Raw genomic sequence first — 125,681 nt, 5'->3', positions numbered from 1 at the left:
ACTCTATCTTTTTTTTTTTTGCCCCATATAGAGATGTAGGCTAATTTGGCAGAAAGCATGACAGTACTTGTTAGAGGTGTTGTTATTTCATTTACCTGGAGTTGTGGTTGATACATTGTGTGCTGCAATCACATTCATTGCTGAAGCTGAAAATATTGAAATTTGGATTAAAAATTATATTTACATTCAAGATCACTTTTATTGACTATTTTTTGATAAGTTCAGTCCTCTTGAAACAATCATATAGCTGCATATTTGTTCATATTTTCCTCCAGCATTTATTTTTGTGTTCTGTTCCCAGAGGTATAATATTTGAGCTCATTGACATTACCTATTGAGATTTTATGGACAAAAATGGACAGATGAAAAACTGACATGCTAAATCTTTTCCATGCCAGTGAATGTTTAAAATAATAATTTTACATGGGATCATGTTCTTTCAGTGACAAAATTATTTACTTTCTAGTATTATTGTAGAATTATGAATTATTTGTGTTTTCAGTATGTGATGCCTGCTTAAGCAGTCAGAATGTTGAGCTGTGATTAAAATACTTACCAATTAGACACAAAAATGCAACACTTTGCTTCATTTTTGTGTTTCCTTCCTCTTCAAAGCCTGAAAGACAAATATTTCCTTAATAATAATAATAATAATAATAATAATAATAATAAGCATGTTAATGTTTATTTAACAAGCCTCATTGTGCTATTTTTTATTACTGCGGAGTGTTAACACTGTACCCCTAACACAGGGGTGCACTGGTTTTTGTTCCATCCAATTGCCTTAGCTTTAGTTATCTGACAGCTCTATAGCCTACACTTGTTCACTCGTGTACTAGACCACAGTGAACTCTTTAGGATGCACTTGCAATCTGCGGCTGTCATACAGACGTCAGTTCAAGATGCATTTCTGCTAATTAAATAATTAAGGGCAGAAGTTGGTGCAAAACCCTGAAACGGATTGGCCCGTGTTGTGCACCCCTGCTCAATCATATCCCCTCATTCTTAGCAACACCACAACCCGATTTCTCTTTCATATGGTATGTATCACTCCAAATACAATCACAATCAACATGGCAAGTATCAACCTGCAACTGTGCTCTGACAGTAAAATTATTTCAATAAAGTTCTGTGGCCATTTTCAGTACTGGGATCTGTTGTTCTCATAGTTATTGTATTATTTGCTTCTGAATTATGCATCAGGCAAACCAGTTGCTTCAAACAATTTTAGAGAAATGGAAAGGAATCGATTTCATACTATGAGTTAACTGTATGATCTACAAGTTGCTACAAGTATGTATTTCAACAAATAACAGTGGAATGGTGTACTAATGCCTATCTGGTATATTTTACAATGTATCATTATTTTGTAGTTGTTATCTGACAGCATTTCAGATAGATAGATAGACACATACATACATACATACTGTACATACATAGAAAGACATGCAGACAGACAGACAGACAGGTAGATAGATAGATAGATAGATAGATAGATAGATAGATTGATAGATAGATAGCATGTGAAGAGGACGGTGTCTGTCCCAGATGTAACACTTTTAGCCAGAATTGTAAGTTAGTTGAGCTGAATTGTCTGACCATATATGATATGTTAGCAGAGCACATCATGTAAGCATTCCCTGGAAGTTGGGAACACTTACTGTTGAGAGGGATTGTCAGAAATAGCTATGCATGTTGTGAAGAATAAAAATCCCATGTTCTCATTGTGTGTATTGAGCTATATTCCAAACAATTACATAAAAAGGGGATAAAAAATTACTTAACTGATTAAATTAAAGACTAAGATGAATCAGTAGGCTCCTAATTAGGTTGCTGAACACGTGCTTAAATTCTTTCACAAATTATTTCCTTAAACTTATTAACACAATGTAGGTTCAGCTCATCATCACTTGCTTTGTCTTTGAATTCTTTATTATCTACCAAATTTCAGTGGCCATCTGTCCACACGTTCAGTGCTTACCCATTAAGTCTATTATGTATTGATTAATCTAAGTCTTTAATTTTATCAGTCAAATAATTTGACCTCTTTGTGTAATTAAATAGGCCTAATTAGTTAAATTATTTAATTAACTCTAAACCGGAAAACCACCTAATTAAGAAATATTAACAGCATGGTACATTTCTAGGATTACTGTTTTGGTTGGAACGAAAACCAGCATACCCAGGACCGAGGTTGGGATCAACTGCTCTAGTGGGATTTTTTTTTAATATATCTTCAATTAGTTAAAAATTTTAAATCTACTAACTTACCTTTTGGAAAGAAATGAATCTGCTGTCCAGAAATCTTGTCTTATTTTCCAAATCGCAAAGAGGAACATCTGATAATATCAGGGAAATATTTAAATTTATATTGTATTCCAAGCTTTTCCCTCAAGCCAGACACTGTTAGCAGATCCAGCTGCTAACGTGAATGTGCTCTGAAATAAATTAGTGTCCTTCTGTTGCACTTGATGTACCTGTTTTCAGAAATGACTGGCCTGTGCCGATGTACATATTTATATACTGCCCTCCCCTCGTTGAACAACTACCTCTGCAGCATGTGACCTCTTTAAAAAAAATGTGTTGCTTTTTCCTTCTTGGCTTTCGTGATGGCTTGTTTGATTGTGTTGTTTTATTCCCCTTACCCACATGAGTGCTATTGCAGTGTTTTGGAAAGAAAATGATCACGACTTAGGGTTTTCTTGTCCCATATCACACTTGAATTGTATCTGTGTTAGTTTTAACCTGTTATTAAAAAAAGTTTCAGGTTTGCATCTGTTACATTGCAACTGCTGCATGCAACAAAGGCTGTTCCCATATGAATAAATTCACAAAAATGCAAAGCAGAATTGCTTTCAATTTATTGAAGAAACAACAAAACATTTTTGGTTGAAGTGTATTGGTATTTATTTCAAACCCTTGGTCAAATGCATATTTGAATTGGTGGTAGAATTCATAAACACATGATCAGTGAGAATAGTTCAAAAATGCTTCTTACTAAATGCGGAATCATAAAAAAGAATATATTATACAATAATATTGAATTGAAATATTTTTACATAATACTGTGTAATACATTGGAAAGTGCATGTGTCCTTCAAAAATTTCAGGAATCCCCAAGCATATTTTTTTTTCAAACGTGTTTATTCTAGGTATGTTAATGGTTGTCTATTGTTAGCTGATGAATCATAAGATACAGGAAGGGGAGTTCTTATCTTAAACTGGATGATCACACACAGGTATTCTTTCATGCATATACACATACAACTATGCAGGCACACCCTTTGTGAGATTATATTTCATGCATGATCAAGGAATCCATATTGCTCTTCACTACTGAATATTCATTCCAGACATCTATGCCATCAAAGGAGAAACTTGCAAATATATAATCTTGTGATGCATCTCCCACCAAGTTTTGACTTTATCTCATCATCAAAGCAATATGCATTTAAAAGTATGGGCTGCTTTACTGTTTTGGGGGATTGGTACAATGGCAGTTTTCCAGTTTATTGATTTATAAAATTACTCCTGCAAAGACTCACCTACGGGGTGCTTGCGTCTCACCTGCACTGTACCTGGATCTCATTATATATTCATCTTAATCAGTCTGTTAGGTATGTGAGAATTTAGTTTTTTTTTTTTTTAAAGTCTATTTCCTGAGTGCCCCTTATTTTTTTCAAATACCACATTTCACAGTAAGAACATGATACCAACAATCAAAAATTATGGCAGTAGTGTGGTGGTGTGGGCATGCTTTGCTGCCTCGGGAACTGGACAACTTGCCATCATTGAAGGAATAAATTGACCGACCGGTCATCTGTCCATGAGCTGAAGTTCAAGCATAATTGGGTTACGCAGTAAAAAAATGATCCAAAACACAAAAGCAAGTCTACAGCTGAATGGCTGAAAAGAAACTTACGGAATACAATTACGGTTTTGACAAAGCCATCATAACATCACACAGGACTGCACTTTCAATTGTTCCAAAGAGGAGAGAGGGATTTCTTCTTTGCCCAAGAACAATTAATGTATTGTTAAGGGAGGACTAGAGAAGATCTAGTGTGTACACCTCTTTCTAAAATATCTTTGGGTCATTTACTAACACGTCTTTCCAAGATTATCATTAAAATGGTTCTCTCATGATGAGTGTTGTAGAGACACCAAACATAGTAATGTTGGGGTCTGAGAGTGACACCAATTATAGCTATGTTGTGGTTTGGGAAATACAAGACAAGATTATTTACAGAATTGATTTCTGTACTATTATGTTGACACACCACCTCAGGCAATGAATGTATAGAGCAGCCAGGCTAGAAGTAGCACCCAGTAGTAGACCAATACTTTGCAACATGCTGTAGTTTTTGAAGAATAAGTCAAAATCATAATGTGAGGTGTAGGAGCACATAATGTGTGCTGGTGTGGGGTTTCTTGTTTGAGCCATTTCGGACCCATGGTGAACTCACCTTACCCATTATACACAGGACACCTTCCATAATTGCCCAATGTGCTCCTTTGATTTGATTAAAAATGTATATTTGTATTATCATTGTTGCTGTCATCAATTTTAGTAACTATATTTAATCAGGAAATTAGTAAAGAAAGAAAAAAAAACAATGTTGCCTGACAGTTTTTATAGGTTTGTGCTCTTTTCTCTCATTTTGAGTGTCTGCCCTTCAAATTTGGTTCTGTACTCCACAATTTCAGATAAGTAATCAAATCAATGCACATGGTTAAAGTGCACATTCTCAGCTTTTATTTAAGGGCATTTTTTATACATTTATGTTTCAACATGTGAGAATTACAGCACATTTAATAAATAGTCCCGCATTGTGGGTCATAATGATTGGGACAAATGGTGTCACAGGTGTTTCTGGTTATTCAGGTGTGTCCAATTGTTTACTCAGTTTAGATACAAGAGAGCTTTCTAGTTTTGATTTTAGCCTTTTTGTTCGCCTTTGCAGTCTGTTATTGGCATTTGTCAATATGATGACCGATGAAAGTCAATAGAAGCCATAATGAACAAGAAATTTTAAAAAACATTCAGAAACATAGGCCAAAGCTTACCAAATTCAACTGCTGCTTGAACATGTATTGCTTTGTCCGGTATTTTTCTTCATAAAATGATACTATTCATGCACAGATTTTTTTTTTCTTTTGGCTTGTATAATTCATTTCAAAGTACTGGTGATGGTCATATGATGTCAATGGCACTTGTGGCCAATAAGATAACTGCTTCAAACTGATTTTTTACAGATGAAAAAATGGCCTTGAGAAACAACAGTAGAAGAACGGGCAGGTTAATTGTTTTAAGAGTATAAAGCACAGTCTTTAAGCACAGTGCTTCCATAATTTGTGCCGATATTGTGCATCCACACTAGGTGATCCGTGCAGAATTTACACCTTTGCATACATAGTCCCCCTCCCCATTTTCCAGTGGCATGTTTTCTTATATATTATATCCTAGGTCATTGAATTGCACAAATTGCCATATGTTTTAGCAATTCAAGTGACCACTGTACTGATGTTGTCTAAGTGGCATTCTGGATAGATTGAATATGCCCCCCCCCCCCCCCACCTCACAGATATTCTGTTAATCTTTGTTCTCAGTGCAGCCCCCTTCTGCTTTTACGCTCTACCTCTGCCAGGTGTCCTAATGCAAAGTGAAGAGGGCCTATGCCCTATGCTACCAACAGAGACAAAGGCACTACAGTGGAATGTATTGTGGTGTTGGAAAGTATTCTGTATTGCCTGTATGAATGTATGACGTGAATGCAACACACACACCCATAACTAATATGCAATCCGTATCTTGCACAATGTCATACACAAACTATAATTCATAACTGGTTCCAGGTAAGCTGTCAGTCACAAAACAAATATTCTATGCTTTATGAATGCTTTATCGAAAATGATCTCTGCCAGATGAATTAAAAGGTTGACATAACACATAAAAGGGCATACTATATATAGAATCAATTATTATCTTTGTTACTTTGCTTGTTTCTTTCCTCTCATTCTGAAGTGGTTGTCCGGGAATAGGTGTGTATTTTTGACCTAGTTTATTGATTTTTACTATGCATACATATAAATGTGCTGAGCCACGTATACATATTATGGTCATTCCCAGCGAGAAATTGCAAAGAAGCTTAATATTTCCAGATGCTGTGTTCAGTACACCCTCATAAGGGTCCAGCCAATGGGCAGTAACATTAACAGGAGGAGACCAAAATAAACTGTTATAAAACTGCATTGAACCTAAAAGAAACCTAAAGGGAACCATTACAGATTGAGTACATTCCAATTTTATCTCTCTTATTGAGTAATCCTGCCTTACGTTTTTATTTCCCACATACAGAACTTTATGTTTAGCTGCGTTAAATTTCATTTGCCAGGTTTCCGCCCACATCTGGATTTTGTTTAAATCTTCTTGGATTACTTTAGTTGATTCCAAACTATCAGCTGGGCCTCCCAGTTTTTTATCATCTGCAAATTTGACTTATGTATTTTCAATGTACCTGTCAAGGTCATTTATATAAATGAGGAAGAGCAGTGGTCCCAGCACCAATCCTCGTGGGACACCAATTCCCACAGTACCCTGCAAAGATAAGATTCCCTCCTACTACAATTTGTGTCCTACCATACAGCCAGTTCTGAGCCCACTCTAAAATACATCCTGTATTCAATTTGCTAATAAGTTTCTCATGTGGTACCTTATGAAATGCTTTTTGTAAATCTAAGTAAATAAGCCTTGTTATAGTCAAACCACTTGGTAATTTCATCAAAAAATACCAAAATGTTTGTCAGGCACCTTCCCTTGCAAAAACCATGTTGGCTACCCCATATGTTGTTATAGTCAAGAAACAATCCAAACTTCCTTTAATGAACGATTCCAGTATTATGGGCCCTGCTGGACACTGCACCTGGAAATCTTAAGCTTTTTTTGCAACTTCTTGCTGGGAATAACCTTCTTGTCACAATATTTTTACTTGGCCTTACACATCTAAGCCTAACGCCTTCTTCTTTGCCATAGTTCTTGCATCTTTAGTGCCTATTTTACTTGCACTGCTGCTAAAGGTATTAGGCTGTCCGTTGTTTAAAAAACATAAGGTAGGTAAGGTTTCGCTATATTTAATTAGCTTATTCTATTAATCTCTGTTCTCAGTGCAGCCCCCTCTCTCCTTTCACACTCTACCTCTTCCAGGTGTCCTAATGCAAAGTGAAGAGGGCCCATACTATCCACAGTCACAAAGGCACTACAGTGGAAGCACTGGAATTTGTACATTCATGTATGAATGTATGAACTGAATGCAATACCCACACCCATAACTGACATGCAGTCATTTTATGCACACATCGCTGACAAGAATCTTTGCCAGAGGAAGTTAAAGGTTGACCTGTGACGCATTATATATTGTGTAAATCTTAAATGTTGTTTTTGTTACGTGCTTATTGCTTTGCTATTGTTCCGTAGTTTTCATGATCATAGGTTGGAACTTATCTAGTTTTGTAAAGACTGCTTAGACTAATTTGTACTACTGTGGGTTGCTTTGTCATCATTTGTGTTAAATTATGTCATTGGTATTACACTTAACTTTTTTTTTTTTAAGACGAAGAAGGTCATCACTCATAAATTCAACCTTTCTGCATTAATACTTTAATACTTTAAAGCTTTAATACATGCTCTGTGAGCTGTGCAGATTTTAAAGGTGTAGCATCATAGCTTTAACCCCACTCCACCTCCCCCGGTCATTAAAAAAATATTAAGTTAAGCCAGACAGGGATTAGTTAGTTTTATTTTATTTATTTATTTATTTTAATTATTATTATTATTGCCTTTTTGTACTACTTGTGCAGTGGTCCAGCAAATAAAAGTCAACTCTACTCATGACTTTGTTTGGATCTGAAGAAAAGTCTGGAACTCCCTCAGCTTGAGAATTCCATGACCTAGATACTCAGTGATTGGAAACAACAGCATGGCATACAATAGTGTACCCTTTTAACAAAGAAACGAAACTGTGCTGTGAATGTATGGAATGAATTCACACTGATTGACTAGCATACTATTATTGTCAATTCACTGACTGAAAAAAAAAGATTTATTTGTGAATTAGTCTCATAATTGTTCCACATGAATCTACTTTGATGTGTAACATTATGTTTATTGTCCAAGGACCAGTATGATAATAGTAGTTTATGAAAGCTTGATAGTTTGACTGGGATTTTACAGATATCAAATTTAGGAAAAAATAGAACATTTAGAGAGAGCAAGAGAGAGAGAGAGAGGGAGGGACTGAAATAAAGAATAATGAAGCTCTAAATGCGGAAGGAGGAAGAGAAAAAAATATTAGGCATTCCAGTGGGAGAAATTAATAAAACAAAAAAAGAAAATAATACGGAATAAAACAGGTCAAACAAGGTCAAAGAAATGTGCAAATACGTAGCCTGGTCTTAATTTGCGTGACTTGATATTGAATAGTGGTATAACAGGAAATCAGGCAATATTTAATACTTCCTTATATAGTTTGTCCAAGAAAGTATTATCTAACTTCCTAGGAATTACACAGTTAAACTCAGGCTATAACCAACCTAAACCTTTGATAACTATCAAGTGACTATATAGGTAGTCACTTGAATTAAAAGGTAATAGATGAATAGACGAGGTGTTTCTAAATATGTCAGTATTCGTTTTTTGGTATTTACCTTTTTTTTATCAGTGGCAATTACCCAGGTATGTGTGATTTCTGCCATGTAATTACCTCGTAAATTCATAGTTCTTAGGAGACTGTAAAAGGAAGCATTGTTGATTTATGATATCTTTAACAATCTGATTATTTTAAAATATTATTTCTGAAATCTAAATGCAGTTTCCAAGAAAAAACACACAATCCATTAAGCTTCAATTTTATCACTCTTTTATACTTGATTTTACAAACCCACAACCACTCAACAACTCTGCTGCCCCCACTGAGGAACTCATAACAGGTGTGCCTTATGGATCAATCCTTGGCCCTCTTCTCTTTTCTATCTATACCAAGTTTGTTGGCTCTGTCATCTCCTCCCCAGGCCTGTCCTATCATTCTTATGCTGAGGACACACAACTCTTTTTCAGGCACTGATCCACCTTGAACTACTTTGATTAATGCTATAGTGATAGTTATGTAACGATATGTTATCTGTCCAGAGTAACAGCTCCTGTTTCCCAACATTATTAGTTTATTTGTTCCAGTCACCTGGATTTACTAATTAGAACAATATTCTGTCGGGAGGTAGAATTAATGAATGAAATCAGCTGGCTGAATTCATAGGTGAAAGAAACACACGTCACGACTTTTGCTTGCTGACCCCTGGACTTTCCATTTTTGATTATTAGTACATATATACCATGCATAACTTCCCAAAGGGCATTTTCATAATTTCCGTATCACTCATACTTCAGGCACTCTGGATAGCTCTTGTGCTCTTGATTATGATGGTTTTTGGCACTTAAATTTAAACAAATTGTATCTGCATTTAGCTATGCCATTTCAATTGATTAAACTCAAAATGTAATTATTATATTTAAAGTAATTGGGTTGAATGTAGCACATATAACAGATTATAAACTAGACAATATTATTGCATTAAAACTGGAACAGCTACTCCCTATTTGTGAGATACATTGCAGCTATCCCACTTCCAGATCCAAGTATTCCAGATATTGTTTATGAATTTTTATAGTCCATGTCCTTCACTTATGCTTTATTAAATATTCGTACATTGCTAACTGCAGTATGTCCTCATATTACTCTCGAATCACCAGGTGATTTTGCACAGCATTAATATTTATTTAAACTTCCTTGTCACAATTCCTCGTCTTTGGGTGCAGCATCTGGTTGGACTGGAATCTGCTAGCAGAACTTGTCATCACTGACTCACTGCGGTTTTTGGCTTAGTTCGAAGTCAGACATTCTTTTTCAAGGATTATTTTATACGTATCATTAAGGATATCTGTATTGCTTGTCACGACTGAATATTCACGCCATCAAAGGAGAAGCTGGCAGATGCATCTTGTGTGAGTTTGTGATACTGTACGTCTCCCACCAAGTTTAGATTTTACCTCATCACCAAGGGAATACACATACAAACGTATGGGCCACATTAATGTTTGCAGGGATGGGTATTATGGTACCAGGTTATTGATTCATATAATTACATGTGCGGAGACTAAGCTACTTAAGTCCTTTCTTCCTTGCCCAAAAATAATTCATGTATGGATAGGGGAGGACTAGAGATGTTTTTTTTTTGTAACTCTTTTTATAAAATATGTTTAGGACACTTACCAACACATCTCTCAAAGATTATCATTAAAAGGATCCTCTCATGATGAGTATTGTAGTGATACCACACATGGTCAAGTTGGGGTCTAAGATTGACTGTCATGTTCTGGTTTGGGAAATACAAGACTTTGCAGCAAAATTATTTTTGGCTCTACCATGCTGACACACCACTTCAGGCAATGAATGTATGAAAGTAAGGCCAGTAGTAACACCCAGACAATTAATGCACAACATATAGTAGTTCTTGTAGATTACACTGAAATCATAATGCGAGGTGTAGGAGGGCATAATGTGTGCTGGTGTGGGTTTTTTTGTTTTGTTTGTGCCATTTCTGACCCCCTAGTGACCTCAGACCTCACCTCACCCACATCACCTGCCCCCTTTGTCATAACTGCCCAATGTGCCCCTTTGATTTGATTAAAATAACATACATTGGTAGTATCATTGCCGCTGTCATTAATTTTAGTTACTATGTTTAATCAGGATATGGGGAGTAATAAAAAAAAAACATTTATATAGAATTACTGAAGCTATATATATTTGTGACCATTTTACTGATGATGTCGAAGTGTATTAAGTTAATCTCCGTTCTCCACGCAGTCCCTCTCTCCTTTCACACTGTATCTCTTCCAGGTGTCCTAATGCAAAATGAAGAGGCCTATGCTATCCACAGACACAAAGGCACTTCAGTGGAAGAACTGGAATGTATTTTGATGTTCTAGTATAACCTGGTGCCGGGTAAGCCATAAATCAAGACAAATATTCCGTGCAGTTATTGCCTACTTACCGACAATGATCTATGAATTTAAAGGTTAACGTATACAGTACATGTACATGCTTGACATACGTTGCTTTGTTTCTGAAGTAGTTGTCATGCAGACAGGTAGGTAGGGCAGTAAAAATATGGAATTTCTCATACAGCGGAGGCAGAGAGAGGTTTAATCGGGGTTAGTGGTGATATCGTTGGGGGAGGGGAATTGCACTTACAATAGTAATATTAACAATAATAATATACAATATAATAATAATTATTATTATTAGGTGTGTGCCTCTTAAACGTGTTACCACCAAGTGTTAAGAAACATGCTGAACACGAAGGCAAATCTCGATGATTTATGGTTGTACCCAACAGACTTCTGGCAATCAAAAAATGCATAGGCGTGGGTTCAGTGCTGATTTAGATCACACTAACATAGTCAAATGCAACATACAAAGGTATATAAGCATTTAAAATGAATAAATTAATTAAGACCTTGCAGATTTTTGGAATAGCACACAGGTATTCCTGGTTAAATCAAGTTCTTATAACTTGTTTATTTCACTTTAAACATTGTAAACAAACAAGTGTAAATGTGTGAATGAATAAATAAATGAAACTGTGAAAATAAATTTACGGCATTGTTCGCTTTGAAATAACTGACCTTGCATTTTCAACAGGCCTACTTTAGCCCTCGTATCTTTAAATACAAAACCAATACTGTCCCCGTGTTTCATCCGGGTACTCTGGTTTCCTCCCACAGTCCAAAGACATGCAGGTAGGCTAACTGGAGACTCTAAATTGCCCATAGGTATGAGTGTGTGAGTGAATGGTGTTTGTGCCCTGTGATAGATTGGCAGCCTGTCCAGGATGTATTCCTGCCTCTCGCCCAATGCACGCTGGGACAGGCTCCAGCAACCCTGCTCAGGATAAGCGGGTGTAGATAATGGATGGACGGGTAACTGCAAACGTCTGTAAACAGGGCAAAGAAGTGGTCTTCGTACTTTCCCATGTTACACAGTGTTCTTATTCAGCCTTGACACATTATGAGGAACACAAGTTTGTTAACCTCTTCACCTTGTTTCGGCTTCTCCAGCCAGTTTACCGCACCAGTGCAAGTTCTCACGTGGAATTTATTTTTTTGCATGCTTCTGCTCTCGCAAAAATATGAAAGCAATATTTACAATTCCATTTGTTAATCATTAACAAACAAAATGTAACCATGTGCATTCTTGTAAGATTCTATTGCGTTTTGTTAGGTTATCTTTTTTCGTAATGCACATTGATTGTCTTTTCTTTTTTTTTTTTTAAATGACTGCTGGACTCAGTCGACTCAATCGATTTTTAATACAAACCTGCTAGATGATCGACAGACTTTTTTTATCGTTGTTAAAATCCTGTGAAACATGCCTACTCACGATGGAATGAACAGCGTTATATGGTTTAATGGTCTGCTTTACTTTTTTGTTGCTGGTACATGCCAAGCACGTTTTAGACATTGGCTTACTGTTAGCCTACTCTGCTGACCATAACGAGATGTCTTATTGGAGGCAAGCCAGCCAGCATCTTGATCTTTATCTGCTTAAATAAAACATTCTGACACCTTGTTTTTTTATCTTCAAGACAGCTTCAAAAGCTTACCGTAAGGTAAATAATAATAATAATAATATTATTATTGTTATTATTATTATTTACCTTACAGTAAGCGTGCGAAACTGTCTTGAAGATACAAAACGAGGTGACATCGTATCAATTCAATTCAGTTAGTCAAGGATGGCCCGAGGGCTATTTAAAAGCATTGCAGTAATGAAGGTTACAGGCCCAAACCCACGGTAAGTCTCCCTGAACCACAGTACGGCAGCATGACGATTGTTATTGCAGCCTTGGAAGTAGGTATGAATATGTTTGCCATGACTTAATTCACTTATTTTTACTACTTTATGTCTGCTTTGCCATCATTGGTGTTAAATTATTTCACTGGTGTGACAGTTTTTTTTTTTTTTTTTGGTGGGGGGGGGGGGGGGTTTGGCATCTCCCCATTGCACCTTACCTTTTCCTGTGAAATTTGCAGATTTTAGCATAAGTTCAGTAAGCACCATCAGTGGAACTTAGGTCTTTGTTTCCATGTCACAAGTCGCTCTCAGTGTTCAGATATTTGGAATGTTTGCACATTTAGGGTAAGTGGGAGGTGGGCAACTGACATTTAGTTCAGCAGGGACAAGCGGAAAACTATCTTAGTTCTTTAGAATGGTAGCAGAACAACATCTGCTATATAACAAAACATAACATAATGACAACAAGAGACAATTCAGCCCAAAAACACTCTCTGTTTTCCTGACTAAATGGTACCTAGTGCTCTGATTTCCTAACAGACTAGATAGTAACTAACGCTGTATCAAGCCTGGTCTTGAAAATCCCCAGAGGTTCTGCCTCTACTACATGACCTGGCAGGCTATTCCACACATTGATTACTCTCTGTGTGAAAAAAAAAATATTCCTAATGTCTGTACAAACTTTACCTTTTGCTAATTTCCATTTATGTGCCCTCGTTCTACTAACAGAACTCAACCTGAAGAATCTCTTGTTAGTTCACTTTTTACCCACTTCTGGATTTTGTTTAAATTGTCTTGGATTACTTTAGTAGATTCCAAACTATCAGCTGGGACCCTCAGTTTTGTATCATCTGAAAATCTGACAAATGTGCTTTCTATATCCCTGTCCAAGGCCATTGATATAAATGAGGAAGAGTAGTGGCCCCAGCACCAATCCTTGTGGGACTCTACTTCCCACAGTTCCCTGCTCCGACAATATATCTCCGACTACTCTTTGTGTTCTACCCTGTAGCCAGTTCCAAATCCACACTGCAATACTTCCTGTAATTAGTATTGTCTTTATTTTGCCAATAAGTCTCTCACAGGGTTATCTGTTCATGTTCATCTGTTCACATTAAGCAATACGTTCAAGCAATTATTTGGTTAATATACAGAAAGTATTCTGCTTTGCATGTACGAATGCATGAGCTAAATATAACACACACACCCATAATTGGCATGCAGTCATTTTATGAGTATATTAGCCACAAGGATCTTTGGCAAATGAAGCGAAAGGTTGACCTTTGAAGCATTATAGATTGTATCAATCTTTCCGATCTTTCAGATTGATAATATCTATATCTGCTTCAAAAGGTCAACCTTTTGCTTCATCTGGAAAAGATACTATTTTTGTTGCTCCATTGGTTGCTTTGCTATCATTTTGAAGTGGTCATCAAGGTGATAGGTAGGTATTTATCTAGCTTTTACAACTTATTTTACATACTTCTGCTACTTTAGGTCTGCTTTGCCATCAATAGTGTTAAATTATGTCATTGGTGCTACAGTTGAGGCAGCGTCATAGCTATAACCCCACCCCATCTCCTCATTGTTTCCTCTTATTAAAAGACTTCAGGTTGTCAGCATAAGACTTACAGTAATTCATTAAAAAAATATGATGAACAACCTCTGAACTAAAAAGAATTGATCTACTATATTTGTGCGATGCTGTAATGTGGTGCTGGCCCATAAAGAGTGGAGTAGTCAAGAAAATGAATGCCTCCTCGTTCAAACTGTCTTAAAATTTCTGTCTTTTAAAAACAAGGTTGTATAATGATCACTGTAGAAAATGTGTATTTTGATTTAGAATTTTCTCAGTTGCGTTTCATTAGTTCATTTGATTCACCTGTTTGTCAATATACTGAAGTTCCTTATTCTGCCTCAGTTGTTGCTGGGCCTTAGCGCTTGTATGACTTACAAGCACTTGTCTCTGGTCCCATCAAGTCTACTCTATTATCTGTATTTTTTTGTGTTACCTACCTCCTGTCTTGTGTTACTAATTTCAAGTAAAGTTCCTTTGTATTGTTGCTTTCCTCTCCTGCAACTTCTTCTGCATCTGGATCCGTTAGTTGTGCCTTGTTACAGTCTAGTGTTACTTGCTTTTGTGACAATACAAATAGTTGTTTGTTAGTTTAAGAGTTCACTTATTCGTTTTATAATGGGGCTCTATTAGCACTCTGGGAGGTTTCACACATTTATGTTCTCTGCTTTTGTGTGTCACCTTGTACAACAGTGTCTGCCAAATGATTAAGATGTAAAGTAATATCACTCAACCACCACCCTTATCAAGAATTCAGCGCCACCCTCCGCAAAAACCTGTGCGTGACGTGTCCTGATGCTCGCGTTTCGTTTTAACTCGTGGTGCAAATTGTTGTTATTCAAGCGATCTCTGTTTTGAAATCATGATATTTTGTTCCAGAAATTACTGGTTTCGTACATGAAACAAAACCATGACCTACGTGGGGGTAGCATTATGTACACCAAATTCCAAATTAATTATTGATTACGTACATGAAAGCTTTCTGTTCAGAGAATGTATTACACTGTCTGGCTAGTCATTATATTACCTGGTTTTATTACATTGTAAGTGCAAAAGATATAACAGCCTAATATGCTATTACATTAACGGATGTATTACATTACATTCACATGTGAAAATCACAATTTCAAATGACAATTTAACATTTTCACATGTATCATCTATATATGATACGCAAGTCATGTAGCCAATATACGCAAGTGTGCATTTTTCTGTATAAAGCACATTGGACTTCCTTGTGTATGAAATGTGCTATATAAATAAACTTGAACTTGAACATGTGAATTAAAATATGTACATAAGCTGAGAAAATGTCACATGTGAACTGGACATTGTTTCACTTGAATGAATGCAAATTTCCACAAACATAATAAAACCATGTTACTCGTGCTCTAGGCTACTGCAGCCCTAAAATGCTTTAAAACAATTGAGGAAAAAATGACTGTTACATGGACCGCATCCTATTTCTCACCAGAGGAAAAACACTGGAAGGACATAATGAACGAATATGAAGAACATGAAACAAGTAGCCTATATTAATGTCAAGAAATAACACCGTTGTCGCCAACAAAGCTGGGGGCAAGTTTTTGCAAAAAGATTGCTAATAGAGTACATTCGTTAGTTAGATTCACCTTACCACTACTAACGAATAAATCTACACTCTCACTAATTGCCCTCTACTGTTTATTTCTGTGACAACTGCTCATGATAGAGCTCCTGAACCTTACACTTCACGTGGGATATAGTCTATTTAAAAACTCGAGAATTATGGGACTTCAGCCATTGTCCCATAATTAAGGGAAGTAGATATGGACGCGTATGGTTCCAGAAGCTTGCATATGCAGCCTATTGCGGCCTACAGTCTTGTATTGCAAAATCGATATATTTTAGTATCGTGTACGCAGCGCAAAACCAGGGGATTAATTCTGTCTATAAATAATCTCCGCCCAGCGAAAACACCCCCAAACTCTACGGGATCCCGAAGGAACGCAGACGCCCCTTTTCCAAGTTGATTGGTCAAAGGGCAGTGCTTTTCTATGTTTCATTTCAATACTATAGGCTACGTAACCTCCTCCGTTTTTAACAACTGAAGCCTCGGTAGAGAGCTATTGAAACAAAAAAAGTGTAGACGCTGACTCGAAGAGGTACACACATTTTCCGCATGACTAGAAGAGTCACACACACCAGAGTCTAGTGCACGTCACTTCTGCTTGGCCAGTGGGGTAGATTCGGAAAGACCCGCTCTTGTAGTGTACTCCTCCGTTATTTTAAACCTTGTTCCGAGCGGAAAGCGGTGCGCCACTTCGAGTCTCTGCTGCGTATTCTCCGAGTCCCTTTGATAGGTAGGCTATCTGCCCAACCAAACTCTCTTGCACAAAGTGAAAGTTTTCAAACAAGTGATTCTTTGTGAGTGTATGTCCAAATTAGATTTGATTCAGAGGCTGATGACGGTAGTTTCCAGTGGCAGGTTGCTAGATTCTGAGGATTGACCTTGCTGAGAACGGTATGCATTTGCACCAAGACACCGTTATAGCCTCTATTTCACGCTTTAGACAATGATCTGATTATGTTAAACGTTAGCTACAGGTCTTCGCTTATGTTGAAAAGTTATTCATAAACTGTAGTTAAGTGTTATTACACTATACAGTTATGTGTGTATGGATTATTGTGTGTTATTTATAAACAACGTCATCTGTTTGACAAATGCCCAAGCCTCTTAGATCAAAATGCCACAACATTGACAAAGTGGTATTTGCATGCGTCATGCGGTGCCTTGTTGCAACAATCTGTGCAAATGTAAAACACGCAGCTGAAATGCAAAGGTAAGAAATTCCGAAAGTCCGGTTTTATGATCTCTTTAGAGAAGTGCTTAATTTCGGTCGGATCACATCCCTTCAACATCCCTTTTATTAATAGATTTAGCTATAAACTTAAACAGCAGTTCTAGTAAACCAGTCGGCAACATCTGCATGCTGTGACTTATTAGGCTACAGTTTGACAAACGTGCGCAACAAACGTGCCAAAGGGCTTTTGATATAAAAGAAGCTAACTACGGATCAGTGACAGCTGTTAAGATGAATATCTTTTGGTCTAACTTTTGGGTTCGCCTGCATTCGCTTGGACTAAGCTTCTGTCTGGGGTTTTATGTTCCTGCTTTTTATGTTCAGAGTTTGCTTCATTCATATTTCATGCTTTGAATGGTTTCGTGTTACTCGCTTAAAAAGGTAGTGAATGTAAAACGTCCCAGTTGTCTGCTATACAATTGAAATTGGATAAATAGCAAAAACATTACGTCATACGGATGACTCAAATGCAGCTATCTGTATTTCGCAAACCTGGCCTGACTGTACGAAAGTCTTGTTTCTGAACGGGCTGGGCTGTTCGTTCACAGGCAGTAACAAATTCCACATGCGTGTATTTTCGGAGGGATCTACTAGAGCCTTTATATGGCAGTGGAGGAGAGAACGTTAGTGCGAGTTTATACGAAGCGTTCGCTGTGTTCCTCTATGCCACGATGTCCTCGCCAGACTTGACATGCTTGGCAAATTAACGGCGTGCAAGTCCACGGAGTTCGATTACAGGGGAAATGATTACCAACTGTGTACGTGCCAACGATGTATCAAAATGTTTAGGCTGCGTGTTATTACATTTACGGTTCTTGTACGGCTCCCCTCCCGATGCAGCCCCTTTCCATCGAACCACACAGTGCCCTGTCCCTAACTCCCAAGAAAAATAATAACCGATGACATTTGAGTAGCCGATTGCATACTTTTTATTTTACCATGTGCCTAGCTCACGACAAGTCAAATGAATAATGCGGTTCTTTTAAATTACATTTATGCTTTCTGAATTCAACTACCAACGTAAACAACTGGCCAGTGGTCAGCTTGTCTTCTGTCCAATCAGTTCACTTTGCACTGCTCTGAAATCCTGCCTGTTTTTACCTGGACTTTTCGTGGTGTGGTAATTGTATATCGGTGTACCCATAGAGCGTATAGAGTTCAGTGAGTGTACCCAGGGCGATTTTAGCATTTCCACAATATCCTGTTTTTAGTGCCTCCCGTGACTTTTCAGCAGTTTTGGATGGGAACTTTCAGCCTTATCGTAGCCTACAGGCTCCAGCATTTTAATCATATTGCCAAATGCTGGCAGAAACAAAATGCTACAATGTAGATTTTAGAATGTACTGGGATCAAGATTCCAGCGCTTGTCAGTTGTTATCATGAAATGTTTTACGTTCCCTATAGAAAAAGAGTTGTTGCTCAGCTCTCTTTGCCCCGTACGTGTCGGTGACAGTACGCTTAATCAGAGATTCAAACCTCGCAATGTACCAACACAAACTTTAAAGAAATTAAGGGACACACGGCTTTCTGAGCCCTTGTAATTTTTATTATTATTTAATAGGCCTAATGCAATTTGAGCACGATGTGTTTCACGTTCTGTTAAGGGCAAAAAAGCATGCTTTGTTCGTGGCAAGTGCCCGCTGATTTTTTTTTTTAACTTCGCGCACCTGTTACAGTTGCGCGTGTTATTTCAGTCGTTTCGCGCACGAGATCTCTTAATTTAATAAATTCATGTTTTTAAGATCACTGCCGCTTTTTTCAGTTTTCCGTGATTTCACCGCGTGACTTTCTCGTGACTGCTCTGTGACTTTTGCCAATATTTTCCCGTGAAACACACCCAGCCTAATTATATACAGTCTTTAAATAGATATGAATTATCTTCAGCCAGACTATATTGCTAATGGTGTACAATATGTAGTTTATTAGTATATGTTGCCTCCTTGTTGAAAGAATTGACGGCCAATGGGATTCAAAGCACAATGCTACCATCTTTTTTAGGTTTACCATCTTTGTGTTTGTGTGTGCCCACCTTTTCCCTATATTTCGTGCGTGTGTGCATGCGTTCTGTATGGGCACACCTGCATGTGAGCAGTCACGTGTTTACAAGAAATTCCACAATGTCTGATCATTTGAAAGCCCCGTGGTAAGTGATCGGTTTTACCATCCAAACCGTCATAGGGTTAAAGCAGAGGCATACTGCTTTCTGAAAATGGCTGCTTTGACTAATTTCTTAGAGTGCAAGGCAGCTAAAATTACACCTGTGCGTTTCTCCAGTAATATGCGCTCTGCAGTATAAAAGGAGGCTTGTCTGTTAGTCACGCTTGTGGGGAGGAACGCCGTTTTATTTATTAGTTTTTTTTTTTTTTTTGCTGGACCGCAACAGCCCTGCAATCGGGAATGTCTGTGAGTGACTGACTGCCTGAGTGATGAAGTTACACCGTTGGTCGGCCGAGTTATGACGTTACACCATTGGTCGGCCGGATCACGTGTGTCAGGTCCAGCCATATACTAGGTTTTAACCTGGTCTTGTTTTTTGTGGATTCTGAATTCCTTCGCATCCTCCGCTTGTGAGCGGGGGCGGTTGTGCGTGCGACGCTGCATTGTGGGTCCCACTTCCGGGCGCCACGCCCAGCGGCTCTGAGGCAACGCGGCCTTTGCGGCGCCTTTCTTCAGCAGGTGCGCCAGCGAGACGGCCAGTGAGACGGCCGTTCCTGCGGATGTGCATGCCTGGCATGGCTGCTCTGGCAGGTGTGGGTGGGAGTTGCAGTGGCCGTGGCAGTGGCAGTGGGAGTGAGATTGGCACGAGTTTAGAGACCAATTTCGCAATGGAATGATTGTCTGTCAGTGTGTAGGCAGGAATTTTCATGCACCAGCGCCGTATAGATTTTTATATCTTTTTTTTTTTCCATTGCTCATTCGGTGTCTGTGATGTCGTGCACCTCAGTGAGTGAGCGATATTTTGGTTTCTGTGATGTCATGTACCTCTGAGTGACTGATATTTTGGTTTCTGTGATGTCATGTACCTCTGAGTGACTGATATTTTGGTGTCTGTGATGACTTGCACCTCTGTGATTGACTGATATTCTGAGCAGCAGTGCAGTGCATTCTGAGGCAGCAGCTTTGGCTCTCTGGCTGCATAATATTGCGGGTTCTAATCCTGTCCTTGTACCCTCGAGTGTTGTCAACAAAAATGAATTGCTTTAGTGATTGCCCAGCTGTTTAAAAGCAGAGTAAGTACAACTGCTGAGTTGTTTATGTCACACCAAGAGCAGGGCACCAACAGGGCACCAACGGAGCAGATGTGATGTGCAGCCACAGTTAATGAAATAAATTAATGAAATCTATCGAATTTGCATGGTGGTGAGTGTTTTGATTAATATATTAACCGACCTCAACTCTATCAGCATTTGCATCCTTGTGCAATCTGAATGCAATCTGAATCTAGACAAGCCTAACCCTCTTTTTCTACTGCTCTGCTTCACCAGATGAAAGCTCTTTTTAAATACTGGATGTGCTGGCAGGATTGTTGAATGTGCTTTTTTACATTACATTACATTACAGGCATTTGGCAGACGCTCTTATCCAGAGCGACGTACAACAAAGTGTATAACCATAACCAGGAACAAGTATGACGAAACCCCTAGAGAGAAGTACAGGGAACAACCGCATAGTTCAACTTGGACCCTGATGGTTAAACTGATTAACACTAACAACGAGAACGGCAACAACGCAATCTATGGAAAAAATACAAGTAGTCATTAGGACAGTTAATGCACCTAGTCACCTACGAAACAGCTGCCTAGTTACAACCCTAAGTTTAGTCATTTACAGGGGGGAAGGGAGGGAGGGGGAGAGGTGCAGCCTGAAGAGGTGAGTCTTCAGTCGTCGTTTGAAATGGGTCAGTGTCTCAGCTGTTCTGACCTCCACAGGGAGATCATTCCACCATCGTGGGGCCAGAACAGAAAGGAGACGTGTTCTGGAAGTGCAGGTGCGAAGAGGGGGAGGTGCTAGGCGTCCTTTTCAGGGTATTGGATTATACCTGCTGGGTAGTTTGTTCATACACCTCCTGTGGCATTGTTACCAGCTTTAAGAACAATGCTTGTCCTTTTCACTAACTTGTAGATACTACTGCGCTTACTAACCTATGGAATTCTTGTACTGTATGCATTTCGCAAGATGCCCTGGGAGAGTAGAACCTGTTATAAATAGATGTATTGTAACTGGCGTAACCTTTGGTGCTTTGCATGACTGTAAAAATAACATTGCCACACCTGCCGCGTCCTGGTCGCCAGCCAAGTACTCTAATGCCACTTGTAAAGACGTGAAGATCAGGTTTTTGCCGAGAGCCGGCTATTGAGAATGCTGTCGAATTCGGTCCGATGGTCCAGCAGGGGGCGCTGTGTGAAGCTGTCTACTCTCCGGGCCCGGAGCAGCAGAGACTCACTGTCGTCTGAGGCGGAGGAGGACTAACGAGGGACAGTGTGGGCGCTGGGGAGAATGTGCTGGCAGCTGCCGTTTATCGCGTGGTGACAGGGGCGGCGCCCTACGGCACAAAGATCGCGTTGTGATGCCGGCGGCCCCCTGGCCGGCCCAGAAGAGGCGCTCTGAATGCTAAAATCAAACACTTTTCTCCTTACTGTGAATCAACATTTTTGTGTGTGTGTGTGTGTAGATGAATTAGGCTTTCGGGGTTCTGTGTGCATTTTGATTAAGTGATCTGAACTAGATATAGCCTACAGCTTAAATTAGGCATCAGTCTCAGAGGTATAGCCTGTGCCTTTGTTAGGGTGAACACCTAGCTCCCGGTTTTCCCTGTTTTTGTTTTATTTCCTTCTGCAATACTGATGTTTTATTATAAGCCTGTGCATAGATGTGTTGTGTAGCAGTATTTACTTTTGTTCACACTAATTGTTTGGCTGACTTTACACTTATTGATTATACATGGGCCTTCTGGGCCTCCTTAATGATATTGCACATTTGTATCCCTGAGGCTAATGCTGATTCTTCCCAACTTTTGTTGAGTCTGTGGAAGTGCGCCTGCCAAGTCATTGTAATGTATTAAGTGGTGCCAACAGAGACTGGGCTGAATTTTCGATAATCTATGTGTGTCCACCCGAGGGCAGCAGTGTGAGTTTTTCCTCTTTGCTATCTCATTTCTATTTCTAGCCCTCTGCTGCAAAATATGATGGAGATGAGATTTTATCATGTTTAAATGTTAGATGGTATTTTTGCCATAAGCCATTCACATAAATCCTAGATCTTTTATTTCAAATCTAACAAACAAACTTATCTGCAATTTAAAATCTTAATATAGTGATAGGATTCATTTGTGCATGGAGAGGAGGGGTATAACATAGGCAGGCATGTGTTCACTTTAGTATTATTGTTATATAAATGTGAATATGAATTGTTTGTTTTTTATAGGCATTTTCCCATGACCAGTAATGCAGTGGAGAGAGTCAAAGGACCCCTTTTGGTGTTTGAAGGGCAGTTTGGGACATGAGTGAGCTTCTGAGCCAAACTAATACCTGCCAACCCAAAGAGCGGAACTGCAGCGAGTGTCCCGGCCAGGGCAGGAGTGACCAGGATGTCACTGCGTTCCGCCGCGTTGGCAGCGTGTTCCCGCCTCACAGCCCGTTGAACACTAATGGGCTGACTGGCGGGGGCTCGGAGGGAACCCTCGAAATGGAGACGGCAGGGTCTGGCACGGGCTCTGAGGCCCCCTCCCAAACGCGTGTCGGGCAGTCCCGTTCGAACCCCGAGGACGACCTCGTCTGCCTGAACGCGCATGTGGGAGGTCAGGTGGGGTCGGTCGGGCTGCTCGTAAACGAGGGCGGCGTTTCCGCCGATCCGAGGTGTCCTGTCGGCTCGGAACCTGCAGGGGGCGCCGGCGTCGCTGGCAGTTCCACGGATGCTTCTGGAACCGCAGGGAGGGAGGTCCTCCTGCTGTCAGAGCGGTCTGCCTCCACCATTCGGACCTCCATCCCCGCGCGGGACCCCAGCCATAAAAAAGCGCCCCGCGTCCCGCTTCCCAGCGCGCGGCGTCCCGTCCATCCGCTTCAGGAGCGACGCTGCGCCCCCGTCGCCCGGTGCCCCGGGAACGGAGCGAGGGGCGTCCCGGCCGCGAACAAGCCCGCCGAGGCGCTGCCGAGACCCGACGCGAAGAGGAGCAGGTCCAGGGTCCAGCCGAGACCGGCCGCGCCTCTGAGGATGAGCAGGGCGGCGCAGCCGAAGGCTGCGGCTAAGGAGAGCTCTAAAAGCCGGGGTCTAATGGAGAGGGGCCATTCTGAGCCTCTGAAGAGAGGCTCTGCGGTAAGTGCTGTTTTTTTTTTTTTTTGTTTGTTTGTATTTTCCCTCCCCCTCCCCCGATAAGTGCTTTTTTATTGGTTTGGGAAGGTTGTAGGATTTTGTGCATGACCATTTGTCATTGACCTGATGGACACACACACACACACACACACACATGCACACAGCCACACACACATATACAGGGAGAGAGAGGATATGAATGAACAGAGCTTGTCTGCAGAAACTGGAGGAAACTGGAGGGGGAGGTGAGGGGTGGAGGGGGGGGGGGGGTTGCGATTTTCCCTTTTTAAGTGACTGAGCGAGAGTCCTGGGCGTGGACCAGCCCCCGCGTGCGCTGGGTGTTTACACAGGGAAGGGAGGGGCTTCAGAGAAGCGAGTGGGACTCCCTCCGCTATCCCGAGAGGGATTGTGGAACGGGAGGAACTTTTTCCCCCCGCCCCTACTCCCGCTTCTCCAAAAAAAAAGAGAAGAGGTGCACACACTCGCACGCGTGCGCGCACACACACACACACACACACGCAGGCATGGCCAGCACCGCAGTCTCACTCCAGAGCGGTGGGGCCGAATTCATGCCAGCGGCGTGGGACTCCGCCCGTAAACAAGACTTCCTCCTGCAGACGGCGGGACGGGGCACCAGGGAGCCCGCGGGACAGCGGCCGTTTGGCGGCGGGGGGGCGGCCGCCCCGGCCCCGGGGGCGACCCGCAGGCTGGCCCTACCCGTGGCCAGGCTCAGGCTGGACTCCTCCGGGAAAGATGGCCGCAGTGCTGGGCAGAAGCCCGTCCCAGCAGCGGGTGAGTACCGAGCTCCCTCCCCCTGTCTGCCCCTCTTCCTCTCTCTCATTCTCCCTCTCTCTCTCCCCCCTTCTTCCTTTCTCTCATTCTCCTTCTCTCTCCCCCCTTCTTCCTCTCTCTCATTCTCCTTCTCTCTCCCCCCTTCTTCCTCTCTCTCATTCTCCTTCTCTCTCCCCCCTTCTTCCCTTCTCTCATTCTCCTTCTCTCTCTCCCCTTCTTCCTTTCTCTCACTTTCTGTCATATATGAAGAGACTTTTAAGATCAGCGCTGGTGAGGAAATTAGCAATTATTATTATTTTTTATTATTTTTTTTCCTTTGGAGGGAGCCTTTATTTTGGCAGTGTGAGTGTGTACAGAGATGCCCTGGCTGTGGCATGGACTGTAAATACCGTTTCACATTCCAGCCCGCCACCTCCTGCTCGCGGCAACAGCGTGTGGAGATTGCGTGACTCGTGCCGCTCTGTTCCTGGCTGGCGTGTCGTGAACATACAACATATAACATGCAACGTGACCCTCCTTAGACCTTAACGCTGACCGGTGTTGCACAACGGACTCCTTCCATATGTTCTTGCGAAACATACATTTAAGAAGGTCCGTGTGGTGCTTACTTCAGGGAGAGTTGTTTTGAAAGGAGCATTAAGGAATTTATGGGAGCCTTGTTTTTCTCACGGATATCACCATTTCAAACTTGTTTGTGGTTCCGTGAAGAAAGTTTCACTGGATGTCTTTCTTTCTTTTTTTTTGTGCCTCCCCTGCATCCTTAGGCTGAAGCTTACAGGGTAGCGGGTGGAGGGGGGTGGGGGGGGTGGCATTTTTTTTTGTCTTGGTGCATGTCCCCACACAAAGAGGAGCTTGTTTGTGGAATTGTAACCCAATGTGCTTTGGCTGTTTGAGAGCCCAGTTGGTGACTTTGATTTGGGGAGGGGGGGTTGGGGGTGACGAGAAGCATATTTTAAGTGTTCCACTTGGACTTTGAGGGCTTGCCTTGTAACCTGACACCAACCCTCCATTCCATTCCTTGGCTAATTGTTGTGTTATGGTCTCTGATTTGAAGAAGCAGGAGGAGGCTGAACACCAAAGCCATTCTTGGTCCTCCAAAGGTCACATCCTTTTCAGACAGTGGGGTTGTTTGTCTCGAAAAAGGGACCCGTCTGTCCTCGCTTGCCCTCCAAACACAGTGACGCTGTGTGAGATTTAGGGGTTTATTCTCTCTCAGGGTGCATCCAGGTTTTTTAAAATACAATTTCCTGTAAAAGTTAGTTCAGTTTTCTTTTATTTGTTGCTCTTTGTGGCTGCCCAAGACCCTTTGCCAGGAAAGACTGCCGTTACTCCGCCTTGTCCTGTGAATTCAAAAAGAGAAAATATTTTAGATTTTTTTTGTGTTTCATTGAAGTTTGTTGTTTGAAATAACTTACTGTACCCCCTCCTAATAGTATATAAAAGTCATAAGGATTATAAGGGCCCAGCTCAATGACGGACTGGCAAATGCCCATCTGACCACATGTTTTGAGCGAGCAGTTGGTCGTGCTGTAGTACCCTGACTCTCCATGAGAGTATAAGCTTTTAAAAGGATTGGTTATCTCCACAAACCAGAAGATTTCCTGTTCCCGATGAACTGGTCTTGAGTCACTTGCTCTGCAGAGCTCATTGTCTGTACAGATGTCTGTTCTGTATCACACACACACACACACACACGCACACACTGTTAAAAGTGCAGGCACACAAAAAGCAACACAAGCAATATCAGATTAAATTCAGGGTACCTTAATTCCAAGTCTTTCAGACCAAAGGAAACAACCCCTGACAAAAGAGGGTCACACACACACACACATACACACATGCACACACACACACACACGCTCACACACACATAGTGTGTAAGGAAAAGAGCATTGCTGGGTGGGGTCTTTCCTCAGATGGGAAACCAGCTGTGGTAGCGGAGGGGAAATGGTGCAGGGAGGGAGGGAGGGAGAGAGAGAGAGAGAGGGAGAGAGAGAGAACACAATGTCTTAACCCTGCCCCTGGGACTAAAGGCGGGGTCTTATCACAGCACAGCCATACTCCTCGCAAACACCTGGCACCGTCCGTCACTTCTTTTACAAAGGGGAGGCTTGATTGGCGATTTGGGGGTCGCCAAATGCAGAGTGAGGATTTATCTTCAGTTGATAAGTAGATGGACCCAGGCCCCGTGTTGAAGTCCCATGCCCAGATTTCTTGTTCCAGGTTCTTTGGTCACAGTGATGGTCTACCTCTAGGGAGGCCATGAGGCTCTGATGTTTCGCTAATGAGCTGTGCGCTTGCCTCACTTTAAATGCGGCTGCGTAGATGCTCGTGTGAAACTGAAGCAAAGGTATACACAGTGCTCTGCAGCAGATATGGGCGGATCTAGCCACATCATTGGCTCATGTGACAAAATAAACAACAACTTGGTAAACAATACACTGTTATTGTTATTACTGGCAGTCGGTGTACGCCCTTGGTGTGTGCGGCAGTCGTCGTTCTGATACCAGAACCTGTGCGTTGTGTCCCACACACGCCCATCTCCTGAGCACACGGGCCAGGCACGCACCCCCCCCCCCCCTACCTACGAAGCTGAAGGGTACATGTCTGACGCAAAGCATAGTTCATCTGGCATCCGTTGACGAGGACGAGAGCGAGAGCAGTCCTGCCACTCCCTCTGAAGAGATGCTGAGCACTCAGTCTAACCACCTCTTTTTTTTTTTCCTTTCTTGAACAATTGTTTATTGGCCATTTGCAACAACAAAGCCGGGAAATGACTTTACAGTAGGCCTAAAATATTTCAAAGGATAAAAACAGACGAGTCACAAAAAGAATCAATGCAGAATTGCTGAATACCTAGTTTTTATTTATTTACTTATTTATTTCCAAACAGGTATACAATGAAACATGGAGAAATGATGCCAGAATGGAGATTTAGAAGTATACAGAAAGTCTTAAGTTGTGGATTTTACTAACTTTATGCTTAGAAACGTGTAGCTGGCCGCTAGGATTTAGGGGTTAGCCGCTGGGATTTGCGCAAAGCTTCACGAGTGGCCGTAAGCTTCTTTTTGGGGAGACGTGGGCTGTGAGACCAGAGTTAATTAGGCTGTTTGTCAAAGAGCAGGCGGCCTTGTTGACATCGTGCTACGGCTGGTCCCGGTGCTGCAGCTGGTCCGGCCGCGTGCGGTTCCCCAGCTTTGGGGTTCCAGCGGAAGAGCCCGCCCAAATGGGGCCCCTCTGGACTCTGCCCAGGCGGCCCGCCAAGGGTGCTGCGTTCCGATTGGCCCAAGGAGCCCACGAGGGCACCCCGCACGGAGACAGCTGGGTGGAGAGAGAGAGAGTGGTGGAGAGCGAGAGAGGCAGAGAGTTGGAAAGAAAGACGGGGAGAGTGGAAGAGCGTATGCGTGCCTCTGTGTCCGTGGAAACAGGAGACTGGCGGCTTTGTGTGTTTGTTTTTGGTGGCTCCTTGTTTCTCCTCCTCCTCCTCCCGATGTCCTCTCAGTTGGGTCTTTGGAGCTGCACCTCCACCGAATTCCCAGCCAGCCCTGCTCTGAATTCCACCTTCTTGCCCCGCGCTAACTTGGGCCAGCCCTGTGACCTCACTCTTTTAACCTGCCTGCTCATCGGATCCTACAGGTTCTGTATCGTTCCTCTGTGTGCAGCTTTGGGCAGGAAGGGGTGGAGAAGTAAGTCACTTCTGACCTTAAAAGTGTTTTTTCTTATTCAGCATCCCAAGGCATGATTTGTTCATTATTATTTTTGTTCGAATTATTATTTTTTTACTTGTTTGGCAGTATGAGGATATGTGGTCATAGGTTTCTATGCAGGTTTTACTGTATTGTTCACTGAAGGTAGGTTGGCCTGTGCTGGCCTGTGCTGTCCAGCCTTGCATTACTTGAACTGGGGGTTTTTTTTTATGAACCTTTATAAGTTTCAGTGTAAGCAGATATGGAGATGGAGGATGAGTTTGTTGTCATGGTGGTCAAGAGACTTCCTGGACACATCCTATAGGCTGTAAAACTGTGGCAAGTTGAGACTAGATCGACAATATATACATGAAGATGCACTGATTGGGCTACAGTCAGTAGATTAAAATGATGTTCCTAAAAAAAAAAAAAAGTTAATTTTTATGTTATGTTTTCATAACATAATTTATGAAAAAAAATAGTTGGTAAATACTAATCGCATCACTAATTTATATATTTGCTGTTCCGTTTAATTTCCTAACCTTTCATGTGCTTATGCAGCAGTTTTGTCAATCACGTCAGTTTTGTCAATCGTACAATTTATTTGTTTATTGTTTTTTTTACTTAGATGAAAATGATACTGGGTTGAGCAAGAATGTTTCGTTTCGAGCACTTGAATAAATTGCTTTTGTTGATTGATCCTGACATTTGATCAACAATAAACGCTTAAGCCGCCAGTCAACACATCAAATGACTGAACTGACACTGCGTTCCATTTATAGTCACAAAGGTATTCATCACGTACTTTGACTCGTTTCCTTGTCTGTTGACGAAGGCATTCATCGCATACTTTTTTCTTTTTTTTTTTGTATTTTTGCGTTTGTTTAATTTCAGCTCCAGCTGCGAGCGCTGCCGTCACCAAAGCCGGCGATAAAATCGCCCCTTCGATGGTTGCGGGGGGGCCTCTGGTTTTGGGCGGAGTCTCCGCCAGCAGGGCCGGAGGGGTCCGAAATCGAGCCGCTACGCTACCTGGAAAGAGCGCCATAGGTGAGGAGGGGGACGGTGACGGAGAGTCGGAGAGAGAGAGAAATCACGCATACCGGTGACGCAGCGACATTTTTAGCTGGTTACTGTGATTGTGCAGTGTCGTTTCCTTTGTCTCCGATACTTGTGCTGGTTTTGGTAAAACGTGAACGAGAAAATATTCTGTGCATAATTATTGCCGTCCTTCATTTTGATCCATTATATCTTTGCCACCTCTGTGTTCTGGAACTTTCTGCCGTCCTTGCCTGTGAGCCATGGTCACATTTAGCTTTTTAAAAAAAATTTTTTATCTCAGTGGACTCCAGGTTGACTTCTTGTGGTGTGCTCCAGTCTAGGGCCTACACTTTGTTTGGGACATTCAGAGACTAGAATCTGGAAATGCCATTCCACCTACTCTAAGGTAATGGTAAAACACAATATATTTAGACACTGTTTGAGTTATTGGGGAATAGAAGCGCCGCCACCCCCCCCCCCCCCACCCACACCCCCTTATCTTCCACTGATTAAAAGTTTCATCACCATGATTAAATAACCAACCATCAGCCCAGACAATGCCCTTTTTGAAGTGGGGGGTCTAGACGAGAGCACGTGTGAATAGCCCCCTGTCTGCCCCCCTTGCAGTGCCCTATGTCCCCCTCCACCCCCCACCCCCCCGCCCCACAGGTATTGGACCCTATGATCAGGGGCACTCTGGGGCACTTACGCAGGTCCAGTCATCAGCATAGCCTCTTGGATTCTTGCCTGGCCGCGTCTGTCCGCTGCTCTTAGCTAGTCCCGAGCGAAACCTTTTAAGGCCTCTCTGCTTCTGTGTGGCACCAGGCTGTAGGGCCGCTGCCGTTACCGTGGGCGCCGTCTCCAGGCAGGCGCCGAGCCCGCTCCAGCGCACCAGACTCGTCCGGCCAGCCGCTGCTCTGCCAGGTAAGGGGTTATCGGCTGTGTGTGTGTGTGTGTGTGTGTGTGTCTGTGTATGTGTGTGTGTGTGTGTGTGCGTGCGTGCGTGTGTATGTCTGTGTATGTGTGTGTGTGTATGTCTGTGTGTGTGTGACTGTGTGCTTGTGTGTGTGTCTGTGTGCGCGCGTGAAATTACTGTGCATATACTTGTGTACTTTTTAACGTATTAAGTTAGTAACATGCTTCTGTAAAGATTACCTTTTCGTAAGACAAAGCAAACCTTTAATGTATTTAGTAAGTGTAGGCTTTGTTGGCCCCAGAGCACATATGAGTGAGCGAGTTCGTGAATTTGTTGAGGACGTGTCAGAATTTATTGAGGACATGTCAGTGTTTGTATTTGTGGACAAGGGGGTGAGGGGTGCATGCGGGGGGTGGTGGCGTTTACACTGGCGACAGCACACATTCAAAAAATTCACTGTGCTAATTAAGTAAAGAGTGTGGGGTATACAAGTACTGTCGTCCCTAATCAACAGTGACACATACTGCTCGGGGAAAAGGCGGTTAAAATTTAATGAGCGATGGTTAATCTAGGTCCTTGCACAACTGTGCGTACGCTCCGTGTGCCTGCAAACAAGAGGTGGATAGAGATTGTTTCTTTGATGTGAACGGGTCAGCTTTAGAATGTTGCAAACCGTGAGTGTCGGGAGAGTCGCCGGTTAGTTGCAGCTTGTTGCGTCGCAAATCTTTGTTCTGAACTAGCCTTTAAAATGCATGAGAAGGAATACTGAATTTAAAACCACGACGGTCTGGTGAACGCTATAAACATTACATCCAAGCTATCAACAGCAACAACAATCTCCTGGCTGGATTTATTATAATATAGAGTCATATTTTCTGGAAAAAAAAAAAAAAACAAATAACAAGAGAGTTACAGATTATTTTCTTGAAAACTTATAATGCTATGCTACATAGAATTACAGGTTCTACTACTGCTCGTATGCGTTGTTTCATTTTTCATTTGACGTAAACTAGAAACTGTTGATGAGGAAATAAACAACTGAAAAAATAAAACAGATCGTTTTGGGCGGGCCTCTCAAATAAGGTCTGTGTACGTATAGCACTGCATTCTCAGCTCCACAGCTGCAGAAGATGCCAGACGATGCTTTTTTTTTTTTTTTTTGTCTTCTGGATCCAAGCCAAGTTTTGAAATGGGATTCCGTTGATGCGGGCGCACCTTGAGTACGCTCAGACGGTATCGCTTGCGTTAATCTCGCATAAGCGCGGCGCAGACTGTCTCGTACGCGGGCTACGGACGCCGCTGAGAGGAGACGGCGTTTGTTTGTGAGGAAGGGGGGAAACCAGCGCCGCTTCCGAAAACCCTGCTCCCGCAGGGGGCACCCCCCCCCCCCCACCCTGCCCACCCGCCCCCACCGCCGGTGACACGGGCTGAAATATGAGCCGCCTGTGGGCAGACCGCGCGGGGCGGCCGTTCTCTGAACGCGGTGGCGCCTGCGGTCTCCCTCCCAAACTCCCACATCCTGGCACGGCGAGACCGCGGCGCAGTTGGCAGAACCACGCGGAGTCCCAAAAAAAAAAAGGCTGCTTCCCTTAGTTTTCAGACGGAGGGTAGATGCGTGCGAGAAGGAAGAGGTTTCACACTGTTAAACCTTTTTAGACAGATGTTTCACATACCAGGAAAAAAGAACGTGGAATTGCCTCAGTTTTATTTTCCCAGTCGTGTCTTTCAAACTTGTCTTATTAAGCGGAGGGAAAATGCGATTGGGCCACACGTTCCGAAATGTGTGTGATTCTCCAGCCGTCAGCGTTTCTCCCGCGTGCTTTGTGTGTGCGTAATTCCGCTTTTGGCATAATTGCCTCGCAGAGGTTGAGCGTCCATTTTGTGGTGAGGGTAACTTGGCGAAGTCGGCGGTCTTCCCGGAGTAGTAGTGAAGATTGCGATGGTCAGTGTTGCGGCACCGTTAGGTCGCTGGTGATGAGGGTTCGAGCCGTGAGAGAGAGCTCATATTTTGATTCTGGTCGAGGATTTCTCAATGACTGTGCCCATTATGATTTTATGTCTGGGGCACGTGACTCTGGTTGTACAGATTATCCCATTCGATAAAATCTGGGATTCTCCAATTTGCTTGGTTTTTCAGTGTCCATAAAGGCTTTTTGAAAATTATACGAGTGTTTATACTGTGCATATGAACTGGAGTCTGCATGTTTTGGTGTGAACAGCACGTCCTGCTTCATAAGGGACGATGTCAGTTTTGTGACCTGATTTTGTAATGTCACAATCACTGGCACAATGTGGGGGTCCTCTCTGGGTGATGCGGGTTTTATTTCTAAACGCCGTGAACTCCTTAACTTTAGTTCTGTCCCCCCCCCCCCCACCTATGATGGCTGCGACTCAATTACAGACCCCCTGTCAGAATGGACTTCACCCAAAACTTGGAGGCCCTCCGAAAACCATTGATCCCAGCGAGGGGGTGATTTTTTTAACAGCCCCCGATCCCGTGCCGCGACATTAGCACATAGGCCTTCACCGCAGATCCTGTACTCGGACCAGATCTGCAGCTCCTGCATTCCTTGCGCATTACAGTCCCGCGTTCCTGGCGTCTCTCTCTCTGTTCTGTCTGGGAGGCCGCGAATCGCAGCACAGGAGTTTCCTGTTCTGCCCCGGGTCGCTGCGTCAGCAATTGTCCTGTCCTTAGCCGCACCTCTCACCTAAATCTCATAATGGAAAAGCAAACAGAAACACTGTGAGAGCCTGTTGCATTGCATAAGTTAACCCTAACTTTAAAGGATTACTGCTTTCGTTTTTTAATAGTCACCATAGGCCACACATCAACGCACAGTTGTTAATGAATTATCTACTGCCCCCTTTTCTTTTTCCCTTAAGTTGTCCCCATCCGCCCTTGAACCTTTAGGAGAATCTTAGACCCCAGGCCTGCCCATGTCCCTCTCCCTCTCCCCCCTCCCTCCCAGGCATCACTAGCTCTGGTGTTGAATAGAGCTGTGTGCTCACTGAGTTTGGGATGGGGGGGGGGGTTGTAGGGGGGAGTGAGATGTCGGTTAGGTTGCATTGAATCCTTTTGGTAAAAGCTGAGATGGTCGTAGTGGCATGATAACACAGAAAGGACCTAGACAAATTTATTATTTTAAACCTAACCTAGATTCTACAGCGCGTTGAACCCTGTCTGGACTCTTTGCCTATGATGCCGTCGTGGTTCAGTCAGTGGGTGCACAACATTGCGTGCACTCTGAGGATGGAATGTTTCAACGGGGACGATTGAACATGCAGTACTGAGCCTGGAGGCAGGTATCTTCTATGTTGGATGCGCGAGGGGCAGTCAGGTGTACCTCAGAATGTAGTATGTACAACCACAATTACATGTTCTCAGTGCGGTTGCCAGTCACACCTGCAATCTTGCGGTAGAGTGGTGTGAATATTGAGGACATCCTGTAACTGAAGATACATTGGCATGTGCCAGTGCCATTCCCCTCGTTCCGAATAACACTGCCACCAGTGACATAATCGGCGTTCTCTGTGTGCTGCAGTAACCGAACGTACCAGGAGAGGGAGCCCTGTAGTTGGGAAACTAGACTGGCGTGTTGTTTGCAGATGGGGGACCTTATTATAAAATGCTCTTCAACGTAAATCATATCTTTCAATGTCAAAATCTACCACACATTCTGTGCGTAGTTTACTGCAACCCACAGCATGTGATGTAACCTTTCCAGCATCAGGCTTTTATTGTAATCATTAGTTTTAAAACGTGGTCAATTTCAGACGGTGTTTTGATTGGCAGCCTGCATTAGAGAGCATGGTCTTGAGTGCTGTTCCCCATCTCTCTGAGGTTGATTCACGCTACCGACCTCACATAATTCATGGAGTCTGAGAGGTTGCATGTCTCATATTAATCTCAACGTGTGTCCCATTCTTGACCTGATGCCACAGTAATGATGTGTCATTTACAGAATAATAGAGTAATATGTGCACTCGATACATGAAAACTTTTTCTTTTTTTTTTAACAGAGGTGGATGAGTCTGTTTTTTTTCTGATTTATTTTGATAGGCTAATAAACCATCATTGAATTCCTAGAATCATAGATCACAAAATTACTTGGTTAAAAGTGAATTGATTAAATCTGTCGATTAATGTCTTTCTTTCTTTTTGGAGCCAAGTGTCCTTTCAGCAATCCCAAATGTACACTCACAATGGTAGAGACCTTGGAATGCTTAAATGCAATGGTTTTTAAGAACGTCTGCAATGCGGTGCTTTCCACACGTTACAGGGCATTTCACATTTGGATAAGCAAAAGGGTTTTGTGTGTCTTATAGGTGGAAGTCACTGAATATGAGGACTGTTTTGGCCACAAACTGATTTTTATTTTGGCAATCTCCTTGTGTAGTCATATCAAGACTGCATATTTGTAGGGAATGATATGGTGAAGAATTTGACATTGTGCTTGTTTGTTGCTATTATTACATAAATGTTTGACTGTCTAGTGCCTATGGTTCACTATCTGGAATTGAAGAGCAATCAGTTTGTCTATCCAGTCGGGTAGGTGCGACTTCAGAACATTCAGGGGTTTTTTTGGAGTTGGTAATAATAATAATAATAATAATAATAATAAATTATTTTCATGTGACATGCCTACTGGATCACTATGTTCAGACTGACCTGGCTGTGATTGATGGGCAGTGAGAAGTAGGCGGGGCTAGTGTTCAGTCTGGCCTGGCTGTGGATGATTGGGCAGTGAGAAGTAGGCGGGGCTAGTGTTCAGACTGGCCTGGCTGTGGTTGATGGACATTGAGAAGTAGGCGGGGCTAGTGTTCAGACCGGCCTCCTGAAGAAGGGCCTCCAGGCACCGAAAATTGCACCGCAAACCACGCCCCTGACGCCCCATTAATCAAGAGCTGAGAGCGTCTCCTTGTCTTAACTCATCCCCGCTTGTTTGTCTCTTGATTTCTTTTTTGCTCCAGGACTTTCTCTTTTTTATATGTAATAGTTCAGCAGATGTCCTCATGTAGGGTTACTTGTTTTATCTACTGGGTGTGCCAATGAAAGTAGTTAAGGACAGTGAATGGGGGAGCGGGGAGGGGGGTGTAGGGGGTTTGCTGCAAATTGGTTACGGGCGACCTTTTGAACATGTTTCGCAGCCCCCAACCCCTCAAGAGCGACTTGGTTTGACCGCGGGCTCTGATTCGCTGAGATCCTGTCCTGCCGCGTTCTGCTTTGTGGCGACACGAACGGTCCGTTTCTGCTCAAAGGTACCTGGAAAGTTAGGCTAATGGCGGGTGCTGCGGGGCTGCTGGCTTTCTCTACCGCCAACCCCCACCCACCCCTCCCCCACCCCAACCACACACATCCGACTCCATGTCCCCTTAGTCACACTGCGGACCTCTCCGCTGTTTATTTTTTGATCGCCGGGTTTCCCCAAGTGTCGCGCGGTCCGCTCTGAAGCGCCCGTGAGCCTCGGCTGCTCCCGTGGCGGGCGTAGACAGGGCGTGTTTCTGACGGCTCCCTGGTCGCGGGGCCTGAGTGGTCTCCGCATGGTTCCACCGGGGTCTTGAGGCCCAATCCGGATGCCCCTGCACGTGCCACCTCAGCCGTACAGGCACTGCGAGAACCTGTGGCCCCAGCGTGGCACGTCCCCGTAAAAGCACCCAGCGTAGGGATGCACCCCAGCAGTGGGCATCGGTCCCTATGGCCTAGAGCCCAGCAGGGTAACTCCTAATTGGCCGTGGCATCCCCTATGGAGGGAGGAGTGCTTTAGTCAGCAGGGATTTTGACAGTTCTGCAGAGCGCTGTAAATGGTTCAAATGGAAGGATGCTACGTGCTAGCCTGCACTACCACCGTGCTGTAAGTGCCAGAGCAAAGTCAATTTCTTTCTACCTAAAATAAATTTAAAAAAATAAAAACGCTGCAGATATCACTCTCGCCCATTTGATATTGATTGAAAGCAGACCTCTGGATTCCTCGCGATTGAGAATTAGAGCAAGACGAAGCTGCGTTATGGAGGCTAATGGCTGTTGTTGAGTCATGCTAATGCTTCTGTGCACCCTAGAGAGTGCCGTACTGTCTGCGCAGCTAATGCACCACCCTCCTCCACCCCCACCACCCCCCCCCACCCCCGTCCTCCACCCCCGCCTGTTGTCCGGGATTTATGGATCGACGCACTTCGTGCTTGAGCTTGAGTCTGAGGAGTTGTTTGTGGTGCGGTCCGTTTGTCTGGTTTGTCCGTCTGTCCGGTCTTCGTTTTTTTTTTTTTGGTGGGGCACGAGGGGGGGGGTTCGCGATGCTGAGAGGCTTCTCTTTTGTAGTGGACCGGACCAAGAAGCGGGGGGGACCCCGGACCCAGCCGCCCCCGGGGAAGCCTCAGGCGGGCCCCCCTCCCCGGGACGGGAGGAGCCCCCGTGCCCCAAGTCAGGACGTCCAGCAGCTGAGGAGCCTGCTAGCAGCCGGTGGCCGCAGGTTCGAGGCCGTCACCGTGGTGATGCAGCAGATTCTCGCGGAGGTAGGAGGCGCCCAAACCCCAAACCTTGTGTATCTCTTTATCCGCCGCCCCCCCCCCCCCCACCCCGTCTGTCATGTACGCCGCATGTGTCACTCTGTCCCGTTCATTATTGCAGAAATAAGGAAATATAGTAAATAAGCTTGTGCTGCAGTTTTTAATCAGCATTTCTGAACGTGTTGTGTAATTTTAAAGACTTCTGCTTGTTCTGAGAGAATGCAATGATCCCTGTGTCATTGGTTAGCATTTAGAGCGATAAAGGTTTTAATTGACGCACTGGACAGCTGTGATGTAGACACTGCAGGTTACGCTGTTGATTGAATCACTGTTGGTGGCTGTATTGGGCAGCTTAGCTTGTTTTGTTTACCGACCGCCCTGATCAGTATTTAAACATTTAAAAAAATTTTAAAAGTCTGTGAAGAAATACTTTTCTGTGTGAGTATGTGTTTGTTTGTGTCCATGTATGCATGTGCATTGGTCATCAGGGTCTGCAACGGCGCATTTCAATTTTACTGGTGAAATTCTCTACAGATGACATGATTGGCTTGCTTGGAATTTGTTGCTAGGAGGTCCAGTTTTCCACAGAGCAAGGGGAGGGAGGGAAGTGATATCTCACAGCACTCTCTCTCTCTTTCTCTCTCTCTCCCTCCCTCTTTCTCTCTCTCTCACTCTCTCTCTCACGGACGCGCGTACACACACACGCACACACACACACTTGCATGCATGTACAGGTATGCACATGCATAGTCACATGCGTGTACGGGCAGGTGGGCCCAGGAGCACACACACACACACACACACACACATGCGCTCTCCTCCATTTTGTTTTGTCCTTGCTAGGGCGGCGGGTGTCTGTTTCCCCATGGCCGACTGGCTGGCTGATGTAGAGAAGTGAGATCATCACAATGCTGCGAAATGGAGCATTCTTGAAATGCTTTTGTACTTTTCTGGTGAAAATGAAAACGTTATGCTCTTTTTCTGTTGTTTTTACCCGCCCCCCGCCCCCCACCTCCCCTCCTGGAGTCTTGTCACATGGTTTAAGAAAATGCCAGAATTCCAAGCTTTAGTCATAATTTGTGATGTATAGTTTGCTTGATTTTACGCTGAGCCTCTTGGTTTGTAGTTTGCTTAGTTTGTGATGCGTTTGCCTGTTGATGCTCTGTAGTTTTCTTGGTCTGTGATGAGTTTGTCTGTAGATAGACTGTAGTTTGATTGGTTTGTGATGTGTTTGCTTGTAGATGGTCTGTAGTTTTTTTCATCTGTGATGAGTTTGCCTGTAGATGGTCTGTAGTTTGTTTGGTCTGTGATGAGTTTGCCTGTAGATGGTCGGTAGTTTTCTTGGTCTGTGATGAGTTTGTCTATAGATGCTCTGTAGTTTTCTTGGCCTGTGATGAGTTTGCCTGTAGATGGTCTGTAGTTTACTTGGTCTGTGATGAGTTTGTCTGTAGATGGCCTGTAGTCTGCTCATAGCAGGAAAATGGAAAGTTGTAACGCAGAGGTTTTGTCCATGAATCAGTGTTCACTCACCCCTGTGTGTTTTGTGCCCGTTTGTTTCTGCCCAACTGATCTGTTGTGGTGAGTGTGGTATGCATAACAGATGTAGATGACAGAACACACAATACTGGTGACGATCCTTGTATGTGGGTGAGAGGGAAAAAATAGTTTCCTTTGTGCAAACTGGAATATTCCCTGACAAGCCTCTATTTTTACTTGGTGGCTTTAATGCATTTATTTACGCATTTTTGTTGGCTGATTCATTTGTGTGTTTGTTTATGTGCTATTCCAGCGAGTATGTATGTAAGTATGGTTTTCCTGGAACTTCTTGTTGCCCGTTACTGAAGTGCCGCACGTACTGTGCGCCACACAACCCACAGTTATCCTCGGAAACCACTGCACACACACAGCCCTGTGTATAGCCTGTTCGGTGAAGTCACAAAGGAATTCTTAACCTTATCTGCCGTAGAGATCTCTGTGTATCATAGATATGTCTTTGTACCGTACATGTCACCTCTGTACTCAATTGCTTCTGCGTGCGTACACGTCACTCACAGACAGGAATCAAGGCAGATGGAACTCTTTGAATGGACGAGCGTGCGGTTTTTGGACAAAGAGGCAGTTTTCAGTTTCGGTGTTTTTGCTAATTGTCGTATTATCTCCTAAAGCCAAAGATGGCTTCGGTCCTCTAGGGCTCCGGTGTGCCAAGCAGCTCCGCAGGTTCTGTGCGCGTGTGACACGCCTTTCCCTGGCTTCTCACCTGAGCGCACTGCGAGTGACAGGCCTTTCTCTGGCTTCTCACCTGAGGGAGCTGAGAGTGACAGGCCTTTTCACACCAGAAGCCCAAACGTGCAATTATGACCGATCCCTCCATTATTCTACGTGAGAAGTGCGGTGTAGAAGCGCGAGAGCGGTGGCTGCATTCGCGCTGCGGGCAATAATGCCCTGTTGGGATTACTGCGGGGTGTAATTTTGATCTTATCCCGAGATGAGCTCGTCACAATGCTGGAATAGCAGTTTTTTTTTTTTTCCCTAAGAGAGTCATCTGTGGACGTCGCGTCCCGTGTTAAAAAACGAAAGTCCTCCGGCCCGTCCCGCGCGGACGGCGTCGTCCTCTGAACCCGCCGGCTTCGCGTGCTTCTCTCGTTCCGCGGCGAAATCGGCGGCGAGGGGCGAGTTAGCGGTCCGTTCGCGGCGCGCGTAACTGCGGCCGCGAGTTCCACCGATACGGTCCTAATGCGGTCAGATTCAGACGCCGATACGGTCACGAACCGGGGAGCGATGGTCGGTGTTAGGATTTCGTTTTTTTGGTCTTTTTGGGGCGGATTTCCCATCTTGTTAGCTGTTAATTTAAGCCCTTAATTAGACTTTTTAATTAATGCGACTCTTCCCTGTCCCATCCGCAAAATGCAAGATGGCTGTGTTCTTCTGGTCTTGCCTCTGGGAATTCTTCACGGGGATTCCTGTTTGGTTCAGGATGCGCTGTGTGCGATGTACGCGCCGCGGTTTGTGTTTGAAATGGATTCGCACCATAGAGTTCTTTGCTTTGCTTCGCTTCAAATTAAGAGCGATCAATCAAACCAGCTACTGCTACCCCCCGTGCTGTGAGATTATGGAAGGGTTTTATTTGTACACGCAACGAGAAAGAGGGATGCTCCTGGCGATGGTGGGTGGTTTCTTTACCGCTGTGTTCCATCTGGGAATTCTGGGATTGGATGGCGTTTGGGTAATAGGAGACACTGGAACACTGGAGGAGAGAGATTAGTCAGATGAGCCGTTCTATCGCGCTGTTGGAATGCCGGTCGAAACGCAGTGTGAGAACACACAGAATGCAGCGGTTGAAAACAGGGAATGCTGTTGAACATCATTTGCCTATGAAGAGATTCCGCCGAACTGGCTATGTAAATTGTAAATTTTTCCGAGGGAACCGTCATTAGGGGGTGGGGGGGTGGGGGGGGTGAGGGTATGAACCATAAGCTCTACGGGGCTGCTGGGTGGCTCATCCTGTAAAACCGCTGTTCTGGTGCGCAGTCGGGTGTCAGGTATGGACCATGGCCCAGGGTTAAGACACGGACGTCCACGAAGCCCTGCTGGCCGCCCGTTAAGCCGCAAGCAAATCACTTCCTCTGACTGACGTCCGAGCGAGCTCGACTCTGTGGCGCGATGGGAGCAGCGGCCCAGGAGGAGAACGCGGACGCTCCTCCTGCGCCTCCTCAGAATCAACAGTGGGGGTTGCGACGAGTGCGAGTGCATAATTGTGCGTTCCAAATTTAGGAGGAAGTTTAAAAAAAAAAAAAAAAAAGTGGACAGGTTCAGTAATAGTGTGTTGAAAGGTAGGAAAGATTTACCCCCCTGATCGCCACTCCCCCAACCCCCCACCCCCTCCCAAAAAAAAAAAAAAAACAGAAGTATGTAACCTTATTTGCATTGTTGTCCTCATTCAACTCTGAAAGTGAGCTGTGCTTTGCTGTGCAGAAAGCCAGGGGTGGGGGGGGGGGCAATATTTATGGTGCCCGTTGGCTGGGCTCCGCCCCTCAGCTGTCGTAGACGTCAGGCGTACCATCTGTCGAAAGGCCAGGCCCAGGAGAACTTGTTTGCTCTTGATAACCCCCTACCTCTACCCTTTCTCTTTCTGTGTTCCTCTCTCACAAATGGGATTGGGGGGGGGGGGGGGGGGGGGGGCTTGTGGGAGGTGGGGGTTTTGGAGTAGAAAGATGTGAAGGCGAATTTCTTTTTATCTGCCCTGGAAAGAAAAAACAGCAACTGAAAGACGATATCTTTTCTTGGGTTGTAAATGTTCCCGGATTATTGTTTGGTGAAATTCTTGTCTCTTGGAGGGAGATGCTTTCACAGCCCATGCTATATTGGCATGCTTAATTTCTTTGAATGTGCTTTTGTTATGGCAATCTGAGGTGCCTCTTTTTTATTCTTTCTTTTTTTTAATTACTATGTTTTTTTGAACAATGCTCAGGAATTCCTTAGCCTTTCCTTGGTCACAGAATCAATTTTATCTCGAAGTATACTTGTAATTCAGAGTGTGTTCAGAGGTCCACGTGGTGGGGGACTGGTCTTTAAAAAACGCACAAGAAAAGTTGGCGGCAGCATTGGTGCAGCGTCTGTAACTCATTAGGTGGAGGGGGGGGAGAAGGGTGGGCCTACATCTGTACGGGAACGTGACAGCTGCCAAGGGAGGAGCCCAAAAACTATGAGGGGGAGGGTGGGGGGGGGTGTTTTTCCACATCACCTGCAAGCAGTTTGGCCTTCACCACTCACTCTTTCAGGCATTACCGTCCCTCTTCTAATAGAAGCGCAGAGTGGTTTTCCCAACCGTGCTTATTATTGTTGGGACTTTCATCTTTAATCTCAGTTGAACAGAACTCACCTGGGTGGAATAAATTATGTTCATGCAAAACTCCAGTGTGACGGCTAACCATTCCCACAGAAAACAATTAATGGGTGAACATTTTATATGAGGTATTTCTGCCATCTGTCCCTCTATGCCCCCCCTTAAAAAATAAAATAAAAGAAATACAAAATAATAATAATACATAATAATAATTTAGTGCATAGTGCAGTTGAAAATGGCTTAAAATTAAACATGATTAATCTGAGGATTTTAAAGGGCAGCTCTGGTTGTTTCCAGGGTTGTTTTCAGGGTTAGAAAAAAGAAAAAAATGTTGCAAAACGTTTTCCAAACTGAAGCAATGCTGCAGTGAACATCCAGTTCTGAAGCCCAAGGACGTTGTGGTGATGAAGCGAATAGGCTGCAGTTTCAGGTGCTCCATTCCACTTCATTTGACGTGAGATTGACAGATCTGACCCAGCCTCCTTTAGGGAAGATCAGACAAGCAACCTGCTCCTCCTGCAGCACCAGTTTGTGTGTGTCCACTAGCTTGCATCACCTTGCACCTATCTCTATAGTGACGGAGGCAAGGGGGGCGGGGGGGGGGGGGGTCTCCTCTTTACCCCACCCCACCCTGTCCCTCAGCCCCGCTGCTGTCCCTTACCTGCTCTTAGGAGATATACGGTAGCTGGGCTGTCCTGGGGGTGGGGCCTGGGGGAAGTTTCTCTGGGATGAGCTCCTGGGATTGCACGCAGGCCAGTCTGTGGACAGGCGTGCGGCGGTGCGCCTGGGTGGGGAAAGGAACACGCTCTCGAACCCGGGACCATGGGCTGCTCGGACAGCAAACCGGCCCGCCCTGGCCTGGCTCGCGGCAGGAAGAGGGTAACAGTGCTCCCTGTCTGGTGTCTGTGGGGCAGGGTGGGGTGGGGTGGGGTTGGGCAGCAGAGGGGGGCGCACTGCAGGCCGAACTCTGCTTGTTTATTTTAGCTTCAGATTGTGGAGACCATTCCCGGGACCTTTTGTGCAGATTTTGGGGGGCCTGGTTTCTGGAGGATTAGGGATCCACACTACGCACAGGATGGGTTCAAGAGATCTGAAGGCTGAGGTGCAGCTCATGGAACAGGAGTGTGTGTGTGTGTGTGTGTGTGTTGTGCAGTCTATCCTGTGTCTTTGAGGATTTTAGGAAATTTGTCTGCATTCTCCATCTGTTAGATGTGAGGGAAAGGAGATGCATGTATATTAGCATCGTGTGCACCAACACCAAGGAAATGCCACCAGTTTTTTTAGATTTTTCTTGTAGGCCTCTTGATGTGTCTGTCATTTTTAGTTGGATCTAATAAATCTGCTGCTGTCTGTGATGCCATGTATGACTGAGAATCACACTGATCTGAGATGGAGGGATATGAGATTATTTCAGATCTCTGGTTCTGAATCAGTAATCTTTCTAAAGTGAGCTGCATTACATAAACCTTTTGGAGAAAAGTGTGCCTGTAGAGAATTGCTCTTGCTATTGGTATTTGGTGTGTGCATTCCCAATTCATGCATGTTTGCATGTACTCGAGTACATTGAGTTCTGTTGAGTTGAGGGATGTTGAGTTCTGAAACACCCCTATGTGAATTTGTTGTTTGTCCCCACAAGCAGAGGTCCAGGAAGATTACCTCATCTTTGTATTCTGTGAAAAAAAAAAGTGTGTTTGTTTTTCTTATAAAATGTCTTGTGCAGGTCCCACCTCCCAAGTCCTAGATTACTTTTGTGTAATTCTCTTTCTGAAGAACTGTAGTTGGCAACACATGATTGTCTTAATGTGTAATAGTGCAACATTTTGTTTAAGCATAGCTCATACATTTAGGCTAACTGCAGTTAGCGGTTTTTTTCTCCCCTCTTCCCTCTCTGCCAGTGAGTTCAAATGAGATTTATTGGTGTGGCAATGAACAGGATTGCGTTGCTAAGGCAAGTTCATAACACAAACTGACATGGCATACATTCCAAAGGCAAACATCACTGACCCTCACTGGAACATCCCTCCCCTTAATACAACAAATGTCTATGAACAGACATTACAAGTACATGTGCAGATGGATTACACAGCATTTGCTGTAAAGATGAATTGAAATGTGGAGTTGTGATGAAATCTGTAAAAGAAGACTCAGGAATTTTTCTCACACTCTTGTTCTCTCTCTCCCCCCCCATCTCTAATTCTCTCTCCCTCTCTCTCTCTCTCTCTCTCCTTCTCTCCCTCTCTCTCTCTCTCTCTCTCTCTCTCTCTCAGCGGGATGAAGCGCGGAAGCGATGCACCGAGCTGTCCCTGGAGTTGGTGGCCTTGCGGGACCGACTGGGTAAGCAAGCGCACAGCAGCCGCGCTCCAGCGGGGTCCAGTGTCTCCCCTTTCAGCTGAGCCCCCGGGGCACAGCTGCCACACCAAACCCAGATGTGTGTGCACTGTGCGGGTGCTGGTTACCAGGGGGGTCTGCGGGTTCAAATCCCAGGGCAGGCACAACAGTCACTCTACGTTTGAGTAAGGCATCTGACTGCATGCCTGCATAGTGCGAAGAAGACATAAAAAGTTCTTGTGTACGTCATCTTGTGGACAAATGCTGTGAACATCACCATCAACAAGGCACCATCTACTGAGCAAGACAATGCGGTGCATTCTAGAGATGGGGAGGAGGGGGTGGTCTTGGGCTGGTGACTCGTGATGCAGAAAATGCCCCTTTCTCACAGATGGTAAAGATGCTTACTTTCTTTTGAAAGTCACCACCTTGAAAGCATTCCGTGCGTGTCTATGCAGACAGCAGCTGTGTCATGTGCTCATGTGTCACAAAGTCCACAGAAGGCTAGAGCTAATGTTGATTCAGGCCGTGGCTAATTTCGGTATGATTAATTTGCTACTGTAGAAGTCACAAACCCACTAGTCTTGAAGCTTCAATGTACTTTCCTGGGTTGTGTCAGGCTGTCCACCAACACTGGTCTCTCATAACTTATTCAGGAGCTGTGCATGTAATGCTAATGTCAGCTCCAGACATTATGTGACAAAGGTGAAAGCTGACCCAGGATAAGTGCCTTGCTTGGGCAATGCTCTAGTGCAATGTAAGCGGTTGTAACGTAGCAGAGCCATAACGCTACCATAGGGGAACCTTTCTTGGCTTAGCCGGGGCAAGGTCATGGTTCCAGAAGATCCCTTGGGCAAAGACGGTTTTTGTAGTGGAGGTATTTTGAGAGTAGATGTTAGACGCTGCTGAACCGGGTGAACTCAGAAGCACAGATCTCTGCACACAGACTGCAGTGTTTGAGGTTTGCTCTCCCACTGAGGCCTGGGGGGTCACGACGTGGTCACAAAGCTACTACAGAATGCTGCGCTTGACCCCACCCCCCCCCCCGCCCCCCCCGCCCAAATCCTAGCTCCAACCCTCAAACCTCTAATCCAAATCCTCGATCTAACCTGCCACCCCACCTGACCCTAACACAAATCGTCTCCCCCAGTCTCAACTTTAACCCCAAAACCCCAAAATCCAATCTTAACCTCCCCACCCCCAACCTTAACCTACAACCCTAATCCTAAATTGTATTCAGACTAATTTTGGCCCTTTCACATGATTTTAAAATGCTTTCACATGGGACATTCGCAGTCTTGTAGGTCTTGTGATGTTTCACATGGGTGCGAAATGAGGTGTGAGAAATTAATTTGGTCTAACGCTAAGCATTTTCAGCCATCGAGATGCTTGACATTGTTTCCCTTATTGATGTTTAGTTCCCAGCCTGCACATACACTGCAAAGAAATGCAAAGTTCCTGTCACTGTCACACTTCTATATGTAGAACAAGACAATCAAAAGAGCCCAGTCAGTGCTAAATGTCAAGTGTTAGCCTAATTAGAGCAGTTTTCTTGTTTTATTTTGAAGAGCTTATATACAAACAAAATCATCAGAGAAGGGAAAGGGGGCTGCCTTGATGCAGCTGGGTGGGGAAAAAACCTGAACACGTTTGGAACCTAGTGTCTTGGACACACTTCTGAAGGAAAAAATTCTTGTTTCTCATGACCGGCCTCAGTGAGCCATGCCACACATCATCTAGCTCATTTGGTGGATCTCAGTTTAACTTGTCACCTTTGGGAGGATTGCAGGCTACCGTGCATCCTGCAAAATTCGCCTGCCGCAGAATTCCGTTGCCGGCCCGCCTTCTCCAGGACGTCTCCCACTTTTCTCTGTTTTCACGTTTACCCCGCTAATCACGTACAGCCGTTACTAACGCTGATCCCCGTAGGCAAGAGCTCCCTTGCGTACATCAGAGCTCAGTTGCCACGTCTGTTAAAAAAACTGCTAGCAGCAGCCAGGGCTGGCATTGTGTGGTCTGGGAAAAGAGAAGCATGCAGATGTTTCTGCATCCAAGAGCCAGTCATGCCGTAGGATTCACCCTCCCCGAACACGTAGACCTAGGGCTGCCAAAAGACACAGGTACTTCTTGTCTGTTGTCGACTTTTTTTTTTTTTTTTTTTTTGGCATTAGTCTGGTCCCTTGACCCCTGACCCCCTGACCTTTCGTAAAACCGCATCGGTGGAATGTGTTACCCTCCTGCCCCAGAGGCTGCCGCAGCGCATTCCACGCCGCGACGCGCACCCCTCGCACACTCTGTCCCAGGCCCCACAAATGCAAAATCCCACCCCCCCCTCCCCATTTTGTTTTTCTTCTTCTGATCTTGCCGTAGGAATTCCAGCTGTGTGGAAGGGAACGGTCCGCCGGCAGGGAAGAGGAGACAGGCGTGGTGTGCGCGTGTTTTTTTTATTTTTTATTTTAGAGCTTCTAATTTATTGTTATCTGTCGGGATGCGAAGGAAATTTAACCAAACGTGAACAAACGTGTTATAAAACAAACTTATTTACTGCAGCCTTAAGCTGTTATTTAGTCAGGGTGTCGCCCCTAGTGTGTCGTGTCTCTCTTAAAAAGCCACAGGCGTGCGTCTCATCTCCTGTGTTTGCTTTGTGTGTCTGTGTGATAACATCCGCATTCTGAATACTTCCGAGCTGACAGATCCTAAGCTGTTTTCGAATGAGGGAACGTATTTACTGTAAGATTTTTTTTTTTTTTCGGGAAATAATTTTTATTGTTGGCAGTGCTACAGAACCATCCCTCGGGCAGTTAATATGCACTGTGTGTGTGTGTCAGACCTCGGGTCAAATACGTATTTGTTTTGTATTCAAGTACTTTTCTACGCTTTACTGGTCTTGTCTGGTGTATTAAAATCAATGAAATACTCTCAAAAAGTGCAAACCCCGCCTTCTGGTCATATTGGCTGGCTCAATTACACCAGGCAAGATCATTAGAGCACAGAAAAGTATTTGAATCTAAAACAAATACGTATTTGACCCAGGTCTGGCGTGTGTGTGTGTGTGTGTGTACACATTTATTTTCATATGTGTATACATTTTTGAGTGTGTGTACCTCTGTGTTGGGTTTTTTTTTTAAATTTGTGTGGACATGTGTGTTTTTTTAAGAGTGTCTTTGTGCGTGCTCATTCCGCAGTGACCACGGCAACTTCCTGCGATGAGCTGGAGAAGGAGAAGGACGAGCTGCGCATGGCGTTCGAGGGCGTGCTCCGGAAGGCTCAGGAGCGTCACCATAGCGACCTGGCCGAGCTGGAGGAGCAGCTGGCGGCCTTCTACTCGGCCGAGTGGGAGAAGGTGCACCAGGCCTACCAGCAGGAGGCAGACAAGTGCCGGAGCCGCATGGTGCAGCAGGTGGGCCCTCGCTCGGACCACACATCCGCCACCATGCAGGAAACTGATCATTTACAGGGTCATGCATGCTCCCCTGCTTGCTCTAGCGGTATGTTGACTGTTAACTATTTAGCTGGGTAGCTACATTGGCGGTGACAGTTTTATGGTTATTCAGTAGCTAGCTACTTATTTATACAACGGGGCTGCCCGAACCTGTTTCTGGAGATCTAGCATCCTGAATATAATGAGCTCCCTGTGGCCCTGCAGTGTGGTGTGGACGTATGCATGCATGTTAAACGTGTGATGTGTTTTTTTTTGGTGGATCCAGGTTGTCTCATAGGTGGGGCTGAGGTTAATGGATGTCTGTTATGACTCTGTTGGGGAATGTGACGGCGTCTGTGGTGTGTCTGATCCAGGCTGACCAAAGTCCACCGGCAGGTTTTCTTTTTTTGTGCTGCTGCATCTGGTCATGGAGCACAGAACCACCTGCTGGAGGTGTTCGATCCATACTTCTCATCCCTTTCATACAGGTGAATGATGTAAGGTCCAAGCACGAGACATTGGAAAAGGAACTGAGAGCCAGTCACTCTGAGAAGATGGAGTCGTTGAAACGGCACTACGAGACGTCTTTTGAAGGTCAGCTGTTGTTTCTGGCTAGCGTGTGATCCTCTGACCTATCCACTGTCCACTAGTAGACTGTTGTTCTTTGTGGAATGCTGCTAGTTGTAGAAGTGAGGGCCCTGCTTTTTGGCTTGGATTCAGCGGGAAGCTGAAATGCAGGCCATGGCCGTGCACGCTGCAGAGATCCTTGGCAGCCTCGCGGCCGTGCCTGCTTGTGCTGACCACAGGTGGCGCTGCTGTCCCCTCTTTCCCTTCCAGAACTTAAGCAAAGTCAAGAGCAGGAGAGGGAAACCCACAAACAGTCCCTGAAGGAAATGGAAACCACGTTATCGGTAAGATGACCTTTCGTTAATGTTTAATTTAGACAAGGTTAAATTTCAAATTGCTCAATGGAATTGCCACTGTACTAATAACAGGCTAACTTAATGTTGTAATTGCGACGCTTAATCTATTATTCCAATGGGCTATTTGCTACATCGCACAAAGCTGTATCTATGTTGTGAATTGACAGTGAGATTACCTTGCAAAAAAAATCTTTAGCCAATCCAATGTTCTTCCAGGAACAAATTCAGGACCTCGCAAGAGAGAACACGACACTGTCCGAGAAGCTTAAAGCTGAAGAGGAAAACCGAAGGCTGCTGGCTGAAAAGAGTCAGGTAATGTTGCAACTCCAGGTCACATCATGTCATACAGATGAGGGTATGTCCCTCCCTCTCAGTACTCTGCTTGAGGAGAGTGACTTCCAGGAAGTTCTACACAATGATTAGTGCTGATCCTTCCCCTCAGATATCTGTGCACCTACTGCCCTTGCTAGTGCCCAGAGCTATTCAAGTGAGGCACGCAACCTTGTTATTGTATTAGTTTATATTTTTGTGGACCCCTTTAACCTAATTGTTGCAACCCCTATGGCATGATGGGATTTAATTTGAATGTAAAATATTATTTTCTTGTTTTCATTTTTTACCAATGAAGCCTCTCAGCGTCTCTCTGTAAAAATCACTTTGCAAATAAAATTGAATTGAATGGAAAGAAATAATGTGTGCTTCATACAGTAGTGTAGATGCTGAAGTGTAGAGACTCTACAAGATGCTGAAGGTTGAAGTGAGTAACAACTGCTGTCCCTGTCTGTGTTTGTTTGTGCTGCTTTGTGTGTATGTGTGTATATGCATTGTGTGTGTGTGTATGCATGCCTGCATGCCTGTGTGTGTGTGTGTGTGTGTTTACACAGGACTCGCATACCCTGTACCTGCAGCAGGAGTTGGAGAGCCTGAAGGTGGTTTTGGAGCTGAAGAACACTGAGCTTCACCAGCAGAACAAGAAGCTCATGGAACTAAAGACACTGGTGAGGAAGAACTGCAGCGAAGAGGTGCTGCCTCCACTGTGTTCCTCAGGCACTCAGTTAATTTGTCACTAGTCATCCAGGGAGGCCTTTGCCCCATCGCTTTTCTCAGGAATTAAAATGCTACCTGCTTTGTAAAGCTATGCATGTTTTTCCGCATGCGTTCATCTTGTGTTGAAATTCAGGCTAAACATAAGAAGCATGGCCTTGATTTCCTATGAATTTCTGTGTTTTTAGATGTCAGCAGCGAGGAAACTGAGTGAAGAGTGAGTAAACTGAATAAACTGAGTGCTCATTTCTCTGTCTCCTTATGTCAGAGGGAAACAAACCTGGATTTGGAAGGATGCCTTCGAAAGACACAGCAAGAGAACGAGGACCTGAAAGCCAGGCTAGACGAGCACACAACCTTGCACAGGTATGATTTTTGTCAGCAAAATCTGGTGTGTCTGTGTGTCTGTCTGTCTTTGTTAGCATGTGTACAACTGTGTAGTGTGTGTGTGTGAGCCTGTGCCTGTGCATGTGTGTGTGCTTATGTGGGCTATTTTTAATATATATATATTTTTTAAATCTCCTCTCTCTCTCTCTCTTTCAGGCAGCTGTCCACAGAGCAGGTGGCCCTGCAGCAGACCATCATGAAGGAGACCAAAATGAACAACCGCCTCTCCCTCCAGAACGAGGAGCTGCTGTGGAAGCTCCACAACGGAGACCTGTGGCCCCCCCGAAACCTGCCCCCCTCCCCGTCCTTCCAGTCCGCCCGCAACTCTGGCCACTTCTCCAGCACCCCGCTCTCCTCCAGCTAGCCATTCGGCTCGGGAGAGCCTTGCAGGAAAATTAAAAACACAGCGTGCCTGACGGTTTTTAAAAACGAGAGACGATACTGCACAGACGCACTTCCCAAGCGAGGCCGGCCTTGTTCTGCACCCTTCTCTCCCGCGCGGGAGGTAGAAACTGAAATCTCAGGACCTGAGGATAACTCAATGACTTCATTCCCTTATCTTTTTTCTATTGTTTTTTTGAGGTGTGGCAGCCGGGGGGAGGGGAGTGTTGTCAAGATGAGATGATGTGACCCACCTTGGGTGGCGGTTGGTGTGCCTTTCCTGTGACCACTGGTGGGGGAGGCAAAGTGGGTGTTTTTGTAGGTTTTGGAAAGCCAGGCCAGAAGCCCTCCTCGAATCGGTGTCTGTTCAAGGGGGAGGGTCACTTTACCTCACCCCACAACTTCAGTACCAGTTAATTTCAATGAAATTGTTACTTTGGCTCTCTGTTTCTGTGAAGCGAGCCACAGATTCCTTTGGGGGGGGGGGAAGTTAACATTGCAGTGTGGCCATTTTTTATTTTATTTTTTCCCCCACTGTTATTACCTTCTGCACCCTGAGCTGTAAAGTGTTAGTAGGGCTGCATTTGTGTGGCTGAGTGGAGCTTGACAAGACACTTGGAGTTTGCGCCGTGCGTCTGTACTGAAACACACGCCTGCCACACTGTAATGGTCACATGTGCCTCCTATTCCAAGCCACCATTTTAGTTTTCTGTTAAAAAAAGTCTTCTGTCACAATTTATCACATTTATAAGCTTGTATTGAGTAATTGCAGTGTTTACACGGACTGATCCCTCTCCCCCCCCCTCCACCACCTTCTCTCATTTTGAAATAAAATCCAGATAAATCAGAAGTTAAACTCTGCCAGGTGTCCTGTCTCCTCAGGTGTCTGGTTTCCTGGTTTGGCATTTTGGAAGCGAGGGTCCAGTCCACGCGAAACCTAGAGATCTCCCTGCTAACCAGAACAATGCCGCTAACTGTACGGTTGCCTAGCAGAGAACGCATTCAAATTCCAAAGACCAGGTAAATTCAGGTAAAGCAACAAGCAGGGGCTGCCCTGCAGTACATCAGACTTACCTCACCCCATTGCACACCAACACAATCAAATGAAACACTAATACATGTAAAAGGGTACCATGTGACCAACTGCTATTCACTAACACAGGAGAATTTCCCAGAACACCACACCCCTTTCCTATCAACACACTATGTACACTCTACTAGTGGTTCCCAACCTTGGTTAGGAGCCTATTGATTCACCTCAGTCTTTAATTTCATTAGTTAAATAATTTTGTTACCTGTTTTTATGTGATTGTTTGCAATATTGCATAATAAGCATAACATGAATGTCAAACTGCTATTCTTCATGCCATGCATAGCCATTTCTGACATAATGCGGTTAAAGAGGGTAAACAATCCCTTTAGTCATGAAAAGCACCTAGTAAAGAAAATTTAACAGCCTGTTAAAATCGAGGTTGAGAACCACTGCACTACGTCATGCAAACACAGAATACTGCCAAGCAGCTATGTTTAGAAGCTCTGTAGTCTTATTTCAGCCTTCTAACTGATTTAGGAGCAATTTATTTATTTTTTATTTCTAAAAAATAAAAAAATCACCAGAAGGAGGTTATTAAGCATGAGCATTTGCCATGTTGAATGGAATCCCGAAGCGCAATGTTACAAGCAAGGACAAAGTTTTCTGAGCAGCATATATACATGTGGGTTCCCCTCACTGTTTTCGCCATACTGAAACTTCTCCACTGCCCCCTAGTGGACTGCTTACAAAACTAGGTTTTGGACGCATTACATCTCCCCAGTCACACGTTGGCAAGTCCATTGCACCTTGATGATTGCCAATCTCATTAATTTCAATCGTCATGTGGTTTTCAGTACCACAGTTAGTAGGACTGCAGACACCTGGACGTACAGTAGCACATTTTTATAGCACTAGGCAATACTGTTTATCTCATAACTGGCATCCAGCAGATGTTCTTATCCAGAGCCTCTTCCACAACTTCGGAATTTTTACATACTGTAGCGTCCATTGATACATTTGGATATAAACTCAATGTTTATATATACGTTGCTCAATGGTACAACAGCAGTGTCGTACAAGGGGGGTCAAACCTGCAACCTTTAGGTTACAAGGCCAGTTCCTTCTCCATTATACTGCACTGTCTTAAGTGTAAAGAGAAAGCACAACAACACACCCAGCTAACTTTAACCTTAAAATTGATCCACGTTCATTTTGGGTTGTAGAGCAGGATTGTCAACAAGCTTTCTGTTTCAGCCTCTCACGGTACTCATTTGACACCAAATAAAAAGGCCACAACTTAAAAAAAAAAAAAGCCGCTCCCTGTTTTAAGAAGTTACCATTAGCTCACAGGACAACGTCAATTTATCTTTTTCCAGCATTGCAAACTGAGATTGGTTCATAAACGTGAGTGACTGTCGATTGGCTACCTATTTTTGGCAGCACACAAACCCCCCCCCCCCCCCCCCCCCCCCCCCCCCCCCCCCCCCCCCGCCCCCCCCCCCCCACCGCCCAGCGCCTACCCCAGTCCGTGAACACACTCTCACGCCAACCAACTCTGGGAGTAGAACCAATTTGTAATCATGATATGCCAAACAATTCTAACAGGTATTTACAGTAAAGTACACGTTGTACACATGTAACATATTTCAATAGAGTTCAAAAAGTACATGCTGACATTTTAAGAGATTACAAGTCCATGGTGGTGTGCCCAGTTATAGATCACATGAACCTTGCTCAGAGAATACTAATAACTGCTTATTAGTATACCAGTAAGACTGCCTGCCAGTGGCACTGATACCAATTACCAAATTATCAGCCAATGCAATGGTAGTGTGGTGAAGCTTAAGACTAAATGTTGTTAGTTCTTCTAGGCTCTTTCAACTGCAATATTTAAGGAATAAGTGGAGCCATTCTTGAATGCATGCAGATCTTTATTTTTTTTGTCTTTGTTTCACAGCAAGTTAAGGAAAGAAAAAAATGAAATCAAACATTTAAGTAATATCCCTGCTTAATTCACAAATTCATAAAGCTTTTTCCTTAATTCGGTACATGTTTCACAGCAAGTAAGATAAATAATAGTGAAATACCTTAAGGAAAAAAAAAAACAGTAATTAACATTTTTGATTTAAGTTTCACAGGAAATGAAAGAAACCAATTAAACAAAAATACTTAAGTAATAACAGAGTAACTGGCTTTTTTTTTTTGTCTATGTTTCACCAGAAGTGAAATAAACCAATTAAACAGAAATATTTAAGAAATAACTGAGTAACTGGCTTATTTTTATTTTATTTTTTTTGTCTATGTTTCACAGGAAGTGAAATAAACCAATTAAACAGAAATATTTAAGGAATAACTGAGTAACTGGCTTATTTTTTTGTCTATGTTTCACCAGAAGTGAAATAAACCAATTAAACAGAAATATTTAAGGAATAACTGAGTAACTGGCTTATTTTTTTTAATTTTTTTTGTCTATGTTTCACAAGAAGTGAAATAAACCAATTAAACAGAAATATTTAAGGAATAACTGAGTAACTGGCTTATTTTTATTTATTTATTTTTTGTCTATGTTTCACAAGAAGTGAAATAAACCAATTAAACAGAAATATTTAAGGAATAACTGAGTAACTGGCTTTTTTTGTCTATGGTTCACAGGAAGTGAAAGAAACCAATTAAACAGAAATATTTAAAGAATAACTGAGTAACTGGCATTTTTTTTTTGTCTGTTTCATTTGTTTGTCTATGTTTTTTGTCTATTTTTCACAGGGAGTGAAAGAAACAAGTTGAAATATTAAAGGAATAACTGAGTAACTGGCATTTTTTTTGTCTATGTTTCACAGGAAGTGAATGAAATATTTAAGGAATTTCTTTTTTTTGGGTCTATGTGTCACAGCAAGAACAGCTCCAGCAGCATGTCCAGTGGTCTGGCGCTCATCCCGTTTCTCTCCTGAAGAAAACACAATTGGACGTTATTCTAATTATCCTGAATAATAACAGGATATTAGTTTGCACCTGTACTTTAAATAACCCTCTCCACCTTGTTCCCCCCACCCCATTTTGGATTCTGCAGCCTCTTTACGCAAACGCACGGCCCACATTGTGGACTGCAGGGTCGACAGAAAGCGATAACTTACCCTCTTTGCCTTCCTATGGTTTCTTGAAAAGCTTGAGGAAGCTGGCGCCTTTGCGCTTCATAGAATCCACCGATGACGTTGAGGATCTGCGGGGCCGCGCCTCCTCCGTCGCCACAGGGCTCGGGAGGAGTGGGCTGAGGTGGCTTCCCGTGCTGGAAGACGGCGCGGAGAACTCCGGAGAGCGAGCCTCCGTCTGGCTGAGGAGAGGGACCTCCTCCGAGTCTGCAAAAGACAGTACGCCGATTAAAGATCCACACACGCGCGCACACACACACTGACAAACACGGTGAGAAGATTTAAACGGGCATTAAAATTGAGTCTTTGTGCCTCCACCCAACCTCCAACGCTCGCGTACAACACCAGCTACCGTAACAAAGGAGAGCGTGTGGGACAGCTGGAGATTGGGTACCTTGTGCTTATGGAATTGGAAATGCAAACCTCCGGTTGAAAAGATTTAAGCCACCCAGCGGGGGGGGGGGGGGTTAGGGTTAATGATGGCTTACCCAACAGAAGAAGGGGCAGCACTTGGTACGAGCAGCTAGGCCTGGGCTCAGAGTCGGCATTCTGGAACACGGCTAATTTGGCCTTGACCTCAGCCAGCCTGCAACAAAGGGGGACGAATTATATGCACCTTTCAGACACAACTGCAATTGGAACAAAAAGCCCTAGGCTACCAGATCTGTGACCCAATCTAAGAGGCTCCAAGTAGCTTACTCATTTCGGAGGGTTGCAATGGTTTCCCCCTGTGCTACCAAGACTTGTTCCGTGGCTTTCGTCTGGGGACACAAGACGAGAAATCAATATTCCCTCTTCTTGACAAAAGATAACACTGAAAACCTGTTGATCGTATCTTACCATATTCTCCTGAGCCTGTTGTTCTTGAAACTCCATCTGGGGAGAGACATGTGACAATAAGCACGAGATCTGATAAGGTGAATTTTTGAAAATATGACAGTGAAGCATCAAAACAATCTGGTTAATGTACCAATGGAATGCGTTCAGTATATTTCCTGTGGCATACATGGAAGTATAGCACGCTTTGCTATGAATATAATCTATAAACATGCTTCTAAGCTTGAAAATGACCTAAATTCTTTGGGGGAGGGGGGGTGTTGTTAAACATCTCCATTTAACAATTCTTCCAGGAAAGGGTTAGGGTTAGCCAAATTTGACTTGTGAGTGGAGAGCGCAGTATTACTGCTGGGCGGACTCTGGCTCACCTGGGCCTTGTAGCAGCCACGGCTACTCTCAAGCTCCTCCCCCATCACCCTGACATTCAGGGCCAGTGCCTGGATTTCTGCATCTCTAGCGCTCAGCGCCACCTCCGCCTGCACAGTGTTCCTAAAACACAGAGAGAGCACAGGAGCTTAGAGCGCATGGTTCCTGAAACTCAATGAAGCTAGTCTTACTGAAGTCAGAAAGCACGTTTGGCGTCGTTTAACGTTCTGTTTGTCAACGTTTGCAAAAGTCCAGCTACTGTACACCAGTATCAAGGTCAAAGTCGATCTCCCCCATGTGGAATCGCAGGTGTACACAAACCCAGCTCTCTCCCTGGGCCCAGTCCACTTGCTGGTTACTTACTGCTGGAGAGCCTGGGCCCTCTGCTGGCACAGCTCATTCACACTGTGCAGTTCACTCTGGAGGGATGTGGTCTGATCTTCCAGCTGGGATCTCTCGCTCTCCAGAGCATCTCTTTCCTGCTCCAGAGTTTGGATTTTTTCTAGAGGCGAGAAATGATTTGACATGTCAGGGACAGGGAACTGAAGAAAAAAAATCACGGGGTCATTTAAAAAAAAAAGTATTCTTTCAGCAACAAACCTTCCAGCTGCTGGGACTTTTCCTCCTCTAACTGCAGTTTCTTCAGATAAAGGCTTTGATTGTCTTCAACTGCATTAGGGAGTTTTTCCTGTGTCGGAGAACACATCAGTGAACCACAATCTTAACTTTGCTGCCAGCATTTTCATTTCCAACATGGTGAAACTCGATTGAAACCTGCTAAGCTGCATATCAATCTAATTACATCAACGCGAATGAATATTGAGAGTCACTGGCCCATTTCAGACCAATGATTCACAGTTACGTTGGGAATCTTTGGTCTTAATGGGGAATTTATATTTGTCTTAAACACCTAAACACTCACAAAAAGACGTTCGGCCATTGGCATGACCAATCAACTTACCGATGTGTCTGAAGAGCCACACAATGATGTCTGTGTGGCAATAGTCTCTAGATAAGAAAGACCAGACAAGGACCTGGGATGAGGCTCAAGATTACAAAAGTATACTACAATCATTAATTGTGTTTATTGCAGTCTAATGTACCGGGGCTGGTACAGCAGTTTAAGGCTTTATAATACAACACATCGCTATACCATGCTGGGCAGTGAATATAGAGCTGGGCTGCATTAGTGTGCAAAAAAAAACAGAGAGAAAATAGGCCATTTGTGCCCTATGACTTTGGCGGGCAGGGTACAAGCCTAAATTTGTGGGGCTCACTTTTCTCAAGAGGGGCTTCCTGAAAGCTGTCGGGAGTGGCCCCAGATGGCGCTCTCTGGCATTCAGCCTCGCGACTGTTGACCCCTCGCCTACGAAAAGTCAAATCGCACCATTAAGACAACGCCAAGTCATGTACCTAAGGCAAGGAAGATGCACCCAAGTTGGAGTACGCCCATCTCCCATCTCAACTTTTAATTTTCTTCGTTTGGCTGAACTGTTCACAAATCATTATTTATTACAAGCCACTTAATGATCAATCATGGGGCACTGTCAATCCTCAGACAGGTCTGTCGCCCATTTAGGCAGTCTGGATAGGAACTGAACTCACTGCTTGCAAAGATTAGTCATTTGTGCACGTCCAGAGGCGCAGGTTTTCATCTGTGGGAAAGAAAGATGAATTAACCATTCAATCCAGGACAAAGGCATTGACTAAACAAGATTACTTAACTATGGCCACCTTACCAATTTATCTCGTGACTTCTTAAGAGATACAATCTGTGGAGAAAGACGTGACAATTAGCAACACATCTGAAAAAAATAGCGAGAAACATGAAAGAACTCGAAACCACCTAGCGTACAAATAATGAGTACATACAGGGGACACTGACTATATATTCAATATGTTCCTTTGGACAAACTGGTGCAGAATGCTTTTTGGAAAACAAAAACTGCCTCCCAGTGGACAGATGTGCCTCCACAGTGGAGTGCGGTGTTTCTTGTCGGTTGAAGCTGTTCACCTCAGCCTTGCAGGACAGCTCCGATTTCTGATGCTGCTCCACAATCGCCTGGACCTTCAGTTTGTGAACCCTGAGCACCTCCTTCACTTTCAGCTCTTTGTCGCGACGCTCGGAGTCCACCTGGGCTGTCTTCCTGCAACACAAGAGAAAGGAGGCTTCAGGCGACCGCTGCACAGCCCATTTTCAAATCCAGATTCCTTTACCGTTGAAACCTCAGTTCTGTTGGCACACGAAACATTGCGTTTCTTTCCATCATACAATTCTTAAAATGGTCGGAAATATGGTTATGTCGACACATTCTTTTTTCTTCAATTGCTGCATATTCCATGTTCTTTGTAAAGAAAGTCTATGGGCGTATATGGAAAAGAATCAGGTCCCCGCTGCTAGATTCCTGAATAAGTCTCAATGCAATACAATGTGGAGCTGTGTTTGCTAAAGGCCACAAAGTCTATTGTCGGCTACTCACTGCTGGAGGGCCTGGTCTTTCTGCTTGCACAGCTCATTCATACTCTGCACTTTTCCCTGGAAAGTTCTATTCTGAAACGCCAGCTTGAGCATTTCTTTCCTGAGAGCCTCGTATTCCTCCTCCATCGCTTGGATTTTTGCTGAGGCGACAAAGTGGTCACAACTCACAGACAGAGGGAAGCTAAATGAATAGCGCCAGGTGAGAATACTCTCTGGGCTACAGTACGTACCTCCCAGCTGCTCGACCTTAGTCTTCTCTGCAGCCAGCTCAGCCCGGGCCCGATACCGCTCGAGCTGGTCAGAGCTCTCCGCCTGCGTCTGAAAACAAACCATTTCACAACTGTGATCTAGGTTTTTGAGACCTAACCCTGTGCATTCAAACATGCACAAAACTTAAGGTAATGCAATGTAACGCAAATTTCATTTTCACGACCGCTAACTTACCGATTTGTCCACCATGGCGACAGCCGCCCTGTTTTTCTTTGGGACAGTGCCATCTGGAAGACAGCACACACTGCTCTGAGAGAGCACTACAGGAGTCTACAGTGATCAACTTCTTCAAGAAGATTTACAGATAAGCAGAAGATCCATTTGAGGACATCCAATTACAACATACACAGAAACTGAAAAGTTGATGGTGGATGTCAAAGGTCAGGGTGTGGGGGAAAAAAATGCTGCACCAGTGACGAAACCATTAAGAAAAAAATACGGGAAAAAAAGAAATCATTCAGCAACAGGGACATTGCACAGAGACTGTATGGTGTATTACGACTTACATTTCCTCAGGGGCCTTATCTGCAGGTCAGAGCGGCTTGAGGAAGCCTTAACCAGTGGCTCCTGGTATCCCGCCAAGTTAGCACTGACCTCAGACAGCCTGTAGATGCAAAACACATTATTCAGACAACGGCTATGAGGACGGGCACAGTGCTAAAAAAAAAAAAAGCCTGCCCACTGAATACAGCATCAGCTGGCATTTCCCATTAAATAGTCTACAGCCATTATCCTACCCAGTGGAGCTCAGAAACCCATGCAAAGAGGCTTTTGTCGGAAAATGAAACTCACTGTTTGCTCAGGTTGGCCAACTCTTTCCTTTTCACGGTGAGGGCACGTTCGGATGCGCACGCAACAACCTTCAGACCAAAAAGAAGCTCTCGGTCACATTTGGAAACGAAACTGAACGACAGCGTTTGCGGCTTTCACTTTCCTGAAGACGCTCTTACCCAATTCTCCTGCGCTTTTTTCTGATGAAAAGCAATCTGAAGAGAGAGAAGTAACAAGTCAATAGTAGACAAATGAAATCAGTTGACATAATTTCAAGAGCACAGCAAATACAGTGAATGAGCAAACGTCAAATAATAATAAAAATAAATTAAAGGTAAAGAACACTGTACCTGCAAGTGAATGAAAGTGAGGAGTTGCTAATCAATAATAAGCACAGACTGCATGAACCATCATTTAATTCTGAACCTAACTCACTAAATGTTCAAATGGGACTTTGAAACTCATCACACTGATGTAAAGTGAGAGAAGCATAAGGTATTATGACAGAGTAAATCTGTTCACCTTTTTCTTAAGGCTGTCCAGAGTTTTCTCATGTTTTTCGTTAATTTCCTGGATCCTCTGCTTGAAATTGCGGACTTCCTCCTTGGGTCCAGCAGATTTGATCTGCTTCACGTGCTGCTCCACTTCCTCCTCAGCCAGCCTCCTGCAAAACAGCACAAAGGCTCCACATCTCACATCCATCCTGATTTCCAAATTTTGGGTAAGCTCGTTATAAAAAGGCACAGTACATTCCTTTCCCCCACCAAATGGGTCTGATCAGTAAATTAAAGTACGGAGACAGCCTCTTTATTAGTTTAATAGTTTTACTTTACTTCATATTTATATAGTTTCCTCAGCTTATACAGATGTGCAATAATTAGGGCTTACAGCTTCGATAACAGCAAACGACCCACGAGAAGGAAGACGCAGAACATCAGGTTCCTGACTTGTAGTTTACAATGCCACGCATCCACAAAGTGCATTGTTCCCGGAGACGGCATCAAGGGGCTCGATACTCACTGCTGCAGAGCGCTGTCCTTCTCTTGGCACAGGCTTTGCATGATCAGGAATTTCTCCTGCAGAATCTTATACAGGTTTTCCAGGTTTGTTTTTTCATTGCTCAGAGAGGCCTGGTCACATTCCATCTTCTTGATTTTCTCTGTGTGCACAAGTGTTGAGAAATCAGATACGGGGACCATTTAAAATTATCCGGCTATATTCCGCGCAACGCACCTTCCAACTGTACAGTCTTCTCTCCTTGCAGTTTCTCCGTGTACAGCTGGTCTTCAAGAGCAGCCTTTCCCTGCATCAGAAAGCACTCAAGTCTGAGCTATTTACTTATTGCAGGCTGTAATACTTGCACTGTACAAATATTGTCTGAAAATTGGCCAGAAATTGCGATATTGGGCCAAATTTATTTTAAAATTGACTGAAATCTGGACACACTTTATTTTATGGTCCGAATTGAACCAACTTGCAATAACTTACCGATCTCCCAGAAGCAATACCATCTGAAATGAACACAATGAATCAGAAATTAAACTGCAAATTGCAAGTGCCTGATAATGATCACTGAACCGAATGGAATGTTGTCAAATTTACCACGTCAACCAGTTACGGCACTCATCTCTAATTTAGCTTCCGCCATCGGCAGACAGCATGAGACTTAAATATACAGATGTGATTTTTTGTTGTCCCAATACCACTGTCACTCCTTATTTTTTCCACCATTGAAAAAATCACCTCTACTTCTCAAGCACATGGAATCTTCCTAAATCGCAGCAGGCTTAATTTATAATTTCAGTCTTACATTTTTCCATTGCCCATTGTTGAACCACTGAGAAATCCCACAAAAAAAGAGGGCGTGATCCACAATCACAGTGTGAGTGTGTTTCTGGCAGCACATGACCAATGGCGGGAAGAGTACAAGCATGAATGGGCACAGGCTCACCTTTCTTAAGAGGCGGCACAATGACAGGATCCTTTATTTCTGCCAGTTGTGTGCTGACCTCAATGACCCTGGCAACAGATTAAAAAAAAAAAAAAACATAGCATTCAGACGAGGACAATTCCCTGCATGAAAACATCACCCATTCGGCCAGCTAGAATGGTGTCTTATCCAGAACCTACTGAACACACCTTCAACAGCTTCAGACAATAGTGTGAAGTCATTCACTTCATGACCGTTGGGCTAGTAATCAAACACCCCAGCGCTGGGGCGTAAAGGCAAGTTGCCCAAATGAACTCACTTCCGCCTGAGGTTTGCGTTCTCTTTCCTCTCTGCCGCCAGAGCGTGCTCGGCAATACGAGTGCCAATCTGGAGAACGCAAGAAGAGCTGCGTAATTATTTTGGTTCTAAAACAATCTGTTCACAGGCCGTCGCAGTTTTAAAGTGTGATCATGTCCTTCTTACCAAATTCTCCTCTGCCTGCTTTTTATGAAATTCCACCTGGATGGGTAGAGGGAAAAGTGAGACAAGCAAAATGAGTTAATCCTTTGAGCAGTAAGTTTCCGTTATTTAAATATCTTAATGTGTGATATTTTAATATATCCTTTGCCGTTGTCCATTGAATGGTATTGAAAATGTAACCTGTTCAGCCTTTTTGATTTGAGCGGGACATTACTTAGCAGGAAAACACTAAGGACAGCCCTCATCAAATAAATCAGATACTGTGTCTGTGGGGCAACTGCTTGCCTATGCCAACAGAGGTGGAAAAGTTGCCTATTGTAAAGAGCAGTGCTTTATAGCAGCATCTGTTCAAAGTCACTTTACCATGTGAGTTCAACTATCGTTTTTCATTAAACTTGAAACATGTCATCGTGCCCATTAATTTGACTGACGTAACGTTATTGTATACAAACGACATGGATCATTAAATGCATAATCCCTAAATTACAATACGTGCTGACACACTAAGATGTTTATTGAATCCACCTTATTCACAGATATCCCGTGTATCACATCACACACAAATGTGTGTGGCACTGCATTGACATTTTCTTTTTTACTGCCAATTTCTTTCAGCTTTTTGAAACTGAGCGTGTCAGGTGTAAGTCGGAATACTCCAGATGAAAACGACTGCCGTTAGTGCACGTATATGCCGACTACGGAAAGAATCATGCAAACGCAGCTACTGGAGTAATCGCATTACTTGTTTGTATCCAAGTGTACGCAATAATCTAAACACTGGTATATACATAACTCTCAAAAATCAGGATATTTATTGGTATTGCTATGCCTGTAAATTTAGTCAATCTTGAATACAATCAGACATATTTGTCACTCTAACACCATGCATGCCATTCAGGTACAGCTGTAGAAGAACAGCATTCTCCAAGTGCTTAAAAAATAAAGGGGGGGGGGAAACATGCAAATATTTTAGCACAATACCAACATTGTGTCACTCATTTCAGGAGGGCGTGATGCAGGTGACACGGGCGGATTTGTTTTATGGTCCTGGGAATTATCAGGCCTACTTCCTTGTAAAATGTAAAAGGGCAATTCTGCAGTCCTGGGTTTATTTGCTCACCTGAATCTTGAGGATGTCATTGGTCTTCTTACTCTCCTCCGACTTCTTGGTCGTCAGTTTGTCAGATTGCACTACATATTTAACTTCTGACTCTTTGTCGCTGTGCTCAGAGCCTGAAGCCCTGAAATGCAACGGGAACAAAAAATTACAATTTTTTAATTTTTTTTAATTTTTTGCCAACATGACAAAGTCACAAAGCTATTATTCCATAATAAATCATGCAATGTGACAAATGCAAAAGGCCCACCTCTGGCTTGGTAGGCCTGCTGCCTGGTACTTACTTTAGGGCGCTGTCTGTGTCCTGACACTGGTTCTTCGCATCCAGTTTCTCCTGCATGATTTTTGACTGCAGTTCCAGGTGCACTTTCTCATTCTGCACGACAATTTGGTCCTCCTCCAGCATTTTGATTTTTCCTTAACAGTAAACAGTTCAGTTTCAGGGACATGTGACTATTGTTAATACTAAACACTGTTTTGTTCTTGATTCTTGGTGTATAATGAAGAACAAAAAGTAATGGTTCATGTGGGGCGTCAATAATTTACACAGTGTGTGTCTGGATTTTCCCTTGCTCCATGACCAAATATTTCCTCAGTGTGTATATAACTGACAAGTTTGCGGTGTTAAGATGTAAAATACACTCTGCAACAGACCTTGCAGCTGCTGGACCTTGGACTGTTCAGCCAGCAGCATCTCCAGTTTCTGATTCCCATCCTCTCTCATCCTGGATACAGCTCTCTTCGCCTGTCAGAGGACAGAATACACCTTTTCTCCTTTGTATTCCTAACCTTTTCTGGTAATTACATCAAATCATTGAAGGGCAGCACAAGAGTGAATAAAAATATGAATCACAATTTTTGTCTTCCATAGAGTTAAAAGTAGTTCAGAAAACCCATGGGATACTAAACGAAAAGGGCAAATATTAACGATGGTAATAAATTAAATAAAAATACTTACAGCGCACATTGTTCGCAAGGCAATGGTCAAAAACATGATATGAACCATTGCCATGATCAAAAAAATATCCCAAGTCATTTCATGGAAATCGAGAACTGGATGCAATACGTCGTCCGGCATGCTGTCAAGGAGCTGAAAGAAAATGAATCCAAAACCATCCAGGTCAAAACACCTGTTCCCTGGGGATATACTGACTAATTAGTATGATAAAACGATTACTATCCGACGCCAGAAAAAGGATATGTATTTTACAATCCCATTTTCTTAACTAGGTCTCTTGATTTCGTATAGAACTCAAATAATAGCTGCTTCAAAATGGGAAGCTTATTCCTTTTGAGTTTGTACTTGCCAGGTCAGCATGTATCCTGTTTGTAATCACAAACAGTATCATCGATTCTACAGTAAATACTAAGATTAAATATAACATCAAACTATTTAGGCGACATAACTAATAATGCAAAATGTTTTGTTTTTCGTATCCAATACGCTATTGCAAACCAAAATTGAGTGCACATTTTAACATACAACTTGACTTACCGATTTACCACAACCGTACAAACGCTCCTGCAGCTGACGGAAAAACGCCACAACATCGAAGCTCCCGAATATTCCATGGTCAGCTGTATCAAAGCCTGTAGTTTCAGATTTAGAAATAATTATCAAATCCACGTGCACATTAGGCTATAGGCTACAATTTGGCCATTTATTCGTTAACTGTAAAAGGCACCGTTTTTCAGAATCGACGGTGTGTGTTATAAATATGGGCCTATGCAATAAACAATTAAGCCGCATGTATTTCAATGGCGGAAATATATTGATCTAGCGTCAAGTTAGCCTACCATATCTGTTATCTAGGACCTCACAACTCGTTCGGGTTTTTCCCCCAAATAAGTTAACGATTATAGATGGATAGCTTACATAGAGATCGATCTTTTTTTCTAGTTACCGCTTCCAAATCTCAACCGATTAATTCTAGCTGGAAATTAGCTACAGCGGAATCTAGCATCTGCTATGTCGATAGCTTGATTTCTTGCTATAAGTCTTTCCATCACAGTTCTTACCAGTTAATTCACTGCCCGTTGGTGTTAAGGGCTTGAGTGAAATTAATGACAAAAGATACGTTAACAAATTCCAAAGTAGTTCCATGTTTTAGCTACATGGCAGGCATGCAGATGTAAGCCAAACATGTTTCCGATCGCCAACTACAGTTAACTTCAGAATCTTTCACATTTATGGGAATTCCAGAATCAGAAGTTGTCCTGATGTGGGGACGTCACAACAGGTGGTAGTCGCGGAGTTTTGTGACGTCATTAACGCACTCGTCGCCGTTTTGTTTCAAACTACTCAACGGAATCCTATAGCTTTTCAAACACCACCGGTGTTGGTCGATTGCATAAAACTCCTTAAGGGCCATGTCACGCTGTATGTATCAAATGTGATATGTGTGATATGAAAGGTGGCATCCCATGACAGTACCACGTTGAAAGCCACTGAGCTCTTCATAGGACCCATTCTACTGCCAGTGTTTGTCAATAGAGATTGCATGTCTGAATTCTTGATTTTATTCACCTGTTAGCAATGGGTGTGTCTGAAGTAGTCAAAACCACTAATTAGAAGGGGTGTCCACATACTTTTGGAAATGTACTACATTATCCAGTGTAGGCTGCTATTATCCTTGAGGCACGTGAAACTGAGAGCATAAAAATTAATCAAGTGTTTTAAACAATTTAAATATACAGCATGAGTTAGCTATTTTCTCAAAGTCAAAGTACACTAGATTAAACAATATATATATAACAATTTGTCTTCTTGTCTACCTTTGATGACAGCAACTTTTTGTGGTGTCAAAGGGGGTGTTGTCACGGACACCTTTCACACTCCTGTCTTTTTGTGCCAGGGTGCCCCAGATGGCTACAAAATTCTAAGTTTGAGTCTAGTCCATTTATTACCTCCCACTTTTCTTTTTCTATGAATTTTCCATTTCTGATGTGAACCTTTAAGAAATCGGAATGCAATTAGTTTCCCCACCGTTCCTAGAGATGTGTTAATATTTATTGAAAACCACAGTTACAAATAAACTGATGAGTGGGTAGATAGATAGACAGATAGCTGAAGAGATTTAATGGAACTTTTCTCAAAGACAATGGTTGCATTTGTAATTAGCCTCTCCAAACATCAGCAAAATAACTTTTTCATAACTAAACGTTGAGACATTTTTAGATGGAAGCACAGGGTGGCACGGTGGTGCAGTGGGTTGCAGTGTCGCCCCACAGCAAAAAAAAGGTGTTCTCCCCGTGTCCACATGGGTTTCCTCCAGATACTCCGGTTTCCTCCCACGGTCCAAAGACATGCATGTAGATTATTTGGAGACTCCATCTTTCACTCCTTGGTATAAGTGTGTGAATGAATGGTGTGCGTGCCCTGCGATGGACTGGTTGAACTGTCCAGGGTGTATTCCTGCCTCTCGCTCAATGCATGCTGTGATAGCTTCCAGCACCCCCTGCGACCATGTCCAGGAATAAGTGGGTATAGACAATGGATGGATAGTTGGAAGCATATGGGTTAGTGAAGAAAGTGTTGGGTTGGGTTAGTATTTTTTAAAACTTTTATATTTTTATTTTCTTATTTACTTTTTATATTTTACCTTTCCATCATTCTTCAATTTAATGGTCCCCATATGGGGTTCAATCTGGTGTGATCCTCCCCAGATTGATCACAATCTATGTCTCTTTGTTTCTTGTGGAGTTCTGTGCAGATATTTAGATTATCTTGATTTAGACGAATATATTGTCTTGTGAAGAAGCATCAGCAGTTAACCACATAAACAGCTGTGTATGAAATACAATAAAATGGAATGGCTCCAGGGGTGATATATATATACTAAACAAACAATATACCGTATTTCAACATTGCCATTTCATTTCACCACTGTGACTTTGTTCAAATTGTTAAAGAGCTGTTAACATTACCCCTGCATATTTAACTCTGCTCATTACTGTAAATATTTATTAATGTATGGCATAGATACTAAACAGCAGTCCCTTATAATTCTTCAAAACAGACTACGTCTAGCTTAAAATTAACAATTGGGACAATTAGCTGTGTATGAAAAGAAAAAACCTACCATCTGTTTAATTACATGCAGTAACTTGAAGGCAGATATTTAGTTGCCTTAATTCTGAAAGCTTTGCATTTAATCTAATGTCCTAATAGTTACATTTTTTCTTCAATCAATATCTATGCCAACCAGATTTACTTTTCAAGTTCAATGCACTTCTGAATCTTACCGATACATGTTTGAGAAACTACAGCCACATCATTATCACCTTCACTTTCAAAGCATTGTCTTACTCTTTCTTTTTTGGTTTGGTGTCGGTAGATTTTTTTTCTTTTAAATATTTACATAAAGCTTTTGCTCTGTGCTGCATCTTTCTTCTTTTCCTTTACTTTCTGTTAGGAGGAAAACAGAACTAAAAATGCCTTGGCAAGCAACAATCCTAGGCCCAAATACCTATGGCCATAAGCAACAGTGACTTCATAAAACTGCTCAAAGAAATGACAACCTTTGCTGGAAAAAAAAATATATATTTAATTAAAAGGATTGGTGTGAACTGTTGTATAGTATGTGATGACTTGATGTATAACTGAAAGGACAGAGAGCAACAAAATCCTGTGTTGAGTAATGTGGCCGCAAGTTTCTGAAATACTACAGAAATATTGACATAGATTGCTTGGATCCTAAGGGCTGTGGATGTTAGTGACATCACGTTTGTTCTTTTTCCGAGTGTGTGAAAGCTCTGAACTTTACATGCCAGGGTGGCTTACAGCAATTAACCATCTCTGAGCAATGTCCTGGCACACATGGCTCTCTTTTGAAATTTATTCATCAGGACTGACATGAAAAGTAAATAAATAAGGCCAAATATAGACTCAGGAAAAGGCACATCAATGCCTTTGGTATGCACAGGAAGTCTGCCAACAGAAAAAAAAAAAACAGCCAAAAGTCACACAGCAGAGCACCAAACTTTTCTCTGACTGAACGCTTTTAACATGTGTCAGTGGGGCTCCTTCATTTTTCTTTCCCCAGTTGCTTTTGTTCGTATTTGCTCTGAAACCGAATGATTAATGCCTTTAATGAATTAGTCAAACCTACTTTTTTGCATGACAAGTGTCGGGCCAGCGAAGCCTGCATAGATGACAGTGTTAAGTTTCCACAAATGTAAATAATGGTCAAACCTGAACCATGGTTTATGTTGTTTGAATGCACAAAGCATATCCCCACACTGTAAGACATAGAGAGTGTATTTCATATTATAAACATAGTAGGCAATTCATTTTTTATTTTTTTTTATGGAAGCCAGTTTCCACCATTTGTTAAAAACTTACCACATATATATATATATCTTTTCATTACTAAGTATAATTATTTTCTCATAATTATGACTTAGTATCTCGTAATTCTCAATTTAGGGGAGTGGAGTGAGCATGCCCTAGCCTGCCAGCAGCTGTTTGCAGTTGTTCACCTACTGAGCCTGCTGGTGATTGAGCTTCAAAAGGTATGCTGCTATATCTCCCGTTCCTTGCCTGTTCACAGGTACAGTAGCCACCTTAATCAGGCTTGGTCAAGATTCCAGCAAAAAGCCCAAACCATAGATGCGACCTAGCAACCAGACACTCATTCTAGTACCTCTAGGCCCAGCGGGCACAGGACGTCGTTTCTACGTTGCTTTCTTGGTTAAAATATGGTTGCGCCACCGGATTACCAGAATTCAACTAGTTATCAAAGTCACTTGCAAGACCTCAAAACAATGTTGCAAAAAGACTTGGTCAGTTTCTACTAGTAAGTTGTCACAACATTCTAGAACTTCCTAGAAATTCCAAAGATGCTAAGGGGGCCAGCTAGCTCCCCCCAATTGATACAGTCATGTGACCATGTAAAATTGGAGAAAGCAAGTTAACCAAAAAAAGTTAATGATTGTTATTTAGCTGAGCTGAAAAGCTTGTTTCTCTATATAGACTCTGTGGCTGAACATAGCTGTAAGTGTCTTGTTTAGCAAACATTAGAAGCTAGCTATTTTGGCTGAACAGTTTTATAAAGAACCTGAGCTAACGTTATTAACTAGCAATCTTAATGTGTATAATTATAAATATTCTAGCTAACTAACCAAGTTTGTTTCATTGGGCTGTTGTTTTGGTATCATCATAACCAGTAGACTAGCTAATGTTGGTTACTGTAGCTAGCTATGCATTTTCTCATAGCAATCTATTAGAATTTCAATTTGTGGACGATAATACCAGACAAGTTGTACCCATATCATACATCAAGAATTTTTCATCTGAAGGAAAAGAAAAGGAAAAGGAAAGAAGAAACATCTCATACTGGAATGGAAAAAAATCCCTCAAGACACAAGGTTTCATTACAAAGCACACATTTTAAAGCTTGCAGGTAAGCAAGCAATCACTTAATTATGTATTTTTTGTATAACCATGAATATATATATATATATATATATATATATATATATATATATATATATTTACAGTATGTTAAATATTTTGACAAAATGTCTTTGAATCAAATAGCAGTATTAAAATTGTTTTTTGTTTTTGTATGCTATCCTGTTTTGGATGGGTGATTTTCTCAGCATCATTTTCTTAATATTTTCACTGTAAATTTCCTAAAAATGCAACTTGATTTTATTTCACCAAAAACATTCTAGAGAGCAATTGGAAGCCTCCAGAATATATACAGCTCCAATGGAGAGTAAGGATCAAAGTGTGTCGAGAGAGATAACATCGGATGACACGCTGATTTGTATGTGTTACCACTTTCTGCCTATCAAAACTATCATTTTGAATCTAGAGTAATAAAATCAAAGTTAACCGAAACAAAATTACATTTCCTGAAAGTTTTGTGTCTTTAGACATAACTACTAAAGAGTACTGGATGAGAATTAGTTAATAATTTGCACAAAAAAATTGCATCTTAAGCCCCTTAAACACACGATTGGTGTTTCTTAAGAAGGGCTTTCTTAAGAAGTATTTTATGAATGACTGCTATTCATATAGGGTTCATCATATCAGAAACAAAACAACACAAAAATCTCTTGATTTTGACCCGTTGGTCTGCATTCCTGTGTACAGGCATCTGAACATTACATGTTACAATGCTAACACTTCAGAAATGTGACATTGTGCAATGTCTATTTTTCACACTAATTTGGCATTTATCTTATGAGCTGAAGCTACTGCTGTTAATACCTTTTTTTATTTTTATTTATTTTTTTATTTTTTTTTGTTAAATGCCAGGAGAGAACAGTGAATAATTGAATAACCCATGTTTATTTAAGGGTGTGACCTTCGCCAACACCTTTCTTTTAGCTGTGGGCTCTCGCCACTGGGTATAGGATCATGTGCAGGACAGTATTTTTACCTGGGGACTGTTGGCAGTGGTGGCTGAGGCTTCAAAGCAACACAGTTTCTGTTGCTTTGCTTTGAGCGACAGAGAAGACTGGATGTCAAGCCACCAAAATATCAGTACATCTCATCATTTCATACTGCTGTACAGTTCAAAGAAAAATGTGATTGACTGATGGAATGGTTTGACCAAGTTATTTTCAGCCCGTGTATGTTCTGGTGTAAACCAGAATTCTTCAGGTGAATGTTGAAATACCAAAATAGCATGTTATTGAAAGATAAGCTCAGATTGTTTCATTTTTATCAGCTGATATCTGTGTCCTTGGCTCTTTAACGAGCCAAAGTTTACACATTATCCCATGATGATAACTTTAATGGAGACAAAAGGTACACAATGAGACTAATATTATATGTATAAATTGGTCTACAAGTGCAATATTATTCAGATTACAGACAACTTACACACTCTATATTTGTACATACCATACACACACAAAAAACTCAATACACATATATTACACAGTGCAGGTATGTACATACACACACATATAAGTAAAGTCTTTAAATCATTAATCATTTTTCTTGAATGCAGTTGACATTAATATACTCAACAAGTCAAGGTCTCGTCAATTACAAGTCTGCCAACGCCACTCTATAAAAGCATGCATTGATATGTTAATTTCACTGTTCCTTTTGTGATGAATTGCCTTGCATGTTTTGTACACTTATGTCAACATAAACTAAATATTGGAAAGCTTGTTCAGATGCTGTATTGCTGACATGCCCCTACCATCTTCTATAGCTTCTGTACTAAGGGCTTAATAAGAAGTGGGGGTTTTTCTTCATACAAAAAGGTTTACTGTTTTCAGATCATAGTGCACACCTGAAATCTAAATATTTCTCTGTATTCTGTATGTCATGGGTGTCATCGTTAGGTCTTGTTTCTTCATTCATCTTTATATACAGCCCGAGTCTCTGCAGGAAAGCATTGTGCATTTTTCCAGATAAATGTGCATATTTTAAATCTGAATACTTTGCATTTATCCGTTTATCCCAGAGGAAACCCACATACACATTTTTTGTCCATAGAACCTTATCTCAAAGGTTTTGTGGATCATCCATGTGCTGGCTAGTTGTAACAGAGTAACTGGGATAATTAAATAAGACTAGATAATGTTATAATGTAATGTAATATTGCTGGATAATGTAATAACTTGTTAGAGTGCTATGTCTTCTGCATTAAAACCAGACAAAATATAACGACTTGCCAGACAGTGTAATAAACTCTTTGAACAGATGAAGTTGTGACTTGGTCCTGGTAATGAAATAAGACATTTAGTATACAATAATGCCCCTATGTAGCTAATGGCTTTGTTTCATGGTTGAAATCAACAGGTTGTTTGTAATTTGGTGTATATTACTGGTTTGGTTTCATGTATGAAATCAATCATTTCTGTCACACTATGCAAGGTTCTATGCAAGAACAAGCATTTTATTTTTAAGGCTTCAGTCAAATTCACTCAAAAATCTGATTTTACTTAACCTTAGAGTAGCGAGAGTTTGTTTTTCAGTTACGCACACACAGTTCCTGAAACCAAATCTTGTGTTCTCAAAAGAGACAACAATTGAATCAAAACAATTCACACACGGCACAGATCCCCGGTCACCCTTTACAGGAAACCTGATCACCATTCTTCAAAATCAAATGCGAGCATTAGATCAGGTCCCGCAGGGCTTCGCTGTGAGTGGTGCTAAATTGTTGAGGAGGGTGGGGGTTGCGTTATATTACAATCATTTAGCTAACTTTTTTTTAGATAAGTACAACCCTCAACAACACATAGATAACTGCCTTTAAAAGTATGATTACAATTTATCACTACCCTTTTAGCAGAAACAACATGAAAAAGGTAACATATGTTTGTAACTAAATCTGTTTTATGAAAGAAAGACACATAAAAAGCATCTGACTAGCACCAGACATTTTAGACTACTCTGATCCCATCAGAGCCAGCCAAAGCCAAAGATTCTGATACACTCAAACACCAGTTTATGAAAACTCTTCAGAATTTTTGACCTCATTAATTATTTGAGAAAACAACATAAACAATATATAAGAATGATAATTTTTCTGCACAAATGCATAAGGGAACCACCCATAGACTGAGAACAGAGATCAATGTTTGGAACAAATAGCATCACTGGTGTTTCTGATTAGTCGGGTGTGTTCAATTGCTTCCTTAGTGCAATTCTAGGATTTTGATTATCTTTGGAGTCAGTCATTTGCATTTGTCAACAGAAGGACCAGAATTGTGCCAATGCAAGTCAAGGAAGTCATTATGAGGCTGGAAAATAAGAAAAAAAAACAGAGACATGCAGTAGGGCAAACCTTACTGTGATCTTTCCAAAATCAACTGTTCAGAACATCAATAAGAAGAAAGAGAACTTTGGTGAGCTCAGTAATTGCAAAGGGCTTGGTAGGCCAAGGACGACCTCCACAGTTCATAACCAAATAATTTTCAACCTAATGAACAAAAACCACCAAATAGTGACTACTCCCCAAAGAAGACTCCACAAACAGAACTACAGAGACTACAAGATGCAAACCAGTAGCTGCAAAAACGGGATGGCCAGGTAACAGTTTGCAAAGACGTACTGAAAAGAGCTTGCAGAGTTCTGGAAAAAGGGCTTGTGGATAGATGACAGCAAGACTCACTTGTATCAAAGTGATAGCAAGAGCAAAGTGTGGAGGCTAAATGGAACCCCCCCACCCCCCCAAAAAAACTCTCCCCTCCCCCCCCATCTGTGAAACATGGTGGTGAGGGGGTTATGGCATGTATGGCATGTATGTGGCTCGCTGGTCTTCATCGATGATGGAATTGCTGATAGCAGCAGCAGAAGTAATTGTGAAGTGTAGAGAAGCATCATATCTGCTCAAGTTCAAGAAAAAGCCTCAAAGCTCATTGGACAGTGCTTCATCCTACAACAAGTCAATTATTCCAAAAATACTGCTAAAACAACAAAGGGGTTTCTCATAGCCAAAACGGGAAAATTCTTGAGTGGCTAACTGATTCACCCGATCTAAATGCAAATTAACGTGTTTCATTGCTTCGGAATGTGGCATGTTTCATTTGTGTGAGCCAAGATAGCCAATATTGTTTCTTGTAACTTAATTAACTTAACCTAATTTTGATATCAGTACTTTGAGTGCCAGGTATAGATTTTGCCAGTCTTAATGACTTATAAATTGTCCTTTGTATGTGGGAGTAACTTGGCATTGTTTTTTTTTTTTTTCTCAGATTCATGTAACACTAATATGACCCAAAGGTTGTGGTGCTCTGAGCTCGGTATAAAAAGTACTGTAATTTCTACATGGAAAAACGAAAATTTATGAAAATGTTAAACTTTTAAAAAGGCTCAAGCACCCTGTGTCTTTGAATGTGTCATTTTTGGAATCAAAAACCTGGTAAACTACCATAATACCAATCCACCCAAACATTAAAGCAGACATACATTTGTATGTATATTGCCTTTATGATGACGTAACTTGGTGGGAGCTGCATCACAAACTCGCATAAGGTGTGCCTTTGCAAGTTTCTCCTTGGCGTAGGCGTCTGGCATGAATATTCAGAAGAGACAAGCTCTACGGATTCCTTAATGATGCATAAAAGAATGTTTCCGTCAGAATGCAGACTGAATGAGCTTAAAACCCCAGCGAGTCCGTGATAAAAAGATTTGCTTACAGATTCCATTCCAACCAGATGCTGTACCGAGAGACAAGGAATTTCAATATTGTGTAAAAACACTGTGATGATTTCAGAACGATATGCAGACGTACTGCAGTTATCAATATACAAATATATAATAGAGCATAAGTGAAGAACAGGGTTCAGTCCATACAATATTTGGAATTACCTGGAAGGGGAATAGCTGTAATGTATCTTGTAAATTAGGAGTAGCAGTTCAAGTTTTAAAGCAGTAATATTGTCTAGTTGTTTAAACCTGAGGGTTATACTATGTCAAATGTGGTGTTCACAATCCAATTACCTTAAATACAATCATTTAATTTGGAGTTTAAAAATTAAAATTGTATGGTTAGCTAAATATATCTGAATGTAGATGCAACTTATTATTATTTTTTATTTAAGGACCAAAAACCACCAGAATCAAGAACACAAGAGCTATCCAGAGAGCGTGAAGTGTTATAGAATGATACTGAAATGGCGAAAACGTGCATTGGGAAGAGAGTTATCTATAGGATATGTAAGACATGCTTTGTGTAATAGTAATCAGAGTTGGAAGGTCCAGGGGTCAGAAAGCAAGAAGTCCTGCCATGCATTTCTTCCACCCATGAACTGAGCCAGCTGATTTAATTTATTAGTTCTTCCACCTGGCTGAAGAATCATGCGAATTAGCAGATTCATTTACTCATTTCCTAACATTTACTTTCTGAAACAGAATTTCCCACCTCTGCTAATAATCATGTTGGAAAAAAAAAACTTACTTTCCCTTTTCACCCTTATAAAGTGTCCTCCACAAAGGGCATTCAGCAGACCATATTCCAGAGTTAGAAAATCCATCTTTAAGTGAATATATCAATCAAATTGAAGGTACACTTAGTACAGAACTACACCCATCCCCTGAGTGCCTAAATAAAATGAATTAAGTAAACAGCCCATCAGAGCAGCTCACCTATAATATCAAAAGGAATATTTAATGCAGCAATTATCATTTTGTAAATGTCAGACAAGCCATTATTGATGTCAGTATGCATGAACACAATATAACACAATCTGAAGAAGGGTGTGTCTGCATAGCTGTGTATGTTTGCTTGTAAGAATGCATGTGACAATCCAGCTAAAAATGATTGCTCTTAATATATTTAATGATTCATGGGCTGTCAATAGCTATGAACATGCCTGGAATAAATAAATAAAATAAATCATCCTTGGAGATTTCTCAAATTTTTAAAAGGCATGTCTTCTTTCAATCTTTCAATCTGCATAGTATTATGTAAACATATTGTAATACAATGGTATTACATAATACATTCATTAATATAATTCTACATTTTTAAGAAGTATATTTTTTAACAATTTTCTGAGATCTACAGAAGTGTTTATGAATTATACTAACATTTCAAATATACATTTGACCCAGGTTTTGAAAGCAGTTCTGTCATCTGACATTTTTGTGAAAAATTTGTACATGGGAAACTACTGTTAAAAAAAAAAAACCGGTTTAAACTAACACAAATGCAATTCAAACAAATGTGATATGGGACAAGAAATCCTAAAGCATGATCCAACAGAATGTGATAGCACTGCTGCTACTACCTTACAATTTTAAGAACTGTATACAATTCTAAGAATGAAGGCTTCCCCATATTTGTAGTTTTCCAAGACACCTGAACCGCACTCTAGTGGGTGAGGAGAATAAAATAACACAAACAAAACAAACCATCACAAAAGCCTAGAAGGAAAGAGAGGGTATAAAGATTTTAAATTAAGAGGTCACATGCTGCAAAGGTGGTTGTTGAACGAGAGGAGGAGAGTATAAAAATATGTACATCGGCACAGGCCAGTCATTTCTGAAAAACAGGTACATCAAGCCATAAGGACACTCAATTATTTCAGAGCACATGCACGTTAGCAGCTGGTTCTGCTAACAGTGTGTGACTTAAGGGGAAAGCCTGAGATACAATATAAATAGAAATACTTACATGATATTGTCATATGTTCTTCTTTGCCGTTTGGAAAATAAGACAAGATTTTTGGACAGTGGATTAATTTCTTTCTAAGAGGTAAGTCAGTAAACTGAAAAACCTTTTATCCCACTAGAGCATCTTATGTTTCCCAAAATTGTTAATTTCTCTCTTTCTTCTCAAAGTCATATGCTGTGGACTCACTCACAGTCTTATCAATCCTCTGTCTTTCACAAGTGCTTTTGCGGTTGGCCTGTAAAGTCATAAATAACCTGATGATTACTTATGCTTAGAGCCACCGTGTGCATACAGCCACGGCTGTGTTCAGTGCACAACAGTGCATCAATCACATGTAACAAATTTAACCTGTAGGATTCTGCTTTGAAAGGTGTTGGTGTTATTTGCTTTAGAACCAGGCAGCATATGGGAAAAAGAGTAAATATAATATACCAGTATATGATGGCAAATATACTTACAAACATTAAATTGCATTAAATTAATATTTTGGGGGAAAAAATGGAGCATGCATTTCAACATCAGTGGGGGCAATTCACACTCAGAAAAGCCCCTTACATTTTAAGGCATTTGGCAGAAGCCTTTATGAAGGGTGATTTTAACAATTTTTTGTTCAAGCAATTTTTTGCTCAAAGGCACAACAACAGTGTCCTAGCTGGGAATTAACCTGTAAACTCCAGGTGAAACACGTAGTTCGCCAGCCATTATACACATCGAAGCATTTTGCCACAGGGCAGTGTTGACTCAGGTTAGACTGCATTCTCCCTGATTTGACAATAAACCGGACCACAAGTTTCCCTGTGCAGCTGGCAGCCAATGGTCAGCTCTTATGTCACTTCACATGCACATGCATTACGTGCATTTAGCAGACGCTCTTATCCACAGCGACTTACACAACTTTTTATGTAGCATTTCGCATTGCATCCATTTATGCAGCTGGGCGTATGCTGGAGCAACGCAAATTGAGTGCCCTGCTCAAGGGTACAATGTCAGGATTCGATGCCGTGCTCATTTCGGCATTCGATACTCAATCACTGAGTGAACCACGGCAAGGAGACCCTCTTCTTTTCTAGCAGAGGTCACCCAGAAATACAGATTTATGAGTCTGATTGCGGTGTATACCTAGGTGCAAATACATTATGGTTAGCTGCATCTATCAATCAATCCTGCGCTGTGCAAGCTTTCATACCATCTGTAGATAGCATCTGCTCAAAGTCAGCACAGTCTATTATATAAGGCTTTCATGTTAGACCCATATTATGTATTAAAAAATCATGTAATAAACATTTAAACATTTGTTCTGCCTTTATCAATCTACTAACTGTAAACTACAGACAACGCTTATCTTATCAGCAGTTGCACATGGTAAATTAGTCAGGGAATTACTTCTAATAACACTAATAATTACATATATCAACACATGCTGTGCACATACTTCCCACACCATACCGCTAGTTTACCTTAAATTCTTAGCATACTGCTTATTACATATCGCCACCTATTTAATGTTTAAAGTTACAGGCTTAATCAGCAGTCTTACTCTCAGATATTTTTTTAATATATACTTTGGGGCGGGGGGCAGGGAGCATTTTGGTTAACAGGGCATTGTGAAATGTGTGCTCAGCAAAACTACCCTGCGTGTGCATCTATAAAAAGTGGCAAACTCTCAGTGCTGTATGGATGTGGAGCATGACGCCCGACCAAGCCATAACTTAGTGGGTGCAATAGCATACCTGCCATCCCAATGTATGCAGGTAGTAAAGAATAAATTAACAGTGGATGTTTGTTGCATTGATTCTGAGTGGTGGGCAGGTTGAGTTGTCTTTGTGTTGGAAATTATGAAAGGCTATAACCAACTGAACATCATCAAATGACATGGATGGTTTGGGGGGAGGGGGAACAGAAAGTGAACCCATCTGATAATATTTCCTTTGGGACTATTTGTGTGCATTGAGATTGTGGATATTCTGGCTTTAAATGAGATACAGACCAGTTCTGCATAATAGTTATGAGGTATACATATGACTTAATTCTCTTTTATACCCAGTTATTAGCATGGTAATAAAATGGCAGTATATTATTAGTCCTTTTGATAAACTCAGCAGATGAAAGATAAATTGGATGTTTGCAATACATACATCAAATATAGATGTGATCTAATATTTTCTGAAGAAGAGCGCAATACATATACTGTGTCTGCAGGGGGCAAACAACAGCTACAATAATGGCAAATCACCTTTTTACATCAGCTATTGCAGAGCACACAGGAAAAACATATTTAAAAACATATTAAAGGATACATATAGTGGGAAGTTTATGTTATTGCACATAAAGGATAGTTATGGCAGAAATACATTGCTTTAACTTTTACTGTTTTATTGTACATAGCATATAATCTTAGTAAACATAATTACAATAGTCACAACCAAACACACAGAACTACTGTGATATGGAACACAGACTATCATTTCATAAGAACTTCTAATAAATAGATAAATAAATAAAATAATTCATTAATTAAACATTGTGCATAAACTATGTTGGCATGATTAATGACTATAGACTGAGTACAGACTTGAACAGACTTTGCATTCTGGTGCTGCTGGATCTGAGTGCCTCTTTCGATAAGGTTGAGCACGGCATTCTGCTGGACAGACATCAAAGGCAGATTGGCCTTTCGGGACTGGTTCTAAATTGGATTTGGTCATATCTGACTGGGAAAAATGTTTATGTTACCCTGGGAAACCACACATTCGAAAAAAATAAATTCTAGACGCTGACCTTAACTTATAAATCACTTTAAAAAACATTGATAATGTGCTGGGCTTCATTTCACAGACCAATGCAGATAAACATGTACATGCTTCTATTTCAAGCAGACTATATTACTGTGATGCCCTCTTCTCGGATCTTTCAAAAAACTATTGTTCGTCTGCAGCTAATACAGGATGCAGTAGCACAGGTTTTTGACAAAAACAGGAAGGAATGAACACATTAAATCTGTCCTGAAGTCATTACACTGGGTACCTGTTAGCTCTAGAATTGATTTTAAAATTAATTTTTTGGTTTACAAATTGCTTAATGGCTTGGCACCATATGTGATATGCTCTTAGATTGAAAACCTAGGTCCCTTAGATAATCTTTCAGTTATTCAAACTGCAGGGCAAGCAGCTTTCAGTTTCTATGTACCCCGCCTCTGGACAGCTGACCTTAGAAATATTGAAACTTTGAAAGCTTATAAGAGAAAACTGAAAGCATATCTTTTTAGTGCAGCTCTTGATCCACATGCATATATTACACAAGTCTCCAAATGGCCTTTTTGGGAACCCACTTAGACATAGTTTATAAAAAAAAAAACAATTCAAATGTTCATTTTTGATGGTATTGTTATCACAATAGGACTAAATTGACTCGTGGAGGGTGCAGTGAACCTTAACCAGAACCAGCTGTGGATGAAGTGTGCTCATGATTACATCATGATTATGCATGTTGCGAAGCACATTTCAGCCATACGTCTACACATGTGACTGGGCATTCCAAATTAGGATGGAAAGAAAAACTGGACATTCAAATAAGTGCAAAAATGTGAATGAAAGTACAAATGACCTGCAAGCAGCAGAGAAGACACATTCTTATATATGTTTAGGTTGAAAAATGCTTTTTTTGGGGGGGGGGGGGGGCACAATAACTAAGCACTTAAGTACTAAATAGACTTTTACTCATTATCCAGCACTGTCATTGCCATTGGTTTTCATTGCCATTGGATGATAATAGTTTGTTTGATTAATTTTTTGCATGAAAGCAATGTTAGGTCTATGGGTGATATGGTCACACCTGTAATCACCCATACACCTTACATTGTTATTATATTATGTATAGCTATTACTTTAATGTATAGTTTACAGGTTACACATTCTTTACATTATTAGATTAATTTTTATATAAATAATAACAAATCAAAAAAATGCCTCTGCAATGTTGTACCATTATGCTAGTTATGACAAAACAACAAAAATAGCAATCCACTTGTTCTGATTACAAACATTTGTGTGATAAGAGAAACTTTTATTGTGATTCCATTTGGATTATTGCATTTGCTATTTATTCCACATCACTATACTCCATGTCAAAAACATAACCACTTGGTGTTTTGACCCTGTGCACATTTATAGTGACATCAGATAAGTCTTTCCTACTTCCAGGGAATGCTTCAGTAATGTGCTTTGCTGATATATCATAAATGATTGGGCAATTCAGCTCAACTACTGACTAACAATTATGGCTAAAAGTGGCATGTCTAGGGTGGAGACTACTAAAGGGTAATACCTGCCTTTTAGCACTAGAGGGAACTATATATCTATTTATCTGCAATGCTGTCTCCATTACATACGAACAAGTAATGATACACCATAAAATATACCAGGTGAGCACTGGCCCTCTAAAAAGGACACACTATTCCACAGATATTTCAGGAAGTAAATACAGATACTTGTAGCAACCTGTAGGATCCTTCAGTTAACTTATATTATGAAATCAATTCCTTTCCATTTTTCTATAATAGTTTGGAACTGGTCTAGCAAAGCACTGATGTATATTTAATAAGCAAGCAATACAATTACTATGAGAACAATGGATTCAAGGACTGAAAATGGCCACAGCGAGTTACTGATTTCAGTGTACTGTCAGATCACAGTTGGCAATTGCTGCATGACATGTTGATAGCGGTTGTATTCGTGGTGATATATACCAAATGAAACTAAATTCTGGTCAGTGGTTTTTCTAAGAATGAGGGGATATATTATGGGTACAGTGTTAACATTCCGCAGTAAAAAAAAAGGCATAATGAGGTTTGTTAAATGAACATTAATGGGCCTATATTATTATTATTATTATTATTATTATTATTATTATTATTATTCATTAAATATTTGTCTTTCAGGCAAGAGCAAGTAAACACAAAAATGAAGTTGAGAGTTGCATTTTTGTATCTAATTGGTAAGTATTTTTTAATCACAGCACAACATTCTGACTGCATTAGCTGGCATCACACACAGAAAACACAAATAATTCATAATTCTCCAATAATTCTAGAAAGAAAATAATTTTGTCACTGAAAGAACATAATTTCATGGAAAATTCTTATTTTAAACATTCACTGGCATGCCTGTTTGTCCATTTTTGTCCATAAAAGTTCAATAGGTAAGCCAGTAAGCTCAAATATTATACCTTTGGGAATAGAACACAAAAATAAATGCTGGAGGAAGGAAAACATGAACAAATGTGCAGCTATATGATTGTTTCGAGAGGACTGAACTTATTAAAAAAGAATCAACAAAAGTGATTTTGAATGTAAATATCATTTTTAATCCAAATTTAAATATTTTCAGCTTCAGCAATTAATGTAGCACCGAATGCAACACAATCTACGACAGTTAGAGCATCAACCACAACCGAAAAATCATCCACGACTCCAGGTAAATTAAATAACAGCACCTCTGACAAGCACTATCATGCTTTCTGCCAAATTAGCCACCATCTCCACTGTGATACTATGTCAATAAAAAATATTGCTAAATACTTCTCAACAATCCAAAAATTACATAAACAGCTACAGCAACTGCTACAGCTATACCGATTGCAACTAAATCTCCACGTACTTTTGCACCTCCTGCAACAGCAGAAGCTACAATAACAAATGAATCTCTAGTGAAGCTGAGTCACTAACCACAACTGTAGCAGAAACTATGAATGAAAGTGAAACTACTCACACTACTAATGTAGTATATCAGCTGGTTATATTGCTGTTATACAGTATATCAGCTGGAGTTGGTCATAGGCTTGAGGCCACAGGTCAAGCACAAACTTGAGTGTGAAATTGCTTTTAGGCAAAAGTTCAATAACCAGGAAAATGTATTGAGTAATGGAAATTTGAGACAATTATTAGACAACAGGATATGATTTTATCATTTACTCAGTTCTGCCACCAGAAATAGCTTTCAAAGCATGTCACCCAATCGCAGTGCAGACGAATTGGCGCATGAATCACAATACGCAAAACAATGATAGCGTTGATATTACAGATGTTTCAAAAGTTTATGAAGGTCAAAATATTTCGGCCACAATAACGTTACTTCCATTCCAACCCCGACTACAATCGCTACCACAACAACAACTGCAGCCGTGACTACAACTAAAACTCCAACTACAACTGCAGCCCCAACAACTGCAGCTCAGACAACATCAGCAACCCCGACTACAATCGCAACCCCATCTACAACTGCAGCCGTGACTACAACTAAAACTCCAACAACTGCAGCGCCTATTACAACTGCAGCCCTGACTACAACAAGAGCACCAACTACAACACAAACAACAGCTGCTGACACAACAACAACCACAGCTCCAACTACAACTGCAGCACCCACTACAACTGCAGCCCTATCTACAACTGCTGTCCCAACAACAACTGCAGCCTTATCTACAACTGCAGGCCAAACTACAACCAAGTATCTCACTACAACCACAAGCCCAACTACAACTGACGCCCTGACAACAACAGCAGCCCTAACTACAACTGCAGCTCCAACTACGACTGCAGCGGAAACTATAACAGAAGCCCAAACGACAACCACAGCTCTATCAACATCTGCAGCCCCCACTACAACTGCAGACCAGACTATAACTGCAGTACCAACAACTATAGCCTCAACTCAAACTGCCGACACGACTACAACAAAAGCCCCAACAACTGCAGCCCCAACGACAACAGTAGCCCCAACGACAACTACAGCCTCAACGACAACTGAAGCCCAAACTACAATGAAAACCCCACCCACAACTGCAGCCCCAACTACAACTGCAATCCCAACTACAAGTATGGCTCTCAACACAAACACAGCCTCAATTTCAACTGAAGCTCTGACATCAACCACAGCCCCTACTAGAACCACAGCCCCAACTACAACTGCAGCCCCAACAACAACACCAGCCCCAACTACAACAACGGTCCCCACTACAACTACAGCCCCCACAACAACAACAACTCCCACTACAAACACAGACTCAACAACAAATGCAAGCCAAGCTATAAGTACAGCCCCCACTACAACCACAAGCCCAACTACAACTGAGGCCCTGACAACAACAGCAGCCCTAACTACAACTGCAGCCGCAACAACCAAAACCCCGATTACAACTGAAACCCCCACTTCAACTGGAACCCCAACAACACCTGCAGCCGTGACTACAATTAAAACTCCAACTACAACTGCAGCCGCAACAACAACTGCAGCCCAGACAACATCAGCAACCCCGACTACAATTGCAACCCCAACAACAACTGCAGTCGTGACTACAACTAAAACTCCAACTACAACTGCAGCCCCAACAACAACTGCAGCCCAGACAACATCAGAAACCCCGACTACAATCGCAACCCCATCTACAACTGCAGCCGTGACTACAACTAAAACTCCAACAACTGCAGCGCCTATTACAACTGCAGGCCTGACTACAACAGGAGCACCAACTACAACACAAAAAACAGCTGCTGGCACAACAACAACCACAGCTCCAACTACAACTGCAGCACCCACTACAACTGCAGCCCTATCTACAACTGCTGCCCCAACAACAACTAGAGCCTCAACTACAACTGAAGCCCAAACTACAATGAAAACCCCATCCACAACTGCAGGCCCAACTACAACTGCAATCCCAACTACAAGTATGGCTCTCACCACAAACACAGCCTCAATTTCAACTAAAGCTCTGACATCAACCACAGCCCCTACTAGAACCACAGCCCCAACTACAACTGCAGGGCTAACAACAACACCAGCGCCAACTACAACAACAGTCCCCACTACAACTACAGCCCCCACAACAACAACAACTCCCACTACAAATACAGACTCAACAACAACTGCAACCCAAGCTATAAGTACAGCCCCCACTACAACCACAAGCCCAACTACAACAGAGGCCCTGACAACAACAGCAGCCCTAACTACAACTGCAGCTCCAACTACGACTGCAGCGGAAACTATAACAGCAGCCCAAACGACAACCACAGCCCTATCTACATCTGCAGCCCCCACTACAACTGCAGCCCAGACTATAACTGCAGTACCAACAACTATAGCCTCAACTCAAACTGCCGACACGACTACAACAAAAGCCCCAACAACTGCAGCCCCAACGACAACAGTAGCCCCAACGACAACTACAGCCTCAACTACAACTGAAGCCCAAACTACAATGAAAACCCCACGCACAACTGTAGCCCCAACTACAACTGCAATACCAACTACAAGTATGGCTCTCACCACAAACACAGCCTCAATTTCAACTGAAGCTCTGACATCAACCACAGCCCCTACTAGAACCACAGCCCCAACTACAACTGCAGCCGCAACAACAACTAAAACCCCAACTACAACAGAAACCCCCACTTCAACTGTAACCCCAACAACACCTGCAGCCGTGACTACAACTAAAACTCCAACTACAACTGCAGCCGCAACAACAACTGTAGCCCAGACAACATCAGCAACCCCGACTACAATCGCAACACCAACAACAACTGCAGCCGTGACTACAACTAAAACTCCAACTACAACTGCAGCCCCAACAACAACTGCAGCCCAGACAACATCAGCAACCCCGACTACAATCGCAACCCCATCTACAACTGCAGCCGTGACTACAACTAAAACTCCAACAACTGCAGCGCCTATTACAACTCCAGCCCTGACTACAACAAGAGCACCAACTACAACACAAACAACAGCTGCTGGCACAACAACAACCACAGCTCCAACTACAACTTCAGCACCCACTACAACTGCAGCCTTATCTACAACTGCTGTCCCAACAACAACTACAGCCTCAACTACAACTGAAGCTCAAACTACAATGAAAACCCCACCCACAACTGCAGCCCCAACTACAACTGCAATCCCAACTACAAGTATGGCTCTCACCACAAACACAGCCTCAATTTCAACTGAAGCTCTGACATCAACCACAGTCCCTACTAGAACCACAGCCCCAACTACAACTGAAGCCGCAACAACAACTAAAACCCCAACTACAACTGAAACCCGCACTTCAACTGCAACCCCAACAGCACCTGCAGCCGTGACTACAACTGAAAGTCCAACTACAACTGCAGCCGCAACAACAACTGCAGCCCAGACAACATCAGCAACACCGAATACAATCGCAACCCCATCTACAACTGCAGCCGTGACTACAACTAAAACTCCAACAACTGCAGCGCCTATTACAACTGCAGCCCTGACTACAACAAGAGCATCAATTACAACACAAACAACAGCTGCTGGCACAACAACAACCACAGCTCCAACTACAACTGCAGCACCCACTACAACTGCAGCCCTATCTACAACTGCTGCCCCAACAACAACTGCAGCCTCAACTACAACTGAAGCCCAAACTACAATGAAAACCCCATTCACAACAGCAGGCCCAACTACAACTGCAATCCCAACTACAAGTATGGCTCTCACCACAAACACAGCCTCAATTTCAACTGAAGCTCTGACATCAACCACAGCCCCTACTAGAACCACAGCCCCAACTACAACTGCAGCCCCAACAACAACACCAGCCCCAACTACAACAACGGTCCCCACTACAACTACAGCCCCCACAACAACAACAACTCCCACTACAAACACAGACTCAACAACAACTGCAAGCCAAGCTATAAGTACAGCCCCCACTACAACCACAAGCCCAACTACAACGGAGGCCCTGACAACAACAGCAGCCCTAACTACAACTGCAGCTCCAACTACGACTGCAGCGGAAACTAAAACAGCAGCCCAAACGACAACCACAGCCCTATCTACATCTGCAGCCCCCACTACAACTGCAGCCCAGACTATAACTGCAGTACCAACAACTATAGCCTCAACTCAAACTGCCGACACGACTACAACAAAAGCCCCAACAACTGCAGCCCCAACGACAACAGCAGCCCAGACAACATCAGCAACCCCAACTACAATCGCAACCCCATCTACAACTGCAGCCGTGACTACAACTAAAACTCCAACAACTGCAGCGCCTACTACAACTGCAGCCCTGACTACAACAAGAGCACCAACTACAACACAAACAACAGCTGCTGGCACAACAACAACCACAGCTCCAACTACAACTGCAGCACCCACTACAACTGCAGTCTTATCTACAACTGAAGCCCAAACTACAATGAAAACCCCATCCACAACAGCAGGCCCAACTACAACTGCAATCCCAACTACAAGTATGGCTCTCACCACAAACACAGCCTCAATTTCAGCTGAAGCTCTGACATCAACCACAGCCCCTACTAGAACCACAGCCCCAACTACAACTGCAGCCCCAACAACAACACCAGCCCCAACTACAACAACGGTCCCCACTACAACTACAGCCCCCACAACAACAACAACTCCCACTACAAACACAGACTCAACAACAACTGCAAGCCAAGCTATAAGTACAGCCCCCACTACAACCACAAGCCCAACTACAACTGAGGCCCTGACAACGACAGCAGCCCTAACTACAACTGCAGCTCCAACTACGACTGCAGCCCTATCTACAACTGCTGTCCCAACAACAACTGCAGCCTTATCTACAACTGCAGCCCAAACTACAACCAAGGATCTCACTACAACCACAAGCCCAACTACAACTGAGGCCCTGACAACAACAGCAGCCCTAACTATAACTGCAGCTCCAACTACGACTGCAGCGGAAACTATAATAGCAGCCCAAACGACAACCACAGCCCTATCTACATCTGCAGCCCCCACTACAACTGCAGCCCCAACGACAACTACAGCCTCAACTACAACTGAAGCCCAAACTACAATGAAAACCCCACCCACAACTGTAGCCCCAACTACAACTGCAATCCCAACTACAAGTATGGCTCTCACCACAAACACAGCCTCAATTTCAACTGAAGCTCTGAAATCAACCACAGCCCCTACTAGAACCACAGCCCCAACTACAACTGCAGCCGCAACAACAACTAAAACCCCAACTACAACTGAAACCCCCACTTCAACTGCAACCCCAACAACACCTGCAGCCGTGACTACAATTAAAACTCCAACTACAACTGCAGCTGCAACAACAACTGCAGCCCAGACAATATCAGCAACCCCGACTACAATCGCAACCCCAACAACAACTGCAGACGTGACTACAACTAAAACTCCAACTACAACTGCAGCCCCAACAACAACTGCAGCCCAGACAACATCAGCAACCCCGACTACAATCGCAACCCCATCTACAACTGCAGCCGTGACTACAACTAAAACTCCAACAACTGCAGTGCCTATTACAACTGCATCCCTGACTACAACAAGGGCACCAACTACAACACAAACAACAGCTGCTGGCACAACAACAACCACAGCTCCAACTACAACTGCAGCACCCACTACAACTGCAGCCTTATCTACAACTGCTGTCCCAACAACAACTACAGCCTCAACTACAACTGAAGCCCAAACTACAACGAAAACCCCATCCACAACAGCAGGCCCAACTACAACTGCAATCCCAACTACAAGTATGGCTCTCACCACAAACACAGCCTCAATTTCAGCTGAAGCTCTGACATCAACCACAGCCCCTACTAGAACCACAGCCCCAACTACAACTGCAGCCCCAACAACAACACCAGCCCCAACTACAACAACGGTCCCCACTACAACTACAGCCCCCACAACAACAACAACTCCCACTACAAACACAGACTCAACAACAACTGCAAGACAAGCTATAAGTACAGCCCCCACGACAACCACAAGCCCAACTACAACTGAGGCCCTGACAACGACAGCAGCCCTAACTACAACTGCAGCCCAGACTATAACTGCAGTACCAACAACTATAGCCTCAACTCAAACTGCCGGCACGACTACAACAAAAGCCCCAACAACTGCAGCCCCAACGACAACAGCAGCCCAGACAACATCAGCAACCCCAACTACAATCGCAACCCCATCTACAACTGCAGCCGTGACTACAACTAAAACTCCAACAACTGCAGCGCCTATTACAACTGCAGCCCTGACTACAACAAGAGCACCAACTACAACACAAACAACAGCTGCTGGCACAACAACAACCACAGCTCCAACTACAACTGCAGCACCCACTACAACTGCAGCCTTATCTACAACTGCTGTCCCAACAACAACTACAGCCTCAACTACAACTGAAGCCCAAACTACAATGAAAACCCCATCCACAACAGCAGGCCCAACTACAACTGCAATCCCAACTACAAGTATGGCTCTCACCACAAACACAGCCTCAATTTCAGCTGAAGCTCTGACATCAACCACAGCCCCTACTAGAACCACAGCCCCAACTACAACTGCAGCCCCAACAACAACACCAGCCGCAACTACAACAACGGTCCCCACTACAACTACAGCCCCCACAACAACAACAACTCCCACTACAAACACAGACTCAACAACAACTGCAAGCCAAGCTATAAGTACAGCCCCCACTACAACCACAAGCCCAACTACAACTGAGGCCCTGACAACGACAGCAGCCCTAACTACAACTGCAGCTCCAACTACGACTGCAGCGGAAACTATAACAGCAGCCCAAACGACAAACACAGCTATATCTACTTCTGCAGCCCCCACTACAACTGCAGCCCAGACTATAACTGCAGTACCAACAACTATAGCCTCAACTCAAACTGACGACACGACTACAACAAAAGCCCCAACAACTGCAGCCCCAACGACAACAGCAGCCCCAACGACAACTACAGCCTCAACTACAACTGAAGCCCAAACTACAACGAAAACCCCATCCACAACAGCAGGCCCAACTACAACTGCAATCCCAACTACAAGTATGGCTCTCACCACAAACACAGCCTCAATTTCAACTGAAGCTCAGACATCAACCACAGCCCCTACTAGAACCACAGCCCCAACTACAACTGCAGCCCCAACAACAACACCAGCCCCAACTACAACAACGGTCCCCACTACAACTACAGCCCCCACAACAACAACAACTCCCACTAAAAACACAGACTCAACAACAACTGCAAGCCAAGCTATAAGTACAGCCCCCACTACAACCACAAGCCCAACTACAACTGAGGCCCTGACAACAACAGCAGCCTTAACTACAACTGCAGCTCCAACTACGACTGCAGCGGAAACTATAACAGCAGCCCAAACGACAACCACAGCCCTATCTACATCTGCAGCCCCCACTACAACTGCAGCCCAGACTATAACTGCAGTACCAACAACTATAGCCTCAACTCAAACTGCCGACACGACTACAACAAAAGCCCCAACAACTGCAGCCCCAACAACAACTGCAGCCCAGACAACATCAGAAACCCCGACTACAATCGCAACCCCATCTACAACTGCAGCCGTGACTACAACTAAAACTCCAACAACTGCAGCGCCTATTACAACTGCAGGCCTGACTACAACAGGAGCACCAACTACAACACAAAAAACAGCTGCTGGCACAACAACAACCACAGCTCCAACTACAACTGCAGCACCCACTACAACTGCAGCCCTATCTACAACTGCTGCCCCAACAACAACTAGAGCCTCAACTACAACTGAAGCCCAAACTACAATGAAAACCCCATCCACAACTGCAGGCCCAACTACAACTGCAATCCCAACTACAAGTATGGCTCTCACCACAAACACAGCCTCAATTTCAACTAAAGCTCTGACATCAACCACAGCCCCTACTAGAACCACAGCCCCAACTACAACTGCAGGGCCAACAACAACACCAGCCCCAACTACAACAACAGTCCCCACTACAACTACAGCCCCCACAACAACAACAACTCCCACTACAAATACAGACTCAACAACAACTGCAACCCAAGCTATAAGTACAGCCCCCACTACAACCACAAGCCCAACTACAACAGAGGCCCTGACAACAACAGCAGCCCTAACTACAACTGCAGCTCCAACTACGACTGCAGCGGAAACTATAACAGCAGCCCAAACGACAACCACAGCCCTATCTACATCTGCAGCCCCCACTACAACTGCAGCCCAGACTATAACTGCAGTACCAACAACTATAGCCTCAACTCAAACTGCCGACACGACTACAACAAAAGCCCCAACAACTGCAGCCCCAACGACAACAGTAGCCCCAACGACAACTACAGCCTCAACTACAACTGAAGCCCAAACTACAATGAAAACCCCACGCACAACTGTAGCCCCAACTACAACTGCAATCCCAACTACAAGTATGGCTCTCACCACAAACACAGCCTCAATTTCAACTGAAGCTCTGACATCAACCACAGCCCCTACTAGAACCACAGCCCCAACTACAACTGCAGCCGCAACAACAACTAAAACCCCAACTACAACAGAAACCCCCACTTCAACTGTAACCCCAACAACACCTGCAGCCGTGACTACAACTAAAACTCCAACTACAACTGCAGCCGCAACAACAACTGTAGCCCAGACAACATCAGCAACCCCGACTACAATCGCAACACCAACAACAACTGCAGCCGTGACTACAACTAAAACTCCAACTACAACTGCAGCCCCAACAACAACTGCAGCCCAGACAACATCAGCAACCCCGACTACAATCGCAACCCCATCTACAACTGCAGCCGTGACTACAACTAAAACTCCAACAACTACAGCGCCTATTACAACTCCAGCCCTGACTACAACAAGAGCACCAACTACAACACAAACAACAGCTGCTGGCACAACAACAACAACAGCTCCAACTACAACTGCAGCACCCACTACAACTGCAGCCTTATCTACAACTGCTGTCCCAACAACAACTACAGCCTCAACTACAACTGAAGCTCAAACTACAATGAAAACCCCACCCACAACTGCAGCCCCAACTACAACTGCAATCCCAACTACAAGTATGGCTCTCACCACAAACACAGCCTCAATTTCAACTGAAGCTCTGACATCAACCACAGGCCCTACTAGAACCACAGCCCCAACTACAACTGAAGCCGCAACAACAACTAAAACCCCAACTACAACTGAAACCCGCACTTCAACTGCAACCCCAACAACACCTGCAGCCGTGACTACAACTGAAAGTCCAACTACAACTGCAGCCGCAACAACAACTGCAGCCCAGACAACATCAGCAACACCGAATACAATCGCAACCCCATCTACAATTGCAGCCGTGACTACAACTAAAACTCCAACAACTGCAGCGCCTATTACAACTGCAGCCCTGACTACAACAAGAGCATCAATTACAACACAAACAACAGCTGCTGGCACAACAACAACCACAGCTCCAACTACAACTGCAGCACCCACTACAACTGCAGCCCTATCTACAACTGCTGCCCCAACAACAACTGCAGCTTCAACTACAACTGAAGCCCAAACTACAATGAAAACCCCATCCACAACAGCAGGCCCAACTACAACTGCAATCCCAACTACAAGTATGGCTCTCACCACAAACACAGCCTCAATTTCAACTGAAGCTCTGACATCAACCACAGCCCCTACTAGAACCACAGCCCCAACTACAACTGCAGCCCCAACAACAACACCAGCCCCAACTACAACAACGGTCCCCACTACAACTACAGCCCCCACAACAACAACAACTCCCACTACAAACACAGACTCAACAACAACTGCAAGCCAAGCTATAAGTACAGCCCCCACTACAACCACAAGCCCAACTACAACGGAGGCCCTGACAACAACAGCAGCCCTAACTACAACTGCAGCTCCAACTACGACTGCAGCGGAAACTAAAACAGCAGCCCAAACGACAACCACAGCCCTATCTACATCTGCAGCCCCCACTACAACTGCAGCCCAGACTATAACTGCAGTACCAACAACTATAGCCTCAACTCAAACTGCCGACACGACTACAACAAAAGCCCCAACAACTGCAGCCCCAACGACAACAGCAGCCCAGACAACATCAGCAACCCCAACTACAATCGCAACCCCATCTACAACTGCAGCCGTGACTACAACTAAAACTCCAACAACTGCAGCGCCTACTACAACTGCAGCCCTGACTACAACAAGAGCACCAACTACAACACAAACAACAGCTGCTGGCACAACAACAACCACAGCTCCAACTACAACTGCAGCACCCACTACAACTGCAGTCTTATCTACAACTGAAGCCCAAACTACAATGAAAACCCCATCCACAACAGCAGGCCCAACTACAACTGCAATCCCAACTACAAGTATGGCTCTCACCACAAACACAGCCTCAATTTCAGCTGAAGCTCTGACATCAACCACAGCCCCTACTAGAACCACAGCCCCAACTACAACTGCAGCCCCAACAACAACACCAGCCCCAACTACAACAACGGTCCCCACTACAACTACAGCCCCCACAACAACAACAACTCCCACTACAAACACAGACTCAACAACAACTGCAAGCCAAGCTATAAGTACAGCCCCCACTACAACCACAAGCCCAACTACAACTGAGGCCCTGACAACGACAGCAGCCCTAACTACAACTGCAGCTCCAACTACGACTGCAGCCCTATCTACAACTGCTGTCCCAACAACAACTGCAGCCTTATCTACAACTGCAGCCCAAACTACAACCAAGGATCTCACTACAACCACAAGCCCAACTACAACTGAGGCCCTGACAACAACAGCAGCCCTAACTATAACTGCAGCTCCAACTACGACTGCAGCGGAAACTATAATAGCAGCCCAAACGACAACCACAGCCCTATCTACATCTGCAGCCCCCACTACAACTGCAGCCCCAACGACAACTACAGCCTCAACTACAACTGAAGCCCAAACTACAATGAAAACCCCACCCACAACTGTAGCCCCAACTACAACTGCAATCCCAACTACAAGTATGGCTCTCACCACAAACACAGCCTCAATTTCAACTGAAGCTCTGAAATCAACCACAGCCCCTACTAGAACCACAGCCCCAACTACAACTGCAGCCGCAACAACAACTAAAACCCCAACTACAACTGAAACCCCCACTTCAACTGCAACCCCAACAACACCTGCAGCCGTGACTACAATTAAAACTCCAACTACAACTGCAGCTGCAACAACAACTGCAGCCCAGACAATATCAGCAACCCCGACTACAATCGCAACCCCAACAACAACTGCAGACGTGACTACAACTAAAACTCCAACTACAACTGCAGCCCCAACAACAACTGCAGCCCAGACAACATCAGCAACCCCGACTACAATCGCAACCCCATCTACAACTGCAGCCGTGACTACAACTAAAACTCCAACAACTGCAGTGCCTATTACAACTGCATCCCTGACTACAACAAGGGCACCAACTACAACACAAACAACAGCTGCTGGCACAACAACAACCACAGCTCCAACTACAACTGCAGCACCCACTACAACTGCAGCGTTATCTACAACTGCTGTCCCAACAACAACTACAGCCTCAACTACAACTGAAGCCCAAACTACAACGAAAACCCCATCCACAACAGCAGGCCCAACTACAACTGCAATCCCAACTACAAGTATGGCTCTCACCACAAACACAGCCTCAATTTCAGCTGAAGCTCTGACATCAACCACAGCCCCTACTAGAACCACAGCCCCAACTACAACTGCAGCCCCAACAACAACACCAGCCCCAACTACAACAACGGTCCCCACTACAACTACAGCCCCCACAACAACAACAACTCCCACTACAAACACAGACTCAACAACAACTGCAAGCCAAGCTATAAGTACAGCCCCCACGACAACCACAAGCCCAACTACAACTGAGGCCCTGACAACGACAGCAGCCCTAACTACAACTGCAGCCCAGACTATAACTGCAGTACCAACAACTATAGCCTCAACTCAAACTGCCGACACGACTACAACAAAAGCCCCAACAACTGCAGCCCCAACGACAACAGCAGCCCAGACAACATCAGCAACCCCAACTACAATCGCAACCCCATCTACAACTGCAGCCGTGACTACAACTAAAACTCCAACAACTGCAGCGCCTATTACAACTGCAGCCCTGACTACAACAAGAGCACCAACTACAACACAAACAACAGCTGCTGGCACAACAACAACCACAGCTCCAACTACAACTGCAGCACCCACTACAACTGCAGCCTTATCTACAACTGCTGTCCCAACAACAACTACAGCCTCAACTACAACTGAAGCCCAAACTACAATGAAAACCCCATCCACAACAGCAGGCCCAACTACAACTGCAATCCCAACTACAAGTATGGCTCTCACCACAAACACAGCCTCAATTTCAGCTGAAGCTCTGACATCAACCACAGCCCCTACTAGAACCACAGCCCCAACTACAACTGCAGCCCCAACAACAACACCAGCCCCAACTACAACAACGGTCCCCACTACAACTACAGCCCCCACAACAACAACAACTCCCACTACAAACACAGACTCAACAACAACTGCAAGCCAAGCTATAAGTACAGCCCCCACTACAACCACAAGCCCAACTACAACTGAGGCCCTGACAACGACAGCAGCCCTAACTACAACTGCAGCCCAGACTATAACTGCAGTACCAACAACTATAGCCTCAACTCAAACTGCCGACACGACTACAACAAAAGCCCCAACAACTGCAGCCCCAACGACAACAGCAGCCCAGACAACATCAGCAACCCCAACTACAATCGCAACCCCATCTACTACTGCAGCCGTGACTACAACTAAAACTCCAACATCTGCAGCGCCTATTATAACTGCAGCCCTGACTACAACAAGAGCACCAACTACAACACAAACAACAGCTGCTGGCACAACAACAAGCACAGCTCCAACTACAACTGCAGCACCCACTACAACTGCAGCCCTATCTACAACTGCTGTCCCAACAACAACTGCAGCCTTATCTACAACTGCAGCCCAAACTACAACCAAGGATCTCACTACAACCAGAAGCCCAACTACAACTGAGGCCCTAACAACAACAGCAGCCCTAACTACAACTGCAGCGGAAACTATAACAGCAGCCCAAACGACAACCACAGCCCTATCTACATCTGCAGCCCCCACTACAACTGCAGCCGCAACGACAACTACAGCCTCAACTACAACTGAAGCCCAAACTACAATGAAAACCCCACCCACAACTGTAGCCCCAACTACAACTCCAATCCCAACTACAAGTATGGCTCTCACCACAAACACAGCCTCAATTTCAACTGAAGCTCTGACATCAACCACAGCCCCTACTAGAACCACAGCCCCAACTACAACTGCAGCCGCAACAACAACTAAAACCCCAACTACAACTGAAACCCCCACTTCAACTGCAACCCCAACAACACCTGCAGCCGTGACTACAATCAAAACTCCAACTACACCTGCAGCACCCACTACAACTGCTGTCCCAACAACAACTACAGCCTCAACTACAACTGAAGCCCAAATTACAATGAAAACCCCATCCACGACAGCAGGCCCAACTACAACTGCAATCCCAACTACAAGTATGGCTCTCACCACAAACACAGCCTCAATTTCACCTGAAGCTCTGACATCAACCACAGCCCCTACTAGAACCACAGCCCCAACTACAACTGCAGCCCCAACAACAACACCAGCCCCAACTACAACAACGGTCCCCACTACAACTACAGCCCCCACAACAACAACAACTCCCACTACAAACACAGACTCAACAACAACTGCAAGCCAAGCTATAAGTACAGCCCCCACTACAACCACAAGCCCAACTACAACTGAGGCCCTGACAACGACAGCAGCCCTAACTACAACTGCAGCTCCAACTACGACTGCAGCGGAAACTATAACAGCAGCCCAAACGACAAACACAGCTATATCTACTTCTGCAGCCCCCACTACAACTGCAGCCCAGACTATAACTGCAGTACCAACAACTATAGCCTCAACTCAAACTGACGACACGACTACAACAAAAGCCCCAACAACTGCAGCCCCAACGACAACAGCAGCCCCAACGACAACTACAGCCTCAACTACAACTGAAGCCCAAACTACAACGAAAACCCCATCCACAACAGCAGGCCCAACTACAACTGCAATCCCAACTACAAGTATGGCTCTCACCACAAACACAGCCTCAATTTCAACTGAAGCTCAGACATCAACCACAGCCCCTACTAGAACCACAGCCCCAACTACAACTGCAGCCCCAACAACAACACCAGCCCCAACTACAACAACGGTCCCCACTACAACTACAGCCCCCACAACAACAACAACTCCCACTAAAAACACAGACTCAACAACAACTGCAAGCCAAGCTATAAGTACAGCCCCCACTACAACCACAAGCCCAACTACAACTGAGGCCCTGACAACAACAGCAGCCTTAACTACAACTGCAGCTCCAACTACGACTGCAGCGGAAACTATAACAGCAGCCCAAACGACAACCACAGCCCTATCTACATCTGCAGCCCCCACTACAACTGCAGCCCAGACTATAACTGCAGTACCAACAACTATAGCCTCAACTCAAACTGCCGACACGACTACAACAAAAGCCCCAACAACTGCAGCCCCAACGACAACAGCAGCCCAGACAACATCAGCAACCCCAACTACAATCGCAACCCCATCTACAACTGCAGCCGTGACTACAACTAAAACTCCAACAACTGCAGCGCCTACTACAACTGCTGCCCTGACTACAACAAGAGCACCAACTACAACACAAACAACAGCTGCTGGCACAACAACAACCACAGCTCCAACTACAACTGCAGCACCCACTACAACTGCAGCCCTATCTACAACTGCTGTCCCAACAACAACTGCAGCCTTATCTACAACTGCAGTCCAAACTACAACCAAGGATCTCACTACAACCACAAGCCCAACTACAACTGAGGCCCTGACAACAACAGCAGCCCTAACTACAACTGCAGCTCCAACTACGACTGCAGCGGAAACTATAACAGCAGCCCAAACGACAACCACAGCCCTATCTACATCTGCAGCCCCCACTACAACTGCAGCTCCAACGACAACTACAGCCTCAACTACAACTGAAGCCCAAACTACAATGAAAACCCCACCCACAACTGTAGCCCCAACTACAACTGCAATCCCAACTACAAGTATGGCTCTCACCACAAACACAGCCTCAATTTCAACTGAAGCTCTGACATCAACCACAGCCCCTACTAGAACCACAGCCCCAACTACAACTGCAGCCGCAACAACAACTAAAACCCCAACTACAACTGAAACCCCCACTTCAACTGCAACCCCAACAACACCTGCAGCCGTGACTACAATTAAAACTCCAACTACAACTGCAGCCGCAACAACAACTGCAGCCCAGACAACATCAGCAACCCCGACTACAATCGGAACCCCAACAACAACTGCAGACGTGACTACAACTAAAACTCCAACTACAACTGCAGCCCCAACAACAATTGCATCCCAGACAACATCAGCAACCCCGACTACAATCGCAACCCCATCTACAGCTGCAGCCGTGACTACAACTAAAACTCCAACAACTGCAGCGCCTATTACAACTGCATCCCTGACTACAACAAGGGCACCAACTACAACACAAACAACAGCTGCTGGCACAACAACAACCACAGCTCCAACTACAACTGCAGCACCCACTACAACTGCAGCCTTATCTACAACTGCTGTCCCAACAACAACTACAGCCTCAACTACAACTGAAGCCCAAACTACAATGAAAACCCCATCCACAACAGCAGGCCCAACTGCAACTGCAGGCCCAACTACAAGTATGGCTCTCACCACAAACACAGCCTCAATTTCAGCTGAAGCTCTGACATCAACCACAGCCCCTACTAGAACCACAGCCCCAACTACAACTGCAGCCCCAACAACAACACCAGCCCCAACTACAACAACGGTCCCCACTACAACTACAGCCCCCACAACAACAACAACTCCCACTACAAACACAGACTCAACAACAACTGCAAGCCAAGCTATAAGTACAGCCCCCACTACAACCACAAGCCCAACTACAACTGAGGCCCTGACAACGACAGCAGCCCTAACTACAACTGAAGCCCAGACTATAACTGCAGTACCAACAACTATAGCCTCAACTCAAACTGCCGACACGACTACAACAAAAGCCCCAACAACTGCAGCCCCAACGACAACAGCAGCCCAGACAACATCAGCAACCCCAACTACAATCGCAACCCCATCTACAACTGCAGCCGTGACTACAACTAAAACTCCAACAACTGCAGCGCCTATTACAACTGCAGCCCTGACTACAACAAGAGCACCAACTACAACACAAACAACAGCTGCTGGCACAACAACAACCACAGCTCCAACTACAACTGCAGCACCCACTACAACTGCAGCCCTATCTACAACTGCTGTCCCAACAACAACTACAGCCTCAACTACAACTGAAGCCCAAACTACAATGAAAACCCCATCCACAACAGCAGGCCCAACTACAACTGCAGTCCCAACTACAAGTATGGCTCTCACCACAAACACAGCCTCAATTTCAGCTGAAGCTCTGACATCAACCACAGCCCCTACTAGAACCACAGCCCCAACTACAACTGCAGCCCCAACAACAACACCAGCCCCAACTACAACAACGGTCCCCACTACAACTACAGCCCCCACAACAACAACAACTCCCACTACAAACACAGACTCAACAACAACTGCAAGCCAAGCTATAAGTACAGCCCCCACTACAACCACAAGCCCAACTACAACTGAGGCCCTGACAACGACAGCAGCCCTAACTACAACTGAAGCCCAGACTATAACTGCAGTACCAACAACTATAGCCTCAACTCAAACTGCCGACACGACTACAACAAAAGCCCCAACAACTGCAGCCCCAACGACAACAGCAGCCCAGACAACATCAGCAACCCCAACTACAATCGCAACCCCATCTACAACTGCAGCCGTGACTACAACTAAAACTCCAACAACTGCAGCGCCTATTACAACTGCAGCCCTGACTACAACAAGAGCACCAACTACAACACAAACAACAGCTGCTGGCACAACAACAACCACAGCTCCAACTACAACTGCAGCACCGACTACAACTGCAGCCCTATCTACAACTGCTGTCCCAACAACAACTGCAGCCTTATCTACAACTGCAGCCCAAACTACAACCAAGGATCTCACTACAACCACAAGCCCAACTACAACTGAGGCCCTGACAACAACAGCAGCCCTAACTATAACTGCAGCTCCAACTACGACTGCAGCGGAAACTATAACAGCAGCCCAAACGACAACCACAGCCCTATCTACATCTGCAGCCCCCACTACAACTGCAGCCCCAACGACAACTACAGCCTCAACTACAACTGAAGCCCAAACTACAATGAAAACCCCACCCACAACTGTAGCCCCAACTACAACTGCAATCCCAACTACAAGAATGGCTCTCACCACAAACACAGCCTCAATTTCAACTGAAGCTCTGACATCAACCACAGCCCCTACTAGAACCACAGCCCCAACTACAACTGCAGCCGCAACAACAACTAAAACCCCAACTACAACTGAAACCCCCACTTCAACTGCAACCCCAACAACACCTGCAGCCGTGACTACAATTAAAAATCCAACTACAACTGCAGCCGCAACAACAACTGCAGCCCAGACAACATCAGCAACCCCGACTACAATCGCAACCCCATCAACAACTGCAGACGTGACTACAACTAAAACTCCAACTACAACTGCAGCCCCAACAACAACTGCAGCCCAGACAACATCAGCAACCCCGACTACAATCGCAACCCCATCTACAACTGCAGCCGTGACTACAACTAAAACTCCAACAACTGCAGTGCCTATTACAACTGCATCCCTGACTACAACAAGGGCACCAACTACAAGACAAACAACAGCTGCTGGCACAACAACAACCACAGCTCCAACTACAACTGCAGCACCCACTACAACTGCAGCCTTATCTACAACTGCTGTCCCAACAACAACTACAGCCTCAACTACAACTGAAGCCCAAACTACAATGAAAACCCCATCCACAACAGCAGGCCCAACTACAACTGCAATCCCAACTACAAGTATGGCTCTCACCACAAACACAGCCTCAATTTCAGCTGAAGCTCTGACATCAACCACAGCCCCTTCTAGAACCACAGCCCCAACTACAACTGCAGCCCCAACAACAACACCAGCCCAAACTACAACAACGGTCCCCACTACAACTACAGCCCCCACAACAACAACAACTCCCACTACAAACACAGACTCAACAACAACTGCAAGACAAGTTATAAGTACAGCCCCCACTACAACCACAAGCCCAACTACAACTGAGGCCCTGACAACGACAGCTGCCCTAACTACAACTGCAGCCCAGACTATAACTGCAGTACCAACAACTATAGCCTCAACTCAAACTGCCGACACGACAACAAAAGCCCCAACAACTGCAGCCCCAACGACAACAGCAGCCCAGACAACATCAGCAACCCCAACTACAATCGCAACCCCATCTACAACTGCAGCCGTGACTACAACTAAAACTCCAACAACTGCAGCGCCTATTACAACTGCAGCCCTGACTACAACAAGAGCACCAACTACAACACAAACAACAGCTGCTGGCACAACAACAACCACAGCTCCAACTACAACTGCAGCACCGACTACAACTGCAGCCCTATCTACAACTGCTGTCCCAACAACAACTGCAGCCTTATCTACAACTGCAGCCCAAACTACAACCAAGGATCTCACTACAACCACAAGCCCAACTACAACTGAGGCCCTGACAACAACAGCAGCCCTAACTACAACTGCAGCTCCAACTACGACTGCAGCGGAAACTATAACAGCAGCCCAAACGACAACCACAGCCCTATCTACATCTGCAGCCCCCACTACAACTGCAGCCCCAACGACAACTACAGCCTCAACTACAACTGAAGCCCAAACTACAATGAAAACCCCACCCACAACTGTAGCCCCAACTACAACTGCAATCCCAACTACAAGTATGGCTCTCACCACAAACACAGCCTCAATTTCAACTGATGCTCTGACATCAACCACAGCCCCTACTAGAACCACAGCCCCAACTACAACTGCAGCCGCATCAACAACTAAAACCCCAACTACAACTGAAACCCCCACTTCAACTGCAACCCCAACAACACCTGCAGCTGTGACTACAATCAAAACTCCAACTACACCTGCAGCACCCACTACAACTGCAGCCTTATCTACAACTGCTGTCCCAACAACAACTACAGCCTCAACTACAACTGAAGCCCAAACTACAATGAAAACCCCATCCACAACAGCAGGCCCAACTACAACTGCAATCCCAACTACAAGTATGGCTCTCACCACAAACACAGCCTCAATTTCAGCTGAAGCTCTGACATCAACCACAGCCCCTACTAGAACCACAGCCCCAACTACAACTGCAGCCCCAACAACAACACCAGCCCAAACTACAACAACGGTCCCCACTACAACTACAGCCCCCACAACAACAACAACTCCCACTACAAACACAGACTCAACAACAACTGCAAGCCAAGCTATAAGTACAGCCCCCACTACAACCACAAGCCCAACTACAACTGAGGCCCTGACAACGACAGCAGCCCTAACTACAACTGCAGCCCAGACTATAACTGCAGTACCAACAACTATAGCCTCAACTCAAACTGCCGACACGACTACAACAAAAGCCCCAACAACTGCAGCCCCAACGACAACAGCAGCCCAGACAACATCAGCAACCCCAACTACAATCGCAACCCCATCTACTACTGCAGCCGTGACTACAACTAAAACTCCAACAACTGCAGCGCCTATTACAACTGCAGCCCTGACTACAACAAGAGCACCAACTACAACACAAACAACAGCTGCTGGCACAACAACAACCACAGCTCCAACTACAACTGCAGCACCCACTACAACTGCAGCCCTATCTACAACTGCTGTCCCAACAACAACTGCATCCTTATCTACAACTGCAGCCCAAACTACAACCAAGGATCTCACTACAACCAGAAGCCCAACTACAACTGAGGCCCTAACAACAACAGCAGCCCTAACTACAACTGCAGCTCCAACTACGACTGCAGCGGAAACTATAACAGCAGCCCAAATGACAACCACAGCCCTATCTACATCTGCAGCCCCCACTACAACTGCAGCCCCAACGACAACTACAGCCTCAACTACAACTGAAGCCCAAACTACAATGAAAACCCCACCCACAACTGTAGCCCCAACTACAACTGCAATCCCAACTACAAGTATGGCTCTCACCACAAACACAGCCTCAATTTCAACTGAAGCTCTGACATCAACCACAGCCCCTACTAGAACCACAGCCCCAACTACAACTGCAGCCGCAACAACAACTAAAACCCCAACTACAACTGAAACCCCCACTTCAACTGCAACCCCAACAACACCTGCAGCCGTGACTACAATTAAAAATCCAACTACAACTGCAGCCGCAACAACAACTGCAGCCCAGACAACATCAGCAACCCCGACTACAATCGCAACCCCATCAACAACTGCAGACGTGACTACAACTAAAACTCCAACTACAACTGCAGCCCCAACAACAACTGCAGCCCAGACAACATCAGCAACCCCGACTACAATCGCAACCCCATCTACAACTGCAGCCGTGACTACAACTAAAACTCCAACAACTGCAGTGCCTATTACAACTGCATCCCTGACTATAACAAGGGCACCAACTACAAGACAAACAACAGCTGCTGGCACAACAACAACCACAGCTCCAACTACAACTGCAGCACCCACTACAACTGCAGCCTTATCTACAACTGCTGTCCCAACAACAACTACAGCCTCAACTACAACTGAAGCCCAAACTACAATGAAAACCCCATCCACAACAGCAGGCCCAACTACAACTGCAATCCCAACTACAAGTATGGCTCTCACCACAAACACAGCCTCAATTTCAGCTGAAGCTCTGACATCAACCACAGCCCCTTCTAGAACCACAGCCCCAACTACAACTGCAGCCCCAACAACAACACCAGCCCAAACTACAACAACGGTCCCCACTACAACTACAGCCCCGACAACAACAACAACTCCCACTACAAACACAGACTCAACAACAACTGCAAGCCAAGCTATAAGTACAGCCCCCACTACAACCACAAGCCCAACTACAACTGAGGCCCTGACAACGACAGCTGCCCTAACTACAACTGCAGCCCAGACTATAACTGCAGTACCAACAACTATAGCCTCAACTCAAACTGCCGACACGACTACAACAAAAGCCCCAACAACTGCAGCCCCAACGACAACAGCAGCCCAGACAACATCAGCAACCCCAACTACAATCGCAACCCCATCTACAACTGCAGCCGTGACTACAACTAAAACTCCAACAACTGCAGCGCCTATTACAACTGCAGCCCTGACTACAACAAGAGCACCAACTACAACACAAACAACAGCTGCTGGCACAACAACAACCACAGCTCCAACTACAACTGCAGCACCGACTACAACTGCAGCCCTATCTACAACTGCTGTCCCAACAACAACTGCAGCCTTATCTACAACTGCAGCCCAAACTACAACCAAGGATCTCACTACAACCACAAGCCCAACTACAACTGAGGCCCTGACAACAACAGCAGCCCTAACTATAACTGCAGCTCCAACTACGACTGCAGCGGAAACTATAACAGCAGCCCAAACGACAACCACAGCCCTATCTACATCTGCAGCCCCCACTACAACTGCAGCCCCAACGACAACTACAGCCTCAACTACAACTGAAGCCCAAACTACAATGAAAACCCCACCCACAACTGTAGCCCCAACTACAACTGCAATCCCAACTACAAGTATGGCTCTCACCACAAACACAGCCTCAATTTCAACTGAAGCTCTGACATCAACCACAGCCCCTACTAGAACCACAGCCCCAACTACAACTGCAGCCGCAACAACAACTAAAACCCCAACTACAACTGAAACCCCCACTTCAACTGCAACCCCAACAACACCTGCAGCCGTGACTACAATTAAAAATCCAACTACAACTGCAGCCGCAACAACAACTGCAGCCCAGACAACATCAGCAACCCCGACTACAATCGCAACCCCATCAACAACTGCAGACGTGACTACAACTAAAACTCCAACTACAACTGCAGCCCCAACAACAACTGCAGCCCAGACAACATCAGCAACCCCGACTACAATCGCAACCCCATCTACAACTGCAGCCGTGACTACAACTAAAACTCCAACAACTGCAGTGCCTATTACAACTGCATCCCTGACTACAACAAGGGCACCAACTACAAGACAAACAACAGCTGCTGGCACAACAACAACCACAGCTCCAACTACAACTGCAGCACCCACTACAACTGCAGCCTTATCTACAACTGCTGTCCCAACAACAACTACAGCCTCAACTACAACTGAAGCCCAAACTACAATGAAAACCCCATCCACAACAGCAGGCCCAACTACAACTGCAATCCCAACTACAAGTATGGCTCTCACCACAAACACAGCCTCAATTTCAGCTGAAGCTCTGACATCAACCACAGCCTCTTCTAGAACCACAGCCCCAACTACAACTGCAGCCCCAACAACAACACCAGCCCCAACTACAACAACGGTCCCCACTACAACTACAGCCCCCACAACAACAACAACTCCCACTACAAACACAGACTCAACAACAACTGCAAGCCAAGCTATAAGTACAGCCCCCACTACAACCACAAGCCCAACTACAACTGAGGCCCTGACAACGACAGCTGCCCTAACTACAACTGCAGCCCAGACTATAACTGCAGTACCAACAACTATAGCCTCAACTCAAACTGCCGACACGACTATAACAAAAGCCCCAACAACTGCAGCCCCAACGACAACAGCAGCCCAGACAACATCAGCAACCCCAACTACAATCGCAACCCCATCTACAACTGCAGCCGTGACTACAACTAAAACTCCAACAACTGCAGCGCCTATTACAACTGCAGCCCTGACTACAACAAGAGCACCAACTACAACACAAACAACAGCTGCTGGCACAACAACAACCACAGCTCCAACTACAACTGCAGCACCGACTACAACTGCAGCCCTATCTACAACTGCTGTCCCAACAACAACTGCAGCCTTATCTACAACTGAAGCCCAAACTACAACCAAGGATCTCACTACAACCACAAGCCCAACTACAACTGAGGCCCTGACAACAACAGCAGCCCTAACTATAACTGCAGCTCCAACTACGACTGCAGCGGAAACTATAACAGCAGCCCAAACGACAACCACAGCCCTATCTACATCTGCAGCCCCCACTACAACTGCAGCCCCAACGACAACTACAGCCTCAACTACAACTGAAGCCCAAACTACAATGAAAACCCCACCCACAACTGTAGCCCCAACTACAACTGCAATCCCAACTACAAGTATGGCTCTCACCACAAACACAGCCTCAATTTCAACTGAAGCTCTGACATCAACCACAGGCCCTACTAGAACCACAGCCCCAACTACAACTGCAGCCGCAACAACAACTAAAACCCCAACTACAACTGAAACCCCCACTTCAACTGCAACCCCAACAACACCTGCAGCCGTGACTACAATTAAAACTCCAACTACAACTGCAGCACCCACTACAACTGCAGCCTTATCTACAACTGCTGTCCCAACAACAACTACAGCCTCAACTACAACTGAAGCCCAAACTACAATGAAAACCCCATCCACAACAGCAGGCCCAACTACAACTGCAATCCCAACTACAAGTATGGCTCTCACCACAAACACAGCCTCAATTTCACCTGAAGCTCTGACATCAACCACAGCCCCTACTAGAACCACAGCCCCAACTACAACTGCAGCCCCAACAACAACACCAGCCCCAACTACAACAACGGTCCCCACTACAACTACAGCCCCCACAAACACAACAACTCCCACTACAAACACAGACTCAACAACAACTGCAAGCCAAGCTATAAGTACAGCCCACACTACAACCACAAGCCCAACTACAACTGAGGCCCTGACAACAACAGCAGCCCTAACTACAACTGCAGCTCCAACTACGACTGCAGCGGAAACTATAACAGCAGCCCAAACGACAACCACAGCCCTATCTACATCTGCAGCCCCCACTACAACTGCAGCCCAGACTATAACTGCAGTACCAACAACTATAGCCTCAACTCAAACTGCCGACACGACTACAACAAAAGCCCCAACAACTGCAGCCCCAACGACAACAGCAGCCCAGACAACATCAGCAACCCCAACTACAATCGCAACACCATCTACAACTGCAGCCGTGACTACAACTAAAACTCCAACAACTGCAGCGCCTATTACAACTGCAGCCCTGACTACAACAAGAGCACCAACTACAACACAAACAACAGCTGCTGGCACAACAACAACCACAGCTCCAACTACAACTGCAGCATCCACTACAACTGCAGCCCTATCTACAACTGCTGTCCCAACAACAACTGCAGCCTTATCTACAACTGCAGCCCAAACTACAACCAAGGATCTCACTACAACCACAAGCCCAAGTAAAACTGAGGCCCTGAAAACAACAGCAGCCCTAACTACAACTGCAGCTCCAACTACGACTGCAGCGGAAACTATAACAGCAGCCCAAACGACAACCACAGCCCTATCTACATCTGCAGCCCCCACTACAACTGCAGCCCAGACTATAACTGCAGTACCAACAACTATAGCCTCAACTCAAACTGCCGACACGACTACAACAAAAGCCCCAACAACTGCAGCCCCAACGACAACAGTAGCCCCAAGGACAACTACAGCCTCAACTACAACTGAAGCCCAAACTATAATGAAAACCCCACCCACAACTGTAGCCCCAACTACAACTGCAATCCCAACTACAAGTATGGCTCTCACCACAAACACAGCCTCAATTTCAACTGAAGCTCTGACATCAACCACAGCCCCAACTACAATTGCAGCCGCAACAACAACTAAAACCCCAACTACAACTGAAACCCCCACTTCAACTGCAACCCCAACAACACCTGCAGCCGTGACTACAATTAAAACTGCAACTACACCTGCAGCACCCACTACAACTGCAGCCTTATCTACAACTGCTGTCCCAACAACAACTACAGCCTCAACTACAACTGAAGCCCAAACTATAATGAAAACCCCATCCACAACAGCAGGCCCAACTACAACTGCAATCCCAACTACAAATATGGCTCTCACCACAAACACAGCCTCAATTTCACCTGAAGCTCTGACATCAACCACAGCCCCTACTAGAACCACAGCCCCAACTACAACTGCAGCCCCAACAACAACACCAGCCCCAACTACAACAACGGTCCCCACTACAACTACAGCCCCCACAAACACAACAACTCCCACTACAAACACAGACTCAACAACAACTGCAAGCCAAGCTATAAGTACAGCCCCCACTACAACCACAAGCCCAACTACAACTGAGGCCCTGACAACAACAGCAGCCCTAACTACAACTGCAGCTCCAACTACGACTGCAGCGGAAACTATAACAGGAACCCAAACAACAACCACAGCCCTATCTACATCTGCAGCCCCCACTACAACTGCAGCCGAGACTATAACTGCAGTACCAACAACTATAGCCTCAACTCAAACTGCCGACACGACTACAACAAAAGCCCCAACAACTGCAGCCCCAACTACAACAGCAGCCCCAACGACAACTACAGCCTCAACTACAACTGAAGCTCAAACTACAATGAAAACCCCACCCACAAAAGCAGCCCCAACTACAACTGCAATCCCAACTACAAGTATGGCTCTCACCACAAACACAGCCTCAATTTCAACTGAAGCTCTGACATCAACCACAGCCCCTACTAGAACCACAGCCCCAACTACAACTGCAGCCCCAACAACAACACCAGCCTCAACTACAACAATGGTCCCCACTACAACTACAGCCCCAACAACAACAACAACAACTACCACTACAAACACAGACTCAACTACAACTGAAGCCCAAACTACAATGAAAACCCCATCCACAACTGCAGGTCCAACTACAACTGCAATCGCAACTACAAGTATTGCTCTCACCACAAACACAGCCTCAATTTCAACTGAAGTTCTGACATCAACCACAGCCCCTACTAGAACCACAGCCCCAACTACAACTGCAGCCGCAACAACTAAAACCCCAACTACAACTGAAACCCCCACTTCAACTGCAACCCCAACAACACCTGCAGCCGTGACTACAATTAAAACTCCAACAACAACTGCAGCCGCAACAACAACTGCAGCCCAGACAACATCAGCAACCCCAACTACAATCGCAACCCCAACAACGACTGCAGCCGTGACTACAACTAAAACTCCAACAACTGCAGCGCCTATTACAACTGCAGCCCTGATTACAACAAGAGCACCAACTACAACACAAACAACAGCTGCTGGCACAACAACAACCACAGCTCCAACTACAACTGCAGCACCCACTACAACTGCAGCCCTATCTACAACTGCTGTCCCAACAACAACTGCAGCCTTTTCTACAACTGCAGCCCAAACTATAACCAAGGATCTCACTACAACCACAAGCCCAACTACAACTGAGGCCCTGACAACAACAGCAGCCCTAACTACAACTGCAGCTCCAACTACGACTGCAGCGGAAACTATAACAGGAACCCAAACGACAACCACAGCCCTATCTACATCTGCAGCCCCCACTACAACTGCAGCCCAGACTATAACTGCAGTACCAACAACTATAGCCTCAACTCAAACTGCCGACACGACTACAACAAAAGCCCCAACAACTGCAGCCCCAACGACAACAGCAGCCCCAACTATAACTACAGCCTCAACTACAACTGAAGCTCAAACTACAATGAAAACCCCACCCACAACTGCAGCCCCAACTACAACTGCAATCCCAACTACAAGTATGGCTCTCACCACAAACACAGCCTCAATTTCAACTGAAGCTCTGACATCAACCACAGCCCCTACTAGAACCACAGCCCCAACTACAACTGCAGCCCCAACAACAACACCAGCCCCAACTACAACAACGGTCCCCACTACAACTACAGCCCCCACAACAACAACAACTCCCACTACAAACACAGACTCAACTACAACTGAAGCCCAAACTACAATGAAAACTACAACTAAAACTGCAACAACTACAGCGCCTATTACAATTGCAGCCCTCACTACAACAAGAGCACCAAATACAACACAAACAACAGCTGCTGGCACAACAACAACCACAGCTCCAACTACAACTGCAGCACCCACTACAACTGCAGCCCTATCTACAACTGCTGTCCCAACAACAACTGCAGCCTTATCTACAACTGCAGCCCAAACTACAACCAAGGATCTCACTACAACCACAAGCCCAACTACAACTGAGGCCCTGACAACAACAGCAGCCCTAACTACAATAGCAGCTCCAACTACGACTGCAGCGGAAACTATAACAGCAGCCCAAACGACAACCACAGCTCTATCAACTTCTGCAGCCCCTACTACAACTGCAGGCCCAACTACAACTGCAATCCCAAGTACAAGTATGGCTCTCACTACAAACATAGCCTCAATTTCAACTGAAGCTCTGACATCAACCACAGCCCCTACTAGAACCACAGCCCCAACTGAAACTGCAGCCCCAACAACAGCAACAGCCCCAACTACATCAACGGTCCCCACTACAACTACAGCCCCCACAACAACAACAACTCCCACTACAAACACAGACTCAACAACAACTGCAAGCCAAGCTATAAGTACAGCGTCCACTACAACCACAAGCCCAACTACAACTGAGGCCCTGACAACAACTGCAGCCCTGACTACAACAAGAGCACCAAATACAACACAAACAACAGCTGCTGGCACAACAACAACCACAGCTCCAACTACAACTGCAGCACCCACTACAACTGCAGCCCTATCTACAACTGCTGTCCCAACAACAACTGCAGCCTTATCTACAACTGCAGCCCAAACTACAACCAAGGATCTCACTACAACCACAAGCCCAACTACAACTGAGGCCCTGACAACAACAGCAGCCCTAACTACAATAGCAGCTCCAACTACGACTGCAGCGGAAACTATAACAGCAGCCCAAACGACAACCACAGCTCTATCAACTTCTGCAGCCCCTACTACAACTGCAGGCCCAACTACAACTGCAATCCCAAGTACAAGTATGGCTCTCACTACAAACATAGCCTCAATTTCAACTGAAGCTCTGACATCAACCACAGCCCCTACTAGAACCACAGCCCCAACTGAAACTGCAGCCCCAACAACAGCAACAGCCCCAAGTACATCAACGGTCCCCACTACAACTACAGCCCCCACAACAACAACAACTCCCACTACAAACACAGACTCAACAACAACTGCAAGCCAAGCTATAAGTACAGCCCCCACTACAACCACAAGCCCAACTACAACTGAGGCCCTGACAACGACAGCAGCCCTAACTACAACTGCAGCCCAGACTATAACTGCAGTACCAACAACTATAGCCTCAACTCAAACTGCCGACACGACTACAACAAAAGCCCCAACAACTGCAGCCCCAACGACAACAGCAGCCCAGACAACATCAGCAACCCCAACTACAATCGCAACCCCATCTACTACTGCAGCCGTGACTACAACTAAAACTCCAACAACTGCAGCGCCTATTACAACTGCAGCCCTGACTACAACAAGAGCACCAACTACAACACAAACAACAGCTGCTGGCACAACAACAACCACAGCTCCAACTACAACTGCAGCACCCACTACAACTGCAGCCCTATCTACAACTGCTGTCCCAACAACAACTGCATCCTTATCTACAACTGCAGCCCAAACTACAACCAAGGATCTCACTACAACCAGAAGCCCAACTACAACTGAGGCCCTAACAACAACAGCAGCCCTAACTACAACTGCAGCTCCAACTACGACTGCAGCGGAAACTATAACAGCAGCCCAAATGACAACCACAGCCCTATCTACATCTGCAGCCCCCACTACAACTGCAGCCCCAACGACAACTACAGCCTCAACTACAACTGAAGCCCAAACTACAATGAAAACCCCACCCACAACTGTAGCCCCAACTACAACTGCAATCCCAACTACAAGTATGGCTCTCACCACAAACACAGCCTCAATTTCAACTGAAGCTCTGACATCAACCACAGCCCCTACTAGAACCACAGCCCCAACTACAACTGCAGCCGCAACAACAACTAAAACCCCAACTACAACTGAAACCCCCACTTCAACTGCAACCCCAACAACACCTGCAGCCGTGACTACAATTAAAACTCCAACTACAACTGCAGCCGCAACAACAACTGCAGCCCAGACAACATCAGCAACCCTGACTACAATCGGAACCCCAACAACAACTGCAGACGTGACTACAACTAAAACTCCAACTACAACTGCAGCCCCAACAACAATTGCAGCCCAGACAACATCAGCAACCCCGACTACAATCGCAACCCCATCTACAGCTGCAGCCATGACTACAACTAAAACTCCAACAACTGCAGCGCCTATTACAACTGCATCCCTGACTACAACAAGGGCACCAACTACAACACAAACAACAGCTGCTGGCACAACAACAACCACAGCTCCAACTACAACTGCAGCACCCACTACAACTGCAGCCTTATCTACAACTGCTGTCCCAACAACAACTACAGCCTCAACTACAACTGAAGCCCAAACTACAATGAAAACCCCATCCACAACAGGAGGCCCAACTACAACTGCAGTCCCAACTACAAGTATGGCTCTCACCACAAACACAGCCTCAATTTCAGCTGAAGCTCTGACATCAACCACAGCCCCTTCTAGAACCACAGCCCCAACTACAACTGCAGCCCCAACAACAACACCAGCCCCAACTACAACAACGGTCCCCACTACAACTACAGCCCCCACAACAACAACAACTCCCACTACAAACACAGACTCAACAACAACTGCAAGCCAAGCTATAAGTACAGCCCCCACTACAACCACAAGCCCAACTACAACTGAGGCCCTGACAACGACAGCTGCCCTAACTACAACTGCAGCCCAGACTATAACTGCAGTACCAACAACTATAGCCTCAACTCAAACTGCCGACAAGACTACAACAAAAGCCCCAACAACTGCAGCCCCAACGACAACAGCAGCCCAGACAACATCAGCAACCCCAACTACAATCGCAACCCCATCTACAACTGCAGCCGTGACTACAACTAAAACTCCAACAACTGCAGCGCCTATTACAACTGCAGCCCTGACTACAACAAGAGCACCAACTACAACACAAACAACAGCTGCTGGCACAACAACAACCACAGCTCCAACTACAACTGCAGCACCGACTACAACTGCAGCCCATTCTACAACTGCTGTCCCAACAACAACTGCAGCCTTATCTACAACTGCAGCCCAAACTACAACCAAGGATCTCACTACAACCACAAGCCCAACTACAACTGAGGCCCTGACAACAACAGCAGCCCTAACTATAACTGCAGCTCCAACTACGACTGCAGCGGAAACTATAACAGCAGCCCAAACGACAACCACAGCCCTATCTACATCTGCAGCCCCCACTACAACTGCAGCCCCAACGACAACTACAGCCTCAACTACAACTGAAGCCCAAACTACAATGAAAACCCCACCCACAACTGTAGCCCCAACTACAACTGCAATCCCAACTACAAGTATGGCTCTCACCACAAACACAGCCTCAATTTCAACTGAAGCTCTGACATCAACCACAGCCCCTACTAGAACCACAGCCCCAACTACAACTGCAGCCGCAACAACAACTAAAACCCCAACTACAACTGAAACCCCCACTTCAACTGCAACCCCAACAACACCTGCAGCCGTGACTACAATTAAAACTCCAACTACAACTGCAGCACCCACTACAACTGCAGCCTTATCTACAACTGCTGTCCCAACAACAACTACAGCCTCAACTACAACTGAAGCCCAAACTACAATGAAAACCCCATCCACAACAGCAGGCCCAACTACAACTGCAATCCCAACTACAAGTATGGCTCTCACCACAAACACAGCCTCAATTTCACCTGAAGCTCTGACATCAACCACAGCCCCTACTAGAACCACAGCCCCAACTACAACTGCAGCCCCAACAACAACACCAGCCCCAACTACAACAACGGTCCCCACTACAACTACAGCCCCCACAAACACAACAACTCCCACTACAAACACAGACTCAACAACAACTGCAAGCCAAGCTATAAGTACAGCCCCCACTACAACCACAAGCCCAACTACAACTGAGGCCCTGACAACAACAGCAGCCCTAACTACAACTGCAGCTCCAACTACGACTGCAGCGGAAACTATAACAGCAGCCCAAACGACAACCACAGCCCTATCTACATCTGCAGCCCCCACTACAACTGCAGCCCAGACTATAACTGCAGTACCAACAACTATAGCCTCAACTCAAACTGCCGACACGACTACAACAAAAGCCCCAACAACTGCAGCCCCAACGACAACAGCAGCCCAGACAACATCAGCAACCCCAACTACAATCGCAACCCCATCTACAACTGCAGCCGTGACTACAACTAAAACTCCAACAACTGCAGCGCCTATTACAACTGCAGCCCTGACTACAACAAGAGCACCAACTACAACACAAACAACAGCTGCTGGCACAACAACAACCACAGCTCCAACTACAACTGCAGCATCCACTACAACTGCAGCCCTATCTACAACTGCTGTCCCAACAACAACTGCAGCCTTATCTACAACTGCAGCCCAAACTACAACCAAGGATCTCACTACAACCACAAGCCCAAGTAAAACTGAGGCCCTGACAACAACAGCAGCCCTAACTACAACTGTAGCTCCAACTACGACTGCAGCGGAAACTATAACAGCAGCCCAAACGACAACCACAGCCCTATCTACATCTGCAGCCCCCACTACAACTGCAGCCCAGACTATAACTGCAGTACCAACAACTATAGCCTCAACTCAAACTGCCGACACGACTACAACAAAAGCCCCAACAACTGCAGCCCCAACGACAACAGTAGCCCCAACGACAACTACAGCCTCAACTACAACTGAAGCCCAAACTATAATGAAAACCCCACCCACAACTGTAGCCCCAACTACAACTGCAATCCCAACTACAAGTATGGCTCTCACCACAAACACAGCCTCTATTTCAACTGAAGCTCTGACATCAACCACAGCCCCAACTACAATTGCAGCCGCAACAACAACTAAAACCCCAACTACAACTGAAACCCCCACTTCAACTGCAACCCCAACAACACCTGCAGCCGTGACTACAATTAAAACTGCAACTACACCTGCAGCACCCACTACAACTGCAGCCTTATCTACAACTGCTGTCCCAACAACAACTACAGCCTCAACTACAACTGAAGCCCAAACTATAAAGAAAACCCCATCCACAACAGCAGGCCCAACTACAACTGCAATCCCAACTACAAGTATGGCTCTCACCACAAACACAGCCTCAATTTCACCTGAAGCTCTGACATCAACCACAGCCCCTACTAGAACCACAGCCCCAACTACAACTGCAGCCCCAACGACAACTACAGCCTCAACTACAACTGAAGCCCAAACTACAATGAAAACCCCACCCACAACTGTAGCCCCAACTACAACTGCAATCCCAACTACAAGTATGGCTCTCAGAACAAACACAGCCTCAATTTCAACTGAAGCTCTGACATCAACCACAGCCCCTACTAGAACCACAGCCCCAACTACAACTGCAGCCGCAACAACAACTAAAACCCCAACTACAACTGAAACCCCCACTTCAACTGCAACCCCAACAACACCTGCAGCCGTGACTACAATTAAAACTCCAACTACAACTGCAGCCGCAACAACAACTGCAGCCCAGACAACATCAGCAACCCTGACTACAATCGGAACCCCAACAACAACTGCAGACGTGACTACAACTAAAACTCCAACTACAACTGCAGCCCCAACAACAATTGCAGCCCAGACAACATCAGCAACCCCGACTACAATCGCAACCCCATCTACAGCTGCAGCCATGACTACAACTAAAACTCCAACAACTGCAGCGCCTATTACAACTGCATCCCTGACTACAACAAGGGCACCAACTACAACACAAACAACAGCTGCTGGCACAACAACAACCACAGCTCCAACTACAACTGCAGCACCCACTACAACTGCAGCCTTATCTACAACTGCTGTCCCAACAACAACTACAGCCTCAACTACAACTGAAGCCCAAACTACAATGAAAACCCCATCCACAACAGCAGGCCCAACTACAACTGCAGTCCCAACTACAAGTATGGCTCTCACCACAAACACAGCCTCAATTTCAGCTGAAGCTCTGACATCAACCACAGCCCCTTCTAGAACCACAGCCCCAACTACAACTGCAGCCCCAACAACAACACCAGCCCAAACTACAACAACGGTCCCCACTACAACTACAGCCCCCACAACAACAACAACTCCCACTACAAACACAGACTCAACAACAACTGCAAGCCAAGCTATAAGTACAGCCCCCACTACAACCACAAGCCCAACTACAACTGAGGCCCTGACAACGACAGCTGCCCTAACTACAACTGCAGCCCAGACTATAACTGCAGTACCAACAACTATAGCCTCAACTCAAACTGCCGACAAGACTACAACAAAAGCCCCAACAACTGCAGCCCCAACGACAACAGCAGCCCAGACAACATCAGCAACCCCAACTACAATCGCAACCCCATCTACAACTGCAGCCGTGACTACAACTAAAACTCCAACAACTGCAGCGCCTATTACAACTGCAGCCCTGACTACAACAAGAGCACCAACTACAACACAAACAACAGCTGCTGGCACAACAACAACCACAGCTCCAACTACAACTGCAGCACCGACTACAACTGCAGCCCATTCTACAACTGCTGTCCCAACAACAACTGCAGCCTTATCTACAACTGCAGCCCAAACTACAACCAAGGATCTCACTACAACCACAAGCCCAACTACAACTGAGGCCCTGACAACAACAGCAGCCCTAACTATAACTGCAGCTCCAACTACGACTGCAGCGGAAACTATAACAGCAGCCCAAACGACAACCACAGCCCTATCTACATCTGCAGCCCCCACTACAACTGCAGCCCCAACGACAACTACAGCCTCAACTACAACTGAAGCCCAAACTACAATGAAAACCCCACCCACAACTGTAGCCCCAACTACAACTGCAATCCCAACTACAAGTATGGCTCTCACCACAAACACAGCCTCAATTTCAACTGAAGCTCTGACATCAACCACAGCCCCTACTAGAACCACAGCCCCAACTACAACTGCAGCCGCAACAACAACTAAAACCCCAACTACAACTGAAACCCCCACTTCAACTGCAACCCCAACAACACCTGCAGCCGTGACTACAATTAAAACTCCAACTACAACTGCAGCACCCACTACAACTGCAGCCTTATCTACAACTGCTGTCCCAACAACAACTACAGCCTCAACTACAACTGAAGCCCAAACTACAATGAAAACCCCATCCACAACAGCAGGCCCAACTACAACTGCAATCCCAACTACAAGTATGGCTCTCACCACAAACACAGCCTCAATTTCACCTGAAGCTCTGACATCAACCACAGCCCCTACTAGAACCACAGCCCCAACTACAACTGCAGCCCCAACAACAACACCAGCCCCAACTACAACAACGGTCCCCACTACAACTACAGCCCCCACAAACACAACAACTCCCACTACAAACACAGACTCAACAACAACTGCAAGCCAAGCTATAAGTACAGCCCCCACTACAACCACAAGCCCAACTACAACTGAGGCCCTGACAACAACAGCAGCCCTAACTACAACTGCAGCTCCAACTACGACTGCAGCGGAAACTATAACAGCAGCCCAAACGACAACCACAGCCCTATCTACATCTGCAGCCCCCACTACAACTGCAGCCCAGACTATAACTGCAGTACCAACAACTATAGCCTCAACTCAAACTGCCGACACGACTACAACAAAAGCCCCAACAACTGCAGCCCCAACGACAACAGCAGCCCAGACAACATCAGCAACCCCAACTACAATCGCAACACCATCTACAACTGCAGCCGTGACTACAACTAAAACTCCAACAACTGCAGCGCCTATTACAACTGCAGCCCTGACTACAACAAGAGCACCAACTACAACACAAACAACAGCTGCTGGCACAACAACAACCACAGCTCCAACTACAACTGCAGCATCCACTACAACTGCAGCCCTATCTACAACTGCTGTCCCAACAACAACTGCAGCCTTATCTACAACTGCAGCCCAAACTACAACCAAGGATCTCACTACAACCACAAGCCCAAGTAAAACTGAGGCCCTGACAACAACAGCAGCCCTAACTACAACTGTAGCTCCAACTACGACTGCAGCGGAAACTATAACAGCAGCCCAAACGACAACCACAGCCCTATCTACATCTGCAGCCCCCACTACAACTGCAGCCCAGACTATAACTGCAGTACCAACAACTATAGCCTCAACTCAAACTGCCGACACGACTACAACAAAAGCCCCAACAACTGCAGCCCCAACGACAACAGTAGCCCCAACGACAACTACAGCCTCAACTACAACTGAAGCCCAAACTATAATGAAAACCCCACCCACAACTGTAGCCCCAACTACAACTGCAATCCCAACTACAAGTATGGCTCTCACCACAAACACAGCCTCTATTTCAACTGAAGCTCTGACATCAACCACAGCCCCAACTACAATTGCAGCCGCAACAACAACTAAAACCCCAACTACAACTGAAACCCCCACTTCAACTGCAACCCCAACAACACCTGCAGCCGTGACTACAATTAAAACTGCAACTACACCTGCAGCACCCACTACAACTGCAGCCTTATCTACAACTGCTGTCCCAACAACAACTACAGCCTCAACTACAACTGAAGCCCAAACTATAAAGAAAACCCCATCCACAACAGCAGGCCCAACTACAACTGCAATCCCAACTACAAGTATGGCTCTCACCACAAACACAGCCTCAATTTCACCTGAAGCTCTGACATCAACCACAGCCCCTACTAGAACCACAGCCCCAACTACAACTGCAGCCCCAACAACAACACCAGCCCCAACTACAACAACGGTCCCCACTACAACTACAGCCCCCACAAACACAACAACTCCCACTACAAACACAGACTCAACAACAACTGCAAGCCAAGCTATAAGTACAGCCCCCACTACAACCACAAGCCCAACTACAACTGAGGCCCTGACAACAACAGCAGCCCTAACTACAACTGCAGCTCCAACTACGACTGCAGCGGAAACTATAACAGCAGCCCAAACGACAACCACAGCCCTATCTACATCTGCAGCCCCCACTACAACTGCAGCCCAGACTATAACTGCAGTACCAACAACTATAGCCTCAACTCAAACTGCCGACACGACTACAACAAAAGCCCCAACAACTGCAGCCCCAACGACAACAGCAGCCCAGACAACATCAGCAACCCCAACTACAATCGCAACACCATCTACAACTGCAGCCGTGACTACAACTAAAACTCCAACAACTGCAGCGCCTATTACAACTGCAGCCCTGACTACAACAAGAGCACCAACTACAACACAAACAACAGCTGCTGGCACAACAACAACCACAGCTCCAACTACAACTGCAGCATCCACTACAACTGCAGCCCTATCTACAACTGCTGTCCCAACAACAACTGCAGCCTTATCTACAACTGCAGCCCAAACTACAACCAAGGATCTCACTACAACCACAAGCCCAAGTAAAACTGAGGCCCTGACAACAACAGCAGCCCTAACTACAACTGTAGCTCCAACTACGACTGCAGCGGAAACTATAACAGCAGCCCAAACGACAACCACAGCCCTATCTACATCTGCAGCCCCCACTACAACTGCAGCCCAGACTATAACTGCAGTACCAACAACTATAGCCTCAACTCAAAATGCCGACACGACTACAACAAAAGCCCCAACAACTGCAGCCCCAACGACAACAGTAGCCCCAAGGACAACTACAGCCTCAACTACAACTGAAGCCCAAACTATAATGAAAACCCCACCCACAACTGTAGCCCCAACTACAACTGCAATCCCAACTACAAGTATGGCTCTCACCACAAACACAGCCTCTATTTCAACTGAAGCTCTGACATCAACCACAGCCCCAACTACAATTGCAGCCGCAACAACAACTAAAACCCCAACTACAACTGAAACCCCCACTTCAACTGCAACCCCAACAACACCTGCAGCCGTGACTACAATTAAAACTGCAACTACACCTGCAGCACCCACTACAACTGCAGCCTTATCTACAACTGCTGTCCCAACAACAACTACAGCCTCAACTACAACTGAAGCCCAAACTATAAAGAAAACCCCATCCACAACAGCAGGCCCAACTACAACTGCAATCCCAACTACAAGTATGGCTCTCACCACAAACACAGCCTCAATTTCACCTGAAGCTCTGACATCAACCACAGCCCCTACTAGAACCACAGCCCCAACTACAACTGCAGCCCCAACAACAACACCAGCCCCAACTACAACAACGGTCCCCACTACAACTACAGCCCCCACAAACACAACAACTCCCACTACAAACACAGACTCAACAACAACTGCAAGCCAAGCTATAAGTACAGCCCCCACTACAACCACAAGCCCAACTACAACTGAGGCCCTGACAACAACAGCAGCCCTAACAACAACTGCAGCTCCAACTACGACTGCAGCGGAAACTATAACAGCAGCCCAAACGACAACCACAGCCCTATCTACATCTGCAGCCCCCACTACAACTGCAGCCCAGACTATAACTGCAGTACCATCAACTATAGCCTCAACTCAAACTGCTGACAGGACTACAACAAAAGCCCCAACAACTGCAGCCCCAACGACAACAGCAGCCCAGACAACATCAGCAACCCCAACTACAATCGCAACCCCATCCACAACTGCAGCCGTGACTACAACTAAAACTCCAACAACTGCAGCGCCTATTACAACTGCAGCCCTGACTAGAACAAGAGCACCAACTACAACACAAACAACAGCTGCTGGCACAACAACAACCACAGCTCCAACTACAACTGCAGCATCCACTACAACTGCAGCCCTATCTACAACTGCTGTCCCAACAACAACTGCAGCCTTATCTACAACTGCAGCCCAAACTACAACCAAGGATCTCACTACAACCACAAGCCCAAGTAAAATTGAGGCCCTGACAACAACAGCAGCCCTAACTACAACTGCAGCTCCAACTACGACTGCAGCGGAAACTATAACAGCAGCCCAAACGACAACCACAGCCCTATCTACATCTGCAGCCCCCACTACAACTGCAGCCCAGACTATAACTGCAGTACGAACAACTATAGCCTCAACTCAAACTGCCGACACGACTACAACAAAAGCCCCAACAACTGCAGCCCCAACGACAACTGTAGCCCCAACGACAACTACAGCCTCAACTACAACTGAAGCCCAAACTACAATGAAAACCCCACCCACAACTGTAGCCCCAACTACAACTGCAATCCCAACTACAAGTATGGCTCTCACCACAAACACAGCCTCAATTTCAACTGAAGCTCTGACATCAACCACAGCCCCAACTACAACTGCAGCCGCAACAACAACTAAAACCCCAACTACAACTGAAACCCCCACTTCAACTGCAACCCCAACAACACCTGCAGCCGTGACTACAATTAAAACTGCAACTACACCTGCAGCACCCACTACAACTGCAGCCTTATCTACAACTGCTGTCCCAACAACAACTACAGCCTCAACTACAACTGAAGCCCAAACTACAATGAAAACCCCATCCACAACAGCAGGCCCAACTACAACTGCAGTCCCAACTACAAGTATGGCTCTCACCACAAACACAGCCTCAATTTCAGCTGAAGCTCTGACATCAACCACAGCCCCTACTAGAACCACAGCCCCAACTACAACTGCAGCCCCAACAACAACACCAGCCCCAACTACAACAACGGTCCCCACTACAACTACAGCCCCCACAACAACAACAACTCCCACTACAAACACAGACTCAACAACAACTGCAAGCCAAGCTATAAGTACAGCCCCCACTACAACCACAAGCCCAACTACAACTGAGGCCCTGACAACGACAGCAGCCCTAACTACAACTGAAGCCCAGACTATAACTGCAGTACCAACAACTATAGCCTCAACTCAAACTGCCGACACGACTACAACAAAAGCCCCAACAACTGCAGCCCCAACGACAACAGCAGCCCAGACAACATCAGCAACCCCAACTACAATCGCAACCCCATCTACAACTGCAGCCGTGACTACAACTAAAACTCCAACAACTGCAGCGCCTATTACAACTGCAGCCCTGACTACAACAAGAGCACCAACTACAACACAAACAACAGCTGCTGGCACAACAACAACCACAGCTCCAACTACAACTGCAGCACCGACTACAACTGCAGCCCTATCTACAACTGCTGTCCCAACAACAACTGCAGCCTTATCTACAACTGCAGCCCAAACTACAACCAAGGATCTCACTACAACCACAAGCCCAACTACAACTGAGGCCTTGACAACAACAGCAGCCCTAACTACAACTGCAGCTCCAACTACGACTGCAGCGGAAACTATAACAGCAGCCCAAACGACAACCACAGCCCTATCTACATCTGCAGCCCCCACTACAACTGCAGCCCCAACGACAACTACAGCCTCAACTACAACTGAAGCCCAAACTACAATGAAAACCCCACCCACAACTGTAGCCCCAACTACAACTGCAATCCCAACTACAAGTATGGCTCTCACCACAAACACAGCCTCAATTTCAACTGAAGCTCTGACATCAACCACAGCCCCTACTAGAACCACAGCCCCAACTACAACTGCAGCCGCAACAACAACTAAAACCCCAACTACAACTGAAACCCCCACTTCAACTGCAACCCCAACAACACCTGCAGCCGTGACTACAATTAAAAATCCAACTACAACTGCAGCCGCAACAACAACTGCAGCCCAGACAACATCAGCAACCCCGACTACAATCGCAACCCCATCAACAACTGCAGACGTGACTACAACTAAAACTCCAACTACAACTGCAGCCCCAACAACAACTGCAGCCCAGACAACATCAGCAACCCCGACTACAATCGCAACCCCATCTACAACTGCAGCCGTGACTACAACTAAAACTCCAACAACTGCAGTGCCTATTACAACTGCATCCCTGACTATAACAAGGGCACCAACTACAAGACAAACAACAGCTGCTGGCACAACAACAACCACAGCTCCAACTACAACTGCAGCACCCACTACAACTGCAGCCTTATCTACAACTGCTGTCCCAACAACAACTACAGCCTCAACTACAACTGAAGCCCAAACTACAATGAAAACCCCATCCACAACAGCAGGCCCAACTACAACTGCAATCCCAACTACAAGTATGGCTCTCACCACAAACACAGCCTCAATTTCAGCTGAAGCTCTGACATCAACCACAGCCCCTTCTAGAACCACAGCCCCAACTACAACTGCAGCCCCAACAACAACACCAGCCCAAACTACAACAACGGTCCCCACTACAACTACAGCCCCGACAACAACAACAACTCCCACTACAAACACAGACTCAACAACAACTGCAAGCCAAGCTATAAGTACAGCCCCCACTACAACCACAAGCCCAACTACAACTGAGGCCCTGACAACGACAGCTGCCCTAACTACAACTGCAGCCCAGACTATAACTGCAGTACCAACAACTATAGCCTCAACTCAAACTGCCGACACGACTACAACAAAAGCCCCAACAACTGCAGCCCCAACGACAACAGCAGCCCAGACAACATCAGCAACCCCAACTACAATCGCAACCCCATCTACAACTGCAGCCGTGACTACAACTAAAACTCCAACAACTGCAGCGCCTATTACAACTGCAGCCCTGACTACAACAAGAGCACCAACTACAACACAAACAACAGCTGCTGGCACAACAACAACCACAGCTCCAACTACAACTGCAGCACCGACTACAACTGCAGCCCTATCTACAACTGCTGTCCCAACAACAACTGCAGCCTTATCTACAACTGCAGCCCAAACTACAACCAAGGATCTCACTACAACCACAAGCCCAACTACAACTGAGGCCCTGACAACAACAGCAGCCCTAACTATAACTGCAGCTCCAACTACGACTGCAGCGGAAACTATAACAGCAGCCCAAACGACAACCACAGCCCTATCTACATCTGCAGCCCCCACTACAACAGCAGCCCCAACGACAACTACAGCCTCAACTACAACTGAAGCCCAAACTACAATGAAAACCCCACCCACAACTGTAGCCCCAACTACAACTGCAATCCCAACTACAAGTATGGCTCTCACCACAAACACAGCCTCAATTTCAACTGAAGCTCTGACATCAACCACAGCCCCTACTAGAACCACAGCCCCAACTACAACTGCAGCCGCAACAACAACTAAAACCCCAACTACAACTGAAACCCCCACTTCAACTGCAACCCCAACAACACCTGCAGCCGTGACTACAATTAAAAATCCAACTACAACTGCAGCCGCAACAACAACTGCAGCCCAGACAACATCAGCAACCCCGACTACAATCGCAACCCCATCAACAACTGCAGACGTGACTACAACTAAAACTCCAACTACAACTGCAGCCCCAACAACAACTGCAGCCCAGACAACATCAGCAACCCCGACTACAATCGAAACCCCATCTACAACTGCAGCCGTGACTACAACTAAAACTCCAACAACTGCAGTGCCTATTACAACTGCATCCCTGACTACAACAAGGGCACCAACTACAAGACAAACAACAGCTGTTGGCACAACAACAACCACAGCTCCAACTACAACTGCAGCACCCACTACAACTGCAGCCTTATCTACAACTGCTGTCCCAACAACAACTACAGCCTCAACTACAACTGAAGCCCAAACTACAATGAAAACCCCATCCACAACAGCAGGCCCAACTACAACTGCAATCCCAACTACAAGTATGGCTCTCACCACAAACACAGCCTCAATTTCAGCTGAAGCTCTGACATCAACCACAGCCTCTTCTAGAACCACAGCCCCAACTACAACTGCAGCCCCAACAACAACACCAGCCCCAACTACAACAACGGTCCCCACTACAACTACAGCCCCCACAACAACAACAACTCCCACTACAAACACAGACTCAACAACAACTGCAAGCCAAGCTATAAGTACAGCCCCCACTACAACCACAAGCCCAACTACAACTGAGGCCCTGACAACGACAGCTGCCCTAACTACAACTGCAGCCCAGACTATAACTGCAGTACCAACAACTATAGCCTCAACTCAAACTGCCGACACGACTATAACAAAAGCCCCAACAACTGCAGCCCCAACGACAACAGCAGCCCAGACAACATCAGCAACCCCAACTACAATCGCAACCCCATCTACAACTGCAGCCGTGACTACAACTAAAACTCCAACAACTGCAGCGCCTATTACAACTGCAGCCCTGACTACAACAAGAGCACCAACTACAACACAAACAACAGCTGCTGGCACAACAACAACCACAGCTCCAACTACAACTGCAGCACCGACTACAACTGCAGCCCTATCTACAACTGCTGTCCCAACAACAACTGCAGCCTTATCTACAACTGAAGCCCAAACTACAACCAAGGATCTCACTACAACCACAAGCCCAACTACAACTGAGGCCCTGACAACAACAGCAGCCCTAACTATAACTGCAGCTCCAACTACGACTGCAGCGGAAACTATAACAGCAGCCCAAACGACAACCACAGCCCTATCTACATCTGCAGCCCCCACTACAACTGCAGCCCCAACGACAACTACAGCCTCAACTACAACTGAAGCCCAAACTACAATGAAAACCCCACCCACAACTGTAGCCCCAACTACAACTGCAATCCCAACTACAAGTATGGCTCTCACCACAAACACAGCCTCAATTTCAACTGAAGCTCTGACATCAACCACAGGCCCTACTAGAACCACAGCCCCAACTACAACTGCAGCCGCAACAACAACTAAAACCCCAACTACAACTGAAACCCCCACTTCAACTGCAACCCCAACAACACCTGCAGCCGTGACTACAATTAAAACTCCAACTACAACTGCAGCACCCACTACAACTGCAGCCTTATCTACAACTGCTGTCCCAACAACAACTACAGCCTCAACTACAACTGAAGCCCAAACTACAATGAAAACCCCATCCACAACAGCAGGCCCAACTACAACTGCAATCCCAACTACAAGTATGGCTCTCACCACAAACACAGCCTCAATTTCACCTGAAGCTCTGACATCAACCACAGCCCCTACTAGAACCACAGCCCCAACTACAACTGCAGCCCCAACAACAACACCAGCCCCAACTACAACAACGGTCCCCACTACAACTACAGCCCCCACAAACACAACAACTCCCACTACAAACACAGACTCAACAACAACTGCAAGCCAAGCTATAAGTACAGCCCACACTACAACCACAAGCCCAACTACAACTGAGGCCCTGACAACAACAGCAGCCCTAACTACAACTGCAGCTCCAACTACGACTGCAGCGGAAACTATAACAGCAGCCCAAACGACAACCACAGCCCTATCTACATCTGCAGCCCCCACTACAACTGCAGCCCAGACTATAACTGCAGTACCAACAACTATAGCCTCAACTCAAACTGCCGACACGACTACAACAAAAGCCCCAACAACTGCAGCCCCAACGACAACAGCAGCCCAGACAACATCAGCAACCCCAACTACAATCGCAACACCATCTACAACTGCAGCCGTGACTACAACTAAAACTCCAACAACTGCAGCGCCTATTACAACTGCA

General features: G+C 44.7%; 3 protein-coding genes across 5 annotated transcripts; 2 read left to right on the top strand and 1 right to left on the bottom strand.

The window, feature by feature from the left end:
• Positions 1 to 16,626: 16,626 nt before the first annotated feature.
• On the top strand, positions 16,627 to 50,756 carry LOC118227932 (microtubule-associated tumor suppressor 1 homolog). Of its 3 annotated transcripts, none has more exons than XM_035419010.1 (14): positions 16,627 to 16,826; positions 22,752 to 23,639; positions 24,254 to 24,428; positions 29,009 to 29,161; positions 29,978 to 30,076; positions 36,382 to 36,575; positions 43,680 to 43,746; positions 46,926 to 47,140; positions 47,650 to 47,755; positions 47,999 to 48,072; positions 48,301 to 48,396; positions 48,969 to 49,082; positions 49,397 to 49,494; positions 49,672 to 50,756. In XM_035419010.1, exons 2-14 carry the CDS (start codon positions 22,827 to 22,829, stop codon positions 49,877 to 49,879), a joined length of 2,412 nt encoding a protein of 803 aa, XP_035274901.1. In that variant the 5' UTR covers positions 16,627 to 16,826; positions 22,752 to 22,826; the 3' UTR covers positions 49,880 to 50,756. The 3 variants fall into 3 exon arrangements, with proteins under 3 accessions (XP_035274901.1, XP_035274902.1, XP_035274904.1); XM_035419011.1 differs by lacking the exon at positions 16,627 to 16,826 and adding an exon at positions 16,968 to 16,987; XM_035419013.1 differs by lacking the exon at positions 16,627 to 16,826 and adding an exon at positions 17,289 to 17,306.
• A 2,794-nt stretch (positions 50,757 to 53,550) lies between these two features.
• LOC118227931 (myosin-10-like) lies at positions 53,551 to 64,548 on the bottom strand. Its single transcript, XM_035419009.1, has 32 exons — positions 64,345 to 64,548; positions 63,821 to 63,915; positions 63,284 to 63,415; positions 62,980 to 63,070; positions 62,610 to 62,742; positions 62,329 to 62,449; positions 61,212 to 61,247; positions 61,048 to 61,115; positions 60,750 to 60,817; positions 60,287 to 60,309; positions 60,032 to 60,101; positions 59,819 to 59,957; positions 59,321 to 59,462; positions 58,978 to 59,013; positions 58,820 to 58,887; positions 58,534 to 58,631; positions 58,202 to 58,254; positions 57,988 to 58,075; positions 57,759 to 57,897; positions 57,293 to 57,425; positions 57,018 to 57,050; positions 56,884 to 56,933; positions 56,556 to 56,644; positions 56,240 to 56,286; positions 55,879 to 55,966; positions 55,642 to 55,780; positions 55,281 to 55,401; positions 54,916 to 54,951; positions 54,775 to 54,836; positions 54,564 to 54,661; positions 54,061 to 54,282; positions 53,551 to 53,873 (listed from the first exon to the last, which is right to left on the bottom strand). The coding sequence occupies exons 1-31, from the start codon at positions 64,427 to 64,429 to the stop codon at positions 54,074 to 54,076; spliced, it is 2,790 nt and encodes a 929-aa protein (XP_035274900.1). The 5' UTR covers positions 64,430 to 64,548; the 3' UTR covers positions 53,551 to 53,873; positions 54,061 to 54,073.
• Positions 64,549 to 72,323: 7,775 nt separating this feature from the next.
• Positions 72,324 to 95,981, top strand: LOC118227513 (cell wall protein DAN4-like; the record flags this gene model as incomplete). The annotated part of the gene is made up of 2 exons (XM_035418052.1): positions 72,324 to 72,331; positions 95,264 to 95,981. Coding segments are annotated over exons 1-2 (726 nt in total), but the record flags the coding sequence as incomplete, so codon positions are not given.
• Between the last annotated feature and the right edge of the window lie 29,700 nt (positions 95,982 to 125,681).

Source organism: Anguilla anguilla, chromosome 5 (assembly GCF_013347855.1).
Source record: "Anguilla anguilla isolate fAngAng1 chromosome 5, fAngAng1.pri, whole genome shotgun sequence".
Taxonomy (NCBI): Eukaryota; Metazoa; Chordata; class Actinopteri; order Anguilliformes; family Anguillidae; genus Anguilla; species Anguilla anguilla.
This window is presented reverse-complemented; position numbering and strand designations above follow the sequence as displayed.

Bases quoted from the DNA above. Each gene is read 5' to 3' on its own strand.
- LOC118227932 (XM_035419010.1), top strand. From the start codon at position 22,827: ATGAGTGAGCTTCTGAGCCAAACTAATACCTGCCAACCCAAAGAGCGG. The intron at 49,083-49,396 runs GTGAGGAAGAAC...TCCTTATGTCAG, and splicing joins TCATGGAACTAAAGACACTG to AGGGAAACAAACCTGGATTT. The intron at 49,495-49,671 runs GTATGATTTTTG...TCTCTCTTTCAG, and splicing joins GAGCACACAACCTTGCACAG to GCAGCTGTCCACAGAGCAGG.
- LOC118227931 (XM_035419009.1), bottom strand. From the start codon at position 64,429: ATGGAACTACTTTGGAATTTGTTAACGTATCTTTTGTCATTAATTTCA. The intron at 58,632-58,819 runs GTGAGTTTCATT...TTGCATCTACAG, and splicing joins TTGGCCAACCTGAGCAAACA to GCTGTCTGAGGTCAGTGCTA. The intron at 57,426-57,758 runs GTGAGTAGCCGA...CTTGTGTTGCAG, and splicing joins AAAGACCAGGCCCTCCAGCA to GAAGACAGCCCAGGTGGACT.